At 42.3% G+C, this 107,312-nt stretch overlaps 4 protein-coding genes and 1 long non-coding RNA gene across 7 annotated transcripts; 3 read left to right on the forward strand and 2 right to left on the reverse strand.

Moving 5' to 3' along the window:
• Positions 1-3,615: 3,615 nt before the first annotated feature.
• On the forward strand, positions 3,616-26,504 carry LOC135547473 (uncharacterized). Its single transcript, XR_010456718.1, has 4 exons — positions 3,616-5,043; positions 5,085-7,849; positions 23,794-23,900; positions 24,358-26,504. It is a non-coding gene; the product is annotated as an uncharacterized LOC135547473 (long non-coding RNA).
• A 211-nt stretch (positions 26,505-26,715) lies between these two features.
• On the forward strand, positions 26,716-29,876 carry LOC135546968 (gap junction beta-2 protein-like). Its single transcript, XM_064975529.1, has 2 exons — positions 26,716-26,841; positions 27,657-29,876. The coding sequence occupies exon 2, from the start codon at positions 27,684-27,686 to the stop codon at positions 28,494-28,496; it is 813 nt and encodes a 270-aa protein (XP_064831601.1). The 5' UTR covers positions 26,716-26,841; positions 27,657-27,683; the 3' UTR covers positions 28,497-29,876.
• A 481-nt stretch (positions 29,877-30,357) lies between these two features.
• LOC135547474 (gap junction alpha-3 protein-like) lies at positions 30,358-37,528 on the forward strand. Of its 2 annotated transcripts, none has more exons than XM_064976515.1 (3): positions 30,358-30,728; positions 31,908-31,969; positions 33,145-37,528. In XM_064976515.1, exon 3 carries the CDS (start codon positions 33,180-33,182, stop codon positions 34,494-34,496), a length of 1,317 nt encoding a protein of 438 aa, XP_064832587.1. In that variant the 5' UTR covers positions 30,358-30,728; positions 31,908-31,969; positions 33,145-33,179; the 3' UTR covers positions 34,497-37,528. The 2 variants fall into 2 exon arrangements, with proteins under 2 accessions (XP_064832587.1, XP_064832588.1); XM_064976516.1 differs by having other exon boundaries at positions 30,358-30,571.
• A 9,189-nt stretch (positions 37,529-46,717) lies between these two features.
• On the reverse strand, positions 46,718-78,042 carry LOC135547475 (zinc finger MYM-type protein 2-like). 2 transcript variants are annotated; one of them, XM_064976517.1, is made up of 23 exons: positions 77,906-78,042; positions 66,214-67,024; positions 65,798-66,086; positions 65,542-65,704; positions 64,995-65,207; positions 64,200-64,356; positions 63,740-63,849; positions 63,391-63,516; positions 63,002-63,152; positions 62,570-62,742; positions 62,233-62,398; positions 62,117-62,151; positions 61,872-62,004; positions 61,637-61,758; positions 61,207-61,357; positions 60,791-60,913; positions 60,101-60,201; positions 57,419-57,569; positions 57,115-57,269; positions 49,333-49,447; positions 48,726-48,971; positions 48,462-48,600; positions 46,718-48,293 (listed from the first exon to the last, which is right to left on the reverse strand). In XM_064976517.1, the coding sequence occupies exons 2-23, from the start codon at positions 67,004-67,006 to the stop codon at positions 48,083-48,085; spliced, it is 4,023 nt and encodes a 1,340-aa protein (XP_064832589.1). In that variant the 5' UTR covers positions 67,007-67,024; positions 77,906-78,042; the 3' UTR covers positions 46,718-48,082. The 2 variants fall into 2 exon arrangements, with proteins under 2 accessions (XP_064832589.1, XP_064832590.1); XM_064976518.1 differs by lacking the exon at positions 77,906-78,042 and adding an exon at positions 73,227-74,534.
• Positions 78,043-79,792: 1,750 nt separating this feature from the next.
• LOC135547476 (M-phase phosphoprotein 8-like) lies at positions 79,793-98,850 on the reverse strand. Its single transcript, XM_064976519.1, has 4 exons — positions 98,784-98,850; positions 80,931-81,071; positions 80,707-80,793; positions 79,793-79,974 (listed from the first exon to the last, which is right to left on the reverse strand). Exons 1-4 carry the CDS (start codon positions 98,844-98,846, stop codon positions 79,951-79,953), a joined length of 315 nt encoding a protein of 104 aa, XP_064832591.1. The 5' UTR covers positions 98,847-98,850; the 3' UTR covers positions 79,793-79,950.
• Between the last annotated feature and the right edge of the window lie 8,462 nt (positions 98,851-107,312).

Consider the following 107,312-nt stretch of genomic DNA (forward strand, 5'->3'; position numbering starts at 1 on the left):
CAAAGGGGAGGAATACATATGTACGCACCACTTTTCCGGTTTTTTTTTAAATTATTTTTATTTTCTGAAACAAGTAATTTTTTTTCATTTCACTTCACCAATTTTGATAATTTTGTGTATGTCCATTACATGAAATACAAATACAAATGACATACAAATGACATACTGACTGACTGAATTGAAATTCCAATGAAGGATGAATTAAATGTTCAAATATGTTGGAATGATGAGTTGCACGTATCATGTATCATGTATTATGTATTATTTGGCTAGTACACAAATAGGCCTACATTGGGGGATAATGACTTTATGGCTGCATGACTCCAGAAGGGCATCTTCTGAGGCTGAGCGGTGCTTTTCCAAATGCACATGGTGCTGTTGTGCTGCATGGAGATCACAAGCTCTTCAACTGGGCAGCAGTGTCACGATGGAGGGAATAGCCTCTACGGAGACTACCTAAAATCACCGCAACAGAGTTAATGTAAAGTGTGGGAATACGTTTATGCCAGACTTAGCCTATGTTTAACCTCTCCTTTGTTCCTTTCAAAGTCCATATGTTCATGACCTGATTCATATAAATCATGTCAAATTATTTTAAATTCATATTAAAGTGGCAAAGACTCCAGTGGTCACACATAATTCATAGATTCACCTAGCGGACTGACATTTCACTTCACATAATACAGCTAGTGCTATCTAGACTCGCGGTGGCAAACTCAACTGAGGAGTAATAGAGAATGGATACTTTTAACTTGAAAACGTGCAGGATACCTTTTTCTGGTTTCCCTGAATTCCGTTTTTTATTACTGTCTTATCTTCTTATGGGCAGGTGGGATGGTAGCGTCCCACCTGGCCAACATCCGGTGAAATTGCAGAGCGTGAAATTCAAACTACAGAATTATAAATATTTAACTTTCATAAAATCACAAGTGTAATACATCAAAATAAAGCTTAACTTCTTGTTAAACCAGCCGCTGTGTCAGATTTTAAAAAGGCTTTACGGCAAAAGCACACCATGCGATTATCTGAGGACAGCGCCCCGCATACAAAAGCATGAAAAACATTTCAACCAGGCAGGTGCCTGTCAGAAATAGCAATATAATAAATGCCTTACCTTTGATGATCTTCTTCTGTTGGCACTCCAAAAGGTCCCAGATACATCACAAATGGTCCTTTTGTTCGAAAATGTCCTTCTTTATATCCATAAAACTTAGTTTAGCTGGCGCGCTTCAGTCAATAATCCACCCAGTTTCCCTCCATCAAAATGCATACAAAATGAATTCCAAACGTTACTAATAAAACAAAACATAATTCCAAACAATTAAAACAAAGTTTATAATCAAACCTTAGGTACCCTAATACATAAATAAACTTTAAAATGTAAGACGGAGAATCGTTATTGTCTTTACCGGAGAAAAATACCAAAGAACGTGCTCTCTTCCACGCACTTGAAACACTACAGCCAAAATGGAAGCCACCTAGAAAAACGACAATTTCTGGCTCATTTTTACAAAAACCAGCATGAAATCCTTTCCAAAGACTGTTGACATCTAGTGGAAGCCCTAGGAACTGCAATCTGGGAGGATTCTGCCTTATAATAAAATTGAAAACCAGAGGTAGGCTGAATTTTTTTTTGGGGGGGAGGGTTTGTCCTCGGGTTTTCGTCTGCCATATCAGTTCTGTTATACTCACAGACATACAGTTTAAGAAACTTTAGTGTTTTCTATCCAAATCTACCAATTCTATGCATATCCTAGCTTCTGGGCCTGAGTAACAGGCAATTAACTTTGGGCACGCTTTTCATCCGGATGTAAAAATACTGCCCCCTACCCAAGAGAAGTTATGCTTGTTCGCATAGCACTCCTCACAGTCTGTTTGGTGTATGTTTTCTTTGTTGTTTAGATGAAACTGCCAAAACTCTGACAGGTATTCTTGTATGTCAGAATTGCAATACAAGATTTGTTCAAGTCTAAAATGTTAGTCCATAATTGTAACATGGTGTTAGTATGTTCACAGATTAAATTTCACGTTTACGTTTCATGTTTTACACATGGCTTTTCTTAATATCCTAACATTTTACTTATGGATTTTCTTACAATCCTAACGATACGTACATTCAACCTTTTGGCAGGTATCTCGCTCCATATTCTTGACTCATTCCCTGATTTTGAGAAGGGATTGCCTGAAATATGCAAATAAATGCTAGAATGCACCAATAGGATCTCACTCGCACCTGCTTGGCACTGCCCATCTCCTTGCATGTTCTGCCCACTGATTAATTTGCTCCCATTCAAAACGACAGGCTCTGGTCTATCTTGGGTTAGTTATAAAAATCTTTGGTTTAACTTTAACCTAGTGTATTTTAAGCTCAAGGCTCTGGATGATGGGAAAAGGTTTGTTAGAGTGACATTAGGGAGAGAACTACTAGCCTAGTCCAGAAATATTCTGTTATGATTCCTTTAGAAGAGTTTCACATTCAGCATCATAATATACAGACACTTTGAGGTTGGTCTCCAAAAGTATTTATAAATAACAACCTGCTAATTTTTTATGACTGTAAACAAATCCTCGACCTGCTGTGATATGAAGTCAAATAAATAGCTATTTGCTACAGTATATCCTAACAGTTTGAGCCACAGTATGTCTTGTCTTCAGGTTTCTATACCAGTACTTCCCAACAAATGTGTGCTATAAGTCAAACATCTGGTGGTCCCAGAGGAGAGGATTGGGAAACCCTTCTCCATACCATACTGTTTTGCACTTTTATACTAAGGTTTGCTCAACTGCACATGAGTTTTAAAAAAACAATGTTTGGACAGTAGGGGGCGCTCTTGAGCTTTTAGAGTCTATCTTGCTTGGTTACCTATTAAACAAACTGACACACATCACTGAAACAACTCCATCCCTCATACCACTGGCCTCAGCGTAGAGCTACCGGAAAGACATGTTTACGTGTAAAGTTTTCATTCACTTCACTTTGAAATGACAGTATGAAAAACAGCCTCGAAAGCATAGGGAATGGACCCGTGCATATATTGTTGGTTCGAGAACCAACCTGGTAACATTCAGTTCTCTTCATGGTTACACTGAGTTCAGATATGTGCCCTGAGGTTTCACTTCAGTTTGACGTTTCTCTGTTATTGACTGTCATTGTATTTACATAAAGGCCGTCTGGTAGACGATGCAGTCTAGTGAAACCGCTAATGTTCAACCCATTCACAATGTGGTAAAGTTCTCAACCTGTCTGTTGTTATTGCGTTTTGCCGGTCTCCCATGGTTTTTGCAATGGGATCAATCGGACAGGTACAGACACAGTGTTATAGTGTATTAATTATGTAGTCAGGTGGCACGCAATGACTCTCCTTCATATTCCAGAGGTCAAAACGTTTCTGTGTAGTTTTGGGTCATTGAAAAAGACATTGGGTTGTGGGTGCGCCTGCGAGTGTGTGTGTTAACCCAGTTTCCTTGTGTGGTGGCCCAGGAAACGGCTTGAGGAGCTGCAGGAAGCGCACATGCTGAGGGGGCAGCTGAGTGCCTCAGAGCAGCTGCCCTACTGAGCAGCCACGACCTCCCTCGGGCACTAGCGGGAGCCTTCTTCGTCCAGGTACAGTAGGTTGACTGGTATGAGTATCATCTTTGAGGAAAATGCCATTTCATGCTGAAATAGCAATAACACTTCGCTAGGATGCATCTCAATCAGAGAATGTGAGCGGAGTTGAGCGGTCGGAAATCCCGCTCATTGAGTGGTGAAAAAAACTGCTGCTCCAAATTCACATATATTGTCTGTGACTTACTAAGAATTACATTCAAATTAAACAAAAAAATAACTTATTAGGCTCCATCTACAGTCCCTTTGAATTCATTTTTAGAAACATGAGTTTGGCCTGAGTCACTGCTTTCAGGCTCAGGTGCCTGGAGAGCAAGCCAGCAGCGGGAGAATATGCGCTCAGTGCTTGCAGAGCCACTGGGAACGCTAAACACCCTTGGGACACTCTTGCCATGCTGGGCAGGGATGAGTGTGTGTTTTTTTCTGTAGGTAGACCTAAAGGATTTTAGATAAAATAACGCTATCAAAATGGAAATATCTTTGAAAGAGGTAATATGCCAGGCATATTGAGCCAAAATCAACGATGGCCTATTGTATAGAACGAAAATTAACTAAACTTTTAAGAGATCTGATTTTCACTTTAAACAATGACCAACTTAGCTAGCTACCCATCTCGTTCCTTTCTGCTGTGCCTGGCATACACTGAGCTTGTGAAGTGAGCGCTACTGGAGCGAAATTGAGTGGGCGAGAATGCCAACGTTCCAGCCCTTGGGAAACTTGCTCCAGTAAAATTGGGCACGCTCCACTCCTTGCTCCGATCCGCTCACATACTCTGATCTCAATAATCTAGAACAAAAGCCAGGAGACTGTAAAGATTCAGTTTTCCCATCCCTTCCTTAGAAGGGTTGGCTTTGAGACATTTCCTGTTATGGAAGGTATAGGGGGATATGGCTATGGGAGAGTCCACATGACCATTGAATTAATTATTTTAACTGGTCTTAGTCACGCTTTGCACATGCTCACAAGTACACCATGCTAACCAGGAAGTGTGGTCTTCAAGCCAAAAATAGACAGGGGTCACGGGGGAGATCGATACATGGTATTTCACATAGGCTTAATCATTACAGTGTATCGATTAAAACTTTCAGGAAGTACCATCATGTCACATTGTGGAGGAGAACAATAGAGGGTGTTTTAGAGAGTTACAGAGAAATTCTGTTGTGAAATTCTGTTGTGACAGAGTATCTCCTGTCCCCACCTGAGACCACACTTTCCTGGTTCAGATACATTTCCTCACTGACATCAGCAGTTCACTCCTACTTTGATTCTAATCTTATTTTTGATGAATAGGCTTTATAATCATTTTCCCGCTTAAGACTTATAATAATATGAGTGAAATATTTTAGGCAAAATGTGTCTCACCTCAGTGGGTAATTGTTTATTTTTGTCTCTCTCTTTATGTGAGGGACATACCATTTTATTTGAGAATGTGTCAGGTATTACATTTACATTTACATTTAAGTCATTTAGCAGACAGGTATGCCACTGACCCAGCCATTTGCTGCTGCTAGTTTAATCTGGTGACGTGCGACTTTGTCATGGAGTTATTATTTTATTAATAAAGACAGAGTAACCATTGCAAGGGTGACTGGCCAACACACCTTACCTTACCTGCCCACAAGAGAGCCATCAGGGCTTAGAGAGAAATACATGGAGGTGTTAAGATGCCCTGCAGCCATTGTGTAGTATATCCAAGCTGGTTAGTTTAGTTAGAAGGTGAAAAAGCATTGTGAGGGAGAGAGCATAGTGGTCTTCAAGACATTTGTCTGTGCATATGATTGTGATGAGCGATACATAACAGGACTAAGCACAAGCAGTGTTCTGTATTAATTAATTAAGAAGCGATGACCACATCGAATCATGTCATGTTTTTTTCAATGTGGTTTGTATTTGTATTGAAACACTAATGTCAGCAGTGTACATAACCCTCTTGTGACTGGGGATCATGAGGATAGCTGGGAAATATATTTTGTAAACCACCATTCTGGAGTCATTGTAGATGTGACATTTTCAGTCTAATAAAAAGCATGAGCTGGCACATACCCAGAGAAAAGTATTTCGTTGTCGAGGTGCTGCCTAAAGGGGTATAAACCGTAAGCTATGAAAACAAAGACAGTCGCACCCAGAAGAAGGCATTGGTGATGCCAAGACGTTGGTGTTTTTTTAGCCAATAGATTACTGGGAGGTTATATATATATATGGAGTAAAAACATGATCATGCCCCAATATTCCTTTTCAGTCTTAAAGTAACTGCCCAGTCAAAATGTCACTTTTAAAAGTTAATATTCTGTCAACCTGTATTGAAATAATGTTGTTGACTCACCCTATACCTGTATTTGTGGCCAAAGCATAAATAGGAGAAAAAAAAAACATTTGTATCTCAGACCGTTTCAAGAATGCTTGCTATTTCCTCATAGAACATGATGTCATCTCCCTGAAGAGGATGAGCTAGCCAATCAGCGGTCTAGAGGAGGATGAGCTGGCCAATATGCGGTCTACTTGCGTGAATATTTTTTATGACCATTCTGTTGTTGGAGTACGCCCACACCATTCCAACACAGAAAATCAGCTTTTTAACAAACTTAATTTAAAAAATGTCAAGGAAAACTATTTCACTCATTGTAAGTAATTATAGGCCATATTTCATAAACATTTGGAACACTGTGCAGTTACTTTAAGAAATAGGGTGTCTTATAGGAATATCACGTCGTAGAACTACACTGAACAAAAATATAAACGCAACTAAATGTAAAGTGTTGGTTTCATGAGCTGAAATAAAAGTCCCAGAAATTTTCCATGCGGACAAAAAGTGTATTTCTCTCAAAATTTGTGAACAAATTTGTTTACATCTCTGTTAGTGACCATTTCTCCTTTGCCAAGATCATCGATCCACCTGACATGTGTGGCAAGCTGATTAAATGCTTGTGCTGGGAACAATAAAAGGCCACTCTAAAATGTGCAGTTTTGTCACACAACACAATGCCCAGATGTTTTGAGGGAGCGTGCAATAGGCATGCTGACTGCTGGAATGTCCGGCAGAGCTGTTGCTAAAGAATGTCATGTTAGTTTCTCTACCATAACCAGCCTCACAACCGCAGACCACATGTAAGGCATTGTGTGGGTGAGTTTATGCTTATGCCAATGTTGTGAACAGTGCGCTCCCGTGGTGGGATTATGGTATGGGCAGGCATAAACTACGGACAACGAACACAACTGCATTTTATTGATGGCAATTTGAATGCACAGTGATACCGTGACGAGATCCTGAGGCCCATTGTCGTGCCATTCATCCATCTTAATCACCGCATGTTTCAGCATGATAATGCACGGCCACATGTCACAAGGATCTGTACACAATTCCTGGATGGTAAAATTGTCCCAGTTCCATGGCCTGCATACTCAACAGACATGTCACCCATTGTGCATGTTGGAGATGCTCTGGATCGACATGTACGACAGCATGTTCCTCTTCACACAGCCATTGAAGAGGGGTGAGACAACATTCCACAGTCTACAGCCTGATCAACTCTATGTGAAGGAGATGTGTCGCGTTGCATGAGGCAAATGGTGTCACACCAGATACTGACTGATTTTCTGATCCACGCCCATAATTATTTTTGAAAGGTATCTGTGACCAACCAATGCATATCTGTATTCTGAGTCATGAGAAAGCCATAGATTAGGGCCTAATGAATTTATTTAAATGGACTGATTTCTTTATATGAACTGTAACTCAGTAAAATCTTGTTGCATTTATATTTATGTTCAGTATATGTGACACGTTGTGTCTGGAATCTCAGATCATGTGCCATAACTTAGTTTACGACACAGCCATATGCAAGTAGCTCGGAAAGCTGTTTTTTGTGTGAAGAAGAACCATTTTTCCAGCAAAAAAATGAATATTTTGAAAGTACACCATTTTTGTTCTCATCGGCCTTTACTTTGTATTTCTGTATGTCCTAATATTTGTTTATAATGTTGCACTGAAGATCTGTTGCCACTGCAATGGGAAAATGTGTTAACTTCACTGTCACATTGTCTCTGCTAAACAAACATGTGTGTGTGTGTTTCTGTGTGTACATGAGTGTGTTTGAGGAGATTGAGGACAAGCAGATTGTCTTTCAGGTGGTGGAGAGTCATGTGGGAGAGGGCGTGATCCTCAGTAGCTCCACCTCCGGCCTGTTGCCCAGCAACGTCTTCTCCCGGCTCCAGAACCGGAAGCGATGCATCATGTCTCAACCGGTCAGTACAGCACTATCCCAAACACCAAGGCTGTGTCCAATATGGCGCCCTAATACCATTCCTTTTGGCCAGAGCACTGCACAGCATAGGGAACAGGATGCTCGCTCCCTGTCCAAGGCCAGTACTTTTGGTGTTTGCACAAGGGAATGACCCATCCATTCCAACAGTAACAATTGTAACCTTCAGGTTCTAATCTCTAGGTTGCAACACTACATTTTATTGCAGTCCACTCCTTGTCCAGTGTTAAAGAAGTATTAGAGAACCTTATGGACTTTACCCTCTCTTCTATTAGTCTCCTAACAACTAGCTAACCACTGAAATTCCACCCTTATCATTGCCTTGAGGCTTAAACACACACACATACAGACACAGTCGTTCTGTGGCCAGAGAGACGAGTTTACCTTTACCTGGGAAGGAGTGTGTATGTGTGTGTGGTGAATGTTTAATCCCCCCATGGCTTTACCTCAGTACCACTCCTTTCATAGAGGCCTTCACAGAGGGAGATCTGTGAGCTAAGCCCTGCTTATGGATCACAGAGTAATGTGGTCCAACAGAGAAGAACATACCCTGGGTGTGTGTGTATAGGGCTGTGGCTGTCATGACATTTTGTCAGACGGTGAATGTCATGCAGATAACTGCCGGTCTCACGGTAATTGACCGTTAATTAACCTAAACACATAGTCTACAAGCCACTGATGTGAACCTTTGGAACATTTATATATATAAAAAAAGTCTAAATCCATTTCAAATAGCCAACATTGTCACAATGAATCCATTATATATTTTAGGCCTTATGTTCGGTAGGCCCTGATCTGGCTATGTCATATGGCTGTGGGCAACACTAGTTCATTTAGCAGGCAAGATATGCTTATAATTCCCGTGGCATTTTATCTTATCTTATAGTAAGAACAATACAATTTAACATAGCTGAATAAAATATAAAATATATTTTTCCCCAAATGATTTCCGAGGGAGCTATATGCAGTGTCGAGTGGCACTCCTGTGTTGCTATTCTGAGGTCCTTTTATATGCTTAATTTAGAGTTATTTGTGCAACTTTAGTTGTGATACAAACGTTAGGCTATATGTTTTGATTTCTATTGGATTCTAAGGCTGCATGATGCAACAAATTATTATTTGAAAAAAGTTACATGAAAGGGAAGCGCTCTTTTCTCAATTTAATCTGGTCTTTACATATAGTTTACTATATGTGTGTAATTATTTTTTATTTGGAATGGTTCACAAAAAAAAGAAAGTCATCCACGTTACGTGCAGCTACTTTTTTAATATGCGAGGTAGGCTACAACGTTTGTCGTTTTTAGAAATTGAGCAATAAATGTAGCAGCACGAGAAGGCTGGGATCCGCTATTAAAAAGTGTCCAGTCAAAACTCTGTTTTCACAGGCGATTACGCAATGACTGGGCTTATAAGAACACGTTTCAGTAGGCTCTGTAGGCTATGGGCTCTCCATCCATGTTCAGTAGGCTCTGTAGGCTATGGGCTCTCCATCCATGTTCCAGGGGACTTGGGCCTGTAAGCTACATTTGGAGTTATTTTGGCCACTTTAGTTGTGATACAAACCTTAGCAAAAATATATAGGCCTATGGGCTAGACATTCAGACTATTCTGAATTTGATTTTGTCTTTATATATACTAAACAATATGTTGAAATTAGTTTTGAATTAGAATGGCCCATTATCAACCGTCTATCGGAACATGAGCAGGTTCCAAATCAAATTTTATTTGTCACATGGTTAGCAGATGTTAATGTGAGTGTAGCAGAATGCTTGTGCTTCTCGTTCTGACCATGCAGTAATATCTAACAAGTAATCTAACCTAGCAATTTCACAACAACTTACCTTATACACACAAGTCTAAAGGAATGAATAAGGATATGTACATAAAAATACATGAATGAGTGTTGGTACAGAACGGCATAGGCAAGATGCAGTAGATGGTATAGAGTACAGTACATACATATGAGATGAATAATGTAGGGTATGTAAACATTATATAAAGTGGCATTGTTTAAAGTGGCTAGTGATACATTTATTACATCAATTCTTCCATTATTAAAGTGGCTAGAGTTGAGTCAGTATGTTGGCAGCAGCCCCTCAATGTTAGTGATGGCTGTTTAACAGTCTGATGACCTTGAGATAGAAGCTGCTTTTCAGTCTCTCGGTCCCAGCTTTGATGCACCTGTACTGACCTCGCCTTCTGGATGATAGTAGGGTGAACAGGCAGTGGCTCGGGTGGTTGTTGTTCGTGATGATCTTTTTGGCCTTCCTGTGACATCGGGTGGTGTAGGTGTCTTGGAGGGCAGGTAGTTTGCCCCCGGTGATGCGTTGTGCAGACCTCACTACCCTCTGGAGAGCCTAGTGGGCGGTTGTGGGCGGAGCAGTTGCCGTACCAGGCGGTGATACAGCCTGGTATGTCATCCGAATGCACTTGAATAGCAAGTGGAAGACGCTTTTCCTGCGGTTCAGCCAGGTAGGCTACTCCAGTTGTAAAGCGAAGTAATGTGCTTTATATATGGACATTTGAGAAATTAATATAGTATGCTTTGCCTATAGAAAGCTGATGGGATCCTCCTCTTTTTAATAGAGGCCATCAAAACGCCTTTTTGTAACGCAATTGCATAGCATAGCATATAGAAATGCACAACAGGAACACTTATTCAATCCGTCAATAAACTATGAGGAGCTGGCTTTTGCTGCTGAATAGGTGATCTTATTCCGCTCAAACTCTGAATGCCGGGGCTCTCATGAAGTGTTTGATTTGATTTTCAATTGCATTTGCATTGACGGTGTGAGAGTGCTGGACGAGTGAAACTCCTCATACACAACCACGCATTGGAGTAGGATTCTATTGCATTGAAATGCATGACTCTGCCCGTACTCTACAACAGACCAGTGTGGCATAACCAATCAGAACTGCGGTAGGCCTATATGCAAATAGACCATTGCCATTGGGCTCCCGAGTAGCGCAGCGGTCTAAGGCACTGCATCTAGTGCTAGAGATGTCACTACATACCCTGGTTCGATTCCAGGCTGTATCACAACCGGCCATGATTGGGAGTCCCATAGGGCGGTGCACAATTGGCTCAGCGACGTCCGGGTTAGGGTTTTGCCAGGGTAGGCCATCATTGTAAATAGGAATTTGTTCTTAACTGACTTGCCTAGTGAAATAATGGTAAAAGAAGAAAAAAAATAGCTCCCAGAGAAGAGGATTGGCCACCCCTCAGCACCTGGGTCCACTCCGGGTTTCTGCCTTTCTAGGGAGTTTTTCCTAGCCACCGTGCTTCTACCTTTTGAGTTGCTTGCTCTTTGGGGTTTTAGGCTGGATTCTGTATAAGCACTTTGTGACATCTGCTGATGTGAAAAGAGCTTCATAAATGAATTTGATTTGGAATGTGAAGTATTTATTGTTGTGAACCCTGTATGATGTATGATGTGAAAAGTGACTATAAAGATTTTCCATGAAGTGACACGGACACTTCCCTATCATGGTCATCCATATCAGAAGAAAGAAAGCTATTTTTGCAAGGAGTTTCCCAGAGAAAGCACTAATTATTGTTGATGTTCCCACTTCATTTAAACAAGAAAACCAAGATCAGAATTACAGTACCAGACAAATGTTTTGACACACTTAATAATTCAAGGGGTTTTCTTTATTTTTACTATTTTCTACATTGTAGAATAATAGTGAATACATCAAAACTATGAAATAACATATATGGAATCATGTAGTAACCAAAAAAGTGTTAAACAAATCAAAATATATTTAATATTTAATAATCTTCAAAGTAGCCACCCTTTGACTTGATGACAGCTTTGCACACTCTTGGCATTCTCTCAACCAGCTTTACCTGGAATGCTTTTCCAACAGTCTTGAAGGAGTTCCCACATGCTGAGCACTTGTTGGCTGCTTTTCCTTTACTCTGCGGTCCAACTCATCCCAAACCATCTCAATTGGGTTGAAGTCGGGTAATTGTGGAGGCCATCTGGTGCAGCACTCATCACTCTAATTGGGAAGTCAGGAACCAATACACACAGTCAGTTAGGAAAGCAAAGGCTAGCTTTTTCAAACAGAAATTTGCATCCTGTAACTCTAAAAAGTTTTGGGACACTGTAAAGTCCATGGAGAACAAGAGTACCTCCCCACTCCTGCCCACTGCACTGAGGCTAGGTAACACTGTCACCACCGATAAATCCACGATAATTGAGAATTTCAATAAGCATTACTCTACGGCTGGCCATGCTTTCCTCCTGGCTACCCCAACCCTGGCCAACAGCTCCGCACCCCCCGCAGCTACTTGACCAAGTCTCCCCAGCTTCTCCTTCACCCAAATCCAGATAACAGATATTCTGCAAGTCTCTATGGGGGTACCACAGGGTTCAGTTCTCAGGCCGACTCTTTTCTCTGTATATATCAACGATGTCGCTCTTGCTGTGGGTGATTCCCTGATCCACCTCTACGCAGACGACACCATTCTGTATACATCTGGACGTTCTTTGGACACTGTGTTAACTAACCTCAAAATGAGCTTCAATGCCATACAACACTCCTTCCGTGGCCTCCAACTGCTCTTAAACGCTAGTAAAACCAAATGCATGCTTTTCAACCGTTCGCTGCCTGCACCTGCCTGCCCGACTAACATCACTACTCTGGACGATTCTGACTTAGAATATGTGGACAACTACAAATACCTAGGTGTCTGGTTAGACTGTAAACTCTCCTTCCAGACTCATATTAAACGACTCCGATCCAAAATTAAATCTAGAATTGGCTTCCTATTTCGTAACAAAGCCTCCTTCACTCACGCCGCCAAACATACCCTTGTAAAACTGACTATCCTACCGATCCTCGACTTCGGCAATGTCATTTACAAAATAGCCTCCAACACTCTACTCAGAAAACTGGATTCAGTCTATCACAGTGACATCCGTTTTGTCATCAAAGCCCCTTATACCACCCACCACTGCGACCTGTATGCTTTTGTCAGCTGGCCCTCGCTACATTTTTGTCGCCAGACCCACTGGCTCCAGGTCATCTATAAGTCTTTGCTAAAGCTCCGCCTTATCTCAGCTCACTGGTCACGATAGCAACACCCACCGGTAGCACGAACTCCAGCAGGTATATCTCACTGGTCATCCCCAAACCCAACACCTATTTTGGCTGCCTTTCCTTCCAGTTCTCTGCTGCCAATGACTGGAACAAATAGCAAAAATCACTGAAGCTGGAGATTTACATTTCCCCCACTAATTTTAAACATCAGCTATCTGAGCAGCTAACCGATCGCTGCAGCTGTACATATACCATCTGTAAATAGCCCACCCAATCTACCTACCTCATCCCCATATTGTTTTTTACATTTCTGCTCTTTTGCACACCAGTATTTCTACTTGCACATCACCATCTGCTCATATATCACTCCAGTGTTAGTTTGCTCAATTGTAATTAGTTCCCTACTATGGCCTATTTATTGCCTTACCTCCTCACGCCATTTTGACGCACTGTGTATAGACTTTCTTTTTTTCTTTTGTGTTATTAACTGTACGCTTGTTTAGTCCATGTGTAGCTCTGTGTTGTTGTTTGTGTTGCACTGCTTTGCTTTATCTTGGCCAGGTCGCGGTTGTAAATGAGAACTTGTTCTCAACTAGTTTACTTGGTTAAATAAAGGTGAAAAAAAATTATAGTAATTATTGGTCAATTAGCCCTTAGACAGCCTGGAGGTGTGTTGGGTCATTGTCCTGTTGAGAAACAAATGATAGTCCCAATAAGCGCAAAATAAACAGATGAGATGGCATGCAGAATGCTGTGGTAGCCTTTCTGGTTAAGTGTGCTTTGAATTCTAAATAAATCAGTGACAGTGTCAACAGCAAAGCACCATCACACCACCTCCTCCATGCTTCACGGTGGGAACCACACATGCAGAAATCATCCGTTCACCTACTCTGCGTCCCACAAAGACACTGCGGTTGGAAACAAAAATCTCAAATTTGATCTCATCAGACCAAAGGACAGATTTCCATCAGTCTAATGTCGATTGCTCGTGTTTCTTGGCCCAAGCGACTCTCTTCTTCTTATTGGTGTCATTAGTAGTTGTTTCTTTGCAGCAATTTGTGTCCTCCTCTGAACAGTTGGTGTTGAGATGTGTGTGTCACTCTGATGCATTTATTTGGGCTGCAATTTCTAAGGATGGTAACTCTAATGAACTTATCCTCTGTAGCAGAGGTAACTCTGGGTCTTCCTTTTCTGTGGCGGTCCTCCATGAGAGCCAGTTTCATCATAGCGCTTGATGGTTTTTGCATCTGCACTTGAAGAAACTTTCAACGTTCTTTAAATTTTCCGCATTGACTGACCTTCATGTCTTCAAAGTATAATTGACTGTTGTTTCTCTTTGCTTATTTGAGCTGTTCTTGCCATAATATGGACTTGATGGAAAATTTTGCCGAAGAGGATGGCTGACGTTTTACATGGCCGTAATCAATTGTGCTATTTTGTTCATTTTTTTCCCGTTGTTTGTAACTTATTTTTTTAACATATTTTGTACATCATGTTGCTGCTACCGTCTCTCATGGCCGAAAATCAGAAATGGGATTACTCACCACGGACTGGAAGAAGCTTTTTCCTTTAAAGAGTCCGACAAGGATGATATAATGCTCTCCTGTGAACAGGCCCGGATCCACGTTATTTGCGTGAAGAAAAGACAGAGAAAAAGAGGACGCAGATCAAGGTGCCTTATAAGAATCCGTAGGTGAGTGACTAAACTTCTGTTGACATTAATTTTACTTGGTGGAAGAAGTTATGCAGTTATTGGAAAATAAAATGGATGACTTACGATTATCCTACCAATGGGACATTAAGAACTGTAATATCCAATGTTTCACAGAGTTGTGGCTGAACAACGACACGGACAATATAGAGCTGGAGGGATTTTCAATACACCGGCAGAACAGAGAAGCTACGTGTGTTAAGACGAGGAGTGGAGGTGTGTGTCTTTTTGTCATTAGCAGCAGGTGTGCGATGTCTAATATTTAAAGAGGTCTCGCGGTATTGCTCGCTGAGGTAGAGTACCTTATGATAAGCTGTAGACCACACTATCTACCAAGAGAGATCTCATCTATATTATTCGTAGCCGTCTATTTACCACTATAGACCGATGCTGGCACTAAGAGCGCACTCAACCAACTCTATAAGGCCATAAGCAAACAAGAAAATGCTCACCCAGAAGCGCCGATTCTAGTGGCTGGGGACTTTAATGCAGGCAAACATATCAGTTTTACCACATTTTTACCAGCATGTCACATGTGCAACCAGAGGGGGAAAAAACTCTATACCACCTTTACTCCACACACAGATATGCATACAAAGCTCTCCCCCACCCTCGATTTGACATATGAGTGGATATGATATGATTCCTACTTATAAGCAAAAACTAAAGCAGGAAGTACCAGTAACTTGCTCAATATGGAAGTGGTCAGACGGGGGGCGGATGCTACGTTGGAGGGCTGTTTTGCTAGCACAGACTGGAATATGTTCCGGGATTCATCCAATGGCATTGAGGAGTATACCACCTCAGTCATCGGCTTCATCGATAAATGCATCGACAACACCATCCCCACAGTGATCGTATGTACATCTCCCAACCAGAAGCCATGGATTACAGGCAACATCCACATCAAGCTAAAGGCTAGAACTGCCGCTTTCAAGGAGCGGGACGCCTATAAGAAATCCCGCTATTCCCTCAGATGAACCATCCAACAAGCAAAGCATCAATACAGGATTAAGATTGAAACCTACTACACTGGCTCTGACGCTCGTCGGATGTGGCAGCGCTTGAAAACTATTACGGACTACAAAGGGAACCCCAGATGCGAGCTGCCCAGTGACGCGAGCCTACCAGACGAGCTAAATGCCTTTTATGCATGATTCGAGGCAAGCAACACTGAATCATGCACAAGAGCACCAGCTGTTCTGGATGACTGTGTGATAACGATCTCGGTAGCCATTGTGAGCAAGACCTTTTAAACAGGTCAACATTCACAAAGCCGCGGTAACAAATCGATTACCGGGACTTAATGTCTTCCCTGACATTTGCAACCTCTTCCTGACTGGGTCAGTAATACCTACATGTTTCAAGCAGACCACAATAAGTCTCTGTGCTCAAGGAAGCGAGGGTAACCTGCCTAAAATGATTATACAAGTAGCACTTACTTCGGTAGCCATGAAGTGCTTTGAAAGTTGTTCTCGGGTTGATGAGAGGTGTTGGGTTTGAGCCAGACAGAGTTTTCCTTGATGGCCAAAAGGCTACATCTTAGTCTCATCTGACCAGAGTACCATCCATATGTTTGGGGAGTCTCCCACATGCCTCTTGGCGAACACCAAACGTGTTTGCTTATTTTTTTCTTTAAGCAATTGCTTTCTTCTGGCCACTCTTCCGTAAAGCCCAGCTCTGTGGAGTGTACGGCTTAAAGTGGTCCTATGGACAGATATACCGATCTCCACTGTGGAGCTTTGCAGCTCCTTCAGGGTTATATTTGGTCTCTGTTGCCTCTCTTATTAATGCCCTCCTTGCCTGGTCCGTGAGTTCTGGTGGGCTGCTCTCTCTTGGCAGGTTTGTTGTGGTGCCATATTCTTTAAAAAAAAATCATACTGGATTTAATGGTGCTCTGTGGGATGGTCAAAGATTTTGATATTTTTTTATAGCCCAACCCTGATCTGTACTTCTCCACAACTTTTTACTTGACCTGTTTGGAGAGCTCATTGGTCTTCATGGTGCTGCTTGCTTTGTGGTTCCCCTTGATTTGTGGTGCTACAGACTCTGGGGCCTTTCAGAACAGGTGTACGTATATACTGAGATCATGTGACACTTAGATTGCACACAGGTGGACTTTATTTAACTAATTATGTGACTTCTGAAGGTAATTTGTTGCACCAGATCTTATTTAGGGACTTTATAGCAAAGGGGGTTATAGCAAAGTTTTATATTTTTAATTTCACTTCACCAATTTGTCCATTACATGAAATCCAAATCCATTTAAATTACAAGTTGTAATGCACCAAAATAGGAAAAACGCCAAGGGGGATGAATACTTTTGCAAGGCATTGTACATGTACAAATGACCTCTAACCTGTACCCCCGCACACTGACTCGGTACCCCCTGTATATAGCCTTGTTATTGTTATGTTATTGTGTTACTTTTTTATTGTTTTTTCACTTTAGTTTATTTGGTAAATATTTTCTTAACTCTTCTTGAACTGCACTGTTGGTTAATGGCTTGTAAGTAAGCATTTCACGGTAAGGTCTACACTTGTTGTATTCGGCGCATGTGACAAATCAAGTTTGATTTGATTTGGTCTTTCACCAAATAAGGCTATCTTCTGTATACCACCCCTACCTTGTCACAATAAAACTGATTTGGCTCAAACGCATTAAGAAATAAAGAAAATCCTCATATTAACTTTGAACAAGGCACACCTGTTAATTGAAATGCATTCCAAGTGACTACCACATTAAGCTGGTTGAGAGAATGCCAAGAGTGTGCAAAGCTGTCATCAAAGCAAAGGGTGGCTACATTAAAGAATCTCAAGTATAAATATATATTTGAGAACACTTTTTTTGGTTACGACATGATTCCATATGTGTTATTTCATAGTTTTGATGTATTCACTATTATTCTCCAATGTAGAAAATAGTAAAAATAAAGAAAAACCCTTGAATGAGTAGGTGTGTCAAAACCTTTGACTGGTACTGTACATGGTAAGAAGTGCTGAAGTCTCAGATAATGTGCACAGTCACGACGGCTTTGCTTTTGTGGCTCTTTATCTGGCCTAGTACTGGACATGAAACCTCTCAAGCATAAAAGAATAACGCCTCAGTGGGGCTTTTGTCATGTCACTGTCTTCCACTTATTTGGCAATGTCAATTAGCATTGATTTCACAAACCATTTAGTCAATGAACCTCTACCCAAGAGAATAATTATTCTACTTCCATTGTCTTCATACAACAGAGATGACAACCCAGTGGAATGCACAGAGACACTCAGAACATTCCGACCCAGTCGATTAGCTCTTAAGTCTGGATGTGCATTAGCGTGTAACACTGTAGTGTCTTTAGAGAGTTACCTTGTTCTCACAGACAGGTTAAGTGAGCCTTCAGAGTGAAGGGCACAGCACTTGTGAGCTCAGTCAGTTCACTCAAAGCGCTGTGGTCATGCTACTGAGAACATCTGTGTTGTTTTTAGCTCAGAGAAACGGCGCAGGGAACTGAGCCTCTTCACGTTACATCCATAGAGAGAAATAGTAATGGTGTGTTTTTGTAAGCACCAACTCTGCTATTGGTTGGACAAAGCCTATGGGGGAAATGAATGCCGTTTTTGTAGGGTTTTGGGATAAACACAGAAAATAAGGTCTGCTAAACACAGGCTTAGGAGATCTTATACGTTTTGTTCTATGAGATAATCTTCATCAGCTAACGTCACTTTTTGTGAATTTTGAAGAACTTATGTAATAAAAAAAGCACAAAGGCTTCATAATTCATAAAGGTCATGTTAACTGACTGCTATTATCTCATAGAACAAAATAATATATCTCTTAAGCCTGTGTTAACCTCGGACCTTAGTTTTGGCATTTATTCCAAAACCCTATTCCTTTCCTATTCATTTTTCCCGTAGGGATGGCTGAACAAACCAGAGGTCACTCATTTCCAGGTTTTAGGACTACAAGCTGGCGAGCTGTACTCCCCACGCCCTATACATCTCATCTGTGCAGATATTTACAGCTTAACACGGACCTGTAGAAACTCAGACACATGTCTTTATGACATTCCTTGGATCCTTGGAGTGTTGGGAGTGTCCTGGCTGGCTGTAAGGTGTACCCTGAAGCCAAATTACCTCTGAAGGCACCCTTGGTTCTTTACTGACAAATGACACATTGCTGTTACTATTGAAATGCTTTGACCTGGATGGAGTTTAAACTAAGTGGATGGTTCTCTACCTACACAGTATGGAACTGTAGGATGTGTTGGTCACGTGTATCATGCCAGCTGATGAAAATAACAGAGTGATACATGTCATCTATAGACACCATATGTCATGAGAGATTGAGATCAGTTTTTCAGCTTTTTAAGATCTTGTAAGGCTGTTGTGCAGGTAAAACCAGACAGATCTGGGTCAAATATTTGTATGAATGTCAAATATGTCACTGAGGATTTTACTCTTCTATTTCTTTTGGGTTTGTTGCTCTCTACTCATGTTGTCTCTAGGTAGTCAGTAGTCACTGAAACAGAGCCAGGCAGTGATTTGTAAATCCTTCTGTTTGAGGTTGGCTGCCTTCTGGGTGAACCAGCTGAACCGGCTGACCCACTATAACTATGCATTAGGTGGCCAAAATCATGACAGTTGTGGAAACAGGAAACAGAAAGTTTTGGTTCAATTTAATAAATAATCATGTTATTTGGACATGATGGGATCTTTTTGTGTCTGTAAAATTAATAATGCATGAAATGGCTCTAAACAACACCTTTATGTGCAAATATTGATATAATAGGCATCATATTGATATATATTGATATAATAGCAGCTGTTGGCTCGACTGTGTCTGTGAGCTGTTGGCTAGACTGTATCTGTGAGCTGTTGGCTCGACTGTGTCTGTGAGCTGTTGGCTAGACTGTGTCTGTGAGCTGTTGGCTAGACTGTGTCTGTGAGCTGTTGGCTAGACTGTGTCTGTGAGCTGTTGGCTAGACTGTGTCTGTGAGCTGTTGGCTAGACTGTGTCTGTGAGCTGTTGGCTAGACTGTATCTGTGAGCTGTTGGCTAGACTGTGTCTGTGAGCTGTTGGCTAGACTGTGTCTGTGAGCTGTTGGCTCGACTGTGTCTGTGAGCTGTTGGCTAGACTGTGTCTGTGAGCTGTTGGCTAGACTGTGTCTGCGAGCTGTTGGCTAGACTGTATCTGCGAGCTGTTGGCTAGACTGTATCTGCGAGCTGTTGGCTCGACTGTGTCTGTGAGCTGTTGGCTAGACTGTATCTGCGAGCTGTTGGCTAGACTGTGTCTGCGAGCTGTTGGCTAGACTGTATCTGCGAGCTGTTGGCTAGACTGTGTCTGCGAGCTGTTGGCTAGACTGTGTCTGCGAGCTGTTGGCTAGACTGTATCTGCGAGCTGTTGGCTAGACTGTATCTGCGAGCTGTTGGCTAGACTGTATCTGCGAGCTGTTGGCTCTGTGTCTGTGAGCTGTTGGCTAGACTGTATCTGCGAGCTGTTGGCTAGACTGTGTTGGCTGTAGACTGTATCTGCGAGCTGTTGGCTAGACTGTATCTGCGAGCTGTTGGCTAGACTGTGTCTGCGAGCTGTTGGCTAGACTGTATCTGCGAGCTGTTGGCTAGACTATCTGCGAGCTGTTGGCTAGACTGTATCTGCGAGCTGTTGGCTAGACTGTGTCTGCGAACTGTTGGCTAGACTGTATCTGCGAGCTGTTGGCTAGACTGTATCTGCGAGCTGTTGGCTAGACTGTATCTGCGAGCTGTTGGCTAGACTGTATCTGCGAGCTGTTGGCTAGACTGTATCTGCGAGCTGTTGGCTAGACTGTATCTGCGAGCTGTTGGCTAGACTGTGTCTGCGAGCTGTTGGCTAGACTGCGTCTGCGAGCATGATAAAAATAAAATTATGTGCACTATATCATCACGCACAGCTTTTTACCCGCAATAAGTCAATTTGAAAATGGGTTTTGTTATACATAGTATGTGCCATAAGATTGTTCTATGTGGTTTCGTCATTGGTGCTGTACCAAAAGCCACATTGACAAATATCAGACATTGTATGTACTGGCTCAAAATACATGCTACCCACACACATCATACAAAGACACCCGGAAGGCTATGGGAGGTACATGTTCTACTGTAACAGCATAGCACTACACATACCAAGCATCAGTGGGGAATATTGAGGAGAGGACGGACCTTAGTGGTGGCTGGAATGGAGTCAACATAGTGGTGTCAACCACATGGAAACAACATCTTTGATGTGTTTGGTGCCGTTTCATTGGCTCCATTTCAGATATTGTTGTGAGCCTTCCTCCTCTTAGCTGCCTCCACTGCTGAGCATTCACCCCCCCCCTTTCTGGTGGGAAGTGCGCATAATATTTTTTTAGATTCTAGAATATTCACATGCGAATCTGTCGCCATTTGGATGGAAACCAGCTAATGGAATCAACATTTCAGACGGTATTTTATTATTTACCAGTCTGGGTCAATTTAAATGTAATTACTGCAGATATTTCAGTCTTTTCAATTTCCGAACTGAATCTACTCAATTGACATGTAATGATATTTTGCTTATCTTAAAACCAGCATCAACTCAGCTGTTGACATGCTATCATCCTTTATACAGGCCTTGCCTCGGTGCATGACAATGTAATCTCGCTGTGATGTCAGAGTTTGGAAATCTGGTCTATTCTGCATGTTCTCTCCTTTGATACAACTCATTTTGTTGTTAGCACTCTGAAAGAGGGAATTTTACGCTGCTGTATTGTTAATTGATAGGAAAATATATGGCATCAATGGAAATATACTAGTCACTTAGGTTACATAGAATAATTAAACTCTGCAGTACCTGATACCTAGTGGTACTTCCCCGAGAATCCCCACAAAAATAATAAAGTAATTCATGGTATTACAATGTTGCCTTGTAAGTACATAGGTCTACCTGGTCATTGCTGTACAAGTTGCAGCAATGACCAGTGAGTGTTATGGTCGTATGTAGGTCTAATGAAGGAGAGTTCAAGTGAAGTGTCACTGATATTAATGTTAAATAACACACACACACACACACACACACACACACACACACACAAAAAACGTGGCCTTTGAGTCCAAGCCAGTGTCGGAAAGCAGAGTGGCTGAGAACGCAGCCGGTAGCTCCCAGTGATTAGCAGAGGAAAGGCCCCTTTTCACGGCTGCTCCCCGCCTGGACGCCGCCTCGCGACACCAAGATAACGGACCCGTTGTTGGCCTGCAGGAAGTGAACAAAGACGCCACTGTCCCCCTTTCCCTCTACTCTCCATATCTGTGTCCGAGCTTTGATTTCCCCCTGGTCAGCCAACAAGTATCTGTTGAGCAGTAATCTGAGTGGGGAACAGCAGGCCCTGTCCCAGGCCTGGCACTGCCCTCACAGCCTTTCCTCTCCTCTGTACCCTGCCATTATCCTTGGACACAGAATGGGATGATTAGGGAAACCCAATCTGGTGGGAGTAGCCTTAATGCTGCTGTGCTCTGCTGGGATGAAAGGAGAAGGGTTGTCTCGTCTGCTGCTTCCTCAGTTCTCCTGACAGACTGATGGTTGTTTGTTGGGCAGGTAGAAAGCTTATTAAGAGTGTCGTTGAGGGTGAATAACCCCTTGTCTATGTCTTTAGTACCCTGAGTGAGGGGGGTGGACAAAAATAAAACTTTTGTCCTTTTTGTTGAATCTGAGTTCATTGCTACCTACCGTTTCAGAATGGTGTCATCTCAGTCAAGGACATTGACCTGGTAATGTCAGAGGGGCTGGGAATGTGCTACACTTTTATTGGTCCCATGGAAACCATGTACCTTAATGCACCTGAAGGTCAGTTCCTCATTTGACTTACACATAGAGAGGCCGTCCCCAAAGAATACATATTTATATACGGTCCTCTTTGTCCCGTGTGATTGTGGCACATTTAACCATGTACAATTATGGTTGTGTGAGAGGCAGAGCTTATGACCAGACCGCGATATTAGAGTTCAAAGAGGTCGCTCTGCTAGACCCTGAACATCTGTGAAGAGAAGGGGGAACTGTGGCCTTCACATGTCTCAGTCCCCTTTTACCATATAGTCATATATTGGGGGAAGTTGGGGTGTGTGTGTGTGTGTGTTTGAGAGAGAGATGTCATATAGATGTAGAATATGAAAGGGAAGTGTGAAAACTAAAGGTTAACCTTGCTCTGGCTGTACCACCGTGCTCAGAGAGTGAGAGAGCACTTTGGCAGAACAAAGCTGTCTTTTGAGCAACACAGATTAATGAACTCCCTCACACAAGTCATCTAAAACCACTATTGCCAGGGAGGAATACATGTTGTACAGTACTCACACATTCTACTTTACCTGTTTTCCTTTTTCTTAATCATTTTTTATACCAGTCCTATTGTGCCAGTCTATGGTCATCTTCTCAAGTGATGAATTAACATCGGCCTGTGTAAGTGTAGTAAAATACACTTATCTCCCATTGTATGGAATAAAAACACCAGTAGCATGTGTTACATACAGCATGTTGCTCAGAACATCCAAAGGTTACTCAAGCCCATTCCTGTTGTGACTGTCGGTCGTCTAGTCTAACCAGTCCAATCAGATTGTAAAACACTCTGGTCCACTCTCTGCTTTGCTCTGGCTGAGTGACTATACTTTCCAGTTAGGACACAGAAAAGCCCTTAAACCAGAAAGCAGCGTCATTTTATAAGCTAAACATGAGACTGAAGGAGCCATGTACTTATTTTGTTTAGACTATTGAAGCAGAAGATAGGAGAGAAAGGATCACTGAAAATGTCCTAGTCAGGTGAGATCTCTCTCACCAAAAACATAACTCTGTGAGAGAGCTTAGTTGGATGTAGCTGGCAGTTATCACACTGAAGTGTTAGCTTTAGTCTGTCTCTGTAATGTTCATGTACACATTCAGTGTTCAACTTGGAAGTAATAAAATGGGGAATAGCATTTTACACCCAAGAAACAAGTTACTCATTTAAATGCTTACACCCTAGAACTCTAGAACCCTTACTAGAATCATTATAGAATATGACTACTTGGAAGATGTTCATTTTCGGACATAGTGAGACCATACAGATCTGATTTTGCTGCTCTGAACTTCTGTAACAAATACGATCTTCTCATTGCCTTAAAGTCTGGCCAACCCCCTATGTATGGTCCACTCTCCCAGGTCTGGAGGGCTATCTCCAGTGCTACAGAGAGGGCATGAGGAGTGTTCTGATCGCTTTTGGACCTGTTCCCGAATTCTCTGGGGAGGCAGCCAAGTGCATCAACAAAGTAGGCTTATGTGTTTGTGTGTTGAACTGTTTGTACTAACTCCACTAGATTCTAGGACTAGGAAAAATATCTTCAGATTTGACTAATCAAGTTCAAGGTGTGAAAAACTGGGTTAGTTCAAAGAGGGCAATGTTTACATGTGGACTTTTTAGTCCAATGAGCTCAAGGTCGAGCGTTCTACATATTTCCTCCTCTAGAACTTTACTCTGTTAATTAGACGTTACTCACCACATGCCATCAGGCTGTTCTCACATTATTCTCCACAGATGGAGGCTGTCGTGAGAGAACACCCTGACCATAGGCAGAAAATATTTCAAATTGGACCAATTTAATGCATCCAAGTGTATCCAACCAAGGAAATATTTTACCAGGCCAACAGCAGAAAGAAATCCCAGCAGCTAAAACTACTCTCTACTCATCTCAGCTTCTCCCTCCCTCCTCTGATGTATCCCTACAGGAGATGTGTGAGCTAACCCGCAGCACCTGTCTGCTAGGAGAGAGATGAGGGATCAGCTCCTCATCAGCTCCCCAAGCTCAAGAAGTGACCACTGGATTATCAACACCACTGATGTACAAGATGGATTTGTGTCTGGGACTCTTCTGTCCATCACTCAGGCCTTCACTGACCCTCACTCAGCCTGAGGAGCATGGTGATGAGAATGATCTGATCTCTCAATGGTCCCTACACTGGGGATGGTAATGAATACTGTAGCCCTGAGTCCTCACACACAATCGCTCAACTAATCTGGGATGTTACTGTAGGAGCCCACACACACAATAAACCAATCTGGGGATTGATTGCCATGCCTTCTCAGAAATATATCCATGTTTTATGCAATCAACAAGTTGATGATCAGACAAAGGAAGTAATGGTTTGGTCATACCACAATGGTTTCTTGAATTGTGAATATGAATTGTTAATGTGATAAACTTGTTTAATGATTATTATTTTTTTATTATTAAAATGTTGAATTTCTCTAGGATTGCAATACATTTGAATTGTCCTTATCAAGAACTAAAGACAAACATATGAATTGATTGAAGATACATCATAGGGTTTTTCATATTGTGTTACGTCACATTTTGGACAGCTATGATTGGGATCTCTGTTAATATTTTTTTGATGTTCAACCCATTTATCTCCCCTCTTCCGTCATGCCTACATTTGTTCTGGTGATCTTGTGACTCGTGATGACTATGTACTTTATACAGTATGCTTGACCAGTAATTAACACCGAATTCAAGTGTCTCGATCTGACAACAGTACATTTGAAGTTAATGTGATCACAGGGTGTGTTCAGTGAAATGAAACGTTCAGAATGTTTAATCATACAGAGCGAAAAGTGGAGCGAGTTTCCCAAAAGCGGGAGCATGGTCCTTCTCGCCCGCTCCAGTTTCTCTCCAGTAGCGCTCACTTGACGAGCTCAGGGCATTGCCGGCCCAGCATGCATTTGTAGTCGACGTGTGCTTGCTATAGTCCTTTGCTTTGGCTACTGTCATTTAGTATGCAAAATATTTTCATAAAGAAACTGATAAAACACACAGGTGAAAAATCAAGGTGACTTACAAAGATGAGGAGTAAGTGCTGTGTTGTCTTAAATATCTCTTGTCGTGATGGGTGTTTTGTTTTATATTTGTATTTTTAATCCCAGCCCCCGTCCCTGCAGGAGACCTTTTGCCTTCTGGTAGGCCGTCATTGTAAATAAGAATGTGTTCTTAACTGACTTGCATAGTTAAAGGTATACAAAAAGAGGGAGTGCGGTGAACTGAAGAATCGTTGTGGAATCTGAAAAGAAAGTTATCCCGAAAGCCTTTATCGTGTACGTGTTACGTGCAAATGCTAACAGAATGAAACGAGATGGGTAGCTAGCTAGATGTGTCATTGTAGGAAAGTATTTATAAACTAAAATCAGATAAAGTTAGGTTAATTTTTTTCTATTATCTATACAATAGGCCATCAATGAATTTTGGCTCAATATGCCTGGCATATTAACGTTACCTCTTGCAAGGAGCTTTCCGTTTTGATAGGGTTATTTTACCTAAAATCCTTTAGGTCTACCTACAGAAAAAAACACACTCATCCCTGCCCAGCCTGGCAAGAGTGTCCCAAGGGTGTTTAGCGTTCCCAGTGGCTCTGCAAGCACTGAGCGCATATTCTCCCGCTGCTGGCTTGCTCTCCAGGCACCTGAGCCTGAAAGCAGTGACTCAGGCCAAACTCATGTTTCTAAAAATGAATTCAAAGGGACTGTAGATGGAGCCTAATAAGGCCCTTTTCGTTTCATTTGATTTTAATTATAAGTAAGTCACAGCCTAGATGTGCAATTTATAGACTATAATGATTTAATACAACGAAATGTTATTTAAATGCTAAGGCTTAATATCCGACAGCCTAGTGTGTCGCACTCGCAAATGCTTTACGATGTATTGTATTTCTTTGTAGACTATAGCCGTGAAATAATATAGCCTAGTTCCTTCTCAGGCTACTTGTCTGGCTCCTGACCTATTTACAGTGTTTATATGCTGTTTAATATGACATGTAACCTATTTCAAATGATGACAACCTTTTCCGGATGTTTATTAAAATACTTTTAATTGAAAGCATAATGGTTTGGTTTCAATACTTCGAAACCAAATAGTAGATTCTGGTAGTCATAAAAATACATAGGCCTCCTGAACATGTCCCGGTATTCCGATTAGCGAGTGGAGTTGATGAGCGCTCTTATCCTTGGTCTCGCCCCTAGCGGGTGGATCCTCAAGAGGAGAAGATTATAAAAACTCAGGTGCATCGCTCCAGAGCTCACACACGCAGCTTTCTCAGTTGGACTTGCTTCCAAACAAATCACACTTTACTCTACGTTTGGAGTTACTTGACAAGACGGCGTTAAAGAGAACCGAAAATTGAAGTTGATGGAAGTTTGCTGATTTTCCAGGAAAGTGGGAGGTGAGTTAGCTGTGATCTGTGAATCATTCGTGCCGCATATTCAACGGTTTTATTCGGATTTATGTAACGATAGAGCCGATGGTGAATGAGATTTAGATGTTGTCCCCCTTATATACAGGTTAGAATTGTAAGGTTAGAAATTCGATGAGGAAACCAAACTTGATATAATGTGATTGATTGTTGAATTGTTATGGACAGTTTGACATTTTGTGGCCTATTACAATGAAAACAAAAGCGATTTAATTGATTTCTCTAAGATAATGGGAATTCACTTTCTTGTATGACATGATTTATTTTGATCCATCTCTCAATATAGCCTCACTTTTGATAGCCACTAGCCAGTGTTGTGTGAAGGTAATTACTTGACTGAAAACACACATTATATACTGTACATCAGTGGTTCCCAACCAGGACCCCTGGGGCTATTCAAATGGGGTACTTGAGAAGACTCATGAGACCATAGGTTTAATGCTAAAATGCACATGAGGGGGAACTCCGGGCAGAGACAAATTCAGTTGGTGGTACAGTAACCAAAAAAGGTTGTGAACCACTGATATACATTATATACAGTAGTTGTCTTAATGTATTGGAGAGAAACACCACTTAGTGTTAAGTTGAACACTTTTGGGTTGGATCTTTTGGTTAGGTTTTTTTAAATTGGGGGGGAGAGAGAAACTAAAACAAACACTTAACAGTGATGTAGGTCTACTGTTTTCCTACCCAGGGTCTGTTTGGATTTCTGAAAATAAAACCTTTGATGTCCACTAAGAACTGAAATTAATTTGTATCCTTCTTTCCATTGTTGTGTTCTCCAGGTGGTCTCAGACAAAGTTGCCTTAGAGATGAGTTGGGTTGCTCTGTACACCCAGCTGGGCGGGGTGAACAAACACTCCACCAGCCTGGGGAAGATATGGCTGTCTGTCCTCTTCATCTTCCGTATCACCATCCTGGTACTGGCTGCAGAGAGCGTGTGGGGAGATGAGCAGGCTGACTTCACCTGCAACACCCAGCAGCCTGGCTGTAAGAACGTCTGCTACGACCACTTCTTCCCTGTGTCACACATCCGTCTCTGGTGCCTGCAGCTGATCTTCGTGTCCACACCGGCCCTGCTGGTGGCCATGCATGTGGCTTACAGGAAGAGTGGGGACAAGCGGCACATCATCGCGGCCTCACGAAGCGGTGGTGATGACAAGACCAGGCAGGTGGACCTGGAGACTCTAAAGAGGCGGCGTCTGTCCATCACTGGGCCTCTGTGGTGGACGTACACCTGCAGCCTGTTCTTCCGCCTCATCTTTGAGGCTGGCTTCATGTACGCACTCTACTTTGTCTACGACGGCTTCCAGATGCCTCGTCTGGTGAAGTGTGAGCAATGGCCCTGCCCCAACAAGGTGGACTGCTTCATTTCACGACCTACGGAGAAGACCATATTCACCATCTTCATGGTGGTCTCCTCTGCCATCTGCATGGTGCTCAATGTGGCCGAGCTGGCCTACCTCATCGCCAAGGCCCTGATGAGGTGCTCCACCAGGATTTCCAAGAGCCGTACCTATGCTCACCCTGATCATGTGGCCCCGGACAAGTCTCTACTACAGAATAAAAAGAATCAGATGCTGCTGTCGTCTGTTACCGATTCCTCCAGCAACAAGACTGTGTGAGGACAGCCCAGTGCCTGTTCTTTTCCATTAGAGACTACACATAACTAGGAAGTAGAAATCTATCAGTGTTTTGTTACCATGAGATGAGACCATACTTGTATTCTAGATGCCTATAGCAGCTGAGGACCGGCCTAACCCTGAGTCTGCTCATGTCGAGGATATTTCTCTCTCAGTGCCCTAAACTACTTTTTGAGTTTTAAAAGTTAACGTGCTAGTATTTAATGTATTATTGTTTTGATATCAATTTAAGGTGCTTTTATGTTTGAGCTGTATGTCTGTTCAGGGAGTGGTAGGTTGAACAGAAGTTAAAAATGGGTCTAGAGTGCCACCTTCTGGTTTACAATGTGTTTGCAGGAGTTTGACGTTATATTGTGAAGAGCAACCAGAATTGGTTAACATTGTGTTAAGCTTTTGTGGGAGACTTTTCCAAAGCAGAAACTCACAAATGTGAAGTTTTGCTCCAAGTTCTATTTGAGGATCACCCGTGTACACATATCAGCCTGCATTCTAACAGTGACGAGTGGAATTTCTCAAGTACCAAAGCAATTTTAAGATGCATTGCCTTAAGAGAGTTGCTATCAGCAGTGTCAGATAGTACCTGATGCTGTATATTGAGCACAATGTTTCAGGGAAGATGGCTGATTCAGTTGAACATTCTGGGCAGGTTTCCTGGACCCTATGCCTAGACTAGAAGGCATGCTCAATTAGGAATATTAATTGTAAAGTGCTTTTTGGTCCAAGAGTATGCTTAAGCTGGGTCCTGGAAACTGGCCCTCTGAGCATGCCAACTGTGACAGACATGGCCTATTGTTGTCAAGACTGGTGGTAAAACCTGGCTACAGAGCCTAACTGGGGGTGTTGTCTTTCAGCTTGCTGCTTATTTTAGCCACTGAACTAATCAGTGTACCTCTTTCAATGTGAGTAAGCAGACTGATCTACAGGCAAAAATGGCTTAATGAGCTCCGTCCACACATACATGTAGAAGTTGGAACACCATAACTTGTATCACTGTAGTGACAATCTGACTGTTACCTGGGAAGATGTAAGGACACTTTTACCAGTGAGATGCATCCCACACATTTTGTGATGGCTCATGATTTGGACATTGTCATGGAAAGCAACCGTAGGCTAACTTTCTCTCAATATTCAGTTGAGGCGCTATTTGTATTGTGATTGTTTAGAGGAAATGCCAAAGGATATCTGTAAATGCAACATTTTGAAAGCCTCATGGTCACACTTCAGCAGTTAGAAAGCTGATAGATATGCCCTAACTGCATATTATTTGAAGGATGTTTGATTTGTATTTTTTTATTAGCTATCTGCACTTTGACCCCCAGTCTTAAGACTGTTTAATAAATGTAAAAATAAATGATACTTATTCCTTTCACACTGTTGGACTATCGGTTGTAATAACAATGATTGATCGCATGTGCATCAACCTCAGTCACTAGGATGCGCTTCTCTGGACAACCAAGAGAGGGCAGGAGGTTATTGATATAGGTTTTGGGGTGGGTGACTGCATTTGCATTGTAACTTTTGATAGCCATATGACAAGTTAATTTTATTCTAGTGAAGTGTATAATCATAAATACCTAAATCACATTTTATTTGACAGGCTTATGTTCTCCCCAGCTTTCCAAATTAACTATTTCTCACAGGTGGGTTACTGTATAGGCCTACTGAATTGTCAAAATCGCCTAATTCAGCCACTATAGTAGGCCAAAGGTCAGATGTAAAAGAATGAATGCAGAACCCACTTTTCCGGGATAACATACACCCCCCCAGACTGCATAGCCTATAGTTGAAGCTTGAGCGATGAATTTAAAAAAAAGTTTACAGGGGCGTGGCGTGCATTGGTCCAGGGCGATGACTTTCTGAATTCATTCATGCATGGTCACACAATGTGACAGTCGCGATAACTGGGAACTGGAGGGAGCTGCCCTTCGCGGAAACCCATTTCCAAGTTAAATTTGCCTCGGAAAAACGAACTTTCCTTGCGCAAGTTTGGCGGCGAATCCACGTGTGAAGAAGTTTGCGCATGAATATCTTGGCCTGGCTGCGTTTAAAAGAGTTTGGTAAGCTGGCAGAGGTGCCAGAATTTGGGGACAGGGGGAGAGGGGAGGTTACCAGCTTCCTTGGGAGGTCTGTAGGCTATCCGACGCACTCAAAATATGGCACCAATGGCAGACGGATATTGCTTTCGATATTTAAATTGGGCTTCCCCAGTTTAAGGTATGATTGAAGTTAGGTGTGAATATCTTTCCCGGCACTGTCGTCCTAGACCGTGATGCTGGTAACTTATATATAAGCACATTTTATTTAATGACAATGTCAATGTTGAGTGTGCCTATTTTAATTATAATATAGGGTTACTACTGTAATATATAATCAGGATTAAATAATAGGATAACACAGTTATAGGGATGCTTATTAAAAAGAGCCAGTGGACGGACACAAGGCCTATCCTGCACCCTTTGTAAGTAACTGAAGGCTATCTGAACATGATCAAATTAGTCAATATTACTTATTTAATGTTAAACAAAACCTTCATAAAACATCTGATATTGAATGTATTCGATTTGTATAAACTGATGAGACATTGTCTGGACTGATATACGTGTTAGACTAAACAAAACAAATTAACATGCAGCATTCCAACCTTATCAGATATGGTATTCTAATCATGTAGTCTTTATACCAGCCTAATAATAGCAGTGATAATACAAATACAAATATATGAAACATATACATGTTAAAGCATTCTGCATTGTTTTATACAGTCATTTATGTTTCACATAGCCCTGATGACTTCAATAGTTGGATGCCAGTTTTTTTCTCCCCTTGATCAGCACTTCAAATTCTGATGAGACCAGCATTGATTTGGGGTGGGTCATCATCAGACCCATCGAACAACAATTTTGGAATTGATTAATCTGAAATTGTATCAATATGCGTAGGCCTATAATGTTAGTACTTCTTACTATATATTTCATATGTATTTGCTGTGAACTATAGAGGTGTGTATATATATATATATATACAATATTTTAATCAGGATACAAACTATAGGGTGGGCTATTGATAAGGAGAGAGAAATAGGTGAAAGCATGTTTCAAAATAGAAATGTATTTGCATATAAATTATTTGTCAAAATGCCTGTCTTTCCAATCTAATTAACATCCTAATTAGTGACACCATACTAGTTATTAATCAGATTATGGTAATTGTCACTTCAATAAGAGTGCCAAAATACTAGTAAACCAAAGAATACCCATCATTAAACAAAATAACATAGATTTAAGCAGACTGGCACATAAAACCTAAGGGAATAGGCTTCTTTTTAGTTTGGGTTTGATGTAAATACATTCATGGACGAATATGTTAACTGATTTATACTTTTTTTCGTTACAGGTGTCATATATATTCTGAACCCTAGTCGATGGATTTATTACCGTCAATAGAAAAACATTTTAGTAAGTTCCAACTATTTTATGTTCCTGCTTGTGTTTTGGTTTTGGTGTGAATAGTAGATTGATAGGAATCTACTGGCAAGTTCATGTGCACAACGCTAACCGAACGCTATATATCGATAACAAAAGGCAGTAGACCTATTTGTCTTCATGCTCCTGGTCAGTTAAAAACCATTCTCAAAGCTTGTTTTTGACCATCATTATGGGAAAGTGTCATCTGATTATTCTGTTTGGTTTCATTTATGCAGCATGACGGTACACATTATTGCATAGTTAATAGTTTAGTCAATGCATGTTATTGTGAGTATGGTGTATTTGCATTTATTGGCTGCAATTTCTGATACAAATGACCATTCAATTCCCATTAAAAGAACACACATTTGTTAGACTCAAACATCAAATGGCCTCTGCATTGGTTATTTTTTCTCTCATCCTTTTTTAACAAGTGAGGTAGAGATGTATTAGATTTAGCTAATTAATAATTGTCATCATGTTAAAAGAGGCCTATAGCTGGACTTTGGACTTGACCCCTATGGCCCTATTGGATCTGTAACAGTGGGAGTTGTGTGTGTCAGGGCCTACACACCGCAGTCCAACCTCTGCTCGCTGCTGTTTTTGAACATTATAATGTTGATCTCAGCACATGCCATCTGGGCAGTGGCGCGAGCGGGTGAGAGAGGGAGAAAGAGAGAGAGTGAGTGTGTGAGTTTGACAGTAACTGAGAGAAAGAGTGGGAGAGAGAGAGAACAGGATAGTGAAAGAGTGTTAGCATAAATGTCAGGTTCATAGTTCTAAGCTAAATAGTGAAATAGGGTGCTTTGCAAAATGATATGACATTACCGAACATTTATATACCGTTCACTTCCTTTGTTCGATTGAGACATTGATTCAGAGGTTTACGTCAATGACTTCAAGGCCATTTTTTCTAATTCATTTTAATAAGAGCTTAATGTGTTGTGCCGATGTGAAGTGTGATTAACACTTTGTATGTTTGTGGGTGATGATACCTCTGCTTTCTCTCTCTAGGTGTGTAATGCGTCTCTGTCCAGGTTTTATTTGACTGCTATTTATGCTTTATGTTACACAGCATCACTTTGACAGGTTTCCTGACACTCTTTTTCCCCCTCTCCTTGTCTCTTCTTCCCCTCCTCCCTCTCTCCTCCCTCTGTTTGCTCCAGACTGTACTTTCTCCCTAGGCTAGAAATCTTGAAGCATGGGTGACTGGAGCTTTCTGGGGCGTCTGTTGGAGAATGCACAGGAACACTCAACAGTAATCGGCAAGGTCTGGCTGACTGTCCTCTTCATCTTCAGGATCCTGGTGCTGGGAGCGGCAGCCGAGGATGTGTGGGGCGACGAGCAGTCTGATTTCACCTGCAACACACAGCAGCCTGGGTGTGAGAACGTCTGCTATGATGAGGCTTTCCCCATCTCGCACATCCGCTTCTGGGTGCTGCAGATCATCTTTGTGTCCACGCCCACCCTCATCTACCTGGGTCACGTACTGCACATCGTCCGCATGGAGGAGAAGCGGAAAGAGAAGGAGGAGGAGCTGCGAAAGGCCAACAGACTCCAGGAGGAGAATGAACTCCTTTACAACGGCAAAGGGGATGCAGGTGGAGGAAGAGGACGAGGAGGAGGAGGAGGTGGTAAAAAGGAGAAGCCACCTATCAGGGATGAGCATGGCAAGATCCGCATTAGGGGTGCCCTGCTGCGCACCTATGTGTTCAACATCATATTCAAAACCCTTTTTGAAGTGGGGTTCATTTTAGGTCAGTATTTTCTCTATGGCTTCCAGCTGAGGCCGCTATACAAGTGTGCACGGTGGCCCTGCCCCAACACTGTGGACTGCTTCATATCTAGGCCCACTGAAAAGACGATTTTCATCATATTTATGCTTGTGGTGGCTTGCTTGTCTCTTTTGCTGAATTTGTTAGAGATCTATCACCTTGGATGGAAGAAAGTTAAACAGGGAATGGTCACCCCTGATCATGCATTGCTGCCCCGCTCTGATGGTGTGGGGCCTGAGTCCATGACTTCAGCCTCCAGAACTGCCCTTCCCAACCTCAGCTACCCACCGATGTACACGGACGTGACGGCTGGGAGCGGTGCCTTCCTGCCGCCCATGGCAGAAGACTCCCCGGCAGAGTTCAAGATGGACCCCCTGCAGGAGGAGCCCTCATCCTCCTACTACATGAGCACCAACAACAACCACAGGCTGACCACGCAGCAGAACTGGGCCAACCTGGCCACCGAGCAGCAGACTCGGGAGATGAAGGCCACCTCCTCCTCCTCCTCTCCCTCTGATAGTGAGCAGCAGCCTCGTGAAGCTGCTCCCCCCACCACCACCACCAACAACCCTAGCTCCAGTGGGGGCAGTTTGAGTGGGGGGAATGGTGATCAGGAGGGAGGCCACGTCACCACCACAGTGGAAATGCACGAGCCCCCCGTTATGATCACAGACCCTCGACGGCTCAGCAGGGCCAGCAAGAGCAGCAGCATCAGATCCAGGCCCAAAGACCTGGCAGTATAGTCAGTCCCCCTAAATACACCTCCAACCTCCCAAAGCCCCCAATGATTTTTCTATATCAAATTTATTTATATAGCCCTTCGTACATCAGCTGATATCTCAAAGTGCTGTACAGAAACCCAGCCTAAAACCCCAAACAGCAAGCAATGCAGATGTAGAAGCACATAATTATCCATTTAAAAATAGCAGCCCAGTTTACCAACCCCCAAATGTGTTCTAGAATCAATTTTAGTATTTCAAAATCCAGTGAAGTTATTTTTTCTACGTCTGGTACCAAGGCCCTTTGTAGGGTCATGTGAAGGTCTGGATTTTGTATATAAAAAGTACAAAAAAAATAATATATTTTTGTTTTTTTAATGGAGGCAATGTGAGGCAGGGGGCTGGAACTGGAGTTGTTGCCTAGTATATATATATATCTATTAACAGCAGTTGATATCAGTGCAATTGGTGAGTTGTAGCATATGTTTTAGAATAAAAAATGCACACAGTCTGATTGTGCAATGTTGGTTAAAATGGTCTGACAAGCTGAAGGCTTCTATATACTGGACATCAGGGGACTTTATGGTTCTTATTCCAGTTTAAAATGGCCAAGTAACTTTTCTGTTTGATTTTGGTTTCAATGGCCTGGTATGTGTCAATGTGCTCTTGTCAACAGTGGTTATTGTTGTTGTGTTTATTTGATGAACATAAAAGCCTATTTATTCCAATTAGGAATGATACTGTACATTCATCAAGTTGTTAAGTTCGGTTGGCAAATTGCTGAGAACCAACTTCGAATAAAACCTTTATGTGGAACAAGTACGTACAGGGTGTTTTGAAACCACTTGTGTGTTTAGTATGTTTACTCTAATGCTGTTATACAGTTCCTCCAAGTTAAGCCTTTCTTAAAACAAGTTATTTTTAATCATTTTTTTGGTGTATCAGAAAGTCGCTTGCAAGACAAACTAAATCCAAACATGTATGCTCTCATTCTCTCTCTAAGATGAAGAATACTGTTCAATGTCAGCAATGACACCAATATGGGGACAACATTTGCTTGTTCATTATCAAACTTTTATATTGTACTTTAACACTTCCTGAATTTCACAATCTAAATAACTTATTTGTATAATATTCAGGAAATAGCTTAGCTATTTTTTGTATTATGTGTTTGAAGAGTAACAGTGGAATCTGTAAATGCAAACTACAACTCACTGATTCACTAACTGGTCTGCAGATGCATTTCTCTGTCTGATTTTTACCCAGGATCCACTTACTGAACACATCATTTACACAAACTATAACCGGATTATGGGTCAAAGCTAGAAGTTGAATGTGTTCTTGTAGTCTAAAGCTGTTACAAGGTTCCATGGTTCCAGCCCCTGCTCTTACATTTGATTCTCCAATGCAGAAATTAAGCAAATAAAGTAGTTGTGTTTGCCTGAAATTAAAAAGCGCACTTCCATATGGACAATAAAAAGTTGACATCCAATTTTAAGAGGTTGAAAACAAAATATAAACCAAATGCTTCAACTTAAGACGGTAAATAAGATTTGGTTTTTTATATATTTATGATAACCATGTTTATTGCTGTCATCTTAAACACAATATCACTTTTTAATCATTGCATCTTCATGTTGAGGGTAACTCACTCTCATACATCACATGTGATACTTTATTGGTTTTTCTCAAAAGTGCTATTTTTTAAAACAGAATTGAATTATAATGATATCTTAATTCTAAACTGTAGTCAGTTTATGACAACCAAAACAGCTATATGGTACAAAACGGACAAATGCAATGACGTTGCAAGTGTCATAACGCCAGGATGAAAAGTCCATCCTCATTTCTTATTTTTGATAGAAGCTCAACTATTACTGACTACTTCACCTGTTGTAAGCAATGGGAAGCATATGCTTCCGCCTAGTTAGTGTAAATGTAATATTTCACGTTGTAGATTACCTGAACCATCTTGAATAACTGAAAAGCTATGCAAGTAATTGCACAACACAATCATTCACTTAAAATAGACCTTTTCTTAAATTACTTGTGAAACATGATTGGTATAATACCACACTATGTATTTCTTACATAGTTCTTATACTTTCAAATTACCATATGCCTATAGTTTATAGTTAGACAAGGATCATAAATAAACACAATAACAAACATTCAATGCAAACAAGAAACCATAGTTACAACCTTGGAGAGACTACCGGTGGAGACTATGCAATCCTTTGCTTATAACAGTGTTACTCTTATTGGGACAACCATTTTTCCCAATGTATGTTACCTTTTCATTTAAATTATTTAAATGTCCCAAACCACAAAAAAATCTGTGTTATTTTCATTTGTCATTTTGGTTCTCAAAGTTGACATTTTAGTAAAAAGGTAAAAGATTTGCACATTTAGGCAAAACATGCTGTTCTAAGAAGTTTATATTGGTAGGAGAGAGAGTGGAAAATACACCAGACTGCCAATGTTTATAATCTTCAAAGGAAAATGTCTTAACAGTTAAACACAACGGCTCTTTGCGTTAAAGACAGTATTTTTTTTAAATTACGTCAAATGTCATGGTCTGAGATGATTGCAGAAAGTTTGGGTTTTCAAATATAGAAAAAAGTGGGCTGTGAGTATTTCCTGTGTGCTTTCACTATGTTCTCAACACATTCCTGTGACTCTCTGGTTAGCTTGTATTAAAATATCACACTAATGTTGAGACAATGTTACCTGGGTAGCTGGCCCTTTTCTTCTTCTACACACAGCAACTTGTGTATCGTTTTGAGTTTCCCGCAAGCCCCTCATCCAATAGGTTAATATACAGTAGCTTTCTTCAAACTCTTGATGTGTGTCTCTGGCCAGGAGTAGGAACCATCTACATTATGCTCAGAACAACAGCCTGTTTCAATGCTGTCTTAAGAGAAGTGCCTTGTGTATGACATTTTGTAAAAACAAGTTGATGTAAATGTTAATTTACCTCAAATGTTTACAAAACTGTTATTAAACAAACTTTTTGTACCATATTTCCGGTATATGTGGCAATCAATAAAATTGAGCCAGTATGTGGACCTACTGTACTTGAGTATACATTTTCAACACACACACATTCTGTACCTTCATGAGTAGATAATATCTTGGGGAAGCTGGGATGCATCTTGTACAAGAAGAGCTCACACTCACTGACCTTTAAATGTATTGCTCCCTCTCTTCACATTCCAAGGTTGGATGTGAGAATGGGATATTGCGCTGGAAAGGAGGAAAGAGTGACACCACTCCCCACAGTGCTGACTACCCTGCGAACACACATCCACACATATAATTAAATTGAGACCAGCGTGTCAGTCTCACACGTTGGAGACAAACATTATCACAAATCCATTAAACACCCTCACACAGACCCAGCAACTCTTACCAGCACCTGTGGACCAACTCCCCAACATTAAACCTCTGGGAAAGTTAATATGAGTTTGGTACAGAGGTGGCATATAATAACTAGGATAAAAATAGAGACAATCAACAGTATTATAGTAAACTGCAACCCAAGAAAACTGAGGGCAATGTAGTTAGCCAGCTGGCTTATGAATATGAATTAAGACATCAAGGTGTCGATGATATCTACATTGGGCACCACGAGTCAATGAGTGATTCGTAACCTGTCTAAAACAACAAATGACCAAGCTTAGGGGAGTTTAGTGTTGAGCCTGGAGTCTAGTGTAGAGCCTGAAGTCTTAATGTAGAGCCTGGAGTCTTAAAGTAGAGCCTGGAGTCTTAAAGTAGAGCCTGGAGTCGTAATGTAGAGCCTGGAGTCTTAATGTAGAGCCTGGAGTCTAATGTAGAGCCTGGAGTCTAATGTAGAGCCTGGAGTCTAAAGTAGAGCCTGGAGTCTAATGTAGAGCCTGGAGTCTAATGTAGAGCCTGGAGTCTTAAGGTAGAGCCTGGAGTCTAATGTAGAGCCTGGAGTCTAAAGTAGAGCCTGGAGTCTAAAGTAGAGCCTGGAGTGTAAAGTAGAGCCTGGAGTCTAAAGTAGAGCCTGGAGTCTAATGTAGAGCCTGGATCAGGAGCACCTGATGCATGAGAATGCGAACTCATGGGAACCAGGGAAGCAAAACCTACACATCTACAAATGAAATGGACACCTGTTCTGAACTTGTGGACATGTTTGAGAGTTGGGAAGAACAGTGGGTAGAAGATGAGAAATGTAGGGAGAATGATAATGGACAAAGAAATGTGAGTAGGTACAATAGGAGCAAGGAGGAGGAGAGTGATTAGTATTGGGCCAGCCAGATTGGCAGAGGGACAAGATCGAGAGATAACAGATAGGTGCGGGGGTACAGGGTCCTGTGGCTGAGGAGTGTTGGTAGATTGCTGGTGGGTTGGCAAGGAGCTGCCATGTGAAAGCTGCTCTGCATGCTGCCAGGGCACAGAGACACCAGCCCTGCCCGCAAGGCCCAAAACAGACAGCAGTTATTTATAGCCTTTAATCGCCTAACAAATTCACACTAGCCCCGGAGTCCAAATACTTCAGTTAGCCAGTCAGTCAGTCAATCAATCAGTCAGTACCCAGTTGTTAATTTCAGTAGAGCCCTGGATGTTTTTATGGGGCCTAGAATAGCCTTCCCACAGACATAATCTTCTAATACAAGGCCTCAAAATTCAGTTACAGGGTGTGCGTGGGTATGTGTGCGTGTGAGAGAGAATGAGGGGTTAAACAATGATGTTAATTAAACCTATAGTGAAGACATTGGAACATTGAAACAGTGTGGCCAAATACATTCCATGTTTTATTCTGTCAATTCAGCAAGTTAAATTACATTTGATTCATGAATCGTATCCACATAGAAAATAATGTGTCATTTTCTACTTAACCTGTTGAGTGTATGGGGCAGTATTTTGATGTTTGGATGAAAAACGTACCCAAATGAAACTGCCTATTTCTCTGGCCCAGAATCTAGAATATACATATAATTGTCAGATTAGGATTAAAAACACTATAAAGTTTCCAAAATGTAGGCGAAAACCTGAGGAAAAATCCAACAAGGAAGTGCTTAAGACAAACGAATGTCCCTGTTCCATTGCGTGCCTTCCCTACATTTAAAGGGATATCAACCAGATTCCTTTCTCTATGGCTTCCACATGGTGTGAACAGTCTTTAGACATAGTTTCAGGCTTTTATTCTGAAAAATTAGCGAGAAAGATCACATCTCGTCAGTGGATGCCTGGGTGCCAGCAGAGTTTTGCATGCGCAACAGCTTGGAGCAGACATTTTCTCTCTCTCTCTCCTATTGAAAAAGCTACAAGTCTGGTTGAAATATTATCGATAATTTATTGTAAAAACAACCTGAGGATTGATTATAAAAACCATTTGACATGTTTCTACGAACTTTACTGATACTATTTGGAATTTTCATCTGCCCCGTCGTGACCGCTCGAGCCTGTGGATTTCTGAACAAAACGCGTCAACCAAATGGAGGTATTTTGGACATAAAAATAATCTTTATGGAACAAAAAGGAACATTTATTGTGTAACTGGGAGTCTCGTGAGTGCAAACATCCGAAGATCATCGAAAGTAAGCGATTCATTTTATTGCTTTTCTGACTTTCGTGACCAATCTACTTTGCTGCTAGCTGTTTGTAATGTTTTATCTGCTGAGAGAGATGTCCTAACATAAACGCTTGGAAGCTTTTGCTGTAAAGCTTTTTTGAAATCTGACGCCAGGTGGATTAACAACAAGCTAAGCTGTGTTGTGCTATATTGCACTTATGATTTCATGAAAATTAAATATTTTTAGTAATTTAATTTTGCGCAATTCAGCGGATGTTGACGAAAATGATCCCGCTAACGGGATGGGTGCGCCAAGAAGTTAAGTGAAAATGCCCGAGAAGCCGGGTGTTTGGAGGATATACTGGCATGGTTTGCCTGCCCTTGACGAACAACACCCGACTTCGAGGGCATTATCACTTTTATACAACGGGTTACCAACATATTCAAATAACGATTGACATGTTTTCATTCAAATCATTACTTTGATTAATTTATTCATACTATTTCATCCTTCCACAAGATATTGTCTCGACACAAATCAACCAAAGCCGGCTGGTCGTTCGTTCTATTGGTTCGGTTGCCAGAGACTCGACCCAGTCATCCACTCTTTTTGTTCTGTATCTATGGGCGCAACCCAGTCATCCACTCTTTTTGTTCTGTATCTATGGATGTGACCCAGTCGTTTGTTCTAAATGTTTCATTGCCATACTGGCTGGAAACGATCTTATCCCCTGCTTGCTAGCCAGCCAACTACGGCTAATTTACAGTCACATCAAACGGTGCAGATAAACAAAAGCAGCTACAGTTGTTGTTCTACGTTGTTTTCTAATGACATTTATTTGGATACATCCATAACAATGAGCTAACGAGGCACGATTTTTCGCATTGGCATAGAAAATGTGCTCTCTCGTTAATAAGACACTGTTGTTCTGAGGAGCTAGCCAACAACACAGGGAACACAACTTCAAACTGAAGCTGGAAAGACTGCAAACTAGCTGCACTTCATTTCATTTGACCTTTTTTCAATTGACATTTCTTGTTATATATCCATAAAAAATGATGCCAGCTGATTCATGATTTCGACTGGCTGAGAAACGCTGCCTGTGTCTCTAGTCTCGACTCCCTGACCCTACACACTCATAACTGAGGGACAGTTTTAGATCGAATTTGAATATTAAAACAATGTTGCAAATGTCGGAGAGGCAGACAATATGGTTTATACAAATCTCCGCTGTTGAAAACGAAATGTTAGTCTAAAAGAAATGTGAGATAATGTCTAGAGGCTTTTTATAGTGGAGATCAAGTTTATAACTTCCCTGCCTGGGCTGATGCGACAGTGGATTGCGCAGTCATATGGAACGGAGTAAATAGGCATTTTAACTTCATAGATTTAGCCAGTGGTAACTTGTGGAAAAGGCACCGGCTGGAATGCGCTTTTAACCAATCAGCATTCAAGATTATACCCACTGGTTGTATAATCATGATTATAAACTGGGTGGTTCGAGCCCTGAATGCTGATTGGCTGACAGAAGTGGTATATCAGACCGTATACCACGGGTATGACAAAACATCTATTTTTAATGCTCTAATTATGTTGGTAATCAGTTTATAATAACAATAAGGCACCTCTGGAACTTCGCATTACGCATAAGAACAGCCCCTAGTCATGGTATATTGGCCATATACCACACCTCCTCGAGCCTTATTGCTTAAATAGATGGATTGGAAAATGGCATAGACACCAATCCTATTATTGAGTACTTCATGTCCTGTAACTTTTCTACAGTGTGGCCAAACAGTGCATCCAATAGGGATCCTGTGTTTTGACTGTCCATGAGAAAGAAGGGCTTGTCACAAGAAAGTGAGGTAAAGATGACAACACATCCAAGATCCCAGTGACAGAGATGTGGGAACATGGGGATGAGAAGGACATAGGGATGAGGAGAGGGGCTGATCTCAACAGAGACTCCTATAGGCAGTGCTCGGTTATCATAGTGCCCGTCTCTTAGTCTGAGTATGAAAACTCCCTGTTTGAGTGAGAGAGCTCTGTGTCTGTTTATTGGAGGGCTACGCCCACTGCTTCCCTAAGTCCCCCAAATAAGGATAGGTCATCCTAAATATAACTTAATCCACCCCGACAACCCTCTATTGAGAGTCAGCCTTTAAAACCAGCTCCCAAGGTTACAGGGCTGTGTAACGGACGTAGACTCTATCCTGTCGACCCACTCTTTTGGCTAATGGGAAGGACAAACTAAACCATCCATAACTTACACAGGGAGCAAATAAAGCTGAGAAAACAGCTACTGTCAGATACAGCATTGTTGAGGATTGACAAAAGCAAAACAAAATTGTCAGGTGTTTAACTTAAATACTTGTATCTTTCCATCAGTCCCCCTGGGCTTTTTAAATCTTTCTTCACTGGGATATGAGGCATGTGTTGGAGCACAAAACATTAGAAATGCAGTTGTCATCCATTCCATCCCCCCTATACGGTCCAGTTCAGCTGTGCGGTCTTCACCCCCGCTCCCACTCTCTGTTGTTTTATAATTAAACGGCGACATTAGTTCATATCATGTGATTCGAAAAGGATTCATCACACATTAGAGGCCCTAATCACCACCTATAGTCTGCCCTCGCCTGGGCTGCAGGGTTCACCCACATGACCCTGCTGAGCGCAGCGCTTCCTTTATGCCCCCTGAAAGAACCGGGGATTGAGCCCAAACAAAAAAAAAACAAGAGGTTGAAAAATGTTTTTACACCAGGCCCGCTCTCTCTCAGGTCTGGCTGTGTGCGCACAGGGCCGTTTTAGCTTTAGATCAATGGGACAAGTTATTGGAGTCTGGCCAACTCTAACCGATAGAAAAGAAAAAAGCTGCCTCTTCAAAAAAAAAGGGTTGTCATACCTTTGTCATAATGCTCATGATGAAATGGCCTGTTTAAACACCTGAAGTTTATGCTAGACCATTTAAAGGTTAAGATTTCCAGATAGATTTAGCACTGCTAGTGGGGAAGGTTACAGGGGTCTATGTCCTCTGAAATTCTGGTGGGATGGCCATTAAGGCCTTACGTCAGTCACACACACAGGGGAAACACTGCAGCCCCTTTCACATGCCCCTGTCATGGAGTTCAGCATAGCAGCATTCATGTGGGGAATGATGGATATTATTTTAAAATGACCTTGTGCTGTGATGTTAAGAGTTTAGGCACCATCTGCTCATCTATGCACTGGTCAATAGAGAACGTCCATGCTCATGGCATATAGCGCCCCCTATTGGGAACATGTTCAATACCCTTGTTCAGAATGTTTTTCACAATAATATGAACACTAAACAGGAATTACATGCCAGGGAAAAGAATGGACAATTTTTGTTCATTAATTGAATTTCAATTCACTTCCTGAGTTGACCCCAATCACTTTACATCTAACAGTGGATGATTATCAGAATGTCACCATCATTATGATATTGTATGGCAAGACATTAACATATGGGCAATTCTACAGTAAGAGTGATGCTGAGACTAAGATTTTTTTTCATTACAATGTATGCCAACAAAAACCAATGACTACAAATGTAAACAAACCATACAACTCTCTGCGCAAGGACTAGGTTTAACAATGTCCATTGACAATTTTACAAAAACATTTACTTGAAGAACAGTGCAAAGTTTGGTAACAAAAAGAGGGTTTGTGCTGTCGGTGCAGTCATTCCGTTACCAAACTTTACATCTACACAGTTCAAGTAAATATGATATTGTAAAGAATTATTTGTGGAAAATGTGAAGTCATCCTTCTGTATAGAGTTCTATGGTTTGTTTAACTTCGCAATCATTGCTTTTTGTTTGGCTTACATTTTAAAGGGAAAGTCTCACCATCGCTCGTTTTTATTGTGGAATTGACCATATCAATTCATTGAGAGAAAATAGGAATGGAATGCCAAACTTTTCTTACTAAACTTGATACTATTCACTACTCCCCACTGGGAACACACTGGATAAACCAACAATGTTTCCACATAATTTCAATGACATTACGTTGAGCCAACGTGAAATAGACATTGAATTGACGTCTGTGCCCAGTGGGCTTACATCACTTCCTGTCATGTGATCCCCCAGCCTCTTTTCCTGGGCGAGTTGTTGACATGCGTCACCCCTTTATGCCCCCTCTGTCTGCCACCTAATAGATATGGGCCTTCATCAGTGGGCTGTCTGCCGGTCACCTTGTAATGCAGGAAACAAGTTACCACGACTACAAGCGAGGGCCCTAGTGTTATGCCACTGACGGAACCAGTGAGGCGGCACTCACATGGACACATCCTCATCCCGTCAGTCGAGGATGCCTGGTCATTCTTTAAAGGTAATTTCCTCACCATCTTAAATGAGCATGCACCTTTCAAAAAATATAGAACTAAGAACAGATATATCCCCTGGTTCACTCCAGACCTGTCTGCCCTCGACCAGCACAAAAACATCCTGTGGTGAACTGCAATAGCATTGAATAGTCCCCGCGATATGCAACTGTTCAGGGAAGTCAGGAACCAATACACGCAGTCAGTCAGGAAAGAAAAGGCTAGCTTTTTAGAACAGAAATTTGCATCCTGTAGCTCTAACTCCAAACAGTTTTGGCACACTAAAGTCCATGGAGAACAAGAGCACCTCCTCAAAGCTGCCCACTGCAGAGGCTAGGTAACACTGTCACCACCGATCAATCCACGATAATCGAGAATATCAAAATGCATCTCTCTACGGCTGGCCATGCTTTCCTCCTGGCTACCCCAACCAACAGCTCCGCACCCCCCGCAGTTACTTGCCCAAGCCTCCCCAGCTTCTTCTTCACCCAAATAGCATATGTTCTGAAATAACTGCAAAACATGGACCTGTACAAATCAGCTGGGCGAGACATTTAAAAAAATTTATCCTCCGCCATTGTTGCAACCCCTATTACCAGTCTGTTCAACCTCTCTTTTGTATCGTCCGAGATCCTTAAAGATTGGAAAGCTGCCGCAGTCACCCCCCTCTTCAAAGGGGGAGACACTCTAGACCCAAACTGTTATAGACCTATATCCATCCTGCCCTGCATTTCTAAAGTCTTCAAAAGCCAAGTTAATAAACAGATCACTGACCATTTCGAATCCCACCGTACCTTCTCCGCTGTGCAATCCGGTTTCCGAGCTAGTCACGGGTGCACCTCAGCCACGCTCAAAATACTAAACAATATCATAACCACCACCAAGAAAAGATTGAAGACGGCTGCACAGTACATCGACCTGGCCAAGGCTTTCGACTCTGTCAATCACCGTATTCTTATCGGCAGACTCAACAGCCTTGGTTTCTCAAATGACTGCCTCACCTGGTTCACCAACTACTTCTCAGACAGAGTTCAGTGTGTCAAATCGGAGGACCTGTTGTCCGGACCTCTGGCAGTCTGGGTGTACCACAGGGTTCAATTCTCTGGCCGCCTCTTTTCTCTGTATATACCAACAATGTTGATCTTGCTGCGGGTGATTCCCTGATCCACCTCTACGCAGATGACACCATACTGTATACATCTGGCCCTTCTTTGGACACTTAACAACCCTCCAAACGAGCTTCAATGCCATACAACACTCCTTCTGTGGCCTCCAACTGCTCTTAAACGCTAGTAAAACTAAATGCATGCTTATTAACCGTTCGCTGCTCGCACCCGCCTGCCCGACTAGCATCACTACTCTGGACGGTTCCGACTTAGAATATGTGGACAACTACAAATACCTAGGTGTCTGGTTAGACTGTAAACTCTCTTTCTAGACTCATATTAAACATCGATCCTCGACAATGTCATTTACAAAACAACCTCCAACATTCTACTCAGTAAATTGGATGGTCTATCACAGTGCCATCCGTTTGGTTACCAAAGCCCCATATAACACTGCGACCTGTATGCTCTAATCGGCTGGCCCTCACTACATATTCGTCGCCAGACCCACTGGCACTAGGTCATCTAAGTCTTTGCTAGGTAAAGCTCCACCTTATCTCAGCTCACTGGTCACGATACCACCACCCACCTGTAGCACCCGCTCCAGCAAGTTTCTCTCACTGGTCATCCTCTATGTCAACACCTCCTTTGGCCGCCTTTCCTTCCAGTTCTCTGCTGCCAATGACTGGAACAAATCGCAAAAAAATATAAAAAAATAAACAATAAAATAAATAAATAAATGTCGCTGAAGCTGGAGACTTATAGTTCCCTCACTAACATTAAACATCAGCTATCCGAGCAGCTAACTGATCGCTGCAGTTATACATAGCCCATCCAATCTACCTACCTCATCCCCATATTGTTTTTAATTTACTTTTCTGCTCGTGCACACCAGTATTTTTACTTGCACGTCTATCACTCGTGTTAATTTTTCTAAATTGTAATTACTTGCTACTATGGCCTATTTATTGCCTTACCTCAAAACACAATTTGAACACACTGTATATAGACTTTCTTATTTATATATTCTGTTATTGACTGTACGCTTGTTTATTCCATGTGTTTGTGTCACACTGCTTTGCTTTATCTTGGCCAGGTCACAGTTGTAAATGAGAACTTGTTCTCAACTGGCCTACCTGGTTAAATAAAGGTGAGAAAAAACAAACAAAATGTGAACACCATCTCCCATAGAGAACTTCAGAACTTTGTAAGCCATGTAAGAGAAATGTAAGCAATGTAAGAGGATAAACATTAAGAAATGAAATGATTTATTTTGTCATGTCAGCCCACACGGCATCAACCTCTCATGAAGTTACACACACTTTCAGTACACACAGATAGGCACATTCACATTAGGCTTCAGAGCCAGCTGGTCATTCACAGACCCAACCGTGACTTTTCCTTTGCTTGACACCCTCCAGCTTTGAAGCGTGGTCTCCAGGCATTACATGGAAGTCAATAGGCAAGGCAGGTGTCATTCAAAGAAAACTGAAACAAACAAAATCCTATTCAGAAGTCAACGTAAAAACGAGGTATTCACTTGTGTAATTTATTGATAGAAAATAAAAGAAAACTTAAAAGGGGGGGGGGGGGGGACAAATTCAGAGCTTTCTATTGTAACTTGGGTGCCTGGAGATGGAGTGAATTTGGGAAACGTAACCAGGCAGGTCTATAATGTGCTACTCCTGAAAGAGATCTGACCACCCTAGTTGCAACACAAACAGTTTCAGTTGTTGCCGTTTTAACAGATTATCACTCATTAGTTGGGAGTAATACATCACCCATTATCAAGTGCTACGTTTTCAACTAAATAATAAACATCAAATAGCTTAAATGAGACAACAAAACACAATGGAATTCAAACTGACAAAATATAGTATTTTGGCAGGATACCATCTCCTTCATTCTTGAACTTGCAACTACTCTGAAGCCCCAGACAGTACCCCTACAGCCCCCCTCAGGACAAAGAGAAGGGAAAGACAGGGACACGGGAGAGCTCCAGGCTGCAGCAGATTTAATTGATCAACTAATTCATGCTCTTAATGGAGGAGAGGAAAATGGCACAATCGAACACACATCCCATCCCGGCGTAAAAATAACAAATGTACAATAGAAGCAATCAATCAACCGCAATAAATAAATGTCTCATCTTTAAAAAGGCTTCTGGGGGTCAAAGCGGAGGATTCGGTGGGCATTTCTTGTGGTTGTCTCTGTCTCTTCCCATCTACTACTTTTAACTTTCAGAAATAGTTACACAGCATAGCAGCCCAATCTGGGCTTAGCAAGTAATGCTACATCACGTGAACGGAGTTCCCCTATGGAAGGAAGGGCAACAGTTCTTGGGGAATTGCTTTTCACACGACACACTCCAATATCACCCTAGCTACTCGCAGTCAGAGTCCCCTTCCTTGGCCCTTCAGGGAAACACCGTCCTCCAATCAGCTCTGGGCATGTGTAGTCCCTTCCAACCGGACATCCACTGTACGCTCACAGCTGGCCTGAGATCAGTGTGAAATGGTGGAATTACTAACAGAACGCAGCAACCCAGTTGTAATGTTGTTGCGGATGGAACATGGAGCATAAGCGGACTCTTCTCTGTGATGACTGAAGAGTGGACTATTCTCCGCCTACCTCCTCCTCTTCTTCTTCTAGATGGCGCTCTCTGTAGATGTCTTTTACCAGAAGGAGAGGGGTGAGGATGCTCTCCAAGACACTGCGGTCCATAGGAGTAGAGGAGTACCACAGGGAGCTGTCACTGTCACTGCTGCTGCCCAATGACTCTGGCTGCATATAGAACACATCCATACGCTGACTCAACGACCCTGGGCTGCAGAGGAATGACCACAAATGTTAGTTATGTCGCTACATTTGGTCCAATATATTTGTTGTGCAGTGGTCCCTGACAAAATAACTAATAAATGAGTGCAATGTATTAAGGAAAGTTGCAATTAACCACTTGAGGAAGACAAGGTTATAGAAGAGCAGAGTAACTCACCATTTGGAACGGTAGAGTTCGTAGAATCTGCCCTCGTGCTTTTTGACTGGACAGTGTGTGGAGCTTCCCGAGCCGTCGTCTGGCTCGTAGGCTGCATCACTGTACTCTTTACGTTTCCTCTTTCTGGACCCTGTTGGTACTGCTCACAGAGACAAAAAAAAGAACATTAACAACATGACAGGCACCCTGGCACAAAAAGGAAATGCTGATAAAAAGATGGACTCGACCACAAGTGTGTGTGTGTGTTTTAGTGGTCAGACTCACAGTGGTGGTCCTGTAGGGAGAAGGAGGGGATGCAGATGCAGACAGTGGTTTCCTGTGTGGTTGGGTCTGTGTGGTCGGGGCCATAGACATTTCTGAAGGAGAGGCGCAGGTGCTGCTCTACGGTGCGCAGGCCAAAGTACTTGGTGTTGAGATAGACAAGGGAGCGCAGCAATGCTGCAGGACTCTGCTCCCCCAGCAGCTTACAGCTCCACAGGCACTGCTCCTCCACACGGCCCCACCGAGAGCCTGGGGGCAGACAGACAAGACAGACACAGCTGTTAACACAGATCACAATACACTACCTCTGGACCTAACACAAACATAGGTACAAGGTATGAACCCTGCTACAATCAAATGTGGTTTTAAAATGTATCATGTCTACAGTGTCCTCATATCATAAATATTGTGCAATCACTGTTTTAGAATGTGAAAAGAAAAAATGTTTCTAATCATTGGACACTGCAGGAAGGTCTTCTATTGGAGGAATTGGAGTTCAAAACATACACTTCCAGGTCTAAACCTATTACCATAATCAGTGTGTGCTGAAGATCATTCAGTTGATAGACAAGTAAATTGAGCCGTGGTAAAGTGTGCGCTATTTGTTTACCATCAGGCATCACGCTGGGCTGCCAGTCTTTGAGGACCTTGTTGAGCTCCTCTCCAAACGGCTCATAGCACAGGTCACTGAACAGGTCATCTTTCCTGCCTTTGGCCTGCAGATGCTACAGACAAACAAGTAATAAGTAATAACAAGTAACAAGTCACCAGTGGAGAATAACTGGACTAAAGGTAAATCTTGTGGGAATCCAAACCTAGGCCTGGTTATGAGATTGTGAAGAATATAGATGGTGTCCTCATATTTTCAATAGTCAACACCTTGTTTCAGGATGTGAACAGCAAAAGTTATAATCATTGGACAAGACTTCAACAAAGAATGATGGGAGGGGCAATAGAGGAGGAAAGATGGAAGGAGAGCAGTGAGAACTAGAGGTCTGTTCCTGCTCCTGAGAGTCCATTTCACAATACCATCTTCTAGGGCTGGACAATATTGACAAATTCATATCACAATACTTGACGGTATTTTAATGTTTTTGAATGATGCAAGTTCTAAATATGCTTTATGAGTAGTTAATGACCCTAAGGTGACAACACATAAATTAGTCATTTAAAAAAAAATGGGGCATTCTCCATTTATACTTACTGTTCAATCCAACAACAAAAAATCCCCAACACATTTATAATTTCCACACTGTGCCACACAGCATGATATGGGCAAGAAATATAGGCCTAGGTGAACAGTTGGAATTAAGGACATTTTATAGTTGGAATATAGTGGGCAGCACCTTGAATACATTGTTTGACATGACAACTGATGGGGGGGGGGTCAAATTGGGGTCACGATAGGGAATGCACCAAATGTTTGATGTATTATAATAATTGATTATTCTTATGTTGCATTTTTATTTATTTTTACCCCTTTTTCTCTCCAATTTCGTGGTATCCAATTGTTGTAGTAGCTACTATCTTGTCTCATCGCTACAACTCCCGTACGGGCTCGGGAGAGACGAAGGTTGAAAGTCATGTGTCCTCCGATACACAACCCAACCAGCCGCACTGCTTCTTAACACAGCGCACATCCAACCCGGAAGCCAGCCGCACCAATGTGCCGGAGGAAACACCGTGTACCTGGCAACCTTGGTTAGCGCGCACTGCGCCCGTCCCGCCACAGGAGTCACTGGTGCACGATGAGACAAGGACATCCCTACCGACCAAGCCCTTCCTAACCCGGACGACGCTAGGCCAATTGTGCGTTGCCCCACGGACCTCCCGGTCGCGGCCGGTTATGACAGAGCCTGGGCGCAAACCCAGAGTCTCTGATGGCACAGCTGGCGCTGCAGTACAGCGTCCCTTAACCACTGTGCCATCCGGGAGGCCCTTTCTTATGTTGTATTAAGGGAGGGGCTATGGGACCCCTCTACACTTATAGGGTCCTAGACTACAGATGAACTATATATACATATTCATTGTAAAGTTTTAGAATTGTTCCAGTCTTTCTAAGTCTCTGCCTCTTATAATGAAATGGGGTCTGTGAGAAAGCATTTCAAATATAAAACAAAGAGCCCTGCAGGGGAGTAGAATAGATAAGAGGCTAGTCAGACATACCTCTATAAAATCAACTTGGAGTGGACATTTACTGCTGAGGCCTTAGATACAATAGTGTATCTCTTGCAAGTTTGTATAGCTGTGTATGCATGAGCTTGGTCTGAGGAGTAGCAGGTAATGACGTATGCAGTGACATCACAGAGGGTTGACGAGAAGCATGATAAAAGCAACTTTGACTTTTCCTATGGGGCAGAACTCATGAGACATCAGTTGTATATGTGATGTTTGACTTCTGTCTACAGCTGTATTTCGATTAAAATTGTTATGATTTATAAGTGCACATTGAGTGTTCCAACACAATGAATGAATAAACCACGGAGGAATTATTGACTGGGTAGGAACCAAAATGTTGGTCAGTGTTTCCAAGTGACCCTAATTAGATGCTACATTACATGCGGTTTTCTTACTTCGGCTGCGTTTCAAACTCAAAGTAGACAGCCCTTGGCCCTAAACCCTCAGCACCTTGAATGACGTTTTACATCTGCCCATACGGGTGTACCTTAAAAATGTCCTTTGCCCAAGCGAAGGAGACTGATGATTGTACCTAGTAAGCTAACGGATCTAGCTAGCACTCCTGTCAGGCAGCTAGCTACAGTTACCCATAGCTGGCAAGCAAGTATTATAGTTTGGTAATTTATTCCAATACATTTCAGAACTCCAAAAAATATGTTTATGAATCTAGCTATGTTTTATAGGATACCCACTATGAGACTAAGCCAATTTGCCAACACAAAAATCAATGTATATAAATATCAACTCAGCAAAAAAATAAAAAACCTCATGAGGGAGGATGTTTTCTGCAAACTTAACATGTGTAAATATTTGTATGAACATGAAAAGAGTCAACAACAGACAAACTGAACAAGTTCCACAGACATGTGACTAACAGAAATGGTATAATGTGTCCCTGAAGAAAGGGAGGGGGTCAAAATCAAAAGTAACAGTCAGTATCTGGTGGTCACCAGCTGCATTAAGAACTGCTGTGCATCTCCTCATGGACTGCACCACATTTGCCAGTTCTTGCTGTGTGATGTTACTCCCCTCTTCCACCAAGGCACTTGCAAGTTCCCGGACATTTCTGGGGATAATGGCCGTAGACCTCACCCTCCGATCCAACAGGTCCCAGACATGCTCAATTGGGATTGAGATCCGGGCTCTTTGCTGGCCATGGCAGAACACTGACATTCCTGTCTTGCAGGAAATCCCGCACAGAACGAGCAGTATGGCTGGTGGCATTGTCATGCTGGAGGGTAATGTCAGGATGAGCCTGCAGGAAGGGTATCACATGAGGGAGGAGGATGTCTTCCCTGTAACCCACAGCGTTGCGATTGACTGCAATGACATGCTCAGTCCGATGATGCTGTGACACACCTCCCCAGACCATGACAGACCCTCCACCTCGATCCCCCTAACAACATGCCTACAAGCCCTCAGTCCAGCCACTCTCAGCCTATTGCGGACAGTGTGAGCACAGATGGAGGGATTGTGACTTCCTGGTGTAACTCGGGCAGTTGTTGTTGCCACCCTGTACCTGTCCCGCAGGTGTGATGTTTGAATGTACCGATGTTGTTACACGTGGTCTGCCACTGCGAGGTTGATCAGCTGTCCGTCCAGTCTCCCTGTAACACCGTCTTAGGCGTCTCACAGTACGGACATTGCAATGTATTGCCCTGACCACATCAGCAGTCCTCATGCCTCCTTGCAGCATGCCTAAGGCACGTTCACGCAGATGAGCATAGACCCTCACCCTCTTATTATGTTTTTCAGAGTCAGTAGAAAGGCCTCTTTAGTGTCCTAAGTTTTCATAACTGGGACCTTAATTGCCTACCATCTAAGCTGTTAGTGTCTTTACAACCATTCCACAGGTGCATGTTCATTAATTATTTATTGAAAAAGCATGGGAAACAGTGTTTAAACACTTTACAATGAAGATCTGTGAAGTTATTTGGATTTTTACTAATTATCTTTGAAAGACAGGGTCCTGGAAAAAGGGACGTTTCTTTTTGCTGAGATAGATATAGACACACACACAGTTGAAGTCAGAAGTTTACATACACCTTAGCCAACTACATTTAAACTCAGTTTTCACAATTCTTGACATTTAATCCCAGTAACAAAAGGTCAGTTAGGATCACCACGTTATTTTAAGAATGTGAAATGTCAGAATAATATGAGATAATTATTTCAGCTTTTATTTCTTTCATCACATTCCCAGTGGGTCAGAGGTTTACATACACTCAAATAGTATTTGGTAGCATTGCCTTTAAATTGGTTTAACTTGGGTCAAATGTTTCACGTTGCCTTCCACAAGCTTCCCACACTAAGTTGGGTGAATTTTGGCCCATTTCTCCTGACAGAGCTGGTGTAACGGAGTCGGGATTGTAGGTCTCCTTGCTCGCACATGCTTTTTCAGTTCTGCCCACAAATCTTCTATGGGATTGAGGTCAGGGCTTTGTGGTGGCCACTCCAATATCTTGACTCGTTGGTCCTTAATTAAGCCATTTTGAAACAACTTTGGAAGTATTTGCTTCACTGTTGGGGTGGTGTTCTTCGGCTTGCAAGCCTCCCCCTTTTTCCTCCAAACATAACAATGGTCATTATGGCCAAACAGTTCTATTTTTGTTTCATTAGACCAGAGGACATTTCTCCAAAAGGTACGATCTTCGTCCCCTTGTGCAGTTGCAAACCATAGTCTGGCATTTTATGGCGGTTTTGGAGCAGTGGCTTATTCCTTGCTGAGCAGCCTTTCAGGTGATGTCAATATAGGACTTGTTTTACTGTGGATATAGATACACTGCGCAAAAAAATAAAGGGAACCCTAAAATAGCATCCTAGATCTGAATGAATGAAATATTCTTATTAAATACTTTTTTCTTTACATAGTTGAATGTGCTGACAACAAAATCACACAAAAATGATCAATGGAAATCAAATTTATGTGGAAAACCACACTACAGGTCGATCCAACTTTGATGTAATGACCTTAAAACAAGTCAAAATGAGGCTCAGTAGTGTGTGTGGCCTCCACGTACCTGCATGACCTCCCTACAACACCTGGGCATGCTCCTGATGAGGTGGCGGATGGTCTCTTGAGGGATCTTCTCCCAGACCTGGACGAAAGCATCCGCCAACTCCTGGACAGTCTGTGGTGCAACATGGCGTTGGTGGATGGATCGAGACATGATGTCCCAGATGTGCTCAATTGGATTCAGGTCTGGGGAACGGGCGGGCCAGCCAATATCATCAATGCCTTCCTATTGCAGGAACTGTCGACACACTTCAGCCGCATGAGATCAAGCATCGTCTTGCATTAGGAGGAACCCAGGGCTAACCGCAAAAGCATATGGTCTCACAAGGCGTCTGCGGATCTCATCTCGGTACCTAATGGCAGTCAGGCTACCTCTAGAGAGCACATGGAGGGCTGTGCAGCCCCCCAAAGAAATGCCACCCCACACCATGACTGACCCACCGCCAAACCGGTCATGCTGGAGGATGTTGCAGGCAGCAGAACATTCTCCACGGCGTCTCCAGACTGTCACGTCTGTCACATGTGCTCAGTGTGAACCTGCTTTCATCTGTGAAGAGCACAGGGCGCCAGTGGTGTTCTCTGGCAAATGCCAAACGTCCTGCACGGTGTTGGGCTGTAAGCACAACCCCCACCTGTGTACGTCGGGCCCTCATACCACCCTCACGGAGTCTGTTTCTGACCGTTTGAGCAGACACATGCACATTTGTGGCCTACTGGAGGTCATTTTGCAGGGCTCTGGCAGTGCTCCTCCTGCTCCTCCTTGCACAAAAACGGAGGTAGCGGTCATGCTGCTGGGTTGTTGCCCTCCTACGACCTCCTCCAAGTCCCCTGATGTACTGGTCTGTCTCCTGGTAGCGCCTCCATGCTCTGGACACTAGGCTGACAGGCACAGCAAACCTTCTTGCCACAGCTCGCATTGATGTTCCATCCTGGATGAGCTGCACTACCTGAGCCACTTGTGTGGGTTGTAGACTCCGTCTCATGCTACCACTAGAGTGAAAGCACCGCCAGCATTAAACATTGACCAAAACATCAGCCAGTAAGCATAGGAACTGAGAAGTGGTCTGTGGTTATCACCTGCAGAACCACTCCTTTATTGGGGGTGTCTTGCTAATTGCCTATAATTTCCACCTGTTGTCTATTCCATTTGCACAACAGCATGTGAAATATATTGTCAATCAGTGTTGCTTCCTAAGTGGACAGTTTGATTTCACAGAAGTGTGATTGACTTGGAGTTACATTGTGTTGTTTAAGTGTTCCCTTTATTTTTTTGAGCAGTGTACTTTTGTACCCGTTTCCTACAGCATCTCCACAAGGTCCTTTGCTGTTGTTCTGGGATTGATTTGCACTTTTAGCACCAAAGTACGTTCATCTCTATGAGACAGAACATGTCTCCTTCCTGAGCGGTATGACGGCTATGTGGTCCCATGGTGTTTATACTTGCGTACCATTGTTGTTTGTTTCATCACACCCAAGGACATTTCTCCAAAAGTACGATATTTGTCCTCATGTGCAGTTTCAAACCATAGTCTGGCTTTTTTATGGCCGTTTGGTGCAGTGGCTTATTCCTTGCTGAGTGGCCTTTCAGGTTATGTCGATATAGGACTCGTTTTACTGTGGATATAGATACTTCTGTACCTGTTTCCTACAGTATCTTCACAAGGTCCTTTGCTGTTGTTCTGGAAATGATTTGCACTTTTCGCACCAAAGTACGTTCATCTCTAGGAGACAGAACGCGTCTCCTTCCTGAGCTGTATGATGGCTGCGTGGTCCCATGGTGTTTATACTTGCGTACTAATGTTTGTACAGATGAACGTGGTACCTTCAGGCATTTGGAAATTGCTCCCAAGGATGAACCAGACTTGGTCTACATTTTTTTTTCCTGAGGTCTTGGCTGATATCTTTAGATTTTTTCCATGATGTCAAGCAAAGAGGCACTGAGTTTGAAGGTAGGCCTTGAAATACATCCACAGGTACACCTCCAATTGACTCAAATTATGTCAATTAGCCTATCAGAAGCTTCTAAAGCCATAACATCATTTTCGGAAATTTTCCATGCTGTTTAAAGGCTAAGTCAACACAGTGTATGTAAACTTCTGACCCACTGGAATTGTGGAATGACAAGAAAGTACTTGTGACTCCGTGACCGAGGGGGAGAGGAGGGGGAGAGATGACTCATGTAGCAAACTATATAAACTGACATTATACTGGCCGGAGTTGCAAGGTTCTCTGGTCTAATGAAACAAAGATTAAACCTTTTTGTCTGAATGCCAAGCATCACATCTGGAGAAAACCTGACACCATCCCTAAGGTGATGTTGGTGGCAGCATCATGCTGTGGGGATGTTTTTCAGCAGCAGGGACAGGGAGACTAGTCAGGATCAAGGGAAAGATGAACAGAGTAAAGTACAGAGAGAACCTTGATGAAAACCTGCCCCAGAGTGCTCAGGACCTCAGACTGCGGCGAAGACCTTCCAACAGGACAACGACCCTAAGTACACAGTCAAGATAATGCAGGAGTGGCTTCGGGACAAGTCTCAATGTCCTCAATGTCCAGAGCCTGAACTTGAACCTGATCTAACATCCCTGGAGAGACCTGAAAATAGCTGTGCAGTGACGTTTCCCCATCTAACCTGACAGAGCTTGAAGAGATCTGTAGAGAAGAATGGGAGAAACTCCCCAAATACAGTTGTGCCAAACGTGTAGCGTCATACCCAAGAAGACTTGAGGCTGTAATCGCTGCCAAAGGTTCTTCAACAAAGTACTGAGTAAAGGGTCTGAATACTTATGTAAATGTGTTTTCCGTTTTTTTTAAACATTTTATTTCTTGCAAAAATGTCTAAAAAACTGTTTTTGTTTTGTCATTATGGGGTATTTGTGTGTAGAGTAATGAGGGGAAAAAAACAATTTAATCCATTTTAGAAAAAGTGAGGAATGTGGAAAAAGTCAATGGGTCTGAATAATTTCCAAATGTGGGCCTGGAGCCATTCTGGTCATTAGCACCTATTCAGCTGATGTTCATAGATCTAGGCGGAAACAGCCTTAAGACAGAACCTCCAACATATTGCTTTCACCTATCCATGGCTTGTCAGATCTGTGAACACTGTCTGAATGGGTAGGAGCAAAGGGCTACAAAGTGAAATGGAACCAGGCCACAGAAGTCAAACTAGAAGGAGGAAACTAAACAGAGGTGACTGACCTGCTGGATGCCCAGGCAGAGATAGAGGACGCTGTCGGGGGCGTAGCACTCCCCGTTAGGCCGCCGTACCTCATGGACAAATCGTGACAGGGCCAGGCTGAGTTCTGATGCTTTCAGAGAGAGCGGGTTACTCGTCGACCGGGCCGGTGGAGGTTCTGAGGACAAATAATTATAATCGCTTAGCAACTTAATTATATAGCACCTTTCATACAGAAAGCCAATGGTTCCAATTGTTGTACGATAATACTTGCTGTGGGCGGAGCTTACTCAGCCTGCTTGAGATAGTCTTTCCCTTTATGGTCACCTGATTGTTCAGCTGAGGACAGCGCCCAACTTTTCCAGGCGTTGATCGCGTAGCGAGATCTCAGGGGTAGCGAGCGCCCCTCCACAGGACCATCTGGTGTAGGGGGGGAGGGGGAGGAAGGGTCTCCCTCCACAGCTCGCCTCTTGTGTCCCTAAAACAAAACACACAGCTCCTACAAATGAGACTGGTAATGTCTCGGTAGAAGCCTTCGTCGTGTGGGAGACCTTAGACTATTTTCTTTGTATGAATAATTTAATAAAAACATAAGCCCACACACTTTCAATATTTAAATAATTTTATTTTTCTGTTGTGTTAATGATGCCGGATTGTTTTTAGTACATCATTTATCAAGATGTTTAGATGTTAATCTTCATCATTGCTTATTATTTAATGTCCTCATATGAAAAATACCAATCAGTTTCAGGATGTGAACAGCAATAGAGTTCGAATCATGAGACACAATTCTGCTTCCAATTGGAGCTAGTAGCTAGATGAAAGGGGCCAGGGTTAGAGTTGCACGATATTTTTTTTACTTTAATTTATCCATTATTTTACCAGGTAAGTTAACTGAGAACACGTTCTAATTTGCAGCAACGACCTGGGGAATAGTAACAGGGGAGAGGAGGGGGATTAATGAGCCAATTGTAAACTGGGGATTATTAGGTGACCATGATGGTTTGAGGGCCAGATTGGGTATTTAGCCAGAACACCAGGGTTAACACCCCTACTCTTACGATTAGGACACTCGTTTAACGTCCCATTCGAAAGACTGCACCCTACATAGGGCAGTGTCCCCAATCACTGCCCTGGGGCATTGGGATATCTTTTTTTTTTTTAGACCAGAGGAAAGAGTACCGCCTACTGGCCCTCCAACACCACTTCCAGCAGCATCTGGTCTCCCATCCAGGAACTGACCAGGACCAACCCTGCTTAGCATCAGAAGCAAGCCAGCAGTGATATGCAGGGTGGTATGCTGCTGATATACCGGTACCATGGTAATATCACTGTACCAAAACGTCATGATACCAACATTTTAATATACAGTAGTACCGTTTCTTATGATACAACCACACCACGCTGGCACCTTTTATAAAATCTTTATAAAGTCAGTTGTTTATAAGTTCAGTACATTTTTATTGAACCGGTCCAATAATATCCACTTCACTTTAATCTATGTATTTTTATTTCACCTTTATTTAACTAAGCACATATCAGGTGGCAGCTGTAAATCAGCCAACTGTATCCCATACCAGCCCTCCACTTACCTGTTTCTCTCCATCCGCTCTTCATAATAAACACATGGGACTTACATAGTGCTTTTCAAGGACTCAAAGTCACTTCACAATTATAGAAACGAAAAAACAAAACAAGAGGGAAAACATCAGACTAAACATGAATAAAGAGAGGGGTGATTTCAAAGGGAAAGAGTGTGATATCAGTGTATGGGGACGGTATGGTTGGGATTTGGATATGAATCTGGTTTAGGGGTGGGATTCATGCACATCTATTCCTCCGTTAGATTAAAAAATATATAATTTAGCAGTGATGGTGAGCGGAAATGGGGATGCAAACCCAGAAGAGTCTTCTGTTGTTAGATTTGTACATTGGTCACATTGGAGCAGCCCTCAAAGCGAGCAATGTTGATACATTGTATAATTTCATTGCCTGTTGTAACCAAGAGCACAGACCAGTCAGAGTAGACTTTGCAAGTTCACTTTCATGCATCCTGTGTCAGAGGGAAAATGGAGCACCGCTTCACGACAGGCATGATTTCAGCTTTACAGCAAAGCAAACTGCTTTTCTCTAGTCTAAACAGTTAAAACAATATGACCCAAATTACCAGAGGTCTAGTCTGTAGCCTAAACAGTTAAATCAATATTATCAGAACTTTTTATTGGAATTTGCAAACATATTTTTTTTATTTCACAAACCATGTCATGGGCCGTTTTAAACTAATCCCTGGTTGCTATTTATTGGTTTGATAACAAACAACGTTGTTCAGTCATGTTACCTAGCTAGCTAACAACCTGGTAACTTGACAATTGGTTTAGGCACATTTGATTAAAAAAAAAAAAATTTTGACAGGAAAAAAATTTGACAGAAAAAAAAAGAAAAAAGTCTGCTACTCATGAGATGTGCTTCAAAAGGTTATTTTCAAATAGGCCTTTTCTGGTGCTCCTTAAAATTTAGTTTGATGCCTAACGTTTTAAAAGTTGGAGCAGTGTGTGTATGTGTTTGTGGGAGAGTGGGGGGTGTGTTTATGAGAATGAGGGAGACAGAGAGAGTGTGTGTGTCTGTAAACTGAAGATTAAAGACGGTTTCATGCAGTGTTTTCCCCTAACTGACACAATGACATGCAGATCTTTATGCATGTCCACTCCTTCCTCCCATTCCTCCAGCCAAATCAAAGGCAGGCCTTTGCAAATATGAGCAAATCAGACATTCTATTATACAGCGAACAGTGTGCAGTTAAATTGAATATGTGTTGTATTGAGTAGAAGTGTGAATTTCAGGTTTTTAGAGAACGTTTAGAAAACAGGAACAAATGTCCGGGGGATGGGGCGAACAGGATGGTAGGCCACAGATATTTGCCCCACCGTGGTATTGTGATACTTGGCCTAGTATATTCCTGTTTGTAAAATGTTGGTATCGCGACAACACTAGTCAGTGTGGGTAGTTTACCTGTCTCCTGGCTCTGGGTGCCACTTCCTTCTCCTCGGCCAGGAGAGGGGGCAGGGTGAACCCCATGTTCATGTCCAGGCCCTCCAGCGCAGGGACAGGGTCTGAGGCACCACAGGACAAACAGACACAGGTAAGGGATGAGCCAAGTCAAAGCCAACCAGACTGATTTGGACAGAGGGAGGCAGAGCTAAAGTGAACCGGGCTGAACTGAGACAAACTGAGCCAGACAGATGGAGGGAGGGATGTGAATGAGTGAATTAGCTACTGGCCCTTAACTGTGGGGGTGAATTAAATCAAACCGCCATTTTATAACTAGCTTCTCTCTACTGAACACATTGTCCAGTGCTGCTGGTCACTGGCTCAGTTGGCTAGGTTCTTTAAGCTACCATTATAAGCATTATTCATTTATTAGCTAGGTCCTTTACTGTTCCTTCTGAATCCACTTCGGATTATAAATAATAAAAAAATCCCTTTGTCCGATAGGAGTGACGAGTCAAATGAGCAGGCAGTCCAGAAATAACCCTAGAGATATTTATCTGTACTGTTCCATAATATAAAAAACACACCCATGTGACATTGTAACACCTCCCCAGTGTACAGAGAGCAGTCAAATAATATAATTTTCCACAATAGAGAAGGACAGCACTAGAAAGTGTCTCAGAGTGGTCAGATGTTGTTCAGTCGTCGTACCTTGAGGAAAGTCGTTCTCCAGGTCCAGGTCTGGTTCATACTTCTCATCCTCCCCATCCGATTCAGAGCTGCTGCTACTGGAGCTGCTGGACCTGGCCTCTCCTCCTCGCTCCCTCTTAACATCTGAAACAGTCACAACAATCAACCTCACAACTGTGCTTCCCATTCAGGTGGGCAAAAATACGTACTGGTAGTCATGGATAAAGCTTCATGGCTTGTTTCATGTCCTCACATAACAATACACCAATCACAGTTTCAGGATATGAACAGCAATAGAGTCCTAATCATTGGACACACTTCACAGTACTTGAGTAACACTGAGTTTGCACTGTTGGAACATGCAAACTGTGGATGTGGTATCCAGCTTTCTTTCTTTCTCTGTGTGTGTGTGTGTGTGTCTCTCTCGCTCTCTCTACCTGGCTTCTGGTCCTCTGCGATCATCTCAGCTATGGAGAGAAGGTCAGCCTCGTGGGGGTCAGTAGGGACTTTGGCCTTAAGCTCGGTGATGGTCTGGACAATCTGATCTGCACCCTGCATCGTGGTCGGCAGGAATACCGGCACTGGAACCTGGGATACAAGGGAGGGAGAGGGACAACTGGTTGGTTAGGGACTCTCCATGTGTCAAATACTAGTAAGAGTAGATTGAGAGTCAATATTTGCTTCACCTTATTATTTTCACAAGAATGTGATTCATAGTTGTCCTCATATTTACAAAATACCAATCAGAGTTTCAGAATGTGAACAGCAATAGAGTTCTAATCATTGGACACACCTCTGCTTGAAATGACCAAATTTGCACTTTTGGGACAATTCTATAGGTTCCATGGAGCCCAGGGCGTTTCTTACCGGGACGGGTAGTGTGATGGGCATGGGTGTAACCTGGGTGTAGAGGTTCATGGGGACGGGGATGAACACGGGTACAGGGATGGGCACGGGAATGTACTCCCTCTTCACCCCGTCATCCTCATCTGGAGATAGACACACTGGTCAAAAGGCAAACCAAGGACAATGACACTACTTTGTGGAAGATAATGAACAGTTTGAACCACAGCTTCTCAGAGAGTAATATTGAGCTGTGTACCCGTCTGTAGGAGCTTGCTCTGCATGTGTGGTTTGCAGTAGGTGGCCTTGGTCATAGTGAGAGGCTTGCAGAGTACAGCTTTATTCTTCACATCCTTTAGGATCCCTCCACCGGTGTACGGCTGACTCAACATCTAGCAGATAGAAAGGTTTAAGAGGATACTTGTTAAAGAAGGAGAATGATATTCTTTACCAGCTGTACTGCAACAATTATAGGGTTTTAACGTGAAGTGTTTTTTTTCTCACCGCAATGTTGGTTGCCTCGGTTTGTATTCCAAATCCTGTCAATAGAAAACAGGGTTCCATAAGTCAACCACAAAGAAGCACTTGTATTAAAAGACTCAACACACACAAATTAGTACCAAGTCTGGTGTTCTCTGGGCCCTTCTGCGTTTCCAGGTTGGGTTCGTTCTGCTGGCAGTAGAAACGGAGGAGACACTGCTGGTCACAGAAGTGCTTCATCTCTGCTCTCCACTGTACCGACTCAGTCAGGTTCCCCTGCACCTTACAGCAGTCACAACGCACCGCCTGGAGGACATACAGGGTAACGCACACAAAAACACCCTTCATATAAGAGATTGATCAAATCAAAATCACCCTCTGGAGACAATTGTGAGGACAACATAAAAATAAGTAATCATTGACTAACTCAGGAATAGTATTTTTCATAGCTAAACTGATTTAGGTAGGTGCATTGACCTTGTAGTACCACTCATGGAACTTCTTGGCGCAGGTTTCACTGCAGAAGTCCCTGGAAACACCGGCCAGCTGCCTGGTCACTCCTCTCTTACACAGCTGAGTGCAGTAGTTACAGGTGACACACTTCAGACCCAGCCGGTTGGCAAAGTCCTGCTTGAACAGCAGCTTACAACCTGAGGGGAAACAGGGACAACAACTATTAATTAGGTGGTGACATGATGTCAGTGCTCACCTGACAGACAAACTGTGGCTCAACTCATGTTTGGTACGGGTGAAGTGCCCCATCTAGTGGCATAACATGGTAAGGCCATGAATAAATATGGGATGAGGACAAGTATTATCCACCCCGAGAGTGTTCAATCAGGGTTCTCTCACAATCAAAACTGACTAGCTAACAGGTACACAGATGAAAGAGTGAGAGCCTTGGCGAACCTTCGCTGCAGAAGGGCCTCTTGACTCCAGAGAACTTGACCGTCTCGTGGAGCGTCTTCTCCTCCTGGCAGTACTCGCAGAACGTGACGATGCAGTGCAGCTTCTTGTAGTCCTCACAACATATTTTACTGCAGAACTGGTACACTCTATCCTGGGGGGGGAATAGATACCAAGACAATGTTGAATGCTCTTGTATATTTAAATTTTCACCACTTTATTTATCCTGCACACAGAGGGAGAAGTGGAGCATGTACACTCAGACTTCCAACATGAAAGGTGTACAATTAACTTTGGTGCTCAATTTTGAGAACAAAAAAAAAAGACTACAACTAAAAACATAATAGAATTGTGTTAAATTCACTTTGTGGTCATGAACGTGGTTTATTTACCTCCCACTCCAAGATTTCAGGTTTTAGGCTGAATGCTCCTCGACAGTAATTACATTTGAGCTGGATGTTGTGGTTCGTTGTAGACATGGGAGCTTGTCCATTGGTTACTGTATGAATGGTTGCATTCTGAAGAAATAAAGAGAGAAAAACATTTCATTGAGCTGCAGACAACCAGATAAGGGCCCCAGACAGTCAGGGACTCATATTGTTTCATTGCACTGCACTAGACATGCTCTTTCTAACATGAAACCTAACTTTAAAGTAGGCTTTTAGAATTCTTAATCAAATCTTTAGTCCTGGTTAAGGTGATACTTACAATAAAAAAGACAGATTTGGAGTTCATACATACCTGGAACTTGGTGACACACATTGAGCTGCAAAAGTTTACGACCTTTCCCTCAGGCAGTGATGCCTGGTACTGAGGTAACGATGTCTTCTTACAGAAGTGACACGTGGGCTCTGAATCCGCAGAAATAAAAACACAGAACACCCCTTACCACATAACCTTCCTACACAGGGTATGATCCAACTTAAGTAAGCACCAGCACCTTTTTAATTGTACTTGCTGCATTAGACTCATACACCCATGCATATGTACACAGAGACAAATAAAACAACTAACCACCACATTTAAGCAACCACACCAACAGTTAGTGTAAAGGACATAAGATGTGGGCTCAATGGAGAGTGAGAGTGGCAGTGCTATAATATGTGTGAGACGAGGTTTAATCCAGGAACTGAAATTCAAGTAATGAAGTTAAAATTGAGAACAGTGATGCTCTGATGGTGAGGGATAGACAAATACTGACGGAGGATAGTGGTAGCGCTGCTGGCGATCTTGGTCTTGTTCATGCAGGCTGTGGAGCAGTATGGTTCCATTGTGCCGCTGGCGCCGATGCAGTGAGTTACTTCACTAGACCGGACCATGGCCCTACAGCCAGTACACATCGTCATCTTAGAGTTGGCCTGGAGGAATAAGGGAACACAAATATTTGTAGCCATAACATTAATAGCACCTAAGGTAGATACTATTGTTAACAATTACCAGCTGATATGGACCAATAGAAACAAATAGCAAAAAATCTACAATCTCCCAGTGTCAGGGAGAGACCAGATGACACAGCCTGGCTTTTTACCCGCTTGTAGTCCCTGATACAGTTCTGAGCGGTTGTTACCCGCTTGTAGTCCCTGATACAGTTCTGAGCGGTTGTTACCCGCTTGTAGTCCCTGATACAGTTCTGAGCGGTTGTAACCCGCTTGTAGTCCCTGATACAGTTCTGAGCAGTTGTAACCCGCTTGTAGTCCCTGATACAGTTCTGAGCGGTTGTAACCCGCTTGTAGTCCCTGATACAGTTCTGACTGGTTGTAACCCGCTTGTAGTCCCTGATACAGTTCTGACTGGTTGTTACCCGCTTGTAGTCCCTGATACAGTTCTGACTGGTTGTTACCCGCTTGTAGTCCCTGATACAGTTCTGACTGGTTTTTACCCGCTTGTAGTCCCTGATACAGTTCTGACTGGTTGTTACCCGCTTGTAGTCCCTGATACAGTTCTGACTGGTTGTTACCCGCTTGTAGTCCCTGATACAGTTCTGACTGGTTGTTACCTGCTTGTAGTCACTGATACAGTTTTGGCAGCAGAAGCGTTTCTGCTTGCCATCGATGATGAGGAAGTGGTTGGCGGTGGCGCGGCTGGGCAGGTATTCACCACACTGCTCACAGCAGTTCACAATGAGCCCATTGGCCATGCGGTAACGGTTGAAACAGGCATCGCTGCAGATCTTATGCGTGACAGTCTTGAAACTCACCTCATGGCGGATCTGTTATGAGGAAAGCCAATAGAAATAATTATTTTGACCACATATTGTTATGAATCAATCAGTGAATGAATACTCTGGAAGTAGTAAGATCTGTAAGAGATTCTAGCTGGTGTTGTTGGGGTTGTTTATAAATACTCTTGTGAGATGGGAGCCACGCTTAATTTTGATGCCAACTGTTTTCCATGCAGTAACCATGGTCACCAGGCTCAAGGCTTGGACAGACACAGCGGATGAGAAACTGTGCCGTCGGCAGCAATGTTGGAGGGAGAGTGATTGGAACGCATCTCATATATGCTCAGTCCCTAATCGACCCCTACCCACGGTTGTGACTAACCTCAGTGAGCTTGCTGCAGACAGTGCACTTAGTTTTAAGGGAGGACTTGGGTGGGTTCTGTTTATTCTCATAGGCTCCCAGACAGCCTGTACTGCAGAACTCCTGGAACGATTCACTGGAGTCCACCTGGGCCACGATAGTGCCCTTCATTGTAGTGATGTCCCTGGAAGACAGGGTAATGCACACACACACACACATTAGAAATAATGTCGCAAATTAGATACAGCGACACAAAAAAACAACACGTCCTTCTTACTTTTTGCACATGGTGCAGCTCTTCTTAGGGGTGGGTTTGTGTGAGAAGGAAGAGAGGCAGGTGGTGGAACAGAAAAGGTGTGTGGACCCTTTCCGCTGGTAAGCCGTCTGGCCTTTCTTCAGAGGCTTCTTACAATTGGCGCAGGTCACCTTGACAGTGCGAGGGGGGTTCTGTGAGCCTGAGGGGGAGGGGCCGGGTGGTTTGGGCAGGGATACGGCTGGTGATGTAGAGTCCACCCCCGTCCGTTTCTGGTTTCGCGGGAACGAGGCCGACTGGGAGATCCACGAATCTGTGGCAGGAAGAAAACAAGAACAAAAAACAAACATTAGCACACCTGAAGAAATGACTTAACATGGCTGCAATGTTAAATGCAATTCAGCACATTCGTGTGAAAATCATGAGTGAGTGTTCATTACCAGGCGTCTGGTGGGTCACCGTGTCTCCGTTCTGTACAGGCTGGCTAGTGGTGGAGGTGTTGCTAACCCGGCCAGGGTTGAAGGTGGCCGGGAGCCTGTTGGTGCTGATGGAGCTCTGGGCCTCAGGATTCAGACTGAAGGTGCTGCTGATCTGCAAGCCATTCTCCACCATGCCCACCCTGCCCTGCAGTGACGTCACACTGGTGATCACCAGGTTCATGTCCCCTTCCGCCATTGGCTCGGCTGCTGTAGCTGCCGTGGCAACAGAGGGCCCCAGTGTTGTGACACTGGCAATCTTTATCTCAGAATCGGGCTCTGTGCTGCTCAGTATGCCTTCGCTATCTGAAGAAGGGCCTCCTGCTGTGGCAAGTGAGGAAAAGCCTCTGTGCCCGGGATCCTCCTCATCGTCAATGACGATGGGCTCTGTAGGTGCTGCAGAATAGGTGGCGGGTGGACTGGGGATCTTGGCGGGGGCTGTGGCTGTTGTCGTGTTTATCATTGCTGTGGTATCTGTTTCAGTGGGGTGGGGCTCAGTGCAGTCTGTGGGTGTGGAGGCAGCTTGGAAAGAGGGAGTAGCAGAGGGAGACGGGGCCTCTTCCACCAGCACCACATCATCATCGTCATTGTTCTCTATAACCCTGGAGGGTTCCTCTATTGCCTTGGTGACAGGAGCCTGGGTTCTCATGGGGGGTGTAGTTTGCTCTGAGGGAGTGGTGTCTGTGTCCATGGGTTCCTTATCTGGGGCTGTGCTCTCCTCCTCTACTCGAGGTTTGGCCTCTGATTCCCCATCCATCGTTTAGACTGCTACCACCTGCACCCACATAAACACAGCACAGATTATTAGGTACAATTTACCATAAGCATGTCAAGTGCAGGTATCCCAGGTATAGCTGTGTGTATGTGAAGAAATAGGAATACGGCCAAGCATTGTCTAAGCTAGCAGGTTGATTCCCTAAAGAGTCATTAATGAGTTCAGTTAAATCCCAGATAGGAGACTGTGGTTTCTTTCCAGACAAACAAATTCTATGCAGGCCTGTGCACATTTCAAGATCATGTCACCTTGATGTAGCTCCTCAGAGACTTCCCTGGGAATTGTAAAACATATTTGAAATGTTGTGCATGCCTTGGTGTATTTGGAACGCACATGTGTGTTCAGGAGGCATTGATCGGATTACATGTGAATCTAGTTGCATGGCTGAATCTGGAGCATAAAAATTCCCGCAATACCACTGACTGTCCAGGGGAGCCACTGTCCTGCAAGAATACTAATCTCTGCATATTTTCTCTCTCATCCTTTCCCACTTCTCTTGTCCCTCCTACCCTTTTTGGTCTCCCTCTACTCCTTCTGTCCAGGTTCTCCTCTCATTCAAAACTCTACCTCCTCATACAAACAGCCACACACATCTATCCTCTCAGTTTCAACCGTCTGTCTCCTCCCCCTTTGTCCACCTCTACCATCTGTTGCCAAGTGATGCAACACCGTGGTTGCTGTAGTGATCAGGAGACTGCCATGGGGGTTTGTTGTTCTATGAAGGTAGACATCAGGCTAACATTCAGTACTAGTCAGTAGACACCAAATGGAAGCCAAGATGCAGCACAACCTGGCCACACTCATTCTCCAGTTTGGGTCCATGTTTAATCCAGTCCACTACACCAAAACCCAATTGTAGACTACAACGGATTGCAGTTGCCACAGAGACGAACGGTCAATTTTGCAGAGCCTTTCATGAGCGCGATGGACATTCCTCCTCCCCCCCCCAAAGTCCACTGTTATGACAACATATATCGAACAGCAATATAAATGCAACATGTAAAGTGTTGGTCCCATGTTTCATGAGCTGAAATAAAAGATCTGAAATAAAAGATTACAGAAATGTTCCATATAGGGAATCACGATATATAGGTGAACATATCGGAATTGGACGATATTAGCTAAAAATGCTAACATCGGTATAGGCTGATGTCTAGTTTAACGCTGATGTGCAAAACCAATGTCAAAGCTGACGTGCATACCTATATAACGTAGGTACATGACGGAATGACGCCACGTAAAAATGACAAACACGTGCAACACAGCATTCCTAACCTAGCCCACAATGTCTGCTGTTTGGATCGAGTAGTCATTTGAAAGAGTAAGACAATATCAGAGAGACAACTCAAAAGGCAAAATCCATTAAAGCCAAGATAATGGAATTCATTGCCCTTAACAATCAACCGTTCTGTCGTGGGTGATGTTGGCTTTCGCCGACTGGTCGAGCACCGGTACACACTACCAAGTGCTATTTATCAGATGTTGCCCTACCGGAGTTACACAGTAATAGCTTCACACCTATTAGCTTTACGACATACATACTATGGAAAGTAGTTTGATTCTTTGCGTCCCAAAAAAGATAAGAGTAGCCATGTCAAAGCTGTACAAAAGTCTGCAAACACCGAACGAACGATGTGTTTACAATACCGCGTTGGTAATAAAGCATAATTTGTTTGACCACAATATCTTCGGTAGCTACCTCGCTAGCCCCAATACAATTTTTTATTTCTTTTACCTTTATTTAACTAGGCAAGTCAGTTAAGAACAAATTCTTATTTTCAATGACGGCCTAGGAACAGTGGGTTAGCTGCCTGTTCAGGGGCAGATTGACAGCTTTGTACCTTGTCAGCATGGGGGTTTGAACTTGCAACCGTCTGGTTACTAGTCCAACACTAACCACTAGGCTACCCTGCCGCCCCGATCAGCCTGAAAACAATGGCCAGTAGAAACTGCAGTCATTTTCATTTTTCTTAGCAATGATTTAGGAATCTTTGTAAGTATTAGCTACGTTGCCACTTCTCGTTCGCCTATTGAAATTAAACTTCAGTTCAGGAAAGTAAATAGCTACTAAACTCTGTTGCCCAAAGCTAACGTTATAAGCAGCCAGCCTAGCTTCATCTGGCTCGTGAGGTTTGACCAGACCAGGTTGTGTGTTGTACCTCGTCCCTATTGTGGCTAGCTTCACAAGTGGAATTTGCAGTTTTCCTTCAAAATGTAAAAAGTATGTAATTGACAGTGATGCAAGTGAAAACAAATAGAATTATGCCATGCTTTTATTTTGAAGGCTAACCGCAAAGTCCACTATCGTGGCTAGCTTTACAGATGGGCCCAAGCACCAATAACCAAATAAGAACTGTCTTATAAAGGGTTATTTTAGATGACACCTAACTAACTATAGCTACTGAAACAGATGTCGTGTCGCTATGTTTTTGGGGAAAAACATTGTTTGCATCCATGAGCTAGCTAGCTTTTTAAATTTTAATTCACCAGCACTGCATGTGCGCGAGACAACTTCACCAGCATCATAGAGCATACGTATCGATGAATCGTTGTGGCATATTAAATATGAGTGATTGTGTAATAACTGTAAAAATTAAGGAACAATTTAAATTATGTGACGTGCAGTCATATTCAGATCCTGACTGGTCAACAAGCTTATTTGAGACGCAAAGACGCAAACGGCGTTCCATAGAAATTCTGGTTGAGAATGAAACGACTGAACAACAAAACAGCGGCGCAAGTAAGAGAAATAGGTTTTGATTAGGTTTTTACTGGTAGTGTGGACATAGATAAATGCCAAGAAAACAATGTTATGGTCAGTGTGGTGTGTAACCTTTATTTAACTAGGCAAGTCAGTTAAGAACAAAAGCTTATTTACAATGACGGCCTACCCTGCATGACGCTGGGCCAATTGTGCGCCACCCTATGGGACTCCCAATCAAGGCCGGATGTGATACAGCCTAGATTCAAACCAGGGACTGTAGTGACACCTCTTGCACTGAGATGCAGTGCCTTAGACTGCTGTGTCCGTGTGCGTTAACTATTTAACTGTACTAGAATGCTTAAAAGGCCGCTAAAAAAATGTAAAAGAAAAATTGGTATCGTTTTTTTGCAAAAAAATATCGGAATCGGCCAAAAACGTCATATCGGTGCATGACAAGTTCCATAAGCACAAAAGCTTACCAACATTTTGTACACTAATTTGTTCACCTCCCTGTTGGTGAGCATTTATCCTTTGCCAAGATAATCCATCCACCTGACAGGTGTGGCATATCAAGAAGAATGATCATTACACACCTTGTACTGGGAACAATAAATGGTCACAATAAATGGTCACAACCGCACACCACTTGTTTAATGACGAAGTATGAGCGAGCGGTTTGCTGATGACAACATTGTGAACAGAGTGCCCTATGGTAGCTGTGGGGTTATGGTATAGGCCGGCATAAGCAACAGACAAAAACAATTGCATTTCATCGATGGCGATATGAATGCACAGAGATACCATGAAGAGATCCTAAGGCCCATTGTCCTGAAAATCATCTGCCTCCATCACCTCATGTTTGAGCATAATAAACGCACAGCAACCATGTCGCAAGGATCTGTACACAATTCCTGGAAGCTGAAAATGTCCCAGTTCTTCCATGGCCTGCATGCTCACCAGACATGTCACCCATTGAGCATGTTTGGGATGCTCTTGATCGACATGTACAACAGCGTGTTCCAGTTCCCGCCAATATCCAGCAACTTCGTACAGCCATTGAAGAGGATTAGGACAACATTCGACAGGACACAATCAACTTTATGCGAAGGAGATGTGCCGCACTGCCTGAGGCAAATGGTGGTCATGCAAAGGGCCGGAAACTTTCCGGTAAATTTCCCATGGGAAGTTAAGCCTGGGAATTTTGCTTAAATTAATCAAAAAGTTAGCTTATAACAGTGAACCTTTTTTTGTGGGATTCACAAGGCAATTCTAGGTCTTGTGGCATATTTTGGTTAAACTATCCCCAATTCAATGGAATTGCAACCCTCTGCATGCACAGTGCATTCTTCCATCACAAGTACAGCTGATTCTCAAGCTCTTGCACACTAATGAGATGCTATAGATGCTATTGAGCCCACACTACTACACTCTGAGGCAAGGACTACATGCTTTCTGGTAAGTTTTGATTACAATACTGGGTGGGGTGAATATATTTTTATTTCTATCCATACATTTAAAATTAAAAACTTATTTGGGACAGGGGGCATTATTTTCACATCTGGATGAAAAGCGTGTCCAAAGTAAACAGCCTGCTACTCAGACCCAGACCCAGAAGCTAAGATAATATGCATATTATTAGTAGATTTGGATAGAAAAGTTTCTAAAGTTTCTCTGAAGAAGTTTCTAAAACTGTTTGAATCATGTCTGAGTACAACATAACTTATTAGAATCTGTCATTCTGCCCCTGAATAAGGGGCAGAACAATTTTTTATATATAAATATGCACTTTATCGAAGAAAACGTACATGTATCGTGTAACATGAAGTCCTATGAATGTCATTGATGAAGATCAAAGGTTAGTGATTAATTTCATCTCTATTTGTGCATTTTGTGACTCTTCTCTTTGGCTGGAAAAATGGCTGTGTTTTTCTGTGAGTTAGTGGTGACCTAACAATTGTTTGTGTCGCTTTCGCTGTACAGCATTTTTTAAATTAGACAATGTGGCTGGATTAACGAGAATTTTATTGTTAAAATGTTGTAAAATACTTGTATGCATGATTTTTGTTGTTTTGGATTTGGCGCCCTGCACTTTCACTGGCTGGCTGTTGGGGGGGTGGGACGCTACCGTCCCACATATCCCAGAGAGGTTAATGACCTTGGACCACAGAAGGTATTTGCACTGATGACAGACAATGCTGCGAACATGAAGGCTCTTTGGTCTAAAGTGGAGGAGTCCTACCCTCACATCACACCCATTGACTGTGCTGCTCATGCATTGAATCTGCTCCTCTTGGACATCATGGCACTGAAAACAATGGATACACTCTTCAAGAGAGCCAAGGAAATGGTTAGGTATGTGAAGGGTCATCAAGTTATCGCAGCAATCCACCTCACCAAGCAAAGTGAGAAGAATAAGAGCACCACATTGAAGCCCCCCAGCAACACCCATTGGGATGGTGTTGTCATCATGTTTGATAGTCTCCTGGAGGGGAAGGAGTCTCCAAGAAATGGCCATAACACAGTCTTCCGATATGGACAGCCCCATCAAGAGGACCCTCCTGGAGGATGTATTTTGGGAGAGTGGTCAGCGGCCTGTAACCTATTGCAGTAGCCATTGAACTGATTGAGGGAGACAATGCCATCCTGTTTGATGTTCAGACTCTGCTTGCAGATGTAAGAGAAGAAATCCATACTGCCCTGCCCACTTCACTGTTGCTCCAAGCAGAGGAAACTGCAGTTCTGAAATGCATGAAGACTTCTGCCTGAAGCTCACATGGCAGCAAAACTTAACAGAAATTGTTAAGTTAGAAAGGATTTAACCTAGCAGAACCCCCACCACAACAGCCAGTGAAAGGGCAGGACGCCAAATTCAAAACAACAAAAATCGAAATTAAAATTCCTCAAGCATACACGTATTTTACACCATTTGAAACATAAAAGCCTCGTTAATCCAGGCACAGTGTGATTTCAAAAACTATTTACAGCGAAAGTACCACAAACGATTATGTTAGGTCACCACCAAGCCACAGAAAAACACAGCCATTTTTCCAGCCAAAGAGGAGTCACAAAAAGCAGAAATAGAGATAAAATTAATCACTGACCTTTGATGATCTTCATCAGATGACACTCATAGGACTTCATGTTACACAATACATGTATGCTTTGTTTGATAAAGTTCATATTTATATAAAAAAAATTGGAGTTTACATTTGCGCGTTACGTTCAGTAGTTCTAAAACATGCGGTGATTGTGCAGAGCCACATCAATTTACAGAAATACTCATAATAAACATTGATAAAGATTAAAGACTATTATACATGGAACTTTAGATAAACTTCTCCTTAATGCAACCACTGTCATTTAAAAAAAAACCTTACGGAGAAAGCAAACCATGCAATAATCTGAGTACAGCCTTTAGACAATAAAGGAGCCAAAAAGATACCCTCCATATTGGGTAGTTAACATTTCTCAGAAATAGCATTTTAAATATTCACTTACCTTGATGATCTTCATCAGAATGCACTCCCAGGAATCCCAGTTCCACCATAAATGTTTGATTTGTTCAATAATGTCCATCAGTTATGTCCAAATATCTTCTTTTGTTAGGGCGTTTGGTAAACAAATCCAAAAGCGCGTTCAGGTCGCGCCGAACATCGGACGAAAAGTTCAAAAAGTTCCATTACAGCCCATAGAAACATGCCAAATTAAGTATGGAATCAATCTTTATGTTAACATAAACTTCATTAACGTTCCAACCGGACAATTCCTTTGTCTGTACAAATAAAGTGGAATGTAGCTACCTTTCACGTGAGCGTGCCAGACCGAGGCTGTGGCACTCTGCCAGACCACTCACTCAAAGAGCCCTTATGAGCCCCCCTTTAGAGTAGAATCCTCAAAACAGGTTATAAATACTGTTGACATCTAGTGGGAGCCTTGGGAAGTGAAACATAACTAATATCCCACTGTATATTCAATGGGGGCCGAGTTGAAAAACTACAAACCTCAAATTTCCCACTTCCTGGTTGGATTTTTTTCTCTGGTTTTTGCCTGCCATATGAGTTTGGTTATACTCACAGACATCATTCAAAGACTTTTATAAACTTCAGAGTGTTTTCTATCCAATATTACTAATAATATGCATATATTAGCATCTGGGACAGAGTAGGAGGCAGTTCACTCTGGGCACGCTATTCATCCAAAAGTGAAAATGCCGCCCCCTATCCCAAAAAGGTTAAACACACTGATGTAGGTTATTATTTATTAGTTAACAAAAGAAATCTGGCATATATTCACCCCACCCAGTACTTTAATCAAAACTTACCAGAAAGTATGTAGTCCTTGAGTCGGCCAGTGTAGTAGTGTGGGCTCAACAGCATCTCATTAGTGTGCAAGATGTTGATTATCAGCTGTACATGTGATGGAAGACTGCAATGCACACGTGATGGAGAATGCACTGTGCATGCAGAGGGTTGCAATTCCATTGAATTGGGGATAGTTTAACCAAAATATGCCACAAGACTTAGAATTGCCTTATGTGTATCCCTCAAAAAAGGTTCACTGTTATAAGCTAACTTTTTTTATGAATTTAATCAAAATTCCCAGGCTTAACATCCCATGGTAATTTACCAGAGTTTCCGACCCTTTGCAACCCTAGGTGAGCTTACCACCCTGTATCCACTCCTCGTTCTATTATATTTTCTAATACATCTCCCCCATCAGGCATCTGATGTAATTAAGCCTATACTAGAGAAATTTGAAGTTTAAAATACACTTGCTAATATGGGTGATTGTTAATGGGACAATTGATGGCTAGTCCAATCAAACTAGTAGTACTAGGTTAAAAAATAAATATATTTTTTAAAATTGGTGCATATTAACGTTAGAAACTTAACATTCTATTTAACATTATCGTATCTATTTGTCATCCATATCGCCCAGCTCTAGCCTGTAGAATGGTTTTGGCCAGAAGCTGTTTTATGGTAATAGACCCAACTACTCCAAAACTGGGTGGTTGGTCATTATAAAATGAGACTCTACCCACTTCCTCATGCTCTGTCGCACACATATATATAGAGATCACAACGTTGTATCTGTCTCAATGGCGCTGCCCATGCGCTCACTGACGCCATAATGTGACAGATACAACGCTGCTACCTCAATACATCTCTATGTGACAACAAGACAGAGAATGGGGAAGTGGATAGAATCTTGTTTCTTATGATTATCAGTCAAATGTACAGAACATTGATTACGGCACTACCGGTCAAAAGTTTTAGAACACCTACTCATTCAAGGGTTTCTTTATTTGTAATATTTTCTATATTGTGTAATAATAGTGAAGACATCAAAACGATGAATTAACACATGTGGAATCATATAGTAATCAAAAAATGTGTTAAATCTAAATATATTTCATATTATTCAAGTAGGCACCCTTTGCCTTGATGACAGCTTTGCATACTCTTGGCAAAATCTGACATCAAGGCAAAGGGTGGCTATTTGAAGAATCTAAAATATAATTAGTAAAAATATAAAATAGTAAAATAAAAACCCTTGAATGAGTAGGTGTTATAAAACTTTTGCCCAGTAATGTATGTATGCATGTATAGCTTTTTAAGACTATAAATGACCAACCACCCAGCTTTGGAGAAGTTAAGGTCCAATTCCCTGCTTTTGAGAGGAGCTGGCTACTGTACTGGGGCGGCAGGTAGCCTAGTGGTTAGAGCTGACAAGGTAAAAATGTAATTCTGACCCTGAACAAGGCAGTTAACCCACTGTTCTCTGGTAGGCAGCTGTCTGTTCCCAGGCTGTGTCACAACCGACTGTGATCGAGAGTGCCAATAGGGCGGCACACAATTGGCCCAGCGCCGTCCGCGTTAGGGGAGGGGTTGGCCGGGGGGAATTTACTTGGCTCATCATGCTCTAGCGACTCCTTGTGGCGGGCTGGGCGCCTGCAGGCTGACAGTGAAAGGTGTTTCCTCCAACACATTGGTGCGGCTGGCTTCCGGGTTAAGTGGACGGGTGTTAAGAAGCGCGGTTTGGCGGATGATGTTTCGGAGGACGCATGACTTGACCTTCGCCTCCCGAGCCTGTTCGGGAGTTGCAGCGATGAGACAAGATTGAAATTGGGGAGAAAAATGGGGGTAAAATACCCCCCCAAAATAAAATACATTATAATCTCCAAACCACACACACATAAATGGTATCCATGAGTTTGTCTGAAAAATAACCTTTATCTCAATCGAAGTATCCCTTCAAATAAAGGTTAAATAAATTGTTTTATTCAAAGTATCAATAAGATTGTTCTGGGTTCTATACATAGAGTAACATTACGCATTATTCATATCAAAATAGTAAAAAATAAAACCGCAAAAGAACCTGTGCTAGAACCAAGTCCCTGATACAGAAAGGAGAAAATAGACTCCAGACTGCAGTGCAGCATTGTGCGAATGTACTCCACATTCACGTGTCTCCTTCCTGCAAAGGGCTTGGACATGCAACGTTCCACCAACAAGACGTATCAGTTGATGCTCCTATCCTCATAACAGGTGTGGTTAGAGAGACATTCAGGATTTGAACTGAACACTGAAGCACTGCACTAGTGTTACACAGACGGTACAAAATACACATTCTCATACATCTGCAAACAGGCAACACAGAGCACAGCTAAAACTGCATAATTTCAATTAGATCATGGGGAGTGACTAAGGTATGATGTAATTAAGACAAGCACATGCCCCTTGCTTTCATCATACCCCAGGTGGTCCCTGGCACTCTTCTGCTCTTACAGTCATGACCATTCAGTCATATTATGCAATGTGTATGAATGATGCTTGATGTAGAGTGAAGCAGCTACCAAACACCTGAATATGCTCAATTGTAGTCCTATTCCATTCCTGCTGTTAGACTGCTAATGCTTCATATAATGTCTTTCCATCAAGCCCCATGTTTAGGGCTACTAATAGCTGATGATCACAATGATGTGGCTCAATACATGGAAAAATACCACATTTTGTCCAAAGCTCTCCCCATATCAGGCCGTGCCCGTCACTACACAACCCGGGTAGAACCTCCGTTCAACCGCGAGGACCACAGCTCCTCCACTGTCAAGGCAACCGGATAACAATATCAATCCGCCCCGCTATCATTTTTATTTCAGAAAACTTAAGAGCGAAAGGTCCAAAACTTCAGGTGGATAATAGACCTATGACAAATATCATTAATGCATACCAGAGAAGAACCACTGACGAACAGAGGAGAGGGGTAGATGGGGTCAGTGAGCTAATTTGAGGACCACAAAACGTGGTTCAGTTCCGTTCCCACCTCTGCTTGCCCGGCCTTCCACGAAATGGATTTGCGGCGAACTGGAGAGATGAGAGCCAACGAGACTGCGCCATTCTTATTGAAAAATTAACGTAAATTATTCCAGACTATTAGTGACCCATGTGATGTTTAGTCGCATAACCGACAAAAATCCTAGAGAGCAACGTATTATTCACGTTAATCCGACAATGTGATAGGCTACATAGCTAGATAAAAAAAACGTGCTCTCTGAGGCGAACACATCATCATTATTCAGTGGATATTATTTGTTTTCACAAAACAGTCTGAAAACCAAAACAAATGTATAGTTTATGTAATACCTGTGTAACGTAAACGTTTAATTGGAAAGTTACCCCAGAGAGATTACCCGGGGCAATCACAGAAAATACACGTTGCCACCCGAAGGGGGGCGCTATACTGTTACATATCTACAAACTGCTCTGTTTGTGTCAATAAAATAGTTGACAGACCTAAAAACATTTTTATTTTCAATGTGTCGTTTTTACAACACTAATCCAAACATGTGGGGGTAACTAAACATTTTCAACAAGGGCTAAATTGCCCCCCCCCCCCCCTTCCGTCAGCAAGCAGCACTGCCTCACGTCCGCCATTAGAGAGCGAGCGAAACAATATGAAAGAGTGGTGGCAATATAGCTTAGTACCCTTCCACAGCAGAGAGGGGGAGAAAATCTCAGGCGGGGTACAAACTGACTGATAAATCGTCACATATTTACTTTCTAACATAGCAGGAGACTTAAGGGAGCCCGTGGACATCTGTCTAACACCTCAGCTAGTTGTTGAAACTTTGACTAATTAACCGTAAAATGTCAATAAAACGTCTCGGAAATTCTTACCGGAGTCGAGCTTGAAACGATATAGCGCCACTTTTGTGCCTTGATATAAATCGGGGATCGCACGCATGCGCCCCAACGTAAAGACGTTCTTGTCCGCGAGTGGGAGGATTCTGCCAACGAGATCTGAACGAGATCTTTCTCCTGTTTCATCATCGCGCAGGCGCACAATGTTCAATCAGGAGTGGCGCGGTTGACAATTAAATTGGTCTCGAATACCTGAAGCTCATAATAATAGCAGTACTTTACCATGAACCAGCCACATAATGCATTTGGCAATGATTACGCATTTTACTATACCATCTGGTGTGTTTACGGTTGAACCGCAATCGAGGTGTCATTGACCACACTAGAGATCCAATCAGCATTCAGTCCTGTCCCGGTTGTGTTCAGGTCCAACACACGTCTACCGGTGGTTTCTACATTACATAATGACTTTCAATAGAATATTACGATGTGTCAAAATACATGTTAATGAAAAATGTCAAACACCACCCTTGGAATCATGTAATATGAAAAACCTAATGTTGCAAACATCTGGTTTAAATCACCCTCTTAACACTTAGGCCAGTATGTGTTCGGTAGACCAATGTTATCTTAACCATTTCGGAACCGTCTTGCAACGAAGCATTGCGGAGTTGTACCATGCTCACATGTTGAGAGAACACGGGGCACTTTTTATACAACGCACACAGGACTAGAGGGCGTATAAAAATGGCGGATCAGGTGCATTTACGTGAGATAAAATGTGGTCCTGAGTCAAGCATGGGCTCAAAACAAAACATATAAACCAGGTGCTATGTCCATACTCTGATAACCTACATCTTCAAACTTACCGAATAAAGAAGACCCAAGGACATTACTTTCATGGTGATGATGCTATAACGGCAATATTTGCTAAAGTGCTGAATGATTCAGGATCATTGATCTATAAAAGAACAGGATCCGCTCGTCTGACCCAGTTCTAAAGGACTAAACAACTAAAAAAAACGTTAATGGGTAGAACGGGTCCTGTTTTTCTCAAATTAACGTCGGATTTGACTTCGTAGCTGTTTAGGTGAATTGGGTTAAAGGTTAGGATTAGCTAAAATGCAACAAAAAAATAAATTCTGGCGTTATTTTTGACAACTGTTGGATCCCTTCTAGTCATGACCCTTGTGCTGTGGGGCATTTTATCCACATCGTTTTATTGGTCTAACCCCCGCCTAGCGATGAATTTACGCTATTGCAAGCAGATGATTATGTGCACTGATTGTATTAGGCTATACTTTATTGTTGGAGAGTGGAACGTTAATGCTCATAGTGTCTGTGTGTAAATCACATGTGAATGAGTAAACTTACTGATATGATCTGGCATCTTGCTTAAACACCCTGCTAACGCCTAGGCTTTAGCTCAGCAGGCCAACCCAACCGTGGGAAACCTGAGTTCGACCCCAGTTGGTCACACAGCTACATCCTGTAAAGTGCTTATTATACAAGTATGAGCCTTTATAGTTAATAGGCCATTAATAAAAATACATTATCAAGACATTTGATATACAGTACATATTTTTTTTTTTTTTAAATAATCTAGATGTACATCTATCCTAATTCCAAACCATTCACAAGCACTTATTCCCATTTGGCAGTCCCATTCTGTTGCAACAAATGGGTGACAGACTTGAATTGCTGGTCAAAGTTGTGAAGTAATCTGTCTTGTGTCGTTCATCAGCAGGATTTGCATCCTAAGTTACCATGGCTGTTACTCTCTCACACAAGCAGGAACAAATGCCCTGTTTCAAAATACTGCATTCCAATTCTCTACTCCACAAAGTGTGCATTTGACCACTCCTCCTCATAGATTTAAAGTAACTGGATTGGTGTAGAATAAACCAGAGATTTTCCACCATAATTCATAAAGTCCATTTATTTTCAATCGATGAGGGGGAGTTAAAACAAACATGCAATAGGGGGAGAAATTGGACCACAGTCCTATGAGTCTTGCAACCGTCACTCAATCCGCTCCGGCCATTTTGTTCGTCCTCAAAAGGACTCTCTACTGATGACGTTCAGATAAAGGACCGCCCAGGAGCCTGTTCAGGACATTGAAACGGTACAATACATTCAATACATACACACACAGAGAAAAAACATAATCAAAGTACCGGCAGACACAAGACATAAAACCTCACTGTTTTATTGAAGTAGGCGAATATATCACCCTGTTTTACTTAAATACCAGTTTGTACAGCAGTTAACAAAAAAGGGGAAATGATTTCAATGATATGGCTGTTAAGGCAGAAGTAATGCTCACATCAAATGAATTCCCACCTCTTATAAAACAAGGATTACAGTAGATCATCATTGATAACTGTTTATCGTACGTCTACAATGGCATGTTGTTGCCAGGATGTGCTCTGCATTATCCTCATCACAGCTACTACTTTAACTACAAGTGATTTGGATGACTATTTAGACCAGGTAGTTATAATCATGCATTCATGAAAGCTCTTATGTAGTTAAAGTAGTTTAGGATATAGAATCCTGTGTTGCAAAGGTGCCTAAAACAACAACAACTTCAAATCCTGCACATGTACAGTGCATTCGGGAAAGTATTAAGAGCCCTGGACTTTAGCCACATTTTGTTACGTTACAGCCTTATTCTAAAATGGATTAAATTGCCCCCCCCCCTCAATCTACACACAATACCCCATAATGACAAAGCAAAAACGTTTAGTTTTTTAGAAATGTTTGCGTTCTAATTAAAACACAGCATTTATCATTACCTCCCCCATTTCCCCCTTATTTTTTCTCCTCCCCCGTACCTTCATCAGGGCCGTCTCTCCTCCCAGTGTCTGAGCGTTGACATAGGACCCTGCCTCCAGGAGGATAGCAACTGTGGTCAGGAAGTTCTGAAATGATAAATGAAAGGATAGCGGGTTAAGTTAGTAAGTAAACATTGCAGAACCGACATTTAACATACAAACAAGGGGGATGTATACGTGTGTACTTGTAATAAGGTGGTTTAAACCAGTCTATCCTGTGTTACCTTCTCTGCAGTGTGCATTAGGGCAGTGGTGCCGTTCTTCTGCCGTCCGTTCCCCTTCACCCCCTTCTTTATCAGCAGCCTCAGGGTGTCATCCTGTCCCCCTGCTGCTGCCAACAAACTCATGGACATACCACTGGAGTCCTGTGGGAGGCAACAGACAGACACCCACACACCTTCATTACCGAGGACCACAGCTTTCCAAAGCCACTTGTAGCTAACAAGTTATATATGATAATAAATGGGGAGGGGCTAATTGCTTAAAGAATTAGAGGGGCAGTTCACTTATTTGAAGGTTTAGCTGATTGTATACTTACCTAGGGTGTTGTCTTTTCATCCAAAAAGTTTAAGTTCATGAAAGCATAAAGCAATGGTGATGATAGATTCCTAGCATTACAACGTCATGAAATCTATAAGCTGTTTCCTTGAACTGTTATTGGTACAATTCTAAATCCCTGTTGGAACACTAATGGTGGACCTCAAGAATGCTATATGAATATTCTGAGAACTGGAATAACATTTTAACATTTACATCAAGTAACAATTTATTAATGAAGCAAATTAAATTACACAAAATGAACACCAGGGGGTAACGAAAGGCAGCTTGATAACAAATACATGTTGGTGAAAAAAAACTATTTAAACATCTTTAGACAGTAAATAGTGGGGTGTGGTTGAAACCCCTGATTATTTTTCCTCAGTTAACACCTAACACCGTAGCAGATCTGTTGCAGTTATTACACAAACTGATAAATATAAACAAACTAATTTACATAATTCCTCCTTGAACCTTAATGCAATTAGAATCAACAAAGATTGACTTGCAATAATAACATTATCTAGGAGGCAAGTGGATGAAATATATAATATTAGTAGTCAAGTGGATTAAATAATATAGAGAGAAGCAACAGCTATCACACCCTATACAGGTCAGCCTAAATTAGTGTTGAAAAACAAACTGCTGCTGTGAAATCAATATGGTTAAGACAGTACTGAATAATAGCAACATTAATAAAACAAGTAGACCTACACTACCATTTATTGTCCATTAAAATAACAAAATTGATCAGAAATACAGTGTAGAAATTGTTAATGTTGTAAATGACTCTTGTAGCTGGAAACGGCTGATTTTTTATGGAATATCTTCATAGGCGTACAGAGGCCCATTATCAGAAACCATCACTCCTGTTTTCCAATGGCACGTTGTGTTAGCTAATCCAAGTTTATCATTTTAAAAGGCTAATTGATCATTAGAAAACACTTTTGCAATTATGTTAGCACAGCTGAAAACTTCTGATTAAAGCAGCAATAAAACTGGCTTTATTTAGACAAGTTGAGTATCTGGAGCATCAGCATTTGTGGTTTCGATTACAGGCTCAAAATGGCCAGAAACAGTTTCTTCTAAAACTCATCAGTCTATTCTTGTTCTGAGAAACAAAGGCTATTCCATGCAATGAATTGCCAAGAAACTGAAGAGCTCATACAATGTTGTGTACTATTCCCTTCACAGAACAGCGCAAACTGGCTCTAACAAGAATAGAAAGAGTGGGAGGATCCTCTGTACGCCTATGTAGATATTCCATTTAAAGAAGTCAGCCGTTTCCAGCTACAATAGTTATTTACAACATTAACAATGTCTACACTGTATTTCTGATCAATTTGATGTTATTTTAATGGACAAAAACATTTCTAAGTGACTCCAAACTTTTGAACGGTAGTGTACATGGACAGCTAAAGACCGAAGTACAGGAGGAATAGGCTCTGTGATTCTCTGAAACCAATTACACACACACACACACAGAACGAAGGAACTGTTTCCAACTGGCAAAAGACATTTCAGTTACTTGCATGTATGTATGTATTTATAATCCATTAAAATAAAACATTTAATGGAGCTGGTCTTTGTGTAGTCATGTGAAGATTCTATATTGAACAAAAATATAAATGCAACATGCAAAAATTGGAATAATTTTACTGAGTTACAATTCATAAGCATATAAATCTACAGATATCACATGACTGGGCAGGGGCACAGCCATGGGTGGGCTTGCCAGGAACGAGAGGGGTACTAGGACAGAGAAGAACTTGGATTGGCCTGAGCTGGGAGACCCAAGAGACCTTTTCTTTCTCCATTATTTTACCAGGTAAGTTGACTGAGAACACATTATCATTTACAGCAAAGACCTGGCGAACAGTTACAGGAGAAAGGAGGGGGATGAATGAGCCAATTGTAAACTGGGGTGGCACCTAAGGTGGCAGAACGCAGTGCTCGGCTTGGGGTGTAGGGTTTGAGCATAGCCTGATGGTAGAGAGGGGCAGTTTTTCTTGCTGTTCCGTAGGTAAGCACCATGGTCCTGTAGTGGATGAGAGCTTTGAATGGAAGCCAGCGGAATGTGTGGAGGAGTGAGGTGACATGAGAACTTAAAAGTTTGAAAACCAGGCGGGCTGCAGCATTCTGGATAAGTTGCAGGGGCTTAATGGGTGAAGTGGGGAGCCCAGCCAACAGCGAGTTGCAGTAGTCCAGACGGGAGAGTACAAGGGCCTGGATTAGTACCTGAGCCACTTCCTGTGTTAAATAGGGTCGTAATGTACAGATGTTGTAGAGCATGAACCTGCAGGAGCGGGTCACTGCTTTGATACTTGTAGAGAACGACAGGGTGTTGTCCAGGGTCACACCAAGGTTCTTATCAGTCTGGGAGAGACACACCTGTCAGGTGGATGGGTTATCTTGGTAAAGGAGGTCCTGTGTGGCTCAGTTGGTCGAGCATGGCACTTGCAACACCAGGGTTGTGGGTTTGATTCCCACGTGGGACCAGTATGAACAAATATTAAAATGTATACCCTCCTTACTGTAAGTTGTAATGTAAAGGAGAAATGCTTACTAACAGGGCTGTGAAGTAATTTGTGCCCAACATGAGAGAAATAAGGTTTGTGTGCTTATGAAATATTTCTAGCATCTATTTTAGCTCATGGGACCAACACGTAACAAGCTGTGCTTATAATTTTCTTTCAGTATAATTCTAGAACAGCCAAAGAAACATTTTTCTTTACGTGATTGGTGGATTTCAAGCGGCTCAAACATCAAACCATACTCTCTAACCTGGGCACAAATGCAGTACTTTAAACCATTCACACCGCACTTCTACCAGGAATAGCCTAACCCACTAAATCCTCAGTTTGCTGAACAGTTGTTTTAATTCAAAACCTAACCTACACATATACATTAGCTACACATACAATGGTACTGGCAAAAATACAATTTCCTTAAAGTATTTTAGAGTACTAATGTTACTGTCCTCACTACAACAACAAAACACATGTAATTCTGTCCTTGAAACATTTAATTAAAATACTGTAGAATTACAGTCATTCCTATGGAGGACTACTCCTAGTGGGAAGTGCCAACAAGGCCAACCAGTGTCTTCAAAGCCTCTTAAAGGACAATACATAGCATCAGCAATCCAGGGTTTACATACATCGTTGGTGTGCCAAAGGATTTTGAATTTGGGCGTCAGAAAACATCGTGCCAAAATAAATGTAAAAAAAGCTGAGAAAATGTACGTAAAATTCAGCTAAACAAGTTTATATTCATACTACGTCACTATGTAGTCTAGTTACTACGGATACATTTGTAGAATAAAGTACGTAGTGATATGTCCTTAAAACAGTTCAACATTTTTGCTTTATGTTACAAAGTGAGATCAGAATGAGCAAGGATGTCAGATTAAATCAAAAGCTTTTAAAACTAGTTCAAGGTAATCATAAATACAGATAAACAGGAGGATCTTCTGGAAGTCCCAACAGCGTCCCTGGTTTCTGATGCACCCCTGGATTTTGTTGGACCCCTGGTTTCGGTGTCCTGGGACTTGGTTTTTCATGGTCCATGTTTTGTTTGCCTGAAATATGCCTCCTGCACATTGTCATTAATGTATTACGCACATAGTTTTTTACATCTTTCCATGTCCTGCCTTGCAGAGCTGGTTCAGCTGCAAGACATGCATCACATTCCTTTTTACCTGGAATCTTCATCAGTTTAGTGAAGTCTCCTAGCTGCCGCCTGACCGCAGCCTGAGCCTCATTACTCCATATCTTCTGTTTCCTTGGTGTTGCCACAGGACCTGCCTCTTGATCCTGTGCAGGTACGGTCATTGTTCCACCAACCCATTCTTCAGCACGCTTTGCCTCTTTTTGTTTCTTTGCTGCTCCTTTCTTTGTCTGTTTTGTGGGGTCCACTCTTATAAGGCCATTCTTTCGTTTTATAGATTTTACTGTGTTGTGCACATAGTTTTTGATGTCCCTCCATGTCCTGTCTCTTAAAGCTGGTTCATTGTGCAGGCAAACTTCACAGTCCCGTTTACCTGGAACCTCCATCATTGAGATAAAGTGTCCCATCTGACGGTTCACCGCAGCCTTTGCTGCATCACTCCACATCCTCTGTTTCCACACTGTGCCCAACTTATCTGTCCCCACAGAACCTGTCCCCACAGGAACTGCACCCAAAGGAACGGCAACCGCAGGCACTGCCCCAACAGGAAGTGTCTGTGCATTAAGTGTTGGCGTAATAACAGTACGCGCTGGAAGTGTCTGTGCAGGATATGTTCCGGCAGAATATGACCTTGCAAGTTGTGACCCCGCAAGATGTGTCCCTGCACGATATGTCCCCATAGGATATGTCTCTTGAGGATATGATTTTGCAGGATTTGTCCCCGAAGTATATGATCTTGCAGGAGATGATAGGTCATAAGGACTTGCAGGATATGAACTTGCAAGATGTGTCCCGGCAGCATACGAAGCTGCTGGATAGGTCTCTGCAGGATGTGTCACAGAATATGATCTAGCAGGATTTATCCCAGTAGGATATACCCTTGCACAATCTGTCCCAGCATGATAAGACTTTGCAGAATGTGATCCAGAAGGATATGACTTCTCAGGATATGTCCCAGCATGATATGACCTTGAAGGCTGTGCCCCCAATGTATAGGACTTTGCTGAATATGTCGCTGTAGGATAAGATGACCCAGTGGTATATGTGCCAGTAGGATACGCCCTCGCAGAATCGGTTCCCGCTGAATATGTCCCTGCAGAATATGCCCCTATGAAATTAATACAGAGAAGAAAATGATTCATGAATGTGTCATTATCATATATTGTAAAGAGGAACAAAGAAAATAGTTTAGGGTAATGAGTTGCGAGGTTCTCAAATCTAGCTCTAGTTAACATGGAAAATGGCACAAAATTTTAATTGTGATTTTGACTGAACATTTAACCCTTGAAACAAAATGAAAATGTTCTCCAAATACTCTCCAAAGCAACTGATACCCACCATATGTAGGTGAAACAATCCTTTCCTCAGATGGTCCTGGAATTACCACTGGAACCTGATCCATTGCAAGCAGCAATTTGCTGATTTCTGCTAGATGTGCTGCGTTTTCAGACAGTCTGTAGTACTCTTTGTGGACCTGGGTGTCATGTCCCAATAATTTTGCCACCTGATCCAATTCACTTTCATTTAAGTTCAGAATTTGGCAATGGATAGCAACCTCTTTCCTCACTGTAGCATGGATCAGACTTTCAGGATTCTTTGCATCACACTCATGAGCAAATTTCCTCAAACAGTCAGACCCTCTGACGTAGCTTGCTGCATCAGGGCTCCGTGCAAAGACATAAGGGTTGTCCTTTGACACACCAACTTTGTCTCGGTTTGCAATTAGGATCTCAAGAGATGAGATCATCCTCGCCGTTAGTAGGACCGGCATTGTTCTACCATTTTTGCCTTCTATTTCCACCCTGGTTAGTTTGTCGTCACCAAGCTCCTGTTCCAGCCTTGAGAGGCTATTGAAAATGTCTGCACTAGCTGGAGATTTCTTTCGGTTTGTGTATGTTTCCAACAACATTTTCGCAACCTCTCCTGTCCTTTTTCTGTTGAAGAGAGCTATTTCGGCAAGAAGAGTTTCATTGAGCTTTTTCCAGACAGCGTTGGTGGGGCTCTCGAGCAATTCTCTCTTTGCTGTGTCCTCTGCAACCTTGAGAAACTTCTGAAGTTTAATCAAATCCTCAGTTAGTGAAGACACATCAACTTCATCACACTGAGGTACAGCGCTGAGGGACAAACCGGAAAAACAGTTATTCCAATCGTTTTCAAGAAGCTCAATGAACCTTCTGGCTTGTGCCTCTGCATCACGGTCCTCTGTCATACGACTCTCCCCAAAAGCTATTTCAGTAGCTCTTTTCAAGGAATAGCCAATCTTTAAAGGAAGAGATTGTGTCTTGTACCTGTCAGAGGTAGGGTCATGACCACTCATTTTCCTGGCAGCATGAACGGCCAATTTGAATTTGGATGGTACACATACCTCATGCAGATATTGGACACCACAGTCCATCTCATTTACAGTAAGTACAAATCTAGCCAATTCCCTCATTTTTGATCCAATGTATGTAAACTGTGACTTGGCATGGCCATGCTTTGCAGATAATGCATTGCCATATTTACATATCAGGGGATCATTTTTGATGTGGCATAAGATGTCATCTTGATTCATATTGTGTATTATTTCTTCACACCCTCCAGTAGAGTAGACAGGCAGTGGAAGAAGTCGAGAGGACGCAGCCTGGACCCGCACTCTTTTTCCTCCCCTCTTTTCATCTTGACCTTTTCTGGCTTTACATGAGCCCTCATGCTTCCATAAATCTATTTTGTTGAAAAAAGCTAAGCAGTGTTGGCAGGGCAGGCAGTCACGCACAGAAACACCATCGTAAGAGGGTCTATCCTTAGTCACAATTTCACCATCTCCACTTTGAAGAACTTGATAGTTGCCTTTGTTACGGAGTTGGTCAAGCAAAAGAGATCTGATTTTGGAGAGTTTAGGGAAGCTCATAGCATGAGCGACAGATGCTTCTTCTGCGTGTATCCTTTCTAAATGTCTTGCAATTTTGTGGTGTGGTTCATTGCAATACAGGCAGAAGTGTTTTTTGTCCCATTTTCTTTTACCATCATCTGTCATACTACATGCGCTGACTGTCATTTTTGTGCTAGAACGTAAGCTTGACCGTGTACCTTTCCGTGGAGCGAATTTCTTGCGTTGAGGTTTTTTAGCTTGGGAGGTTTTTTGTGGCAACGGCTCAGATTCATTATCGCAGGGGTGTTCTGCATTAGATGGAAGAGGCTCGGAGCCATTTGGGACTTTTGAATCCAGTCTTTGTCCAACCTCATCATCTGAACTGTTCTCGTCATTACTTGAAATGCTCTCTTCAGCACTCTTCTTTATGTCACACAAAGCTCTCTCCATGTCACATAAAGTCTTCTCCACATCACATGAAGTCTTCTCTTCATTGTGTAGAGCATTTTCTTTCTCATGTGAAGGATTCTCTTCCTGGTGTTCCCCATCCATCATTTAGGCTGCTAGCACCTGCACCCATGCAAACACAAAACAGGTTATTAGGATAAACCTACCATAAGCCTATGGGTAAGTATAGTCCATGGTAAACATGTTGAGTGCAAGTATTCCAGGTACAAGCTGTGTATATGTGAGAAAAAAATAATAATATAGCCAACCACTTTTTAGGCTAGCAGGTGTATTTCTTAAGAATCATTACCTGAGCAGAGCTTATTAAAGTCCACTTAACCACTTGCCTCTCATTACACTCCACGAGGAGCCTGCCTGTTACGCGAATGCAGTAAGCTACGGTAAGTTGCGAGCTAGCATTAAACTTATCTCGTAAAAAACAATCACTAGTTAACCTCTTGAAACTCTAGGGGCGCAATTTCATTTTTGGATAAAAAACATTCCCGTTTTAAACAAGATATTTTGTCACAAAAAGATGCTCGACTATGCATATAATTGATAGCTTTGGAAAGAAAACACTCAATTTTCCAGAACTGCAAAGATATTGTCTGTGGGTGCCCTAGAACGGGAGCTACAGGCAAAACCAAGATGAAACGGCAACCAGGAAACCAGCAGGATTTTTGAGGCTCCGTTTTCCATTGTCTCCTTATATGGCTGTGAATGCGAGAGGAATGAGCCTGCCCTTTCTGTCGTTTCCCCAAGGTGTCTGCAGTATTGTGACGTATTTGTAGGCATATCATTGGAAGATTGACCATAAGAGACTACATTTTCCAGGTGTCCGCCCGGTGTCCTCCGTCGAAATTGGTGCGTCTTTTTCAGCTGCTGGTATTTTTCCATGCGATTCTGAGGGGAAAGCAGGCTTCCACGAACTGCATATCAATGGTTCAAAAGCATATTTTGAAAATCTGAGATGACAGTGTTGTTAAGAAAAGGCTAAGCTTGAGAGCAGATAAAATGAAAATAATGCACCTGCTCTCAAGCTTAGCCTTTTCTTAACAACACTGTCATCTCAGATTTTCAAAATATGCTTTTGAACCATAGCAAATCACTAATTTGTATAAGAGTATGCTAAGCTAGCTTAGCATTTTGAGTAGCATTTAGCACGCAATATTTTCACAACCAGATTACCAAATAAATAAAATCATTTACCTTTGAAGAGCTTCGGATGTTTTCAAAGAGGAGACTCTCAGTTACATAGCAAATGTTCAGTTTTTCCTGAAAGAATCTTTGTGTAGGAGAAATCGCTCCGTTTTGTACATCACATTCGGCTACCGAAACGAACCGAAAATTCAGTCACCAACAACGTCAAACTTTTTCCGAATTAACTCCATAATATCGACCGAAACATGGCAAAAGTTGTTTGGAATCAATCCTCAAGGTGTTTTTTCACATATCTCTTCATTGATATATCGTTCGTGGAAGCCTGCTTTCTTCTTTGAATTCCATGGAAAAATACTTGCAGCTGAGGTTTGCGCACCAATTTCGGCGCAGGACACTGGGCGGACACCTGGTAAATGTGGTCTCTTATGGTCAATCTTTCAATGATATGCCTACAAATACGTCACAATGCTGCAGACACCTTTCCAAAGCTATCAATTATATGCATAGTCGAACATCTTTTTGTGACAAAATATCTTGTTTAAAACGGGAACGTTTTTCATCCAAAAATGAAATTGCGCCCCCAGAGTTTCAAGAAGTTAAAATACATTTTTGCTCCATGAAGTAATCAAACAATGTAATGTGTAGGTCATCATCTTGTCCATTTCTGAACTTCTCTCATTGAATAGCCCACGTTTACATGAACACTAATAATTCAATATTAAACTGATGGCAGTAGGCCGAGTATGTTTATTAGGGATACCCATTGGGTATCTGAGCTGTGTGCTAGTTGTTTAAAAAGACAGCTCAGTGCTGTCAATACCTCTCACAAAGACACGTAGTGACGCAGTCAATCTCTCCGTTATTTTGAGCCAGGAGAGACTGACATGCATGTCATTGAGTTAGCTCTGTGTGTACATTTAAGGGCCAGCCTTGCTGCTCTGGGCCAACTGTAATTTGCCTATGTCCCTCTTTGTGGCACTTGACCATATGACTGGGCAGTAGTCCAGTTACAACACAACTAGGGCCTATAGACCTTGTTTTGTTGATAGCAATGTCAAGAAAGCAGCACATTATTACAGACCGCCCGCTTCCCATCTTAGCTACTGTTGCATTAATGTTTTGACCATGACAGTCTCCTCAACTAGCTCAATTTCAACATTATTCATTACAAGATTTAGTGTTCAGGGAATGTTTGTCACAAATACAATGCTTTATTTTAGAAATATTTAGTACTAGCTTATTACATTCCACCCATTCTAAAACTGACTGCCGCTCTTTGTTAAGTGCAACAGTGATTTCACTTCCTGTGGTAACCGGCGTGTATAATGTTGTGTCGTCAGCATACAATGCATTTGGAAAATATTCAGACCCCTTGACCTTTCCACATTTTTTAGGTTACAGCCGTATTCTAAAATTGATCAGATTTGCCCCCCCCCCCACCCCTCCACCTATACACAATAAATGACAAAGCAAAAACGTCAGACATTTTTGCTAATTTATTAGCATTGCTGCACAGCTATTTTCAGGCCCCTCCAGACATTTTAGAGCGGGTTCAAGTCTTGGCTCTGGCTGGGCCAATCAAGGACATTAAGGAGACTTGTCCCGAAGCCAATCCTGCATCGTCTTGGCTGTGTGCTTAGGGTTGTTGTCCTGTTGGAATGTGCACTTCCACCCCAGTCTGAGGTCCTGAGCGCTGTGGACAGGTTTTCATCAAGGATCACTCTGTACTTTGTTCATCTTTACCTCGATCCTGAATAGTCTCCCAGTCCCTGAAAAACATCTCCACAGCATGATACTGCCAACACCATGCTTCACCCTAGGGATGGCACCAGGCTTCCTCTAGGCGTGATAATTGGCATTCAGGCCAAAGAGTTCAATGTTGGTTTCATCAGACCAGAGAATCTGAGTCCTTTAGGTGGCTTTTGGCAAACTCCAAGCGATTTGTCATGTGCCTTTTACTGAGGACTTTCTTCCGTCTGGCCACTCTAACATATAGGCCTGATTGGTGGAGTGCTGAAGAGGTGGCTGTTCTTCTGGAAGGTTCTCCAATCTCTATAGAGGAACTCTGGAGCTCTGTCAGAGTGACCATTGGGTTTTTGTCACCGATAGCTCATTTTGACAAGGCAGATAGCTCTAGGAATAGTCTTGGTGGGTCCAAACTTCTTCCATTTAAGAATGATGGAGGACACTGTTCTTGGGGACCTTCAATGCATTTTTTGGTACCCTTCCCCAGATCTGTGCCTCCAATCCTTTATCGGGGCAATATGGACAATACCTTTTGTACCAGTTAATTTGTTTCACTGTGAAATAGCATTGTATCTCGTCAAAAAAAAATCTCAAAAGTTTACTAAGCTGATTGGACAACTGTTTGAGCCAGTAAAGGGTGCTTTGCTATTCTTGGGTAGCGAATGGCATTAGTCAAACATCTTACGCTGCTTATATTCAAAATTGGTGTACGGTCATTGATTGTTTTTAGCAATATTTCGAATTATAAGGACACGTGAACACAAATTGGAGTTTGTGGTGTATTTGATCTACGCATGTGCTAGCACCAGCAGTGCAAGCCTTCCTCTTTTGCGCGAGTGAAATTAGTTTGCGTGTCCTTTTAGACAATAAGCTTCAGTGGAGTAAATGTACAGCCCTGATCTACAAAAACAGCCAACAGAGACTGTACTTTCTAAAAAAAAAAGTTGGGCTCTTAATACAGACTGTACTATAATCGACTCTGTTTTACAAATCCTTTATTGAGAGTATTTTAACTTCTTGTATTGTTTGTTGGTTTGGCAATGCCACTGTCAGCCAGAGAAACATGCTGAGAAGGATTATTACCACAGCAAGCAAGGTACTTGGAATCAAACAGACAGGCCTGGATGAGATCTTTAAGGTCAGGGCCCTCCGTAAGGCTCACAAAATCATTTTAGACCCAAGCCACCCCCTGTAACTGGACTTTGAACTACTCCCCTCTGGGCGCAGGTATAGGGCACACCTCAGCAGGAAAAACAGAACGAGACAATCATTTGTGCCAGATGTGATATCCCTCCTAAATATCTCGGCCGAATGTTCCCATTGACCCCGTAAGGCCAGCAGGCTAGTCTTTACTTCTTAAAAAAAATATATATATATTTCTTACTGTTATTAGATTTATTGGTGCGTAACTTATGAAAGTTGTATTGTCAATCTTGTTTTGTATTTAAACGCCACTTTAAATGTGTACATGACACTGCAACAAAATTTCCCCATGGGGACAATAAAGTCAGTAAGTAAGTTACATAAGACATAAGGTTACTTCAGGCAAAAACTAAAGGAGGGTGGTTGGTTGGGGTGGATGGGTTGCGTGTTGAATCTCATCTTGAACAACATTAGCAATTTTGAAACAGAATGATCTGGATTTTGTAGTTGTATTCCCCTAATCCTAACTCCTGAATGTAACCCTTAACTTTAACCAGCTAGCTAGCATTAGCCACCAAGCCAATGTCAGACACAACAAATTGGAATTCGTAACATATACTTTTTGCAAAACTTGTAGCACCATGTAATTTTTGAAATTCGAAACATATCATACTAATTGTAACTCATAACATCCACTATACTGTATATACACATACAAGCAGGGTCCGAAATGAACACCCATCAAGAGCCAAATGCAGGTACATTTTCCATTTGGTGAGTAAATCTCAGAAGGCTTTCCACGGCACTGACAGGTAAATATTTTTACCAAAAGTCACATAATAAAATATCTGGCATGATGGTTCGGAGGAAATTACTCATGTTAGCCAGCCACACTGTTTACCGTACAGGGCATCAGCTACTCAACGTCGCTCACTTGTCACAGGTCTGCTGCTAGATATTGTTCATTAAATAGCTGTTATGTGGCGACATTTACCTGGAGTAAGCCAGCCTTTGAAACAAAAACCCACCGACGAAAAGGAGGACAATTCACATTAAAAAAATTATGTTTTGTGAGAAATGGAGATGGAGTTTCAAGAAGCTGGCTACAGTATGATGCCGAGGCGATGAGTTGTTCTGTGTGGTGTCGCAAGTACGCTAAAGATAAAAGCATAAACAACTAAATTTGTCATCGGAAATAAAACACGGAAATTAAGCTGGAGAACATTTTTGAACATGAACACAGCAAGTGTCACATTGAGCCAGGGACACAGACACGCAGGCAATCAATCGGAGCCCCCACTCGACACCCTCTGTGACGGTGCTAATGGCAATGTCAGAGCAGACCAACACGAAGATACTGTTTAGGACTGTACATGTCCTTGGCAAGAAGGCGAGACCACTTTTTTACTTCCAGTGGATGTGCGAGTAAGAGAAAATGTTGTTACTCTTGTAGCTAGACTAGTATTTTTGTAGGTAGTTTTTTCAAGTCTATTTAGCAGACGTGGTCCAGTATTGTTAGTTATTTCTCAGCTCTTGATAAGCTTTTGTTCACCTCAAAATAGTGTATGAATACCATAAAATTATAGGCCTACTGATGCTGACATGGATCTCCATGACCAGAGCCAGAGCCAAGAACGGTGTGGTCAGCATGCTGAAGGGGGGCGGGGCCTACATCGTCGCCATCCACTGTACGGCACACCACCTTGAAATGAACTTTTGATGCCATCCGGTCCAATGTGATGATCGCTCTAGGAACAGACTGCTTCTATCACGTGGATTGAGATATGTTCCGCATTGCGTCCAACAACATTGACGAATACGCCGATTCAGTGAGCGAGTTCATTAGAAAGCGCATTGGCGATATCGTACCCACAGAGTCTATTAAAACATTCCCAAACCAGAAACCGTGGATTGATGGTAGCATTCACGCGAAACTGAAAGCGAAAACCACTGCTTTTCACCAGGGCAAGGTGACCAGAAACATGACCGAATACAAACAGTGTAGCTATTCCTTCCGCAAGGCAATCAAACAAGCTAAACATCAGTATAGAGACAAAGTAGAGTTGCAATTAAACGTCTCAGACACAAGAGGTATGTGGCAGGGTCTACAGTCAATCACGGATTACAAAAAAAAGCCCCGCTGCGGACCAGGATGTCTTGCTCCCTAACACTAGCTCACTTTAATAATGGAAAAAATGTATCTCTAGCCACTTAATATAATGTTTACATACCCTACATTACTCATCTCATATGGATATACTGTACTCGATACCATCTACTGCATCTTGCCTATGCCGTTCTGTACCATCACTCATTCATACATCTTTATGTACATATTCTTTATCCCTTTACACTTGTGTGTATATGGTAGTAGTTGTGCAATTGTAGGATTAGATGACACGTTGGTTATTACTGCATTGTCTAGAAGCACAAGCATTTTGCTGCACTCGCATTAACATCTGCTAACCATGTGTATGTGATAGAGGTCGACCGATTATGATTTTTCAACACCGATAACGATTATTAGAGGAACAAAAAAGCCGATACCGATTAAATTGGGCAACATTTTTTTGTTGTAATAATTACAACAATACTGAATGAACACTTATTTTAACTTAATATAATACATCAATAAAATCAATTTAGCCTCAAGTAAATAATGAAACATGTTCAATTTGGTTTAAATAATGCAAAAACAAAGTGTTGGAGAAGAAGGTAAAAGTGCAATATGTGCTATGTAAGAATGGGTAGGACACCTACTGCGTGCACTGGAACACTTCCTGCGAGGTTACCAGGGGCTTGTCCAGCACTTTGAACAGGTACTGGCTTTAGATTGCTATGCTAAGTACTACAAAAGTCATCATCAATATGTAATGTCCAGTAAATAACAACATACACGGTTACAATTGGTACCATGTTTCCATGATTTATGCACTGATAAAATGTGCCATATCTAATATAGGTTTTTTGGACAGCAATTTACTATTCGTATGTCTTTGTTCTTTATCTATTTAAGATTCAATATGCTGATGCCCAAAATGTCTGATGTGTCTAGCAGGCCAAGGCCAGTACTGCGAGGGAGGCTGTTATCCGCTTCTGTGGCTTCCTGCATGACACACTAACACACCGGAGCAAACTGTCCCCCTATCTGCAGAGGTCCACCATCACCATAGCAGAAGCCCACAGCTCCATGTGCTCAACATAGGCAGTACTTAACTTCACTAGGGTAGGGGGCACGATTTTCACTTCCGGATGAAAAACATGCCCAAAGTAAACTGCCTGCTACTCAGGCCCAGAAGCTAGGATATGCATATAATTGGTAGATTTGGATAGAAAACAGTAACGCTTCCAAAACTGTTAAAATAATGTCTGTGAGTATAACATAACTGATTTCACAGGTGAAAACATGATAAGAATCCATCCAGGAAGTGGACTTTTTTTAATGTTTGTAGTTTTCTATTGAATGCCATTACAGTATCCATTAACTTAGGAGTCAAATTGCACTTCCTATGGCTTCCACTAGATGTCAGTCTTTAGAAATGGTTTCAGGCTTGTATTTTGAAAAATGAGGGAGTAAGACCACTGAATGAGTGTACCATTCAGTGCTCAGAGACTTTTTATGTACAAGACCGAGAGCGCGCCTTTCTTGTTTACCTTTTATATTGACGTTATTGTCCTATTGAAATATAATCCATTATTTAGGCTAAAATCCTGAGGATTGATTATAAAACATCGTTTGACATGACTCTACGAACTTTACAGATACCATTTGGATTTTTAGTCTGCCTGTTGTTACTGCGTTTGAGCCTGTGGATTATTGAACAAAACGTGATAACAAAAAACTCTTGGGAAAAAAAAACGTTCCCGTTTTAAACGGGATATTTTGTCAGGAAAAGATGCTAGAATATGCATATAATTGACAGCTTTGGATAGAAAACACTAACGTTTCTAAAACTGTAAAGATATTGTCTGAGAGTATAACAGAACTGATGTTGCAGGCGAAAGCCTGAGAAAAATCCAATCCAGAAGTGCCCCAGGTTTTGAAAGCTCTGCGTTCCAATCACTCCCTATTTGGCTGTGAATGTACCATCAACGAGCTTACGCTTTCTACGTATTCCCCAATGTGTCTACAGCATTGTGACGTAGTTTCACGCATTTCTGTTGAAGAATAGCCGTATGGGGGCACATTGCCTAAGTGGTCAGATGGTGGCTCCGAGAGAGATTCTCGCATAAAGTGCAGAGGTAGCCATTACTCCAATCGGTCCAAGAGAAAAAGGGATTGTCCCGATGGATATATTATCGAATCGATATTAGAAAAACATCTTGAGGATAGATTCTAAACAACGTTTTCCATGTTTCTGTCGATATTATGGAGCTAATTTGGAATATTTTTTCAGGGGGGTGACCGCAATTTCTGGGCAATTTCTCAGCCAAACGTGAAGAACAAACGGAGCTATTTCGCCTACAAAAATAATATTTTGGGGAAAAAATGAACTTTGGCTGTCTACCTGGGAGTTTCGTGAGTGAAAACATCTGAAGTTCATCAAAGGTAAACGATTTAATTTGATTGCTTTTCTGATTTCCGTGACAAGTTTGCCTGCTGCTAGCAAGGCATAATGCTATGCTAGGCTATGATAAACTTGCACAAATGCTTGTCTAGCGTTGGCTGTAAAGCATATTTTGAAAATCTGAGATGACAGGGTGATTAACAAAAGGCTAAGCTGTGTTCCAATATATTTCACTTGTGATTTTCATGAATAGGAATATTTATGTCTGTTGTGTTATGCTAATTAGTGTCAGATGATAACGGTCCCGTTCACGGGCTGGGCGTCACTACAGGTTAAGAGAGACTTTATCAAACAAAACAAACATTTATTGAATAAATTAATGTCTTGTGAGTGCAACCATATGAAGATCAAAGGTAAGTGATTAATTTTATCTCCATTTCTGACTTGTGTAACTCCTCTACTTGGCTGGTTACTGTTTGTAATGATTTGTCTGCTGGGCACTGTTCTCAGATGATCACATGGTATGCTTTGCCGTAAAGCCTTTTTGAAATCTGACACCGTGGTTGGATTAACAAGAAGTTCATCTTTAAACTGATGTATAACACTAGTATATTTATGAATTTTTATAATGAGTATTTCTGTTTTTGATTTTGGCGCTCTACAATTTCACAGGATGTTGGCCAGGTTCAAGCGTTCTATGGAGTGATGAAGCATGCCTCACCATCTGGCAGTCCTATGGACGAATCTGGGTTTGGCAGATGGCAGGAGAACGCTACCAGCCCGAATGCATAGTACCAACTGTCAAGTTTGGTGGAGGAGGAATAATAGTCTGGGGCTGTTTTTCCTGGTTCGGGCTAGGCCCCTTAGGTCCAGTGAAGGGAAATGTTAACGCCACAGCAAACAATGACATTCGAGACCATTCTGTGCTTCCAACTTTGTGGAAACAGTTTATGGAAGGTCCTTTCCTGCTTCACCATTACAATGACACCGCACACAGAGGGTGTAGAAGAAGTTGAACAAACAGTTGCCCACATACTTTTGGTCATGTAGTGCATCATACGAAATGGTAACACAAATTAATACCACACTAAATGGAGTATCTTGGATTTACGTATATATAGAATACATTATTTAATTTAAGCAGGCAAGACAATTAAGAACATTCTTATTTACAATGACCGCCTACCCTGGCCAAACCCAGACGACGCTGAGCCAATTGTACGCCCAATCACGGCTGTCCCTATGACAGCCTACCTCCTTACAAACTGTAGCTATACCCACCCCTGCTGGCAGGAATGGATTAGAGGCGAGCAGGAGGGAGGAGAGCCAACCAGACTGTGTCCTTGTTATTACAGAAAAAGTATAAATTATTCCGACTATTAGGAACACATGTGCTGGCGAGTCATGTAACCGACACAAATCCAAGAGCACTACATAGAAGGGAAAAAACTACCGTGCTCCGAACACAATACAGTGGACATTGTTTTCACAACAGTCAAAACAAATGTCTTGTATTTGAGATAAATGTGTAAAGTCAACGTTTAATTGACTATTCGGTGCAACCAAAGAAAATACACGTGACGTCGTCAACTTGCCGAAGGGAGGCGCTATACTGTTACATGTCTAACTGCCCTGTTTGTGCGAAAATACTTAACAGACCTAAAAACAATCATTCTCAGTATGTCGTTTTTACAACACTATTCCAAATCTACTCTAAATAATATAACATTCCACAACGGCTAAAATGTGCCCCTCTTCCGTCAGCAAGCAGGACCGCCTCACGTCCGCCATTAGAGACAGCGCGAAACAATAAGAGAGGACAGAGGCAAGAGGATGAGAAATAAATACAATCTCAGGCGGGTTAAACATTTACTGCTAAGTGGTCGCCTTTTTTTACTTTAAAACATATCAGGAGACACGGGAAGTCCGTGGACATCTGTCTTACACCATAGCTAGTTGTTGAAACTTTGACTAATTAACCATAAAATTGTACAAAACGTACTGGAAATTCTTACCTGAGTAGAGGTTGAAACGATATAGCGCCACTTTTGTGCCTTGGTATACATCGAGGAACGCATGCGCGACAATGAGCAGTTCTTCTTTGGTTGGATTAATCGACGTTTGGCCTCCAGCGTTAATGGTGCATTACCGCCACCTACTGTGCTGGAAGATGGGTCAGCGACAGGGAGGAACTACCAGCCTAATTTTAATATAAACCACATGGAACGTTTCATAAATCAGATTTGAAATATAACTAAAAACTTCCTAAAGTGCCCAAAAGCTTCTTTTTCACATGTCCCATGGCATGTTTTTCTGACTTCTAGGAAGATTTGAACCCACTACCCACATTTTCACCATCATTGTAAAGTTATTTAGTTGCTTTGACAAAGTTATTTCTGGGCCCAGTTTTCAAAAGTTATCTGATCAGATTTCAACAATCGGATAGGATTAAATGTTAGAATTGGGTTTTTCAAAACTGAAAAACCCCAGTAGGGTTCAGATTTGGTCATCCAATCTGACATTTAGGATTAAATGTAGTTTTTGCATTTTTCAAAGGTGATTAGGATAGTTTTGATGCCTAAAACCAGGATTATCTTAATCCCACTGGAAGGGTGGATTCAGGGTGGATTTAGAAAGGTGAAAGGCATGCAAGAAAGAAATGTAATGTAATTAAGGTGAACAGGTTTAAAAAACGTTCTTACATCTGAAAACCAAAGGTTCATATGTTAAATTGACTGCATTATAGGTATGTTGTCAGTTGTCATATTGAGAATGGTTTACTCAAAAACAGCCAAATTTATCTGATTCTGTATTGCAAAAAAGAGGATTACAGAATTAAAACACTTGAAAAACTATGCCCTGAAGACTATTATTTATTTAATGTGATTAGTGATTCATTTACATATGTCCCTAATTTTAAGGTAAACCCTGTGAAGTGAACTGAACTCTCGTTTTAATATGGCGAAACTATTCCTTTCTAAATATATTTTCAAAAGAAACATATATAACAGTCAAATCATAGTGTAAAAGCAGGTGAAGTCATTTATACTTTCTTTTGCTATGTTCTGGTGTTTTGTGATGGAGAACTGAGCTTACAAGAAGAGGAGAGAATTGGACCACAGCTCTCTGAGTATGGCAACTGTCACTCAAATCCACTCCATCCTCATGTCGCGTTCCCCTGCTCAGACGTTGCTTGCATCAACCAATGGTTATGTGCTACGTCATCAACTGTGTCATCGGGCACCAGATTTCTATAACATGTGTGGTTAGCTCATCATAAAATACCTATCCAGGAGTTGTAAGTTCTATCATCCGTCAGCAACGCCTGGGCAGAGGAACGCACCATCTTTGTTCATCCTCAAAGAACACTCCATTGATTAAGTGGAGATAAAGGACCATCCAGAAGTGTGTTCAGGACATTGAAATGGTACAAGACATTCAGATATAAATATATTGTATAGAACAGTGGTTCCCAAACTTTTTATAGTCCAGATCCCCTTCAAACATTCAACCTCCATCTGTGTACCCCCTCTAGCACCAGGGTCAGCGCACCTTCAAATGTAGTTTTTTGCCATCATTGTAAGCCTGCTACACACACACTATACGATACATGTATTAAACATAAGAATGAGTGTGAGTTTTTGTCACAACCCGGCTCGTGGGAAGTGACAAAGAGCTCTTATAGGACCAGGGCACAAATAATAATAAACAATAATTTTGCTCTTTATTTAACCATCTTACATATAAAAGCTTATTTGTTCATTGAAAATTGTGAATAACTCACCACACGTTAATGAGAAGGGTATGCTTGAAAGGATGCACATAACTCTGCAATGTTGGGTTGTATTGGATAGTGTCTCAGTCTAAGATCATTTTTCACACACAGTCTGTGCCTGTATTTAGTTTTCATGCAAGTGAGGCCCGAGAATCCACTCTTACATAGGTACTGGTTGAAAGGGGCATCAGTGTCTTAAAAGTGTGATTTGCCAAGGCAGGACACTCTGAGCGCAGCCAAATCTAGAAATCTGTCAGTGGCTTCTGATTATATTCAATTTTTACAGAACCGCTTGTTGCAATTTCGATGAGGTTCTCTTGTTCAGATATTGGTAAGTGGACTGAAGGCAGGGCATGAAAGGGATAAGGAATCCAGTTGTTTGTGTAATCCGTTTCGGGAAAGTACCTGCGTAATTGCGCACCCAACTCACTCAAGTGCTTCGCTATATCACATTTGACATTCATTAAGCTTGAGTTCATTTGCACACAAAAAAATCACACAATGATGGAAAGACCTATGTGCTGTCCTTGTTTATGCAGATAGAGAAGAGCTCCAACTTCTTAATCATAGCCTCAATTTTGTCCTGCACATTGAATATAGTTTCGGAGAGTCCCTGTAATCTTAGATTCAGATCATTCAGGTGAGAAAAAACATCACCCAGATAGGACAGTCGTGTGAGAAACTCGTCATCATGCAAGCGGTCAGACAAGTGAAAATTATGGTCAGTAAAGAAAACTTTACGCTTGTCTCTCAATAAAAGTGTCAATACTTTGCCCCTTGATAACAAGCGCTCTTTTGTAAGTTGTAAAAGCGTTACATGGTCGCTGCCCATATCATTGCATAGTGCAGAAAATACACAAGAGTTCAGGGGCCTTGCTTTAACAAAGTTAACCATTTTTCCAAAACGTCTTTCAAGTTGTCAGGCATTCCCTTGGCAGCAAGAGCCTCTCGGTGGATGCTGCAGTGTATCCAAGTGGCGTCGGGAGCAGCTGTTGGCATGCACATTACCACTCCACTATGTCTCCCTGTCATGGCTTTTGTGCCATCAATACAAATACCAACACATCTTGACCACCAAAGTCCATTTTGATGTCACAAAGCTGTCCAGTATTTTAAAAATGGTGGGTTGCAGAAGTGGGTGGGTTGCAGAAGAGGATGTCTTCCTTAATTGACCCCCCATAAACGTAACGGACATATACCAGGAGCTGTGCCTTGCCTGCCATGTCTGCGTCGTGAAACCGTGTTGTTTGATGAAGGCATTGTCTGTATAGATTTTTTGGCCTTTACCCCCAGCATTGTCCCAGCCATATTCGCGGCAGCAGGAATAATTAAATCCTCCACAATAGTATGGGGCTTGCCTGTCCTAGCCACTCGGTAACTCACCATATAAGACGCTTTTAGCCCCTTGTTATTAATGGTATCTGTTGTTTTTATACTTTCATTTTTTTTAACCATTTATCCATTTTCAAGCAAACGGAATGAGCAGCAGCTACATTTGGCTAAAAAAGGACTGTTAGTGGAATTCCTGCAAGAATGTGATTGGATGTTAATTGTTTTACAAGGCTACCATATTTTGACATTGTGCTGTTATTTCTCTTAACACTAGATGGTTTAAGTTTATTTTCGGCAGTGAAACGAGGCCATTCAGGGGAGAAAAAAACCCTCACCCAAATGTATAGCCCGTTTGGAAAATATAAATGGACTGTTTGAAAATGTGAAAAAAATGTTTTTTTAAACAAACAAATAAAACAAATAACAAAAAATCTAAATGTGAATCAAAATGTTATTTGACGTACCCCCGATGGCATTGCGTGTTCCCCTGGGGAATACCTGGTGTAGAACATACTATTTTCTGTCCTTGAATCCTGTCAAATCTATACATTACATTAGAATCCTGTGTCAACTCTATACATTACATTTCTACATGTCATCTTACTGAAATGTCAAGCCAACACCTTAACCATTACGCCAAGTGGTTTGACCCTCTTGATGTACTAGGCTAGGTACAAACGTTTCTGAAAGTGCGCCAGTGTCACCCTTTGGGAGAGCGTGTCCCCACACTTCTCTTTATCAAGTCCCTCATGTGTACCAGCCTCTTGGATGCTCTCATGGGTGCCATCCCACTTCTGACACCAATGTAGCTAATTCGGGTGGTAGCTCCTACCATGCAGGTATAGCCTACATAATGAGATTATCATGGACAAAGATCAAGATTATTTTTATTTGTCAAACAGTAGCAAAGCATCGATCATCATGTCACCAGAATACGATATCTATTGGAAAGCAGCACCAAGCTCATCACCTTGCACTTTAACCACCCTGTAAAGTTCATCATAACTTATTTCATCTGTAACATCATAAACTGCATGCTTTCCTGAGCCGTCAGGGGAGGTTTGTAGCCTAGTGGTTAAGAATAACTGAAAGGCTGCTTGTTTGAACCCCGAGCCACCTAGGTGAACAATTTGGCTGTGCCCTTGAGCAAGACACTTAACCCTTATTTCTCCTGGATAAGAGCGTCTGCTAAATTACGTAAATGAAAACATGTCGTAGGGGGAAGACCACACGTCGTCACATGACCTCAAGTTTACTTCAATATGATGGTTATTATATCAATATTTGCACATTAACAGCATTACCACTGACATTTCTCATAGAATTCATTTTACTGACACAAAAATATCCCACCTCATCTAGCGTATTTTGTTTCCTCACATTTGGAAAGTTTACCGACAAAATTGCTGTTTCTATCAGGCCTGTCCCGACATTTATTATTCGACATGTACTTTACTCGCATAAAAATGTTGGATGAAAACTTAGTGTAAATAGCTCGGTTTCCATCCAACTGGGACAGATTTTCATACAAATATTCTAAAATCCCTATGAAAACATGCACATTTTCCCACCAGAGATGTTTCCATCAAATTGACTTGTGGGTAAAAGCCTGTACATGATGACCCAGTGCATATAAAAACACCTTTTGAAATACTTGCGCATATTTCTCGCATAATTAATTTTACAGACACAAAAAGATCACATATTGTCTAAAATATTTTGTTTTGTCAATATTTGTAAAGTTTAAAAAGGTTGGATGGAAACCTGGTTAATTAGACAATATTTGCATGTGGCACACCTTTTCATCTCATTAAATGCTTTCAATATTTGTACATTTACAATTTATAGTTGGTTTGAGGTTAAGTGATTGAAATTTGGAGCGATTGGAATTTTAACATTTTGTCCCATGTACATTATGTAATATACAGACAATCCCTAACTAGCCCCAAAGGGATATTCATAGTCAACCCAAATTTACCATGGCATGACGACTGGGTCGGGTGCAGCAGCCCCCCGAATTGATGATTAATTGTGTGCTGCCAGCTGTGTGGAGGATTGAAACAAACCAAACCTTAATTTATGTTGTGCTGCCATTTTGGACAAGACAAACTAAGATCAAAACTATCATATTTACACTTTGTAGTCAATTTTGACAGTAGAATAAATGTTAATGACTTGTATCGATGCCACATAGGTGCTTTTCTAAATGAAAAGTATTTTTTTTTTATGGGAAGTTGCGCTTTCAGATTTGCAGAGCTATGACTCCACTGGCTCAGGCCATGAACCTAGCTATCTGGGATCCTTTGGACATCCCCACCCCATTGAAGTTTAAATATAAAATGGGTAGGGGGTAAAGGCTAGGGACGTCCCAAGTATTCCCGATAGTACTAACCATCTTAGCCATCCGCCCACCAAACACACAACAATTCATTGATTGACGACAGCTTGTGTCAATTAAAGAACATAGGATTTTATACCTGCAGCAACACTAGTGGATAATGCTAGAAATACTGGAAAAAGCAAAGTGCCTAAAAAGCATGTCCCCTACTAAGGCACTACTCTTTTCTGTTTCCATGCCTACAGTACCATACATTATGGCCTTGAAGAGATTTCATAGGTCTGAGAAAACCAGATATACAAACTGTGTACTTGTAATGGTATGAGCGATTTTCTAGTCTAGAGCGATTTTCTAGGTTAGCTAGCCAGCTATTGTCGTTCTTTTAACGTAACGTAACGCAATCAACACTGCTAGCTAGCCAGCTAGCCCCCGAATAGCAGCACTGTAGAAACTATTACAGTACAACGGTTTGATTTGTTTGATCGTAGCTAGCTAGCTACATAGCCGTCTTTGTATCTAAGACAATTGTGTAGTCTAGAGCGATTTTCTAGGTTAGCTAGCCAGCTATTGTCGTTCTTTTAACGTAACGTAACGCAATCAACACTGCTAGCTAGCCAGCTAGCCCCCGAATAGCAGCACTGTAGAAACTATTACACTCGACGGAACGACTTGATTAGTGTAGTGTCAACATCGCAGCCACTGCCAGCTAGCCTACAAAGTCAACAACGCAGCCACTGCCAGCTAGCCTACTCCAGCAGTACTGTATCATTTCAATCATTTTAGTCAATAAGATTCTTGCTACGTAAGCTTAACTTTCTGAACATTCGAGACGTGTAGTCCACTTGTCATTCCAATCTCCTTTGCATTAGCGTAGCCTCTTCTGTAGCCTGTCAACTATGTGTCTATCTATCCCTGTTCTCTCCTCTCTGCACAGACCATACAAACGCTCCACACCGCGTGGCCGCGGCCACCCTAATCTGGTGGTCCCAGCGCGCACGACCCACGTGGAGTTCCAGGTCTCCGGTAGCCTCTGGAACTGCCGATCTGCGGCCAACAAGGCAGAGTTCATCTCAGCCTATGCCTCCCTCCAGTCCCTCGACTTCTTGGCACTGACGGAAACATGGATCACCACAGATAACACTGCTACTCCTACTGCTCTCTCTTCGTCCGCCCACGTGTTCTCGCACACCCCGAGAGCTTCTGGTCAGCGGGGTGGTGGCACCGGGATCCTCATCTCTCCCAAGTGGTCATTCTCTCTTTCTCCCCTTACCCATCTGTCTATCGCCTCCTTTGAATTCCATGCTGTCACAGTTACCAGCCCTTTCAAGCTTAACATCCTTATCATTTATCGCCCTCCAGGTTCCCTCGGAGAGTTCATCAATGAGCTTGATGCCTTGATAAGCTCCTTTCCTGAGGACGGCTCACCTCTCACAGTCCTGGGCGACTTTAACCTCCCCACGTCTACCTTTGACTCATTCCTCTCTGCCTCCTTCTTTCCACTCCTCTCCTCTTTTGACCTCACCCTCTCACCTTCCCCCCCTACTCACAAGGCAGGCAATACGCTCGACCTCATCTTTACTAGATGCTGTTCTTCCACTAACCTCACTCCTTCCTCTCTACATTTTCCTCCTCTGTCTCTGCTGCTAAAGCCACTTTCTACCACTCTAAATTCCAAGCATCTGCCTCTAACCCTAGGAAGCTCTTTGCCACCTTTCCTCCCTCCTGAATCCTCCTCCCCCCCCTCCTCCCTCTCTGCAGATGACTTCGTCAACCATTTTGAAAAGAAGGTCGACGACATCCGATCCTCGTTTGCTAAGTCAAACGACACCGCTGGTTCTGCTCACACTGCCCTACCCTGTGCTCTGACCTCTTTCTCCCTCTCTCTCCAGATGAAATCTCGCTTCTTGTGACGGCCGGCCGCCCAACAACCTGCCCGCTTGACCCTATCCCCTCCTCTCTTCTCCAGACCATTTCCGGAGACCTTCTCCCTTACCTCACCTCGCTCATCAACTCATCCCTGACCGCTGGCTACGTCCCTTCCGTCTTCAAGAGAGCGAGAGTTGCACCCCTTCTGAAAAAACCTACACTCGATCCCTCCGATGTCAACAACTGCAGACCAGTATCCCTTCTTTCTTTTCTCTCCAAAACTCTTGAACGTGCCGTCCTTGGCCAGCTCTCCCGCTATCTCTCTCAGAATGACCTTCTTGATCCAAATCAGTCAGGTTTCAAGACTAGTCATTCAACTGAGACTGCTCTTCTCTGTATCACGGAGGCGCTCCGCACTGCTAAAGCTAACTCTCTCTCCTCTGCTCTCATCCTTCTAGACCTATCGGCTGCCTTCGATACTGTGAACCATCAGATCTTCCTCTCCACCCTCTCCGAGTTGGGCATCTCCGGTGCGGCCCACGCTTGGATTGCGTCCTACCTGACAGGTCGCTCCTACCAGGTGGCGTGGCGAGAATCTGTCTCCTGGCCACGTGCTCTCACCACTGGTGTCCCCCAGGGCTCTGTTCTAGGCCCTCTCCTATTCTCGCTATACACCAAGTCACTTGGCTCTGTCATAACCTCACATGGTCTCTCCTATCATTGCTATGCAGACGACACACAATTAATCTTCTCCTTTCCCCCTTCTGATGACCAGGTGGCGAATCGCATCTCTGCATGTCTGGCAGACATATCAGTGTGGATGACGGATCACCACCTCAAGCTGAACCTCAGCAAGACGGAGCTGCTCTTCCTCCCGGGGAAGGACTGCCCGTTCCATGATCTCGCCATCACGGTTGACAACTCCATTGTGTCCTCCTCCCAGAGCGCTAAGAACCTTGGCGTGATCCTGGACAACACCCTGTCGTTCTCAACCAACATCATGGCAGTGGCCCGTTCCTGTAGGTTCATGCTCTACAACATCCGCAGAGTACGACCCTGCCTCACACAGGAAGCGGCGCAGGTCCTAATCCAGGCACTTTTCATCTCCCGTCTGGATTACTGCAACTCGCTGTTGGCTGGGCTCCCTGCCTGTGCCATTAAACCCCTACAACTCATCCAGAACGCCGCAGCCCGTCTGGTGTTCAACCTTCCCAAGTTCTCTCACGTCACCCC

The sequence above is a fragment of the Oncorhynchus masou genome, chromosome 10 (assembly GCF_036934945.1).
Source record: "Oncorhynchus masou masou isolate Uvic2021 chromosome 10, UVic_Omas_1.1, whole genome shotgun sequence".
NCBI classification, from domain to species: Eukaryota; Metazoa; Chordata; class Actinopteri; order Salmoniformes; family Salmonidae; genus Oncorhynchus; species Oncorhynchus masou.

Coding starts and splice junctions, on each gene's coding strand:
- LOC135547474 (XM_064976515.1), top strand. CDS start 33,180: ATGGGTGACTGGAGCTTTCTGGGGCGTCTGTTGGAGAATGCACAGGAA.
- LOC135547475 (XM_064976517.1), bottom strand. CDS start 67,006: ATGGATGGGGAATCAGAGGCCAAACCTCGAGTAGAGGAGGAGAGCACA. Junction 62,743..63,001: donor GAGGCCCTTCTGCAGCGAAG/GTTCGCCAAGGC, acceptor GTTTCCCCTCAG/GTTGTAAGCTGCTGTTCAAG. Junction 48,294..48,461: donor GAACTCTACCGTTCCAAATG/GTGAGTTACTCT, acceptor ATTCCTCTGCAG/CCCAGGGTCGTTGAGTCAGC.
- LOC135547476 (XM_064976519.1), bottom strand. CDS start 98,846: ATGCGTTCCTCGATGTATACCAAGGCACAAAAGTGGCGCTATATCGTT. Junction 81,072..98,783: donor TCGTTTCAACCTCTACTCAG/GTAAGAATTTCC, acceptor TGCCTCCCACAG/GACTCCAGTGGTATGTCCAT. Junction 79,975..80,706: donor GAGAGACGGCCCTGATGAAG/GTACGGGGGAGG, acceptor TGTCCTGAACAG/GCTCCTGGGCGGTCCTTTAT.
- LOC135546968 (XM_064975529.1), top strand. CDS start 27,684: ATGAGTTGGGTTGCTCTGTACACCCAGCTGGGCGGGGTGAACAAACAC.